Below are 116,996 nucleotides of genomic sequence, written 5' to 3'. Positions count from 1 at the left end.
GAATATTTGAAATATTCATTAAAACTGACTTTAGCAAGTCACCAAATACAGCGTCAACTTAATTCCTTGGGTGATCAGATACAAAACAGCCCAAACTCACATCGGGACGGGCTAATAGCAGGACCAGCAAGGAGCAGATGTGTCAGCTGCCAATCAGAAGCAGCATCGCCATTCAAAGGAAATCAAGCAAGGCCTCCTGACATCTGGAAACCCGACTTACTCTTCTTCCTCATTCTAGTTTGTTCCCCTTTGTTCTCCCTCTTCTCAGCTGCACACCTGACGCTGAACCATTTTTACCAGCAAATAAACCTCAGTGAAGCCAATCTGATGATAGTTTACAATGGTGTCATTTCAAAGTCATTAAGTAATTAAAATTCCTGGTAAACATAGCTTACCAAAACTCACACATTGAAATGACAGGCAGTTCACTAGCATGGCTGTGTAAAAACTATCACATCAGCAGGGATAAACGCCTTTTTAAGAGTAACTTACTACGTGTGGCAACAACATGTCCTTCTCAAATAACTGATCCCTCCCAGGAGGTTTAATAGCTTTCATTTCTAGGTTCTCTCGGTTACCTCATAACTCTCTCTGTGTCTCTGTCTCTGTCTCTGTCTCTCTCCCTCCCTCCTAATATCTATGTAATCATTTTAATCCCTGATATTTAATTAATCATTTTTTTATATTTTGGAAAAAGATATGAATTGGCTCTGGAGCTGTTTGAAGAAAGAGAGTAGCAGTCACTCTATATAGTTGTGTACTCAAAAACTCAGAGCCCCCTGTTTTAAGTTGTGAAAATTAAGAAGACATTAGTTTGGCTAGAAACTACCCAATTATCCAGGTTCTTCAAAGCTGACCCACTCCACCTCCGTATGTTCTAATCAAAGCTGGCTGGCTGGCTACTGTGAACACTGAATCTGATATTTTGAGTAACTCCATACTTTAGCCAAAGCAGGAAGGACCAGGGATGTGGTTCAGAAAATCGATTTCTGCTGTTTGACCTGATGCAAACAGAGGAACCAGCCCAATCCTTACTTTCCTCAAAACTTTTCAGTCAGGTTGGACTTTTTTTTTTCTTCTGTGGAAGATTCCAAGACCTTTTAAAAATGAAGTAATACACCTGAAATCACGTGATGCATGATAAACAAGTTGGTTCCGGCATTGCAGAAATAATAAATGATGTATTAAGTGAATACTATTTCTACAACATAAGTGACTTCAGTACTCATTAGTCCTATTTTACTGATGAGAAAATCTAGGCAAGCCTATTCAACTGGATGGAACCAGTTTTCTTACAGATAAAGTGGAAGCGATTCTCACATTAGCTCATGCAGTGCAAAGTCAGCTATGCTGTACAATCTATAGAAGAATCTCTCTCCTTTCCCCTGATCGCAGGAGAGAGTGTTATGCTCGCTTCAGAAAGGCAGAAACCGAATTCTGGAAGGACGAGAGCTTGCCTTAGGTTGGAGGTGAGGAGATTCCTAAAGTCCTGCTAGAAGCCAGATTTGTTCATTTCTAAGTCAAGATTGTCTTTATGCCACCAGGCATCTTCGTTCTGGAAGATGCTCAGAGGTTTCCACTTCCACCCAGCCGGTCTCCCAGAAGGCCTTGCGAGCTCCCTTGCAGAACTGGCCTTCCTTTGTTTTTGTTAGGAAACGAGGCTTTAATTGGTTTGTTGTTTCTTACAGGATGGTTAGATCACAATGTCGTTTGACATCATGTCTCCGAGACAAGAGATCTGTGTTCATCATTTGTCAAGCAGGTTGTTGTTACAGGAAAAGAGCTTTAGGAATATCAAAACGGGTTGCTGTGAGGCGACTTAGGAATCACATCAGCATTCTTACCGCTCTACAAACAGTACTCTTTTCTTTAACTGAAAGTTAGAGCTGCGAAGAGAAAACGTTACAGGACTTCACACAGTCAGTACCGATGGGCTAAAAACAAAAGCCAGGGATGCGGGCCGACTTAAGAAACTAGCAGATAAAGACACTCCCAAGCTTGTTCTAGTCAGTGTAAAACCAGCCCTCGGCTCGGTCAAAAAGACTCATGCTGCCACCTTGTGACGCTACAGAAAAATGCTCTTACTATACCGGGGGTGAAATTGCAACTGGAGGCTGAGGAATGGCTGGAATTATTCTGTGATGTATAAACAATAGACAAGCAAGAGTAGAAGATCTGGATAGTGGTCTTTTATTTGGTAGATATTTAATGGGTGTCTGCCACGCACACTCCTAACACTTCTAGGAATTAGGGTTTCTAGAAGTCAAACAGACTAAACAAGCAAACCAACAGGTTAATTCCTACCCTCCTGGAGCCTTTAAGCATCTGGCTATTAAACGCATTAACTCATCTTAAATTTTAAACAGCCACAGGAGCAAACCTGTTTCATGATAAAGATGAGATTGCTAATCACAGAGAAGTAAAGAAACCCTCTGAAGGCTGCCGAGGGCTGAGTCCCAGACCTGAACCCATGGAGAGAGGAGACATCAAGATTTTAATCATTAATCAACACTGAATAAACTTTACCTTCTGTCAATCTAATAAGGAGAAGAAGTTTTTCTGAAGTGGCTGCTTATGTGTGTTTGTCTGAGAGGAAGTGGTGGATGATTGTGTGCAAATGTTGTGTCCATATAACCAATGAACTCACAAATAGACAGGTCCACTGCATTTCTGTGTGCATACATGCATTCATGTGTCACTCATTGTGTGCATACATGTATTCACGTATCACTCATTGTGTACATACTGTGTACATACATTGTGTACATACATTGTGTATACAATTTGTGTACATTGTGTATGTATTCACTGTTTAATCACCCACCAGGTTTTTCTGCGCACCCATGCTACGTTAGGAATCCCTGTAGGACTGGTGGATAAACGTATTAGAGCTCGGTGTTGCTTTCTTCACAGGGATTAGTTGTTTTCTTTGGAAAGACTATAATCTCAGACAAAAAAATTAAAATATGTGCATCATGTGTAATATGACAAGACTTCAATTCACATGTAAGGTTTCAAGCAGCAGTCATGATAGGAAGAGACTCATGATTCACCATAGGGGCCCAAGAGAAAGGGCCACAGTGCATACGAGCTGTGATTGTACAACACAGCTGGAAAGGTGTGTGACAACTTAAGTGCACAGAAACAGACACACCAAGTTTCTACCTCACACACATCCTAGTTCATCTTTTCACACTTTTAAGTCTTTGGTTGTAGAGGAACGCACTATGCTGTGTGAGTAATTAGTTGTGAACCTTTGAGTTCACTTGTTAATCTTACGCTATTAACTTTTATATAAATATGTCATGAACTACATTCGAATCAAACACCTCCATGGCTTCCCTAGCCACGTCCCAATTAACGAGCCTTCACCAGAGTTGACCAACATTGAAATGTTCCTCGTTGAACCTCTTACAACCAGTATCCAGGATGCATGAGGATGACACCCCTGCCTTACCTTATTCGGTATGATGTCTGAAAGGACCAGCCACGCTCTTTCGCGAAGCTAAATATTATTCTTTTTCACTTCCGGCATGCTGTCCTACTTCCCTCTAGGTCATAACTTGGTTGTTCTAATTGCGTTATTTCTATTTGTGATCTGTCATGGGCAAAGCTGCAAATGAGCCTCCCCTTGCACACGTCTTGCAGGGGGATGTTCTTGTTAGGCAACCCTCACAGGATGGCTATGTTTCCATGTAGTAAATTCTATTCAAGAGAGTTTTCAGAATAGCTACACCAATCCATACCCTAACTGGCTGTGTCTTTAGCACATGATATTGTCAGGCTTTGGGGGTTTAGCCATTCTGGCGGGTATACATGGGCATGCGTGGATATTTCATTGTGGTTTTAATAGGCATGTCTCTAATGAGCACTGTGTTATGTGCTCGATAGACATTTGTATGTACTCTTTAGCGAGGTGCATATTCAAGGTGTCTGTCCCTCCCTTAACTGTTTCCTTAGGGATGATATGCCTTCTCCTCTGGAGAATATTTCCCTTATCTGTAACTTATCCTTGTACTTTCTTGATTTTACATTTTTAGAAGTCAGCAGAATTTTTCTGAACAGTGCCAAATAGTAGCTATTTTAGGCTTTGCAGGGTGTGTGATCTCCATGGCAACCAGCCAGCTCTCCCACGCTACTACTACAGCACTTAGAGAACCTATTATTGAAGAAGCCCGATGAGTGAGTTGGGCTATGCTTCAATCCAATTTATCTATGGACACTAAAGTGGAATTTCATGCATTTCTCACATATTACAAAATGCCATCTTCCGATTTCTTCACCTCTATAAAAATAGAAAAACTATTCTTACTTCACAAGCTGCTCAATGGAATGTGGCAGGCTTGATTTAGCTGCTGGTCCATAACTTGCCAAGCTCCAGCGTATTTTATAAACCTAGGCTCTTCATTCTAATGAGTACCAGTTTATCCACCTCTTTTATCATTACTGTTTTCTTTTTTACCTATGTAAGAAATCTCTGCCTTATGCAGTGTTGTGACTATATCCCCCTTGTTTACCCTACTAGTTGTCTTTTATCCATCTTGTGCTGTCTATAATCCCTCTAGTATTGAGTTTTGAGTGGGATGTGGGTCAGAGGTCAGTGCTTTCATTTCTGGGTATGAATCGATCACGCACCTTGTGCAACTGTGACATGTGTGTGCCCCGGCTGTTTTCTCTGTGCTCCTGAATCAAATCTCTTCCAGTCACTGATTCGACAGCTACTCACTGAGCCTTATGGAGCAACATTCGTGTTATGAATGGGGAAAGGGTTAAGTGGGAAAACTTTCCCAATTTTCCAGAGTGTTAACATTGATTACATTCACCAATTTGGTGTATGGTCAACAGAAAATAATTATTCTAAAAAATTAACCTATTTTGTCATCATAAGTCCACAATAGAAATCAAACTAACCACCATAGGCTTGGATCATATTAATAATTGCTATGGTCACATGAGCATCTCTATCGTAGGTAACTCATCTTCTTCATTTAGTTCTACAAAGATCCTGAATTCACACACACACACAGATACTCACACACACACACACACACACACACACGCACACAGACACACAGACACACACAGACACTCACAGACACAGACACACACACGCACACACAGACACTCACACAGAGATACTCACAGACACACACACACACACACACACACACACACACGCACTTCTGAAAGGCAATCTTTTACCCTGGAAGGAAAAAATATGTGAGAAAGTTTCTAATAAAAGCAAAGGAGAACTTTATATTTTTTCGAGATTTATTTTTATCTTATGTGTTTGAATGCTTTGCCTGGGTGTGTATATATGTACCACATGCATGCCCAATGCCCTCAGGGTCAGAAGAAAGTGTCAAATCCCCTGAAATCAGAGTCATGGCCAAATACGAGCTTCTGTGCTGCGGAGCAGGTATTCAGAATTGAACCTACACCCTCTGCAAGAGAAGTGGATGTTCTTAACTACTGAGCCATCTCTCTAGCCCAAACTTCATATTTTTTATTGACTATAACAAACTGAAAGGTAACCTCTAAGAAAGATAAGTTCATCCAAAAATCTAGGAAATTACCTTATTTGGAAAAGACGGGAAGTGTGATTGTTTCTGACACAATTGCACTGAGGATCTTGTGGTAAATTTATTTTGCATGACCCAGGTGCAGCCTAAATCTAACGACTGTGTCCTTACAAGAGACAGAGAGGAGATGGGGCTGTAGACCAGCAGTGGAAAATTTCGTAGGATGAACAGGCCTTGGGTTTGATCCTCTGGTACTGGGGGAAAGATAGCAATAAAGTAAAGACACAAGGACACTGGAAAGCTCCCAGGGCAGAGGCAGAGGTGGGAGGAGTGCGGCCAGCAGCGTAGACCCAGATGCAAGACGCTGGAAGATAACTAATGGGGTCTTCCAAAAGACCCTGGAAGGGATGGAGGACAAGAGCAAGGCCACACATTTCTCACATCCTAAGCCACTGTTATAGCAACCCTAAACCAAAACCACTGGGAAAATAAATATAATTATCTTCTCCAGCCCACTTTTATTTAGGGGGATAAAAGTTCCCTTAAATCTTGGATGACCGAAAGCGAGTTGCAAGATTACAGGAACACATCAAGGGGCCTGTCCCTTGAGTGTCCACTCTGTGACCAGGCCCACACCTCCCAGCCGATGTTCTCATGGAAGTTAGCTGACCCTGCATTTTTATTGGATTTTCAGACCCGTCTTCATCTATGAGACATCAAATTCTCCTAGGATAGAGGGATGCTCCCTGACCCCCACCCAACTTCTTGGTTATCTCTTTGTTTTTTTTTTCTGGAAAATCTTTATTGTCACAACAAAAAAATTTTAACCTTAGCACACATTCTACTGACCTTTTCACCAATTCTAATAATATATATTCATATCTTACCTTACAAAAATCTACAATTGTAATTTCTTTCAATGGTACTTTTTTTTAAAATTGTTTTATTTATTTACATTCCAAGTATTACCCCCTTCCTGGTTCCCACTCTAAGAGTTCTTCACCCCACCCCCCTTCTCTTTTGCCTCTGAGAGGTTGCTCCCTCTCCCACTTCCTCCCCTCCCCCACCCCTGCTTATCGCTTTCTAATACCTACCACTCGGTAAATGATAAATAAATTAGAAGATAAGCAAATGTATAAGTGAATATATGAAGGACTCATGTCCCCATGCACAAAGGGAGAGGTCATACTTTTGATACTGTGGAGGGAGTGCTTTCACTTATGGAAGCCTGCTTCTTCACTGCTCATTAGATTAAAAAGCACAGTCATGGCCTGAGAGATTCATCTCACAGCTCACTGTGTTCCAGAACAGACCATTCTCCCCGTGGATTATACCCTTTGCCCTGTGTCTACACGAAGTTCCATATCTTCTGTTCTGTTTTCCCTCCCCCCTCCTTGGCCCTCTCCCCTCATCTCCTCTTCTCTTTACATTCTTTTCTTTCTTTTCCCCTCCTCAGGCAAAGTTCACTGGCCTTTTCTCCCATCTCTCTAAGGCTTGGGCACTTTAATGTACCTTCCATGTGGACTTGCCTGCGCTGGACTTCCTGTAACTGGAGTTATGCTGTGTGGCCTATGACCATTGTCTTTTCATTTATAATGCTTTAAAGACCCAGCCAAGTCGTAGTGCACTTCACAGCGTATTCCTTTTTCTCCTTGCTATATGTTATTTAGCCAAATGAATATGATACGTTTGTTTATACATTCATTTGGAAATTTCTAGATTGTTTCCACTTCTTGAATATCATGAACAATATGCTATTAGCCCTTCTTCTAAGTGTAAATGTAAGTCTACTTTATATGAGTCAGAAGAGAGCTGTTCTGACTTGCTTTAAAGACTCACTCTGGGTTTTTGTTTTGTTTTGTTTTTTTGTCTGTTTTGGTTTTTGGTTTTTTAGTAGACTAGGTATAAGCAAAGATAAAAATCAGGACTCTGGAGAGCATTGTGCTGAGGAAGAGAAAGATGCCTGTGAATTGAGTTAGGCAGGAGAGAAGTTTGGAAGGGGGTGGTCAGTTTCTGGGTGTATTTTGAAAGAACAACCAACAGGAAACATCAAAGGTGATTCCCGACATTTGATCCCCAGTAACCAGGATGATGAAGGAGTTGCCATCAACAAGAAGGAGAAAGATTCCTTTGACACAAAGCTGGTCTGGGTAGTGGAGAGTTGGAACTGTTTAGACATGCTAAATCTAGAACAAGCTTTTAGACAGCTCAGTGACAGGATGGCGAGTCGATAACTAGATCTATATTATAGATATCACTTAATTTTTTCTCGATAACATCAAACAGTTAATTGTAACGATTTTTTTCAATCCATTCAGTGGATGATTAGTGAGTGCCTGCTATGTATAAGGAGCCACTGTAGGCATTTCATAGAACAGTGTGATATCTTTGCTCTGCACCGAGTTCTGTGTGTTGCTGGCTGTCAGTTAGCGCTGAGTAGACTCTGGAGCCTATTGCTCTGTATCGTTTCCACTGATGACAGGGTTGGGGATGTTATCACCTATCACCCACCTCTGCCTCAGGTTCTTCAGCTTTAAAGTGGGGTCATGAAAGATGGTGGCTGAAATCTTCCCACAGTTTTGAATGTCCTTCTTATTGCTTATTGCAATGAAAGCTGGGGTTCCCAGATGACATCATGTCCTTGGCCCTTTGCTAGGTTTAGATAGCTTCTTCTCTTTATCTTCATTCACCAAACAATGAAAACAGAAAATGTTCTATGTATCCTTGATTCTCTATGATCTCTTTCCTATGATCTCCTTCACTACCATGAGTTTAAAAATATCTTTCCTTTAAACAACAAACAACTCTTTATCCTCTCATTACATACGTACTATTCAAGGTAAACAAAAGTTCACATTACATTGCCACTGGTTTCTTCTCCAAGTCCTTCATAACGGAACCTCCACACCCGATGTGGTATTTCTAATATTCTGTCTGCTGATTGTGGTCATGTGTGGACTCTGATGCTGTGTTTTCCCGAGGATGGTGATTGTATCACACACATCTTTACAAGTTCTAAGATTTCAATCACTATATTGTCAATAACAGCCATATCCCCAGAACCTAACCCTAACCCCAGGCTCTTAAAACAGATAAAGTGAAAAATGATACATCCCAACAGATAACTTATAATGTCTAAAAGGGACAAGCAAATATTTACATTTGTATATTCAAATATGTGGATTTCTACTGTAGTAAGAATTTTGGTATCTTTGAAAAGCACACAAGTATTATGGGAATATGCTTTCATTTTAATCCCAGATATGGGATGTGGGGCTGTTTCGCATTGCCCACAGCAGCTGACTAGGATTTGTCTCGTGCTCTAGCAGGTGTGTGATTTTTGTCAGTTGCAGACAGTTTCTTCAATTGTTCAGTGTTTGGAATTCTGGGGGCTTTTCAGACGTATGGGAATGCTAGGTCCCAGATAGGTGGGTTCCTGTTGTTGGGGTGTTGTTGGTTCATTGCTGTTGGTCGAGGTTTGTTAAGTAGTCATGTGCAAAAAAGAAACAAAAGAAAGAAATTAGAAATCCTGACAGTGAAGAAGGAACTGGATACCTCTCATTAGCAGGACACAGTCTAACAATAGACTCTATTTTCCCCTCTGTCCTTTTTTATCTTTTATCTAGTGTTAGGGGGTTAAAAAGGAAGAAAAAAAGGGTGGAGAAAGGTGGAAGAAAAAAGGAACCCACAAACCAGCCAAAGCCCAACTCTGTTCTGCTCTTTTTAAACATGAGGTACTTACTGTCTGTTTTTATGGTTGCTAGGCAAGCAGTCTACCGCTAGGCCACATTTTGTCGCCTCCGTCTCCTTCCTGCAGAAAGGAGCAACACCACAACGTTCTTCTCAAAGCAGTTTATTCAGGAACCTTTCTTTCTGCATGCAAGCAGCAATCTCTCTTTTCTTCCCTTCCTCTTCCCAGCCCCCCGAACACACTCCCTTATATCCTCCCTCAACTTCGCTTCCTCAGTCCAGACTGTGTGGTCTCAGTTCATAGGTCCACGTCACATGGCCTGATCTTGCGTCATGGTGCGCCTGCGCAGCTCTCACAGTGGACGTGGCTAGTTTCAGGTGTGTGAGGAAGTCAGGTGCTAGTCATGAGACTTAGCTGCAGTCCTGGGCGCCATCTTGGGACTGCCGCCACACCCGCTCCCCACATCCTTTGTGACTGTATAGCTCAGAATGGCTCCCTACAACATTTCTTGACCTTTAAAAAATTTTTTTTATTAATTTTTATTTATATGAGTACACTATAGCAAGCTGTCTTCAGACACATCAGAAGAGGGCGTCAGATCCATCACAGATGGTTGTGAGCCACCACATGGTTGCTGGGAATTGAACTCAGGACCTCTGGAAGAGCAGTCAGTGCTCTTAACCACTGAGCCATCTCCCCAGCCCTTCTTGATCTCTTTTAATTAATTTTGAGATAAGGTTTTCCTACATAGTCAGTGCTGATTTTGAACTTGTCATCCTGCTACCTAAGCCACCTTAGTAGCTGGGAATACCGTTGTGTGCCATGCCCAGCCAACCACAAAGCATTGGTTAAAACTGTGTTTCATTGATGGAGTCACTCATTTGCATAATTACCTATTGGACATATGTTCTCTGTTAAGTTTTATGAACAAAAATTTGTCCAGGAAAGACTCATTGATAGTTCTTATGGGCCCTAGTGCTGTAACTTTTTTTTTTTTTAAAGATTTATTTATTTTATGTACAGCATTCTGCCTGCATATGTGACTGCAGGCCAGAAGAGGGCACCAGATCTCATCACAGATGGTTGTGAGCCACCATGTGGTTGCTGGGAATTGAACTCAGGACCTCTGGAAGACCAGTCAGTGCTCTTAACTGCTGAGCCATCTCTCCAACCCGTGCTGTGACTTTTTTATAGTTGAACATGGGGAAAATATTTTTGTCTAATTCCCTAGTCTGTAGACTGCCAAGGAAGTGAACACACATATTTCAAAGTTCATTTAAAAGGTTCTATTCTGCCCTGGTCCATTCTTTCTAGATTGTTCTTCAGGAATAAACAGTAATTATATAGTTTCCAGTACTTATTTCCCTTTCTCTAGCTTATGACAGGAATCGGAGGAAGCAATTCCAAGGCCAGTGTTAGGGATACATCTTCACTTTCAATGGGCATGTCTCTGAGTTCTCTTTGGAAGAGGGTGCATGTCCATGGGTTAATTAAATAACTGATTTGATTCACCTTCACACTGCCTCAGTTCAGAGATGAGGTCAGAATTCCTAATTTGTCCACAGCTGTCATCACTGGTAGGCTAAGTCACCTTCTTTTTTTTTTTTTTTTTTTTTTCCGGAACCGAGGGCCTTGCGCTTCCTAGGTAAGCGCTCTACCACTGAGCTAAATCCCCAGCCCCCTAAGTCACCTTCTTGTTGCTGCATTTTCTATCTCTAAGTGAGAGATAGAGTAGGTTCTGAAGTGCTTCCTGCCTACCCTCCAGCATCATAATGGAACTTACCTTCTGTAATGGACACAAAGTCTTCATGTTTGCTAATCAAAATGCTCAGATTTCTAGGTTACAGACAAAAGAGGGAAGGCATGTGATAGTGTTTTAAATCAGGCGAGCATATATATGCATGATCATAGCCTGGAGTTTCCAATGTGATTCAGAGTTCCTGTCAGCCAACAACAGCAACAGATGACCTCCATTTGGGAAGCTGGCATGCGTGTAAACTCCTGGGCTTTGTTACTCTGACTCTGGATTACTTGATTGCCTCTACAGTGAAGGACAGGAGTTAGAATCTGAGCTTCCTCTGTAATTCACAGGCTCCAAAACTAGTCTGAGGGATCACTATGGTCACAGAAAGAAGGCACCTCAGCAAAATTATTCCTCTATATTTTATTTATTATATGCATAGGAGTATTTCGCCTGCATATATTCATGGGCACCATATGTATGTCTAGTGCCCACAGAGGCACTAGGGCATCAGCTTCCTTGGGACTGGAGCTATGGATGGTTGTGAGCCTGCCATTGGGTGCTGGAAATTGAACCAGGGTCCCTTGGAAAAGCAGATAGAGCTCTTAACTACTAAGCCATTTCTGCAGCCCCCAAACTATTTCTTTAATACACAAAATCCATTAACTCGTAGAACTGGCAAGACTGTGATGGTATCTTACACCATCTCGTATTATAAGCAGGAAACTAGTCTAGAGAATCCGAGGGGTTTGATCAGAGTAGAGAAAAAACAAACTCTCAAATGTCGTTCCCAGTCTGTCCCACTCTCCAGCCCACCACATTGTCAGTTCTGTTTTTGGTGAAAAGACTCTGCTTCAACAGAAGTATAAGGAAAGGGAAACTTGGCCATATCTACGCGCTCCAGGTCCTTCTAATCCTCACATGTGGTTTCCACCCCCACCTCCGCCCCACACACACATTGTAAGTGTGTATGCTGGTTTGTATGTGCGAGTGGTCACTCATTATGACTGGAAGTTGACCAGAACACAGGGATGTCACATAACACAGTATAATAAATGATACTGCACAAATGGCCCTTCAGGAAAAGAACTGACACACTTGACCACAGTCCAAACATTGTTTCACTAAAGGCTTAAATATTTTGCATACCAGTTAATTCTCACAGTAAAGACAGCTGATATAAAAGTTTACACTTTGCTGGGTAGGAAACAAAGGTACTACACTATTAACTTATTTCTTAAGACCACTTTTTTTAAAGATTTGTTTTATGTATGTGCATATACTGTGGTCATCTTCAGACACACCAGAAGAGGGCACCAGATCTCATTATAGATGGTTGTGAGCCACCATGTGGTTGCTGGGATTTGAACTCAGGACCCCTGGAAGAGCAGTCAGTGCTCTTAACCACTGAGCCATCTCTCTAGCCCTATTCTTGATTTTTTTTAAAAGATTTATTTATTTATTATATATGAGTACACCACAGCTGTCTTCAGACACACCTGAAGAGGGCATCAGATCTCATTATAGATGGTTGTGAGCCACCATGTGGTTGCTGGGATTTGAACTCAGGACCATTTTAAAAGAAGTATATAAGTATACATTATCTGAAACATAAAAGAGGAGTCAGTATTTAGTTCCTACAGCCTCATATAGTAGCTTGATTGTATGTTTTATGATATGTAGTTTGATTGTATGTCATATATATATAAACATTATTTTCTGCTTTCTTTCCATCTGACCTAAGTACCGCATCTCTCACTGATGTTTAGTTTTCATAAGCATCTCCCTGTCCCAAATGTCAGACCTGGGTATTGTCTTAGACAAGTCTAACCAGGCCTCAGAAAGTACAAGGTGATTTAGACAGAAAAGTTCCGTATACAGAATTACCAATTGTCTGGGCAGAGAAAAAGATGAGTGCATAGGACTGTAGGCACGCTCTCCTGAATGACAAGGAAAGTGGGCTGCAGCCCTCATTAGTGAAAATACCGCAGAGCCCGCTGGACTATCAGAGACTGTGTGTTGCCCAGGACAGAGCTGCTTCACAGCCACTGGGCAAGAAGGAAGTGATTACCTGGCACCCAGGCCCGGCACGGCCAGCAGCTAAGTATGCTTAGGGTTTTATGCAAAGGGTAGAAGAGAAAGCTACTTTTGCAGAGTAAATGCTGAAAAATGCTGAAAGTTTTGGAAAATTTTCACTTATTTACTTTATTCCTGATCATGGTCTTGATACCCATTGTGCTGCCATACCGCTCAAACACAGTAGACAACGGGATTTCCAAGACACAAGTTTTACCTTGTACTTTATTGTAGTCAACCACAAATTAACTGGTTATGATGTCATCACACGCTCAGGTTACTAGCATCCCACTTCCTGCCAGCAACGTACACAGCACTGCATGCAAGACCAGGGGTATGGCCATCCCGGTCCCTAAATCATGACTTCCTAAAGCATGGAGAGCAGTTATTTTCCTTCAGCTCATAAAATACCATAACCAAAAGCAACTTATGAAAGAGTTTGCCTAGTTTTATGGTTCCAGGGGGCTGGAGTGCATAATTGTGAGAAAAGCCTTCTAGTTTGAGCAGAGAGCCGGCTGATTACCTTTCATCCACACACAGGAAGCAGAGAGAAAGAACAGGAAGTAAACTCTCAACACCTGCTCCTATGAACACACTTCTTCCAGCAAGGTTGTACCTTCCAAAATTTCTATACCTCCCATCCCAACAGCAACACCAACTAGGACCAAGTCTATGTGGTTTTCATTCAAATCATAACAGCAACAGCATGCTTTCTGGGACAATTCCTCTTCTCTATCAGCTCAGGTCCAATCAGGACATAGATACCATGCAAGAACATAAACATGGGGAGTTCAATATGAAGAATAATTAAGCTCTTATGAGGGGTAAATATAAAATACAAGACTACCCCAGCAGTGAGGGAGACCTTGCAAAGACAAATTTGTAAAGAAAGACATTATCTCCTGAAGGGCAGAGCTCATACCTCATTATGCAGAGAGAGGAGAAATGTGCCGATATAGTATGGACAAGAAGCCCAGAGGGTATAAAGCCTGCACTGAAAGGCCTTTGACTATGGTTATCAGGCTGAGCTGGGTGAAACACAACTGACTTTGTTGTTGAACAACAACAGCACTTCTACCTGGAGCAGAAAGCTCTCCTCCCTCCTAGACCCCTCTTCTAGCATCCTCTGCTGGGAAAGCTCAGCATTTTCTCACTATGGAAATAGGTTGTGGAATTCCATGTATCATCATGCAGGAAGTATTGATGAGTGCATTTGGAACTGAAAGGTAATAAATTCATTCCTAGCGTATAGGAAGAGGCAGTGTTTCCCCTGGAAAAAGGACACTGCCCTCCCACAGCAAATTCACTCAGAATTTCCAATTGTTTCTTAGAGAGACCATTTACATGGGTAACTACCTACTGGGGAAAGAAAAATACCTACACTTATAAAACTGTTGGAGCAGGGTGTGGTATTTAACATTCATACTTTGGTGGATAACTTTGTGCCAACTTTGGTCAAGCTATGGAGTGTGGGTGTATGGTCAAACTATAGTCCAGATGTTGCTGTGAAAGCAGTTTAGATATGAATAAAATTAGATTTAGTAGACATTTGGCAAACTGAATTACCGCCCCTGCACCCCCCACCCCCAGTTAAAGAATAGGCCTCATCATTTGAAGGATTTAATATAGAAGTTAGATCTTCAGGTTGCCTGTGGACTCGAGACACAATATAAATTTTACGGTGTCTTTGTAATTGCCAGGTTCTGCTATCATATGGAATAGCCTCCTACATTTCTTTCTCACCACATGTACAAACAGACACACACACACACACACACACACACACACACACACACCCTACATCCTGTAAGCACAGTGTAGCTTTCTCACCACATGTACACACACACACACACACACACACACACACACCCTACATCCTGTAAGCACAGTGTAGCTTTCTCACCACATGTACACACACACACACACACACACACACACACACACCCTACATCCTGTAAGCACAGTGTAGCTTTCTCACCACATGTACACACACACACACACACACACACACACACACACCCTACATCCTGTAAGCACAGTGTAGCTTTCTCACCACATGTACACACACACACACACACACACACACACACACACACCCTACATCCTGTAAGCACAGTGTAGCTTTCTCACCACATGTACAAACAGACACACACACACACACACACACACACACACACCCTACATCCTGTAAGCACAGTGTAGCTTTCTCACCACATGTACACACACACACACACACACACACACACACACCCTACATCCTGTAAGCACAGTGTAGCTTTCTCACCACATGTACACACACACACACACACACACACACACACACACACACACACCCTACATCCTGTAAGCACAGTGTAGAGGTCACAGAGATGCACCTCTGCAGTCCCTCCCTCCCCCCTGCTGAGAAAGGACCTGGGGTTTGGCTGTAGTTACACAGAGGAAAGCCAACTGGTAGTCTTCATTTCCTGCTTTTTGAGAGTTCTCTTGGATTCTACAACTGAATTTTGCCTATTTGAGGCAAACTCAAGCTAGCCTCTAACTACAATGCACGTTACAAACTGAATGCTGCTGCCCTGTCCTGAAAATTCATATTAAACCCAAAACTGTGCAGACTAATGCAATATACTACAGTGTACGTAATTTTGCCTGATTTGGACTTTTAATCATTGCTCCAGCACTCTCTAGTTCTATCCTGTAGTTTTAAGCCTTCTCTGTCAATAGATCTTAAAAACATTGATGATTTGTTGTTCTGTGGTTTGTGTTGTTGTTTAGATTGTTGTTGTTATTTGTTTGATTGAAAGAAGTAAACCTACTTTAAAAAAATACATATACTTAATATATATCCTCACCTCTCTTTGTATGATATACATTAGTGTAATAAACATACACTCAGCACTTTGCTTTTCACACACATTATGTACCAAATCATATATACTTCATGGTAATTTGCAGAAATTTTGTTCTTTAAATTTCATTTATTTATTTGATGTATATTAGTGTCATGTGACAAAATTTTTCTTGGGGACATGCAGCACACACATCTAATCATCCCAGATAGGATTCCTACAACAGACCAAAGTACAGATACCACTAAAGTCCAACCTGGGGAACCAATGAGTTTTATTGAGGTTACTTACGGGAATAGAAATAACTCAAAGATAGCTGCATCACTAAAGCCCACTAAAGCATGAGTTGACAGATCACAAAGCTGGGAACCTGGAGTACACTGCACAGCCTGCAGGCAGCTCAATTGGTTAGAGGATGTCCTTTCCAGGTATCTCAGGTGTGTAAACCTCTACCAGGCAGCTTGGCTGATTTCTGCTTCTCCTAGGCAGCTAGTCTGATCTCGGGGCCTTCTTTGCAGTCTTTTCTCTTCTTTGAGTCTTCTTTGCAGTTCAGCTTCCTTCCATTTAAGAGATACTCAGTTTTTATTGTTTACTCTGTCAAGAAGGAGCCTAGTGAGTCTGGTCAGTTTCAGGGACTTCTGGAAGGTATTTTAAATTGTTTGCTTTCCTACTTAAGGAGTTTCCTTTCTGGATAGAATGTTTCAATCTCAGAGAAAACTGTTACACAACAATTAGAGTTTTTGTCTGCATGTAATCCAAGTAAATCACACACGTTCCTGATGTCCACCCAGGTTGAAAGTGGGCATTAGATCCCTTGGAACAGGAGTTACAGATGGCAGTCAGCTGCCATTTAGGTGTTAGGAACTAAATCCAGGTCTTCTGCAAGAGTAGCAAATGCTCTAAACTGTTAAGCCATCTCTCCGACAACTCTTCCTCCTTCTCCCTCTGCTTGATGTTCTGTTAAATAAATATACTGTAGCATGAGATGTTCACCTAATCTGTTGTTAATAACATTAGACTCTTGTCAGTTTTCCTGTCACCTCATTTATTTTAAGGTGGTCTTAAACACATAATTGCGAAGTCAAACTTGGCAACTTTGGTAAACATTAACTGGGATTGACCCTATTAATGGATGTCTTTGCTTTAATCTGTCACCTTCCTCTGTGGACTTCTGTCTATCCAAACACGATAGGCATTTAGGAATTTCCTCCATCTCTTTCCTATTTTTAAAATCTCTGCCACCACTGACGCAGACAAAATTAAAATACCTTTATCTCATAATTGCATTTATCTCCTAATTATATTTCAAATTGACTTCTGACTTTTAATCCCTAAAATCGCTACATTAAGTCCCAGCCTTGTGAACCATTTTTGGATGTACTTTCTTACACTTATCAGTATTTTAGTGCACAGGAGAGAATATGAAATAGGAATTTGCCCCCCCCCCCAAATATTCCTAAGTTTGTCTTTAAGGACTGAAGACACACTAACTAGACCAAGGATATTCTACCAAAGAGGCAAAGATATCCTTAAGTATGGTTCTATGAATATGTGGGAAGAATGTGAGTTTTCTATACAAAATTACAAAAATAACAACAACAGCAACAAACAAACCAAACCCAAAGAACAAACAAACAAGACCAAAAACTCAGTGGGTTGAAAGAGCAGCAAGTCAAAGAAAACAAACTGCAGAATTAGTGTTGGCTGGTGCTCCCTATTGGCTCAGAGTTTGAACAATTGCTCCCCAGCTGGTGGCACTGTCTGGGGAGGCTGGGGCCTCCCAAGGTGACCTTTCAGAGATGGGGCCTAGCTGGAGGATCTCCATGGAGCTGAGCTTACAGGTTGCAGCCTCTGTTATATTGGCCTGACCTCTCTGTTTCCTGATGACTACCACGTGATACAAGCCTCTGCCTCAGTTCCTGCTGCAGGGGCCTGGCAATCCTTCTGAACCCTGAGCCAAGAGTTAAATCCTTCCTCCATTTAGTTCTTTCAGCCAGGTATTCTCTCACAGCAACGAGCAAAAAGTGGTTTGGGTAGGAAGAGTCTACAATGTGCAACGTTTGAAGGTAAGGTTAAGCATGCTTCCCTGTGGTCTAACATATAGAGTCCACTGGAAGAGTTTAAGCAATGAAGTCATACAAGCAGATTTGGGGAAGGGAAACATGATGCTAGCTGTAGTAGGAACAGAAACATGAGCAGCCCAAGCAAGAGATATTGATTCTGGTGCACTCAGGCCACAGTGATATGGCAAAGCAGACGACCTGAAGACATGTCCTCAGGTTTAATATTAAATTATGAAACCTATTTTCCACAACAACAAAAAAAAAGTGCTAAGAAAATCATTGGCATCTTAAAAATAAATTTAAACATTTAGAATGCCTTTTAATGGAGGGGTCATCCCAGGGGTGCTCTGTTCTCACCCTTCTGCTTCTGTGATTGATGGGCATCAGTACAATCACCCACACACAGGAAACCCTGCAAGTAGCTTAGGTCCAGGAGTATGGAGGAGTGGAATGGAAACAATGTGCTGATTTGGGGATCGGGCTAAGACAGGTTTATTTAAATTCTAAGATAAGTTAGTACCAGATGGAAAACGGGGGTGAGGGTGGGGGGCAGGGAGCGGCGTCTGTTGATGGCATGCAGTTCAGTCTCCGCCAGGTGGTTTAATTTGAATCCGTGGGCAGACAGGAGAATGCCTCATTATTTAATAAGGGAGGAGAGGTCTAGCCTAAGCCCTGAGCGTTGATAGTCTGCATAGCCAGAAGAGGAGGAGTGCACAGAGCCAGGGAGATAGCAGCCTTGGGGCCGAGCTAAAGGGGGAAGCAGAGGGAAAAGGAAGTGAAGGAAGGGAAAACTGTTGTCTTGCATTTGTTGCTGAGATTGAGCTCAGAGGAAGCCATAAAGATGACTATTAGACTGTGTGGCTTTTGTTGCTGCACCAAAACCACCATGACCAAAAAACAAGTTGGGAAGGAAAGGATTTATTTGGGATACGGTTCTATATTGCTGTTCGTCATCAAAGGAAGTCGGCAGGAACTCAAACAGGGCAGGAACCTGGAGGCAGGGGCGGATTCAGAGGCCATGAAGAGGTGCTCCTTACTGGTTTGCTCCTCGTGGCTTGCTCAGACCACTTTCTTCTAGAACCCAGAACCACCCGCCCAGGGATGGCGCCACCCACAAAGGGCTGGTCCCTCCCCCACTGGTCACTAATTAAGAAAACGCCTTATAGGCAGATCTTTTCGAGGCATTCTCTCTATTGAGGCCCCCTCCTTTCAGATACATCTAGTTAGCATGTCAGCTGACGTTCGATTAGCACAGCACTCTGTGCAATAGTCTTCAGTCAGGGAAGATTCAGTGACGCCCTGGAACCACAGTCTAAGTTGAGCGAACAACAGGGAGAAAGTTGGGACAGTTTCCTCCTCCAACAAGCATGACAGAAAAGGGAAGTCGGCCTCCGGAGGCTGGAATGAGGTAAGATGGAAGGCTGTTTCACATGCACATGGGATGGTGGTGGAGTGAGACATTGTAGCTGAAAGAAAGAAGGGCATGACAAGGAGCTTAGCTTGAGAGGGCCTGGGTGAGTCTGATCCGCACGAAAGAGTTGGCTTCAACAAAAGCAACCACACAGAATGTTGGCTTGGTCCTTCTCCTGCTTCCTGGTTTACTAACGTAAGATGTAAGACGTTCGTTCCAACCACAAGTACAGACCATAAACTCCACCTTTGCTGTCCTGCCATGATAAACAAAGCCATCTCCCAGCATGGGCGGGCAAGGCTGAGCAGGAAAGCAAGGCTCTTGTTGGCAGAGAGGACCAGCTGCTGGGCCATCAAACGTCTCTAGGGGATTCTTGGGTTCCTGGATCACGCCTCTCTGCCGTGTGTTACCCAGGCTGGTCTTTTGCCTGTTAGCGTGGGGGAGAGTTAAGTGAGATGGCTCAAGCTGTGGGACAGCTGTTCCAACTGTCCTGGAAGGAAATTAGCTCCAATGTTCCCTCAGCTCTCAGCTGTGCCTAGTCCTTGACCCTTAAAGTAGAAACAATGCAACTGTCCCCAGGGATGGCCAAAGGCCAGAGGGGTATGGATGTAGCCTGGCATACACAGTGGGCAAGGAGTGACTGGTGACTGAAATTCCTATTAATAGCAAGTGTTTTCTGGTCACAGCCATACATTCCTCCAATGTACCAGGAACCTTAGTGATACCAGCTCTCTCTCAGGGAAGAGTCCACGTAATGCCCCAGCAAGACCATAATTGTTTCTCACCTCTGCTGTTCATAGCCCATTGGACAGTGTGATGCATAGAGTTCTGCCTGTTCTGTAATACAAGAGTGAGCAGTAACCCACCATAGGGTGCTTGTAAGGGATTGACAAGTCATTATATGTATAAAATACTGACAAGGCCACCTACTCTGTACTCCTTAGATAATCAGTATTTATTGAGTGAGTGAGTATATTCATTGACTAAGCATGGCGGCATGTACTTATAATTCCCAAGTTCTAGAAAGTTGAGCCAGGAGATTATAAGGTCAAGCCAGCCTGGACTATGCAATAAGTTTCAGGCTATCCTGGCAGCTTAGTGGGAACCTGTCCCAAAATTAAAAATAATAAGTATCTGAAGGTGCTGTAGCTGAGTGTTGGGACACTTGCCTAGCATGGGTGAGACTCTAGCTTCCATCCCCGACACCATAGAAAAGAGTGCAAAAGGTATGACTGTCACCCTCCAGCAGGTCCCAAAGTTCTTGCCTTGCATGTGAAAAGTCAGACCTCAGTGACTTATGCCAGGTCTCCTTACCAGCTTAGCAGAGTTGGGATCCCTGCGCCTCATAGCTCCACTCTTAGAAGCTGGTATCTGGTATCTGGTACCTCAGTTTCCTGTTAGGCCTCAGAAATACTCCTAGGGACTGTCCACATGGACATCAAGAAGATAAAGTGAGGGTCCAAGGTCATTGGAACTAGTCAAGGTCAAGCTGAAAGCGTATCTTCCCTGCCTTCTTACTGTACATCTGTTATCTATGGCAAACAGTCCAGTGCCTGGACTGGGGAAGCCAAGGAGCAGGAGATCCCTTCATGTCTGGGGGAAAGAGTTATGGGACTCAGCAGAATCCATATTCCTAGAGCCATATATCTAGCATGACTCCTAGTTTGTATCATGCCATTCCTTCAGGAGCCATCACCAGGCCTGTCTACACTGTGGTCTTCATGCTACATGTGCTTAAGACCATCCAGTGGTCTGTCCTTGTTAAGGCTTAGTCTGTTCGTGGAGCCAAGAGGTGCGTACGCCCGGCCTCTAGTGATAGGCTACAAGTACAACAGGCAGAGATGAACAGGTCTCCCCATGAAGAAAGTACCACAAGGCAAAGCTATCACTTCTAACAGGCTCTGCCTGCACTACACCCAGCCACAAACTGTGGGGGACATTGGCCCACATGTTGGGCACATAGAGGTTTGCTACAGAGAACAAAAGGAACCCTGATCACGTCACAGTCTAAAGGCTGCCATTTTATAGATGAGTAGCCAGTTGCCCAAGGTTTAACCTAGGCCTGTTGGGCCTTGGGGTCCCTGGGCTCTGGAAACTGGTGTTGCTTGAGCATCCAGAATGCCTATAGCATGTTTGTCTTCCTGAATGCTGGCTTGTACAGCAACCAGTTCCTGTTGGCAGCTTTTGCTATGAAGAGAGACAAGAGGTCAGACACATCCAAGCCCTGGACTGCTTGCTGCAGTTGCCCAGGCATCCACAGACAATACACATGGATCCTCTCTTGTCAGCTTCAAGTTCACTTTCTTTATCTCTGTCATAATCCACTGGCATACTGTAGAAGAGCCCAAGGACCAAAGCTATGTACCCTTTCAGTAAATGTCCCTTATCATTCTCTGTTTTTTCTCGCCCTGCCCCCAGCACCCTACTCCAGGCAACATCTTCCTAGTGGCATTGGAGCAGACCAAACACGACTTCCTGCTATGTGCTCTGGGGGGTCCCGCACAGGGCCTGCCCCCAAGTCCCGGGTGGTAGTGCAGATGAAGGGGCTACACAAAGGCAATGCAGACCTACTCCAGAGCCTGCACATCTTATTTCTGGTGCTTTCCTGATGCCAGGTACAAGTGGACCTGAAGATTGTGCTCTTGGACACACCAGTGGCAGCCTGGTACAGTCACAGAAGGTAAACTTGGAAGCCCTATCAGCTGCCAGTGTTATGGATGCTTCCATGGTCCCAATTCTTTGACATCTTCTGGGACACAGATTTCATTATCCTCAAGAACCTGAGGAATCTGACCATTGTACTGGATACCCAGTCTCAGTATATCTGAAACGGTGCCTTCCTGTCCCTCAGGACAGGTTATAGTACTGTGCACGCACAACTTCCTGGCCCAGTCCAGTGGCTTGATTTGGGATCACCAAGGCCTATAGCTGCTCATACAAGTCTTCAAGAAGGGGTGTTTCTGTTGGCAAGATGGCTCAGCAGCTAAAGGTACTGGTTGCCAAGCCTGAAAACTCGAGAAAACTGACTCCTACAATTGTACTTGGACCTTCACACAAGCACCGTTGTGGCATATACATCCACATGGGCACACATACACAAAAAATAAGTAAATGCATATGATTTTTTTTGTTTTGTTTTTAGAAAAAGAAGTGGGCCAGGAGAGGAGCTCGAAGCAGCCTATATAATGAAGGTCGTAAAGGAGAACAGAGCTCCCAAGCTGGTAAAGGAGCCTCATTCTTTCTCTCTTGGGGTGTCCTAGTCCAGGGATGCTCTAGCAGGTTCCTCCAGCACAGGAAGGTAGAATTATTTGCCTCATAAAAAGCATTTTGATTTTTAAAATTGTTTTTACTTATGTGTATGTATGTGTGAATGTATGACACATACATTCATACACACACACACACACACACACACACACACACACACACACACACACACACACACACATGTGCCTGCCCAAGGAGCCTAGAAGAGGGCAACAAGGTCCTATGGAGCTGTAGTTGCAGACAATTGTGTAAGCACGACTGGTGTCAGTGCTGGGATCTGAACTTGGATCCTCTGGAAGAGCAGCAAAGGCTCCTAATTGCTGATCTCTCCCAGTCTGGGGAATGGATTTGAAACACTTCTACTTGGTACAGAAGCTTCAGGCAATAGTAAAAGTGAGTCACAGAAATAATAAATAAATAAGCAAGGGGACTTGCCAGATGAAACCGGAGAGAAGGGAATTCAGCAGGCGCAGGTACATCTGCTGATGGGGCGATGAGATTGTGAGGGAAGGCGCACCTCCTGGCTTTTGCTTTCTCAATTAAATTTGCAGAGAGGCTGTCATTTGAACATGATAGGGATTGGAGGAGGAAGTGTTGAGGGAAGCGAAACTGTGAAATCAATAGTTCAGAGGAGGGAAGGGAGCTACAAGAGAGATGCCAGGTGGCCGTATGATTGTTCTGAACTTAACATCCGGTTGTAAGTCAATCCAAATTGATCTCCGGAAGAGGTAGGACTGAATTAACTAGATGCTGGCTTCGGCTCTCTACTTTCCTTGTATCTTGGGCTGAATCTCCTGAGAGCAGAACCTAAAGCTTATGCTTTTTTATGAGAGAGAGAGAGGAACTCCAGGGAAGAAGAGTTAGGGGATCGAGATGCTTCGGTAAGGATGATCAACTGAGAGTCAAAGGGAGGTGCTGCAAAGTGACACACTGTTGCAGTCAAAGACGGCATTTCTAATCATCAGAACACACCGCACCTCAGGACTGTTCACTTAAGTGTGGAGATCCTAGGTGTAATGGTTTTATCCACTATCTACAGCCATAGAGAGGCTGGGCATTGTGGCTGTAGAGATTAAGTTAGAAGACTGTGTGCTGAGCAAGTTCCAGGCCAGTTTGGCTAATATACTGGGATCCTGCTTCACAAAGCAAACAAACACCGAAAAAACATTTGCTGATGCCCTGTGCTTTCTGGTTGCACATGACTTAGTGTCAACACCTAGTAGGGTTGAGAAGGGGCTGAGATGCAAATGAAGCCCTGGGGTGGGAGGAGACAGGTGGAAGGCAGAGGTGGGAAGCGAAATGGTTCCAACATGGAACTAGATGAGCTTTGTCAGGGCATCTGGGGAAGGAATAGATACTGTTCTAGTACAGGGCGATAGGAAGTCTTACATAGCCTAGTGAGAGGCTGGGAATGGGACCTCGAGGAGGATTGTGGGATACTGACATCTGCCCCTAGCCAGGCTATATACAGCTACAGGCCCAAAGCAATAGTTTAGGCTTGTACAGGGAACAAGTATGGAGTTAGAGCAGGGATGGGATTTTACATCTCACGACATCTCCCAAGCGATGTCTACAGATTACAAATCATTTTCATAGAAGATATTTTTGTACAAATTTTACATGCATTCAGGAGCGGGACATAAGTTGACCCCTGTTCTTATTTTAACAGAGGAGGAAAGTAGGAGAGTGGGACAAAACAGCTGTCTTTTGGACGTAACTATCTGGAAGGGAAATAAACATGAAGAGGGCAAACCACCTTCTGTTGTCTACAGCAATGGTTTAAAAACCCTTCCAAGGGCTGGAGAGATGGCTCAGCCGTTAAAGGCTAGGCTCACAACCAAAAATATAAAAACCCTTCCAAGCGTGGGTATCTCTGCAGAAGCCCTCATCCTAGCCACTAGCCAATCAAATCCACCGAAGAAACTGGCTGTGCCTCCTGCTGCAGCACGTGACGTCAATGCTCCTGCACAACAGGCCTATCACTTTGTGCTAAGACCAAGGTCTCCTCTGTCTGCAGGTACCTGACTACCCACAGCAGGGAAGCTTGCCGTCCTCGGAGCTGGGCTACAAAGGTGCACATCAAGACAGGCAGGCCAAGCTACAGCGCTGCACGGGGAACTAGGACCCTGTCCAACAGTCCTTTGCATTCTCTTCTATTCTTGAGGGGAGTAAAGACGCCAACCCTCCTAGGCAGAAGAGCAGTCACATACATTATAAACTCAAGCACCGGTGGGTTCAGTGAAGGAAATTTATAGAAACCTTTAAATACTCCAAGGCTGAAGGCCCGTTGACTTATATTTAAGAAAAAGAAGACATTATAAAGTGCCCCAGACCTGATATCTTGTGCTCCATAGGCTGCTTTACCTAGTTCTTGATAGCAGGGTGGGGTTTTAGGTGTGCAGAACTGAACTGGGTGCTCTACACCCTTCCCTCTCCATTCCTCCTTTACATTTGAATAAGTGTCACTCTCTCTTAGCATCCACTAGCTGGCTTCAGGGGAACCTGACCCCTACCCAGCCCCTGTTCACACACAGGAAACAGGGCTTAGGGAATCCTTAGTGACAGGTCTCAGGACAGGAAAGCAGGCATCTCACAGTTCCTTTCAAAGGCCCCTTTCTCCAGTGTGTCTCCAAGTAACCTTAGAACATCTAGTGACTTTTTATGTCAGTTTGTAAAGAATCTATTTTCTCACAGAAAATGCATTTCCTAAAATAAGTTTCACCTGGAAGCCCGTCAGCATAGCAAAGACAAATGATGGAGAGAAAACACATGCAAGGCAGGGATCATTAAAAGAACCAGAGGAGACCAGAGTAGAGAAACTTTTTTTTTTTTTTTTTTTTGAGACAGGGTTTCTCTGTGTAGCTGTGATTAAAATCACAGCTTCGGGAAGTTGTTTTCTGACCTCTCCTCCTTCCTCTCTCTGTCTCTCTGTCTCTCTGTCTCTCTGTCTCTCTCTCTCTCTCTCTCTCTCTCTCTCTCTCTCTCTCACACACACACACACACACACACACACACATGACAGTGGGCTTGAATTCATCCTCACTGCTCACTGTTTTCTCTGGCTTTGGCGAACTTACTCCATCTTTTGTACCCATTTCTTCAGCAGCCAGGAGGATAGATATATGCCTCATCTGGAGGACGAGCTCATGCTTACACAGCTCTTGATGCTTGGTAGAGGTTAAATGATAGCCTTTACCATTCAAAATGTAACTTTCCAGAAGGCAGAGGTAACATTTTCTACTGTTCTGTGTCTCAACTCAGTAAAATGCTATACAGTATCTCCTGCTCACTCCATACCTCTAGGCTCTGAGGAAAGTGAGCTGTGAAGGGAAGGAGAACAGAGTGTCCGGAAGTTTGATCTTTGTAATGCCCTCCATCGTTTGGAGACGGAGAGGAAATTTGAGGCTCAGAGGGTTTAAGCAACTGGCCCCAAGACCATTCAGCTGCTAAAGAAGAGTTAAATCCTGTCTTTGGGAGTCTGTTCATTGTACTTTGTATTGGAAATAAACAAGAATAAATAGATGAGTGGGGTTTAAGGAGGATGGAGGTTTGCTCTTGGAGCCCCTCCGGTGTCTATTTATTTACCCGGTACTCTCTGAACTTAGCACAGGCCTGCTTCCAGGGAAGCACTTGATAAATATTTATCATTAACTGGATAAATAAATAAGGGAAGGAAAGGGCAGAAGGAGGAACCAAGGCACGGGAAGATAAAATGACCTCTGAAAAAGGCATTTTCGGCCTCAATATTCAGTCTCAGACATTCAGTATTTGCTGGATTCGTGATAAGGCTTCTATTCAGTTCCCAGAGAGAGCAGAGGAAGCAGTTCATTACCTGCTTACTGTAAGTACAAATTCAGATTCATATAAAGCAGAAAAGCAATGAGTCTCCAGCTGCAGGATCATGAACCGCATCTGTTAGTCTGTGGGTTCTCTCGGCATAGACCAGGGGATTAAAAAAAAAAATCTGTGTGGTGTATCCCAAGCATATTTTCCTTTTTCTATTCAGAAAACTTTGTGAAAATATTTTTGTTTGTATTTTAGGGGATCATATCTCCCCGGCATCAGTGTTCAGCCTCAGGCTAGTAAAGACTTACACGGGCTCCTGCAGGGACTATTACTTATGTCTTCTTTGATTGAAATTATCCCGACTTCCTCTTATGGAGGAAATATAGTAAGTCTGACATGAAATAGGCTTGTTTATAATAAATTGTCAACTTAATAAAAACACATTAATGCATCTACAGGGTATAATAAAAAACTATTGCAAAAATTAGTTGTAAAAACAACTTGACTAAAATGACAAACATCAAATAGTTCAAGTGTGAGCAAAGATTCATCTTTGGGGAGGGAAGCCCGAATCACAACGGTGCACACTGAGTGAGGCAAACACTTACTCTGTATGCCGTGGAGTGAGCATAGCCCTTCATACAAATCAAGAGATGTCTGGAGACAATTGTTCTTTGGGCAGAGGTCTGGGGCATCCAGTTCATGTCAAATCAGGGACACACATTAAAATCCATGTAAGGTACAATTCACATTTCATTGGCCAAAGAGAGTCACATGAACCAGCCCTCCTTTAATGTGGAAATATATATTTCAAATGGTGTTGGGTACAGGATAGGCGAGTAACTAGTTACAAGCTAGCATGACTATATCCCAGACTAGCAAGAATTAAAATATAAAAAATATATATCTAGGGAAATTGAAAACATCTTTATTAACTTATAAAGGAAATAACAATTTGGCAACCATAATGGGAGTTTATAGGAAGCAATCAAATGCATTAATTTTATACTTAAAGCATAAAATGAAAGCGTAGTCATCCTTTTGGAAGCTTTTCTTTATTGTCTCCTAGCATTTAATTTGCCATTATTCTTTTTGGTTATTTATTTATAAAGAGAGAGGTATTTTCTTCTATTGGTATATATTTGGAACCTAGGAAAATCTGTGGCACTGACTAGGCATGCAATGACTGCTTGATAAATGGTTTAATAAACTCATGAATAAAACAACACCTGGTGTTATGATTTAGTGCTAATTACTGGTATTTTACCTACATATGCTTAATCCCATTCTGTATCACAGGAAAGCTAACTTTCCCATTTTCTTCCCATATTCTTCTACCTGAAACTTTTTAGTTGTTGCTTCTCTCAGTTATTTATAAATACATTTTTATTTTGAGAACTTCATACATTCATCTAATATTGTGATAACTACCTTGACTTCCTGTCTCTACTTTTTCTTGGATCCCCGTCCCATTGCCCCCTTTCAACTTGTCTTTTTATTATATTAAAAATGTATTTTATTATATAAACTACTGAGTCCATACATGCATACATGTGGCAGCATCTACTGGGGCATGATCAATCCACCAGAGATCATCTCCCTAAAGAAAACTGACTTTCCCTCCCCAGGCAGCCATCATCTGTCAGTAGCTCATCATCAAGGGTATGAACTCTTGTGTCTCTCTCTCCTCTGTGACAGAGCCATGAACACTTTAATCTTGCAGGGGTCCTGTGCTTATAACCACAGCTGCCATGAGCTCATGAGTGTGATAGTCCTGTCATGTCCAGAAGATGCTGTTTCACCTCAGTGACCTCCAACCTTTGATTGTTACAATCTTTCTGCCTCCCTCTTTGCTCATGTTCTCAGAATCTTGAGGAGAGAGTGTGTGACACTGATGTCTCATTTATGGCGGAGCAGGCACAAACACTTGTCTTCTGTACTTTGACCCACCGTGAGTCTTTGTATTAACCAGCATGCTTCTCTGATGAAGACTGGGAGTTGCACTAATCTGTGAGTGTAGAGATTCATATTTACAAGAATTTGATGCCTGTCTAGCAAAATAATACCATGTCCTTCCTATCCATGGGTTTTTGTTCAGATTTATAGCACCATGCATGAGTTTCCTCCTGTGGAATGACCTCAAATCCAATCAGAAAGTGGTTGGTTGCCTCCACGACAGTTGTGCCATTATTGCAGCCTTGGGGATATCTAGTCACATCCAGCATTCACAGGTAAGACTGTTCATGAGTTTTCTTCCCAGGCAAGTTAGTAGGAATGAGGAGGGAGCAAGAAAAAGAATAACCAATCTGCTGTTACATAAATGCACTCATGTGCACGTGCACATACATAAGCACACACACTCACAGAGTTAAATAGAATTCCCTTGTATATAGGATAATGGCCTTTATAGAACCGTAGATCAACAAAGAAAAAGCCCAGTTCCAGGTTTGGGAAACCTCCCCTCAAGATGTAGATTGGACACAATAGGGGAAGAAATCCTAGAGAAAAATGAAGGCCACTGTCATTAACTTGATTGCCCATCAGAACTTACTACTTATTACTGCAAGACTCTATTACTGCAGACACCATACACATTAGTCACAGGACTTGAAATCAGCTGCTTTTGAACTGGAAACCTCCTCTCCGCTAAGTAGTTTTAGAAACCAGTGAAGTTATTTTATTTTAAATAAATGAAAATGAATAGTTTTTGTTTGATATACACTTTCTTGCTGATAAATACAGAGACAGCATGCAATCTGTGAAAGTAGTTTTTCTGCATTTGGAAATATCTCAGGGATAAATCCACTATCCACTTACTGTGCTACTGATGAATGTCAGCTCTTGAGTCAGATTCTTCTTAACATTTATCTTTTGTGATTTGTTTATTGTGAAAAGCTATGGAGATTGACATTATGTATTTATGAACTTGTCAGGAGAACAGTTATCCTAGTAGGCTACTAAAAAGATTTCAAATAGGCTGTGTAATGCAGTGCCTTTATTGTAAAGAGCAGATAATAATATGAAGGAATGAGAAAGCTGATATAATTTCAAAAAGATGAAAATGGAAACGGTGGGCTGCAAACTGGTTTCTATTACCATTCAACATACAATAAACATTTCAATATCTACAAAATGATTGCTGAACTCTCTTGGCTCAATTGTGTATTTTCATAATTTGAACTTCACAGTGAAGCAAGGAGGTAGTTTATATAAAATTGCATCTTTACAAGTCATCCAGAAATAATATTGAAGCATCCTTTCTGCAGTTCCCCTTGCTCTCCCAGATGACAGCCTTCCAATTCTGCTGCTGGTTTTAGCTAGATTACATAGCAAATATTGTTTTAATGTATCTACTCTCAAGGAAAACAGATTTTGCTTATGACTTTTACATGCTGGGCCATCTTAATACAAGAAGCTTAATTGTTCACGATAACTTTTGAACATTCGGATGAATGTTAGTTCTTAGTCAAGGATTTGTTCAAGTGACTTTGCTGTTTATTTATTTTTTTAGAGATTTATTTATTTTATTTATACATGTACACCGTAGCTGTCTTTAGACACACCAGAAGAGGGCATCAGATCTCATCACAGATGGTTGTGAGCCACCATGTGGTTGCTGGGATTTGAACTCAGGACCTCTGAAAGAGCAGTCAGTGCTCTTAACCGCTGAGCCATCTCTCCAGCCCTGCTGCTTATTTTTTATTATTCACAAAAATGTGGTAACAGTGTAGACCGAGTTAATTATCCAAAACCCACATGGCTTGTCTCAAGAAGCAACAGCTTGTGATGAGTATTTTCATGTGAGTGTGTGTGTATGAGTTGTCGTGTGTGCTCTATGTGTACTCATAGGCTTGCATGTGGAGGCATGAAGACACCCTGGGTACCATTCTTGGGAATGCTATCTACCTCTTTTGAGACAGTCTCTCTTGGCCTGGAGTTCATCAGTTAGCCTAGAGTGGTCAGCCAACAAGCCTCATGGCTCTTCCTATCCCTGCCTTCCCAGTGTTGGGACTCTAACCACAGACCACCCCACAACCCTGGTGTTCTTCACGTAGGTTCTTTGGATTGACTGAGCCATCCGCCTAGCAGTCCAGATGATTTTCATTAAGGATCTTAACTATATCATAAGGGAAACATAGTAACTAAAAATAATTTACATAGCAGGCATGGTGGTATGTGCCTATAATCCCAGTACTCAAAAGTTAAGGCAGGTGGATTGCTAGGAATTCAAGTCCAGCCTGGGCTACGTAGTGAGCTCTGAGCTAGCCAAGGCTATATAGCAAGACCCTATGTCAATCCTTCCCCGCATAGTGAACAGCTGAAATCTTGGAAGTCTTGGCTTAAACCTGAGAAGTATTTGCAATACAATAAGAACAAGGTGCTTCTGTGTACAGATCATCTCTATTAGGAGTAGTTTAGCAGATGCAGACTCAACTAAGACATATGCCGACAAACTGTATCTCCCAGCACTGAGCTCCCAGCAGCAGACTGAGAACACACACATTTTTGTAAGGGATTTATTTTTAATTTATATTTGAAAAAAATGTTCCTAACAGATGGAGAAAAGTAAAGAACTATTCATAAAACACTTTGGCATAGTTCCACAAAAATGCCCCATTGACTGAGCAGGAAACAAGGTGTAGAATGTGCTATTAACCAAACTTGGAATTCATTTCCCCAATTCATAAAAGCTCCTCACTTCTCTACAGCCAGTGGAAAAAGCTTCTCATCTGATACCTCTCAATACCTGTGATTCTTCAATGCAAATCCACAAATAAATGTTTACGCCACTCTCTTCCATGACGTAGAGGAAAGGGCAGTCTATCCAATGTTGAAAAAAATGCTGTCAGTGGTTGGAGGTGCCAGAATGCCATATTCCTTCCCTTTTAGACTCTTTGGCAGTCCTTTCATGAGAAAGGGCTGCAGTTTTCTGAATGAATCCAAACTTTGTAAAATGAATTTTAAACTTGTGAAATGAGCAAGAGGGTTTTAAAAAATTGTTTGTTTGTTTTTTAGAGTTTGGATCGAGATGCAAAGGGAAACGGACAGCCTTGAAAACTGTAGAGAAGACTTCAGTGGTTACCTACAAGGCAAAGTAAGGGGCCAGGAATAAAGAGGAGGCCCAGGCAGAGGACACTTGTGGCAAGCACTCAGAGTGGAAGAGGAGTCTGACGTCCACAGCAGTCAGAAACACACCCTTTGTTCAAGGCAGGCTTGGATAGTTCTGTCTCAAAATCCAGCCTGTCTTCTAGGTAAATTTCACTGGGCAATTACAACATTAATTAGTGTTTGCCCTATGTGTATCATGAAGTGACTATTAGATTTTAAAATGGGAAAAGTATCCAGCAGGATGGCGTACACGCACTTTGTTTGCATGTCTGTTAATCAAGGGAATTTATGTTATATTTAGTGAAGCTGGGAAGCAAGACACCAAGAAAAAAGTTCTTTCTGGATAACTAAAAGGGGTTTGTGAAAATGACGGACAGTAGACTGTTTTACAATTGTTTCACAGGAACATACCTGCTTTGGGAAAAGCCCTGAGAATATGGGTCAGGGGATAAGTCTTTTGTACCTGTATGAAAAGAAGCAGGCCTAAGCTTCATACAAATCAAAATGAACCAGAAAACAAAATAAGGGGGCTGGAGAGATGGCTCAGCGGTTAAGAGCACTGACTGCTCTTCCAGAGGTCCTGAGTTCAAATCCCAGCAACCACATGGTGGCTCACAACCATCTGTAATGGGATCCAATGCCCTCTTCTGGTGTGTCTGAAGACAGCTACAGTGTACTTATATATAAATAAATAAATCTTAAAAAAAAAACAACAAAAAAAACCCAAAATAAGAACTTACCAAATCTATTGTTTTCATTGTTCCCCAGACAAAAAATTTAAAGGTTTTAAATGTGTATATATATTTAAAAACGAAGGACACCCAAGCATAGTAACATACAGCTCAATACTTGGAAGGCGCTAAGGGAGGATGGCGAGTTCTGGGCTATCCTGAGGTAGATCTTGTCTCTAAGGGCAAAACAAAGCAAACAGGTAAGTGAAAAATCCCCTCCCATTGCCAAAACACCAAACAGCAGCACAACAAAGATGTCTAAGAGTGACCTCTTTGTCCTTCATAAGGAAACGTGAAAGGCATGTTTTTGAGCCTACAGTTGAAGACAGCATTGACCTCTTGTTCTGTTTTGGTAAAGCTCAAGAAATTATCAGTTTTTCTTCTCTCTCTCTCTCTCTCTCTCTCTCTCTCTCTCTCTCTCTCTCTCCATCTATCTATCTATCTATCTATCTATCTATCTATCTATCTATCTATCTATCTGTTATTTATTTATTTCTGAGACAAGGTTTCTTTGTGTAGCCCTAGTGAAACTATGGACTAGGCTGGCCTCAAACTCACCGAGATCTGCCTGCCTCTGCCTCTCAAGCATTGGGGTTCAAGTGGGTGCTACCACCTCAGGCCAGATTCTCTTTATACAGTAATTTTTGAGCATTTTCCTGGACTCCACCTATAATCAATTGTGCTGGAAATGTTATAATTGTTAATAATCTCTTTGAACCATTAGGCGGATTCAATAATGAAAAAAAAAACTTTAAAACAAAAACAAAGCAGGGTTGTGGCATGGAGGCCATCCACAATTCTCCAGGGGAACTAGGGCTGAAACACCAAAATGTCTCATTTGCACAGACCTCCTCCCACCGCGACTCCTTCTACCGGCTTCTCCTCACTTCTCCCTCTACAATGGGAGAATCTTTCTGAGGCATTGGAGTGATAACACCAGTGCAAAACAATGTGGGAGAAAGAAAAGCTCCCTCCAGGCTGTAGGCGATCAGAAGATGTTCCTTGAGACCAGCGTGTGAGCCAGGCTGTAAGAGAGGGCCCATGCACTAGACTAGAGCCACGCAGCGGCTTGCAAGCATGACTGCTGTGGCAGCTTGTAAATGACATCCTGAGCACCGTGGAACCACTGCGTGGAAATTTTGTTACTGGTTCTGCATTGTAAGGGGCTGTCGAGGAAAAGATAGCCTTTTAATTGTTACTGTTCCAGACACCACCTAGGCGGAGAAAACTCGAGTCCATCAAAGCTCATGAGGCCAGCAGAGGGCGCCGGATGGACAAGTCGCACCATGGACCTTTTAGCGCAAGTTTGAGTTGGGTTCTGCAGTACGCAGAGAGGGTAGAACTTTATCAAACTGCAGGGGAAACTCAACGACTGCCACATTTCTGTCTGTTGCCAAAACTAGCATAGGCTTCGGGTACAAGAATACTTTACAATATAAAGTTATCATTTTACCTAGAGTTAGTTGACAATGCAAATAAATTATTCTTGAATGTAAACAGTTATAAATATAAGTGAACTAATTTTGCATAAGAGGTACAGCCTTTCACTTGATGGTGAAAATAACATTCCTTCCTTTATTCATTTATCAAATATTTAAAGAGTGACTCTAATATAATCATTCTCAGCAGGGAAAGAGGCTGATTTAAGTACTAACAATAAACAGAAAATTTTTAACAGAAAAAAAAATACATAAAAGTCATCAGACTGAAGCAGGTGTGCTTCTTTTATAGCTCTGCCAGTAGGGAATTGTGCCAAATGCATAGGGCTACAATGAAAAGAATTGGTTTTGTGTGTGTGTGTGTGTGTGTGTGTGTGTGTGTGTGTGTGTATGTGTGAGAGAGAGGGGGGGAGAGGAGGGGAGGGGGGAGAGAGGGGAGGGAGGAGAGAGAGGGAAGGAGAGGGAGAGGGACTAGGCTTTTACAGTCAGTCAAAGTCAAAACTGGTCTAGAGAAGGATAAAGGGAAAAGAGATGTGCTCTCATGTCTGTCCGCAGCAGGTTGATCTCTGCCAGGAATAACTGAGAAGTTCTCTGTGATGGTGAGAAAGGGTGGACACAATCAAATGACAACTTGAAAAGGCAAGGCCACCGGGTCACTGTGAAACTACACATTTATCTAGTAGCTAGATGCTAGAGACATAAAATGACCAGGATACAAGTCACATCCTTGAGCATTTTGGGCAGAGGATACACACACCTGAAAAAGAAGAGGAGGAGGAGGAAGAGGAGGAGAGGAGGAGGCAATAGAATGAATACAATGTTATAGCACTATTTGTTTCTGAATTCTTGATTAAAAGAAGGACAGGAAACTGAGGCTAAAGCTCCACCTGAACTGAGATCTCACTCACTTGCCACTCCTTTATTCAACCCCTAGGATTAAGGACTATGTTTATGGTGCTAGCTCTCAAGGGACTGACAGATGGTGACTGGACATGGAACAGGCAGATCCGATGGTGGGCTTAATTAAACGTACTCAAGGCAGATGGTGCTGCTAAAGACAGGCTGATTGGTTATATGTGGGAGTGTGAGGGACGGATTCGTGAGGGAGGTGAGTTTCGAGAGGCATGAAGATACTTGTGAAGCAGACTGTACCAAAGACCAAGGGAGTTTAACCACGATCATAAGAGTAGGGAAAAGCAGACTTCAAGTGATGTGTACCCAGAACCGAAGGGAGTTTCACATAGGTATTAATTATTAAACAACACATTGTTAGAATAATAGAGCTGCTGTACCAAAAGTAAGGTAAGAGTCTAATCTGGCAGGGACCACACGTCCTAAGAAACCATAAATTTAAACATAAGATGGAAAATTATTTTGTAGTGCTTTTCTTCAAGCTGAATCCCATCCACTATGGTTTTGAGTTCCGAGGAAATATGTAAAATAAAATAACGCAAAGGGCACACCCAAAGGGCTGATTTAAGAGGTGCCGAGCCTAGGCTACCTAGCTTTAAATGTTGATCTTTACATAATGTAAAGTCTTTGAATGCTTTTGGGGAAGAGAGATAAGCTACAAAGTGCGATTCATGTGATCAATCCTTCTGCACTATTGAGCCAGGAAGCCATTTCACCCTTACCCATAAGTAGTCACCAGGCCCTGTTTATTCTCTTTATTTCTCAATTCCATTCTCCTCACTTCCTTCCTCACAGGGGCTTCTACTGGATTGGGTCCTCATTATTTGATCCCTGATCGAGAGCAAGAGCCTCTAACGCACAGTTCTGCACTGTGTCGTCGGTCCTTCCCATCTACCTAGCATAGTGCTTAGCTCAGTTTTTAAATTTACTGAATACATGCGGTTTTCACTGCAGTGTAATTTTCTAGAAAGCAGACAGATGAAGTCCTGGAAGGCTGTCAGGCTGAGATGATTGCTATATGCTCTCCAGTTACTCATTCTTTTATACATTAGCAGGTTTCCCTTTACTGCTCATCAGCATACCAACATGATATAGGTTTCTTCACCCTAAAAACCAAAATCAAACAAAAACTCTCTTTGATTCCATTTATCTATTTGCTATTACTACTGTCTTCATAGTTGAATTCAAATATGTGGGGCTGGGGAGATGGCACCCTGGGTAAAAGTACTTGCTGCCTAAGCTCATACTCAGACCCTACCTTAAAAAGAAAAAAAGGCAGATATAAAGTACAAAATCTGCAATCCCAGCATTCCCACAGGAAGATGAGGCAGAGACAAGAGACTCCCCAGAAGTTCATGGGCCAGCTAGCCTGGCATGTGTAGTGGGAAAACAACCAGAAGATCTTGCCTCCGACAAGATGGGAGACAAAAGACCAACACTCTTCCAAAATCCACACATGCACCATGCATGCTCAAATCACACACACACACACACACACACACACACACACACACACACACACACACGAGAGAGAGAGAGGAGAGAGAGAGAGAGAGACAGAGAGAGACAGAGAGAGACAGAGAGACAGAGGGAGACAGAGAGAGAGAGAGAGAGAGACAGAGAGGGAGGGAGACAGACAGAGACAAAGGGAGAGACAGAAACACACACATCATCTAATATGTGTCTGTTCCCTTTCATAGCAAGCTTAATATACTTCTTCCCTTTTTCCCAGAAACTAATTTCACTTACAATTTCATCTTCATTACACTATTTGTCATTTGTCAAAGCCATCAAATCCTTTAGCAACTCTCCATTCTCATCTCGACCTCTGACATCTAGGCTGCATTAGATACTGTAGATAGTAGTGTCTTGAAATAACTGGCAACACATCTTAAGTTTCCACCTAACTCAGTGGTCCCTTTCTTAGAGACCTTTGATGACACCTCTTCTTTTCTATGTCTCCAGATCTGGAATAAATAAATTCTGCTGTCTCTTCCTTTGCTCTCTATATTCACTTCCTAAGTAAGTCCCTGCATATAAAGGTGGATGGTTCTGAAACACTGTCACGGTTACTATTGTCCACTGGATTGGCTCTAGAATCACCGAGGAGATGAATGTCTGGGCTTATTTGTGAAGGGATTTCTAGATCAAGTTAACTCAAGTGTGAAGACTCACCTTAAATGTGGGTAACACCGATCCATGGACTGGTGTCCTGGAAAAGGGAAAAGGGAAAAGGGAGGCTACCTCTGACCCCCACCTCCACACCTCCTGAGTGTGGATGCAGTGTAATGAGCTGCCTCACCATTCTGCAGAATCAACCACACCCTCAACTGTGAGGTAAGACAAACCTCTCCTTAAGTTGCTGTTATCAGCTACTTTGTCAGAGTAGTGAGAAAAGTGGCCCTGTACTTACACTTTGGGATTAAACTTTTCCTCCCAATTTTGCCCTTTTGTGGTTGACCACTCAGTTGGCAAGGTTTGCTGGATTCCTATAAGGCACCATAAACTTACCACAGTCAAAGCAGAAGTTTCTCATCCAGCGATGCCCATCACCTCCTCAAATTTTTCAGAAAAAAATTATAATCTTTTTGTGAAACCAAAAGGAAAACCATTCAGTTGAGCTATGTAGAGAGGTCGCCCAGAATGCAGGAGGCCTTAGGTTCAAGCCCCTGAGCTCTGAGTTTTTGGTTCTTCTCTTTGTGTTCTTTTTTTTTTTTTTTTTTTTTTGGTTCTTTTTTTTCGGAGCTGGGGACCAAACCCAGGGCCTTGTGCTTCCTAGGCAAGCGCTCTACCACTGAGCTAAATCCCCAGCCCCTCTCTTTGTGTTCTTTATACCTTCCTTCCAACCACCAGCGACCCTATGGTACTATCTTTAGTCTTCCTACTGCGCTTTAATGCCTCCTTTCATCTGCACTAGACCATCCCAGTAAACCCACATCAGCTCTCATCTAGTCTACAGTAGTCTTACATCGATTCTTGTACCGTTGCTCTCCTTAGACAACTTTCCACATAAACATGTCAAAGGACCCTTTACATTAGTCATTTCATCACGTCATTCTCCTGTTTGAAAGTCTCTAGAAGCATCACATCTTTTTTTTTTTTCTTTTTTCTTTTTTGCAGAGCTGGGGACCGAACCCAGGGCCTTGCGCTTCCTAGGCAAGCGCTCTACCACTGAGCTAAATCCCCAACCCCAGGAGCATCACTTCTAACTGTGAACTTCTCCACCCTCTTTCTCGTTTGCACTAATTAGTCATGTCAAATCTCTGGAGGAGCTTTCTCACTGGTCCTCTGGTGTGCCGTGTGTGTTGAGTACTTGTTGTTCCTTCTGTCCGAGATGGATTCATCCCTAACATTTCAGAAGTGCCTTCGTGCATTCATATAAGTCATCTTTTACACGATGCTCAAGTGCTGCATTTCTCTCACATCCTAAATACAAATGCCTGTGCAGTCTCTTCCTCTTCTCTCTGGGTTCATTGACTTGGCTTCAGTTTTCCATGCAACCCACTACTTGCACTACATTGTCTTGTATGGTTGCTTGATTCTCCTGCTAGAATGTGACAAAGACTTGCTTATCAGAGTCCAGCTACACTTCATCGTTGGGCACGTCCTTAAGAGGCCAGTTGTAACAAGAGTGCTCAATCCTGATATCTAATCAAATTCCTTACCCTCCACTCCCTGTCTTCCAGGTAATACCTGACCACATGCCATGCCTTCAGCAGAAAAATCTTACATCAGTTTAACTAGGAATTTCCTTACTTGGTTAGCAGTAGTCCATCCAAAAGTATCCCTCACCTATGTAGACAGAGAACCTCTTTTGGAGTTGATCCCAAACTCCTTTCTTCCATTAATCCTCATGGCAACCACCCCTGTACCTATCATGAGAGTACTAAATAAGGAATGCTTTCCTGTCTCCAGTGAAGGCCTGGGCTTTCTTCAGCAGATGCTACCATTCTGAGTGATAATAAGGAGAGGTGCAGCTCCTGGCTTTCTCCCTACTTCATCCCCAGTGTCCAGTGAATGCTTTGATATGCTCACTGTACACTCAATGTCACTAAAGAAGGAATGCATCTAGAACAGAGAAGCAGTGCTCCCACAGAACTTAAACAGGGGACTTAAATTGGTTTGATGGATACTTTCATATCACTTTAAACATACAGGTGTTTTTACAACAGTGATTCAACCTTCATTAGAGAAAGCTTTAAGACAACTGCTAATGTGAAACCTGAGTCTTGAGAATTAAGAACCTTCAAATACCAGAGTTCAATTTGAACATCGAATTCTCTGGCAAAGCTTTAAAGTCCTTTTCCTTAGGTGGAGAAATATTTTGTTATTTGTAGAAACATTTGGAATTACCTAATTTATCTTGTTTGTGGTAATTAATCACGTCAAAGCTTTGTGCTTAAGGCTAACAGGATTGTGCTAACAGCTGGAGCATTAATGCCCATTTGAGGTCATTAAAAGTGTGTTCGAAAAAGCTCAAATAACACACACACACACACACACACACACACACACACACACACACACACACTGTTGGTTTTGTCAGGGATTGTTCTAATTCCAAAGGACAGCTGTAACAGAGATGATAATCACTTCAAGGTGTGGAGGGTGGGGAGTGGGGAGTGGGGGGTGGGGAGTGGGGGGTGGGGTTGGAGGGTGGGGAGGTGGGGTGGGGTGGGTCCACTTACTCAAGTCTCAGCATCTTCAGAGTACTCTCAGAGATAGTCAGTCGCAGAATCCGTGAGGGGTCGTGATTTAACTGGTCTCAAAAGGGGGTTTGAGTTCACATGAGCTTTCAACATACACATGAAAGCAAGATTCCCCAAAATGCTGGCAAGACCCATAATGTTTACACAGCAAAGCAAACAGCCTTTGTTATTCCAATTAATACATCTGCTTGTGAAGAGAGCCTGAACCAAAGTGCTCATTTTTTTTCTTTAGATACATTGAGTATTCTAATGTTGACTCATATTGAGGCAATTTAGAAACGTATACAGCTACAAAATGAAAATAGATCATGTTAACGACGACATTTCTTACTAGGATTCTTGCTAAAAATAACATCTCAAACTTACTATATTTCTTTCAAAGAGTTTTAGGTATTGTCACGTGCATCTGCTTCTCTTTAAGAGTTTAGGCCTAGTATTATCCTTCAACCTTAAAAATCAGTGATGATAAATGTCAAAGGGTAAAGTTATAAATAATCTGCCAGTGTTAAAGCATTTGTTGAGAAACCTTGAACTGTGAATTACTAAGATTTATAGTAATCCTATTCTATCTATCTATCTATCTATCTATCTATCTATCTATCTATCTATCTATCATCTATCGTTTATGTATGTTTGTATCTATCATCTATCTATTTTCATCATACGGAGGACTGAATCTAGGACCTTCCATACACTAGGCAAATGACTTTATGCCAAGCTAGATCATATATATATATATATATATATATATATATATATATAGAGAGAGAGAGAGAGAGAGAGAGAGAGAGAGTAGGGTCTTGGTAAAATTTCTCAGGCTTCCTTTGAATGTACTTTTGCTCAGGCTAGTCCCAAACTCATTCTGTAATCCTTGCAAGCACTGATAAAACTTCTGCCTCGGCCTCCCAAGTAGCTAGGACACAGGTCTGGTCTTCCAGGACTGGCTTCTTATTCTTTTAATAATCCTATTCTAAAATGAGGAGTGAGACTTTGGAGTGAAACTCCTTAACAATGAAAATGTACTATACAGAAAGTCTAGACCAACATCAGTAGTTTAACTAATGAATAGTGAAACAATGGCTTAGGAACAGACTGTCAAGTGGCTAAACTCGAACACATTATTTTATTCTAAACATAATATTTTCTCTGCTACATCTTATGGTCATAAAGAATTATTAAAATAAATAATTATGTCTAACATGGTTTTAGCACATGAGACAGGTAAAATAACTGTAATTTTTAAAAAGCAAATTTCATCTCAAAGAAGAGGTGGAAGCCACTGTAGACAAGAAACTTGAGAGATGTACAAACAAAATACTTGTCATGACTTTCTTTTTGAATCTGGTACAGAATAAACAAAATGTAAAATTATGTTCATAAGGCAATTTAGAGAAATTGAACATAAAATATCCCGCACTGTTAAGAGCTTAGTGTATATTTTGTTAGAAATCACTGTACAGCTATTCTAAAATAAATTCCTAGTATGCTAAAGCTTTGAAATGAGATATTTACTAATGAGACAATCTATCTGGTTATTTGTTATTAAATATCCCAGGAAACTAATAATGAAAATGTAGAGAATTAGGCTGGCAAATGTGAACAGTATCTATCAACAGTCATGGGGTCTACTTGGCATCTTGCTATGGGTAGCCCAGCCTATCCTGGACTTCATGATCTTCCCATGTCTGGCCCCATCCAGGCTGGAAGTACATTCTGCCCATCTTTAAACTCATTTTCTCATAGAATGGGTTTTCAATGTGAATTTTGAACCTGTATTACAGACAAGATCCCATCAATATGACTGCTAAATGTTTAATTTTCTTTTTATTTGAAATTGAAGAATAATAAAAATGCCTTACCACAAATCTATAAAATGTGGTTGCTTTTGACTCATGCTTCTTTCTCACCTCTGATTGGGATGCTGAGATATGTAAAATTATGCCTTATATTTAACCTGGGAATCTTAACTGCCTTGCATGGCTGTTACAAGATGCCTGCCAGAATGACTGAAGAGGAGGTTTAGTTTCAAAGATCACAGTTGGTCATGGTGAAGAGGTAACAGTAGGGCCCAGCAGCTCATATCATGTCTGTCAGGAAGCAGAGAGAACGCCTGTGCCTGCTGATGCTTTCTTCTTTCCCCTTTTATTCTACCTGGGCTTCAGTCTATGGCCTGGTGCTACCATATTCAGGATAGGTCACCCCCTTGTTTGGAATTCCTGTCCACAACTGGGTGGTGCGGTGCATGCCTTGTGAGTACTTGGGAGGCAGAGTTGGGGAGGTCTGGAACTCGCTAGAGTGTCATGCGATTCCATTATAATGAAATGGAAGGAAGAGGACAGCTTGGAACTGGATCTGAGTCTGGCCGGCTTTGCCTTTAGCTTCACAGCCTTGGAAAAAAGGAGGGAAAACTGAGTTTTATCATCTATAAAATGGGGACAATAATGTTCCCTCATGACAAATAACTGCGTTTAAATGAACTTCTTAATCAAGAAAGTATTGTTTAGCATAAGACCACAAGGTTACTGGAATAACAAAGAAACTTGAATTGTCAGTGAACAGGCAGCTCAACGTGCTTTAAGATCTCAGCAGATAGCTTTCCCTGGTGTAGCTTCACAATGTAAAGACTCTTCGACATCATTTATTAGATTATTAGGACAACACAGACACACATATGTAACTCTCACCAGAAACGCTTTCTCATATTCCCCATCCGAATGACTAGCAAGGGAATGGTCTTTAACCAAATAAAAGTTCAGCCTTAAAAATAGCCAGGAAGCTTTCTCAAATTTACCAGCTAGGTTGAGATTCGTAAGTGAGACGTCTTGTCAGCAGGAAAGGTGATCTGAAGAGCGAACAAAAATAGCCCGTGTCCGACAGCTGTGATGTCTATAATTTATACGCTGAGATCACCTCTCATCAGATCGCCATGGCGTACACACAAAAGAGAGTCAGTCAGTTGTATGTTTACTAGGTCTCAGGAGATGAAATTTTGTTATGCCCATTTCCTAGGTTCACTCTTTACGTACAAACATCGTGACTTGAGACTTCATGTTTGAGGAATGTGACTATGAAACTCTATCGGCATGCACAGTGTCACAGTTGTTTGACTAACCTTTAGTAATTTAATCACCAAACAGCAAATAATCAGTTTTCTTTGTGTTTCTAAATTACTTTTTTCATGGGAAAAATTGCAAGTGTTTATAATGTTTTGAAATGTGTTTGTCTTAGTCAGGGTCTCTATTCCTGCACAAACATCATGACCAAGAAACAAGTTGGGGGAGGAAAGGGTTTATTCAGCTTACACATTCACATTGCTGTTCATTACCAAAGGAAGTCAGGACTGGAACTCAAGCAGGTCAGGAAGCAGGAGCTGATGCAGAGGCCATGGAGGGATGTTACTTACTGGCTTGCTTCCCCTGGCTTGTTCAGCTTGCTCTCTTATAGAACCCAAGACTAGCAGTCCAGGGACAGCACCACCCACCCTGGGCTGGGTCCTCCCCCTTGATCACTAGTTGAGAAAATGCCTTACAGCTGGGTCTCATGGAGGCATTTCCTCAATGGAGGCTCCTTTTCTGTGATAACTCCAGCCTGTGTCAAGTTGACACACAATACTAGCCAGTACAGTGTTTGTATGTGTTCAGGGAACTGCTATGGAAGTAATGGAGGTATGAAGTTTCATATTCCTGTAACAGGAAGCAAATAATCTTCAGGTATGGAAGGATCGACCAACATTAAGTAAAGCAAGGAGAGAAGGGGGAGGGGGAGGCAGGGAGGAAGAGATTGCTTGATCATAAATTATTTGCCCACTGTTAATACTCTGGTCATGCTTTGGATTCTCTTTACTATTTTTTTACTTTCATCCTCAGTAATCCATTTCTTTAATTTGCACTTTTACATCATTTTTGTTTCCCACAATTCTTTGATCCCTTCTGTGTTTTGCATTTACCTGAACATGTGAATTATTTCCTATATTAGTATTTCTCCTTTGTCCAGTCACACACACACACACACACACACACACACACACACACACACACACACACACACACACACACACAAGTGCTGAAATATACTTAGGGCTCTGTTTGTGATTTATTGAGAAATTTTGTTTAAATTAGTTAGAATCGAGAGTCCTGGAGAGGGTGTCTTTTATCCCTATAACACGATTGTCTATATAACTGAATGAAGAAAAGAAATAGAAGGAGGGACATAATTGCTCCTGGCTACAGTGGATATGCTGGTTTGTCATTTGTCAAATTGACACAAGCTAGGGTTATTTGAAAGGAGGGAACCTCAATTGAGAAAATGCCTCCATAAGATGTAAGCTGTAAGACATTTTCTTAATTAGTGATCAATGGCCCATTGTAGGTAGTGCCATCTTTGGGCTGGTGGTCCTGGGTTCTGTAGAAAACCAGGCTGTACCAGCCCTGATGAGCCAGCCAGTAAGCAGCACCCTCCCGGTGCTAACCCCCCATGGCCTCTGCATCGGGACTGCCTCCAGGTTCCATGTACTGTTTGAGTTCCCATCCTGACTTCCTTCAGAGATGAACAGTGCTGTGGAAGTGTAACAATAATACCTGTCCTCCCCAACTTGTTTTTTGGCTATGGTGTTTTATCACAATGAAAAAAAACCTTAACTAACACAACGAAGAAGGCTTATTGTAGATAAACGAACGTACAGGCAGAAGCAGGGACGTTTAGGAGAGTCCAGGGTGAACATGGGCAGACTGAGCAGGGCTATGTGAGGAGAGAGGGGGAGTGGGAGCAAGAGAGGAGCCAGGCCTAGAGGGGTGGGTGGTCTGGGCTGAGAGATTAGCACAGCCAAAATGGCTGAATAATCTAGGGACCAGGGGACCTGAGGGAAGGGGCTGGAGTCCCTGGGCTGGAGAGTTCGGGGTAGGAGTCGAGGTATGGCAGGCAGGAGGACCCTATCCCAGTTAGGGACTGAGGGATGCTGAGAGAACCTGGCAGCCAGCGTCATCTTTGATATGTTAATGATAGGCGTCTCCTTGGGCAGTTTGTCCAGGGTTTCGACCTAACAATAACGTGACAAGGAACTACAAAATAAGCGTGAGTTCTAAAACAATGGGGTCGCTATCTGAGGAGGGTACGGACTAGAGCGTTCCCAGTCAAATAAACCTTGCCTGGGGGGAGCGTGCCAGGGGCTAGGGAAGGGCCGCCCTCCCCGCCTGGTCCTGCTGTCCTGAGGCACGTCTCATGGTCTGCACCCCCTCACCCCCACTTCTCTTCAGATTCTCCTTTCACCTCGGTCGCTCTCAGACTCATCCCTTCCATCTTCACCGCCGTGGGCTTTCCTCAGGACGCTTCGGGCTCTGCGCCTCCAGCTCGCGTCCACACACGCCGAGCCGCGCTCACCCTACCGCGCCCCAGGCGTCCCCGTCCCGCCCCCCGGGCCCGCTGCACTGTGGGTAGGCGGTGGCGGCGGCGGCAGCGGCGGCGGCGCTTAGAGCCCGCGGCCCGGGGAGGCCGCGCGCCGAACATGGCTGAGAAGCAGAAGCACGACGGGCGTGTGAAGATCGGACACTACGTGCTGGGGGACACCCTGGGCGTCGGCACCTTCGGCAAAGTGAAGAGTGAGTGCAGCGGCGCGGGCGCGGGGCCGGGTGGCAGGTGGAGCGCTCGCAGGCGAGCCCGGGGCACAGGCACCTGGCGCGGCAGCCGGGGCGTGGGTCAGGGGGACCCACGGTCTGAGCTGTGCCTTGGCGGGGGTGTCTGCGAGCACCCTGTCTTTTCTCTACCCGTCAGCTCACTTGTCTGCAGAATTGGGCGACTGGCCCAGTCCAAAGGGCCCCGAAGCGTGGGGAGGATGGGGTAGTCACGGCGCCGCGGATTGGGAGTGGGTCTCCCACTGGTGCCAAGCGCTCTGCCTGGAGCAGCATCTGTGGTCTCACTTAATCCTTTACGTGGCGTAGCCAGGGTGCGGTCCTCACCTTAAAGGTGAGAGAACGCGAGCTCCGAGGCTTCAGCGGCACGCCCAAGGTCACAGAGAATTGGCAGATTCAGGGTGAGGTCTAAAATGTCCTCCAATTTTGGCCTTGCCGATAAGGCCCCTGGCTTCCCCAGATTCTTCCCTGTCCCAGGCCTTTGATGGTGGAGTTGACTAGGGGCATGCCTAGAGCTGAGAGGTGGCGAGTCCCCTCTGCTGGGTGTGTGAAAACGCTGGAATGCAGCTGGTTGGGCAGAGGCTTTAGGGGAACCCCAGCTCTGCAGGTTGATTGGTGTGTGTAAATTGGTTCTAGGAAGACTTCTGGGGTCAGGGTCTGGGAAAAATGTTCCTTGGTAATGGAATTTGGGTCCCCAAGATGTCAGACTTGCTTAGGCAAGGCGTTTGTTTGATGGCAAATTGTGGGTTTTGGGGGGAAAAAAAAACAGGTTGCTTTTGAAATTTCAACTCCACTTACTAGTTAAGTATTAAACTTTGCTTTGTTTTCTTATTAGTTAATAAGAGTCACATGGGTTTGGTTTGATTACCAGCTCTTGTTAAGAAGATACTTGGTAGCGAGTTGAGAATTAAAAGTGAAACGTTAGCTTTTTTTGTTGAATAAATAGTGGGTAAGCAGTCTGGGAATTTTATGCTAAGGCATATTTTTCACATTTTAACCTCCAGTGAAGACTTGAATAGAAGGCAGGGACTCATCATTCCTGCGAGGATTAACTCCTCTCGGTCTATCTAATACCCATTTGTACAATGAGAAACACTGCTTATTGAATGCTCTTACCACATGCGAGTTACTGTTCCAGGCAACAGAGTTCTAGGAAAGCAAAACCTGAGCTTTCTTGGGACTTTTCCGAGAGGGAAATGCAATCAGAATACACGTGAAAAATGTATGCTCCCTCCTACTGAGAAAGGCAACTAGGGGAAGAAAGGATGGGGACTTTAGTTAGGCAGATTATATTAAGGTGGTCACACATGGTCTCACCAAGTGGGTATTTTTGTAAAGACCTAAAATGTTCGTAAAGTTATTTGAAGTCTTATGAAATCGGGATCTTGTAAGAACTGTGGATAGTCGTGAGATGGTCCAGAGATTTGATGGGTGATGTTGACACCATCTTTGCTGAGAACTGCTTTGCTGGATTGGCAGTACAAAGTTATGCAAACGGCTGCTTTGCCATTTAGGGTAAGTTATATAACTTAGCCGTTTATGCTTTCATGTTCTGCTAAATGCTTTTGTTTGCTTTTGAAAAAAAATTTATTGTACTCTCGGTGTAGAGTGCAATACCAACTCTGATTCCTCAAACCATTGTCACGGGATAATTTAAAACTATTTGGTTATATTCTTTGCTTCTAAACCACCAGCTTCCTAAAGTATAAATGGAACTGAAGGGACCTTTGATTTACGAGAAAAATCTTTTTCTTGGAGAACCCTGGTGGAATGAGCTGTTTGGGGGTTTTCCTGATGTTGTTTGATCTTCCCTAAAGAAACACTGTATGGTGTGATAGTTACTATTTATGTCAAATGCACACAAAGAAGACTTAGCTAGGAAGGGAATCTGAATGAAGAGTTACTTAGATCTAATTAGCTCGTGCACATGTTAAAGTGGGAAGCCCCCCCCCCCCAAAAAAAAATTCTGGGCAGCACTGTTCCCTGAGATTGGGTCCTGTACTGTGTAAGTATAGAGGGATGGCTGAGCATGAGCAAACATCCATGCATGTGTTCTCTCTCTCTCTCTCTCTCTCTCTCTCTCTCTCTCTCTCTGTCTCTGTCTCTGTCTCTGTCTCTCCCTCTGTCTCTCTCTCTGTCTCTTTCTCTCTCTGTCTCTGTCTCTCCCTCTGTCTCTTTCTCTCTCTGTCTCTGTCTCTGTCTCTCTGTCTCTCTCCCTCTCTCCCTCTGTCTCTCTCCCTCTGTCTCTCTCCCTCTTTCTCTGTCTCTCTGTCTCTGTCTCTCTCTCTGTCTCTCTCTGTCTCTCTCTGTCTCTCTCTGTCTCTCTCTCTGCTGGTGACTGAGGATGTGACTGCTTCAACTTCCTGCCTCCGTTTCCCTCAAAAGGTCTGTAGCCTGGAGATCTGAGAGAAAATAAACCCTTTCTTTCCTAAGTAACTTTTAGTCAGGGCATTTTATGACAGAAATTAAACTAGGTCGTATGGGTTTGTAATCAGTACGGCCGTAGTTGTTAAGTAGTTAAGTCAAGGGACTGGTGAAACAGAGCACACGCATTATAAGAATACGTTTTAATCTATTATTTGACAGTTTCATACAATGTGCTTTAATTAGTGCGCTCTCTCTCCCCCTCCAACTCCTTTCATGCCCTCCCACCAAATCTCCATCCCAATGTCACATATGTATATAGTGGTGCAGATATGTGCATGGGTACGGGGCCAATCCACTAGGGGTCACATCTCTGAAGAAAACTAGACCCCTTGCCCCCAACCCCATAAACAACTGTGAACTGTGTAGGTAGTTTCTCATCTGAGAGTGGGCCTTCTTGAGCTCCTCCCCTATGCAAGGCATGTGTAGTTTTAAAAATGTGTATTGAGGTATTATAAAACATATTATAGAAGTTACTGATTTTAAGTATACAGGTCAACAGTTTTTAGTACCAAGTACCAAGTTTACCAAGTACCACAGCCATCCATGTAGCTTAGCTGGAGAAAATTTATCTTATCCTTTATTTTAAATGTAGTTAATCCCATTCCCACCCACAACCCTCGGATACAGCCATTTACGCCGAATATGTATAAGGACTGTCTTTTCTGGAAAAAGATGAAGGGGTTGTGGAGCATGGTGTCTCTATGTCTAGCATTTTGTTCTTGAGTTCATATCTATCACTGATTTTTTTCCTTTTTATTGTTGCTTGAGCTGTTGTATGCTCCCCCTCCCCCCATGCTTCTTAGCTGCTGGACATTGTCTTGCTATACAGGCTATTACAAAGAGCGCCTCCATGAATATTCACACGCAAAGGCCTGCGTGTGGATGTGTGTTGTTTCCCCGAGAGAATACTTGGGAAACTAACTCAAAGAGAAGACATATATAGTTCAGCCATGTTTAAGAGGTTTATGTCTGTGGTTACTTGCAATGGGACTTTCTTTGGGACCAACAGCTCCTGAGTAACAACATGGAGACATATTTATTATGAATGCTTAAGGGCTTATAGTGTAGGCTTATTCCCATCTAGCCTGTAAATTAGCCCATTTATTTTTACCTAAATTCTGCCTTGTGTCTTGTTACCATGTCTCAGTCTCTAGTCCCATGTCTTCCTCAGCATCTGGCTGGAGAATTCTCTCCAGCTGGACTCTCCTGGACTCTCCTTCCCGAGTTCTATCTCTCTCCAAAGTCCTGTCCATCCTCTCCTGCCTCACTATAGGCCGTCAGCTTTTTTTATTAAACCAATCAGAAGGTGAGAGAGGGAGTGTTTACAAAGTTTGATGTATCTGTACGAATAACAGTATCAAAGTCCGGTTTGCAATCAGTGCTCTCCTGGCACAGAACTCAGCATTTGAGCAATAAAAGACAATCCTTACACAGTGCACAATAATATTATCCCAGCAGTTACTTGATCATTTTGTTCTGTGTTGTAATGAGGCAGAACACTGTGGTAGGAAATACGTGAAGCAAAGAAGCTTACCTCATTAAAGATTGGCTCACCTCCTACTCTCTACTGCCACCCAGTATGGCCATCGATGGTGCTATGAACATGGCAGGGATTAGTCCCTTGCTGAGGGTGGGGTCCAGTCTGCTTCACTAACTCGAGACTGACTCTTGAACACACAGCATTTCGAGGACTACTCGTATCCAAACCTCACCACTGCAGACACACATCTTTTCACACCTCGGATGGTTACTTAGCAGTGGGGTTGCTGGTTCCTAGCATCGTTTTGTCTTTTGAGATGCTGGCAAATTGTTTTCCAAAATGGTCGTACCGTCTTATATCCCACCGACATTTCCCTCCATTTCTTTATCAACAGTGGTTATTATTTGACTTGTTACATTTATTCCACTGGGCATGGAGTTTTGACCTTGCATTTTAGTAGTGACAGTGTTTTACTATTGGCCATCATTTCATTTATTCAATCATACACATATATATATTTTCTTAAATATAAATATATACATATGTACATAAATATATACATATGTGTATATATATATTTGTTGTTTTGATTTTTGAGATAAGGTGCCACCATGTAGATATGACTGTCCTAGAACTTGCTATGTAGACCAGGCTGGCTTACAACTCTTAGAACTCTGCCTTCTGAGTGCTGAGATTAAAGGCGTTCAACCCACCTGGCTATGTGCTTGTGTTTAGTTGAGGTGTACAATGAATGTCTTGAATAGGGTTTGCGCTGTATGACAACTTATCTTGGATTTGATTCCCATACCACTTGAAAGATGCTGGAACTTTTCTGCGTCATCTTGGTCTTTAGTGGAATCGTTGCCTTTCTTCAGTGTGTAAGTAACAGTGGGATAGATAAACTATTGTTATAAAGCTAGTTCGTCCTTTGTGGTTTGTGGCTTTCCCATGCACTTGCTAGTCCTGCTTTTTTCCTGCTATGAGAGCCAGCACCATGGAGTGGTTCCCAGAAGCTGAGTAGATGCTGGCACCATGCTCGGAGACTTCCCAACCTCTGTCGCCACTGGCCCAAATAAACTGCCTTACTTAATAAATTACCTGCTCTCAAATATGCAGTATATCAGTAGAAGATAGGCTAAAACAAGTTGCTCATCAACTTTTAAGCTGAGTTAACAGGATTTCTTGAAATAAATTTTTGCTACAAATTCCTTGCTGAATATATATATTCCTGGGGTTGGGGATTTAGCTCAGTGGTAGAGCGCTTGCCTAGGAAGTGCAAGGCCCTGGGTTTGGTCCCCAGCTCCGAAAAAAAGAACCAAAAAAAATATATATATATATATATATATTCCAAACAAAATTCTTGCTTTGTTGGACTCCCTCTCTCCACCTCCCCACCATCTCCCTCTCTTTCATTATAGAATCTTATGTATCCCAGAATGGCATCAAAGTCAATACACTGCCAAGCCTGGCTTAGAGTTTCTGATCCTCCTGTCTCTACTTCCCAAATGATAGGATTACAGGCATGCACCACCATGCCCGTTTATGAGGCTGGTACACATGCTAGGCAAGCACTTCATCAACCGATTTGTCTGATTTCTCATTTTCTTAGTTGTGTCTTTAAAATATAAAAGGTTTTAGGGTTTTTGAGCTTAGAGTTATCATTTAAAGAGATGGGGGATATCTGTGAGTTCAAGGCCAGCCTGGTCTACTTAGTGAGTTCCGGGGTGGGGTGGGTAGGATCAAATATTTGATATAGTTAAAAGATCTTTGCCTAGGAGATTTGAAAGGCTTGGCTTAGTATCTTTTCTTGTGAATATTTGATTGTTCTGACTTCTACATTTAACTCTGAGATCCATTTTTTTTTGCATTCGTTGCTAAGTATGGAGGTGAGGTTAAACGCTGATCTTTTCCGTGTGCTTATCCACTTGTCTCAGCATGTTTTGTTGAAAGCTCATACAGTTTTAATAGTTACAGATTTAGACTTTATAAAATTAATCTCTTCTATAAACCTTAATAGTGAATGGTTTAATTTTATGAGGCAATAACCACGTGCAATAGAGGAGCGAGGCACATTTATGTACTTTCTCACTTAACTGTTATGCTATTTAAATTTAATTTCAATTGTTGATATATAAATTTATTGATCTAAGTTAAGATTAATAAGCGAAAATATAAATAGTAGTATAGCTTTCATGTAATAACATAGCTTCAAATTACTTTAAAAGCATATAAAACCTTATTTGCTAGTAAGTAATTAAAAACTTATTTAAAATGGACTAAGTTGAATCTTCTCTTCCATTAGGCTCTAGTATTGCTGTTCCTAGACAGTGTCCTAGAGACAGAGTCTATGGGTCGACAAAAATGAACGAGCAGTATGTTTTCAGTTCTCTTGAAAGATTTCCTCTAAGTTGATGGTTTAAAGCTTTACCCATTCTGGTAGGATAGACCTACTGTTTGGAGCTCTTGTAGCTAGACCTCTCTATTCTAACTTATGAAAAGGTGGCATAAGTAGGATGGATCTTTTGTTTTTTTTATATCTGTGCACCAACAGATACTTTGCGGTGACATCAATCGCCCTCTAGACAACAAAGGTCACCAGGAACATTAGGTTTTTCTGCTTTTCAAGTAGTTATTTGTGACATATGGATTTCATGAAATTAAATAAACATTTCACTATGTCCCCATTTATTTTTGAGATGAAAAATTTCAGAATGTAAATAGCTAGTTTTAAGTGGCTAGTTGGAAGATTAAAAATATACTATGCTTTCCTTGAGATTTATGTTTTATTCCCACCAGTCTGAAGGCCTTGAACAGTTAGATTTCTACCCTTACTGTATCTCTATCCTTAAAAGAGAACACATGCAACGTGTAAAGACCTTGACCAACTGATTAAGCTGATTAAGAAAAGAAATCGATTTAAACATATTTGTGCTTAATTGCTGACCTTGGTTTAACAGAATTTCGAGTTTCTTGAGCAGAGTGGGAATGTCAGATGTCAGAAAGGGAAGCACAGCTGGTTATGGCGGCACACAGGCATCTATCCCAGCACTGGAGGCTAGGACTGGAGGATCATGGATGCCACTCCCGCTTTGGCCGTACAGTCAGTGCCTGCCCCAAAAATGAAACAGAAAAGGGAAATACATTTTTAACTCTTCAATGATGAAAGTCACAATGCTAAGTTTTTTTAAAAACCATATTCTAATTATTACACTATGTACACTCGAGGCTATTATTGGTACTGTCCAGGTAATCCTCTGTTGCATGTGGTAGACAGATACATTCCAAACACACTCACAGGGACATGGTACTTGCATACTCTTTATAGTGTCCAGAGCATTGGAGTGGGATAACCTTGTGTGGAACTATCATAAGCCAGCTAGCTATGTGGCATATGCCAAACTCATGATCCTTACACGGTGAGAGAAAGTGCATGAACATACATAGCTCAAGAGGTCCACTTAAACACACCGTTAGCTACACTGGGACCACTACCCGTGACCTAGTTCTGAGAACAGAACTTTATTTGATGAAAGGAATGGAATTTGCAGATAAATGTGTTCAGAAATCTCTAATTGCGTAAACACTGCTCACTTTCAACCTCTCCCCGTCATAACCCCCAAGGCAAGTATTGTGTACATCACATGTGGTGTACTTGTGCCTCAGATTCCCTGGAAGAGATCAGAACAGGCTTTGTCACCTCTCAGGCTGACACAGCACTGTTTTTCCTCATTTGTGCCACTGCCACTGCTTCTATGAAAACAAGCCATCTTGTGGGTTATGCCAGCCTTGGTCACGCTCTGTAATGCAACGTCACCTCCATTACCAGAGATTCCTGCCATTTCTTTAATGATAAGGAAAATATTTGGCAGAAAAGTTAGTTAATCTTTGAAGTCAAGTAGGTAATTTAATTTGGTCTAGCAGAAAGATCTAATCTCAGATCCTTCAAGTTAATTAGTAAGTGGGTGCCAGGGTTGAGTGTTCTGTAACAATGAGAGGAACTTACCGTATGTAGACCCGATGTATAAGAAGAGAAAGTTTGGGCATTAGGTTTGTACTTTTCTACTTAAGCAAGTGAGATGAATATGCAAAGCAAGGTCTATTCTGATGTGTGGTAAACCATCTTATTTTTAGCATAGTGCTAGTGAGGAAGGAATTTCAGGCAGTTTTTATCTCTGCTAATAATAGAAACTTTCTTCACCCCTTCAAGGGAGCAGTCTCCTTGCTTAAGTGGGGACTTGTTTGGTGGTGCTGATCTCTGATGGATTTTCACTTTGTTTCTTTTGCTGGTGTCTTTGTTTTCCAAGTATTAATTTTTTTCAATGAAAAACCAGCCTTTTGTGCAATTAAAAAACACTAACAAAAGTTGCATTTTTATTCCAAATGTTAATGTGCTTAGTTATTGAAAGTATTTTGCTCCTTGTGTTTTTTGGTCACTTTTCTGTATTATTAAAGCCCAGTGGGCAGTGTGTTTTCATTCAGTGCTGTTGGTTTTCTCTAAACTATAATTAGCTATAAACAATTAACTATGGTTGTCCTAACTGAAAATCATGAGAGTAAATGTTTGCACACACCCCCAGCCCTTTTTCTCTATTCTTACTTTACTTGTACAATTCTATTGGTATACATTGTGTGTGTTTCCTCTTTACCTGTTTGAGTTGGTGCTGTGTGGGGTCCCAGAGATGATTTCAGTTCTCTCAATCAGTTAATACAATAATGCCAGCAGTGCCCATTTGCTGTCTTTAATTACATTGAATTTCAAGCACAAATAATATTGCTATTAATGTTATTAATGTGGCTACAGACACAACTATGCACAGCTGACTTACTAATTTAATTGAAGTGAGAATGTTACAGAACTGGCTTAAATGATTCTGTTGCATGGTTGATGTCTTAAGTTACTGTCTTATGATGAGCCCGTCTTCTCTCAGAGTCATTCCAAGTCCTCCCTTCATAGCCCATTTCAGTGCTCTCTGAACTGCTAGATAATCTCACAGCTATATTGTATACTACCAAGAGATTGCAGCTAGAAAAACGGCTTTGTTTTCACAGTAGCTTTGTGATTAAGGTGGCATGTGCTCCAGGTGGTTTACCACTGCTGACAACTGTCCTTAAAGAGTTAGGTATCAGCAGAAAGGGGTACTCCGTGTACACTTGAGTTGTCTTAAAGGTTTATTGTTAATTTTAATCATGTGTCTGTGTCTGGGTGTGTGTATGTGCCTGCAGAGGCCAAAGGTTCTGGACCCCCTGGAGCTGGAGTTACAGGCAGTTGTGACCTGCCTGATAAGGGTGCTGGGAATTGAACTCCAGTCCTCTGGAAGTAAGTAGGTGCTCTTAACTACTAAGCCAGCTCTCTAGTCCATACCACTGAGTTTCTTTCTTTTATAAATGATTTTGACATGGACTCAGATCCCATGTGAACTGCTGTTTAAGATGGCAAAAAGCTATATGAGATAACTAGAAGACAGACCATAGGATCAGAATTTATATTGACTAGACTGTTCAGGTTGCTATATGAAAGCCAGAAGAGTGAAATTCAGTAGGGACATGTGTCAAATCTAGCTCTTAAAGTAAGCCCAAACCAAAACACAGGTGGTGTATAAAGAATGGGTCAGTTGATAGGAATTTCAGACTTGGGAGTATTAGGTGACCACAAGCTTAGGAACTACACATTATGAAGGCTTAAATGATAAAATTGTTGCCAGGTGGAGTGTAGATGTGCCGAGGCAACATCAGTTGGCAGTTGTAGGAGTAGTTTTGTTTTATTATACTTTAAGTCAAATCTGCAATAATGGGTGTTACAGCTTGGAAAGAAGACAGCCAATTGTGATTCATTCTGACAATAAGCTTTATATTTAGGAGAAGTCCGAAAGTGTGCTGTGCGAGCTCAGAGAGGAGATGTGATTTTTTTTTTTTTCACACTGTGAGAAAACACTGTCTGATGCAGCTAAAAAATGTATTTGAAAAAAAAAAAAAAAAGACAACAAAAGAGTTGCCATATCTGGCGATGCCTTGGAGATGGTTGCAAAGAAACACAGCGTCGTCCAGAATTAGATTTGCTTCCAGGCACCAATGCACACATCCGTGAGATCTCTGTTATTTATTTATTTTTTTTAAAGATTTATTTACTTATATATAAGTACATTGTAGCTGTCTTCAGACACACCAGAAGAGGGCGTGAGATCTCATTAAAGATGGTCGTGAGCCACCATGTGGTTGCTGGGAATTGAACTCAGGTCCTCTGGAAGAACAGTCAGTGCTCTTAACCACTGAGCCATCTCTCCAGCCCGAGATCTCTGTTATTGACTCTTTCCTCGGGGGTAGGTGGTCGTCCAGCAGGATTGTTACTGCAGACGACCTAGTTTGCATGGAAGGTGGGTATAGCTTCCATAGGATGATGCTCTTGCCAACTCTGTCATTTTGTCATTGCATACACATTTTTTCTTTGTGTTATTGCCATCTCCCCTGGCTATGACTTGTATGAACTTTCATATATAGTTAACAACTAAAAAGAAAACTGGAGAGGAAATCCCACATAATCCCATAGCCATCTGTTTGAAGGCAGCTGAATCTATTTCAAGGAATCCTGAGAAGAAAAATCCACTGGCATGAGCCTGGCAGGTTGAGTTTGCTAATTTGTGAGGATGATAAATGTGAGAAGCTAAGCGGAGAGCTGCAGCCAGAAGAGAGAAGGACTGAGGAGTTTGAATTCTGAGGAGAAAATAGAATTAAGTTTTCCAGAGCTAGTCCTGGGTAAACATGTGCATTTGTGGTTAGTTACAACACTTGGAAGGTTACAAATTCTATTTATGCTCATCTCAATCCCAGACTAAGAATGTCTACTTTCTATCTTCTCTAGAGGAAATAAACAACAAACTAACAAGAGCCTCACAATCGAGTGGGGTCTCTACAGATGTTCACATGCAGTGTTCAGCATTCCAGGAGAGGTCTGTGAGGAGAGGAAAAGCAGGAACATGATTCAGATTTTCAAGTTATCAGGCATGAACTCTACCTTCTCATATATTTAAGATGGGGCCTTTTATTATCTGGTTTGGAATCCATACAGATAAGCAAAGGAAATTTGTAGAACTGAAAAATGCAGTCATCAAAGCAGAACTTTGTAGATGTCTTAACAACTTAGATTCTACTGAAAAGATTAGTGTAGTGAATGATATGGGTCAAACATAGATATCCAGACTGAACCATAGAGGGATGAGGATAAAAGAATGCATAAGTCACAATTGGAACAGAACAATTGTTATCAGAACCTCCCAGAACAAGTTAATTATAGGGTATGTAGGTATGAGTGAATGCAAACATAACCTTAGGTTTTCCTTTATTTAGTGATATTTTAAAAATATTTTAATTATATGTATGTGTGTATTACGGTGTGGGGGTGTTGTGGCATATAAATGCAGTGTCCACAGAGGCTGGAAGAGGATTTCAGATTTCCTAGCCCTTGGAGTTACAGGCGTTGTGAACCATACATTGTGAGTGCTGAAACTGAATCCAGGTCCCCTATAAGAGCAGTGCGTGGTCTTCCTGCTTAGGCATCTCTCCATTCCTGGGCTTTTCCTTCTCAAAATGAACTTTTTCTGAATGTATAGTAAGATAAATATGATTATGTAGTTTGTCTACCAAACATTTAAAACATTATTGTTTTATTATTATTTCTTCTTCTGCTACTATTACTACTATTACTACTGCTGCTGCTGCTGCTGCTATTAGTGTGTGGTGTATATAAGTGCCATTGTGTATGTACATACATGTACCATTGTGTGTTTGTGTGTGTACAAGTGGCATTATGTGTGTGTGTGTGTGTGTGTGTACAAGTGCCCATGTGCCATTGTGGGAGTCTGGAGATCAAAGGATAGCTAATTCTTGAGAATCAGTTCTACCTTGTCACCTTGTGAGAAATGGGGAATTTTGGATTCAGGTCATTAGGCCTGTGTGCAAGAGTTTATATCCACTCAGACATCCTGCCAGTCTCTAAACATCATTTTCATGAAAACGCCTGTAAATGGTTAGTTGACTTTGGGCTGGAGGGTCTATGGAAAAAGTAAGGTCATTATTTTTACACAGTTGTAAGGAAACAGAAACAGACTTTTAGCTTCCATTTAAGGTGTCTGTTCAGATGCATACACATGGCTCCTGCTTGAGTCTTTTTACTAGAGTTGATAGGATCCACTCATGTGAGCCTCATAACCTAGTATGTCCTATATGAAGACTGTGCTTGGTCATAACAGGTCTGGGTTTTAAGGACTCGTGTGATTATGCTGTATTGACATTCTGGATCATCTATGTCCTAAATCTTTGAAAACTAAGAAAACCGAAGTGAAGTTAGAACATTGCCTGTCTTGTAAACACTACTTTGGATTCAAGACCATTGATAGTTTCAGAGTAGGCATTCACATTCTTGAAGAGAAAGTGGACAGGAGCAATTTTGAAGATAAGAAGTGAAAGAAATAAATTCCCCAGCTTTTGCCACATGAATGGAGAGAAAGTTTAAAAATAAAGCAACACACTTTTTTTGAGAGATAAATTTAAATTATTACTAGCATAACCACAGTCAAGGAAATTATTAGAATTATTCAGTAAGCAAGAAATTAAGTCCAAATAAAAACAGGAAGCCTTTTTCATTAGCATTTTATTGCTGTGAAGAGACACCATGACATCATGGCAACTTTTTTTTTTTTAGGTTCTAAATTTTATTACTAGACAAACCACACACCCCCAGTTTAGACATGACCAAGTCTCCAGGTTAAAAATGTTGAACTCCATCTGGTAGGATTGATTGGTGACAATGATTCAGTATAAACCATTAGTCTCACCATTGTGTGAATCCTTACAGGTTCAGCTTCGTTCTCCTCAAGTGTCTTCTCTTGGAGTTGTGCCTGATTTTGTTACCAGTTTTCATCTGAATCCATGGAGGAATAGGACAGTTTTGCTTTGTTTCTTGGCTTGAGAAGACTGGTGAGAAGCCAAATCAGGTGTATGGCTCACAATGGAGGAGAAAGAGCCATGGCAGCTCTCATAAAGGAAAACATTTAACTGGGGCTGGCTTACAGTTCAGAGGTTTGGTCTATTATCATTATGGTGGGACACGTGGGAACAAGCAGGCAGACATAGTGCTAGAGAGGTAGCTGAAAGTTCTACATCTGGATTGGCAGGCGGCAGGAAGAGAGAGTGACACTGGGCTTGTCTTGAACTTCTGAAACCCCAAAGCCTATCCCTCTTTCCCCCCCTCCCTTCCTCCCAGTGACATACTACTTCCAACAAGGTCACACCTGGGCCAATATTGCCACTCCCCATGGGCCTCCTGGGGCGCCATTTTTATTCAAACCACCACAAAGCCCAAGAGGCAACGAAAGGCCCTGGAAAGGGCCCACAGAGCGGTAACTAAATAGATACCGATAATAAAAGTCCATCCTGTAAGATTTAAAGTCTATGTCAGAATTACATACAAAGCAAAATGTGAGAGTGGACTTATGTAGAATACATTGAATATCTGAGAAAAGTAAAAGTCCAAATTTGTGTTAGACATTAGCGGGTCAAGGATGCATATTACAATCTCAGGGGTGATTACTAAAACGAATCCCAAGGGCCCTTGAGGTGAAAACTGGTTTTATGTTTCTTATTTTGTAGAGAATGTAAAATCATTCCACGACTTACTGTTAGAGATTTTATGGACACAGCACTGGGGCTGGAAAGGCAGGAGAGGTTGTGAGTAGTGGTGGTCATGCCCCTGGCAGGAGCTACACTTCCTAGGAACGGGGACAGTCAGAAAATTTCAGATCCTTTATCCACAACTTGAATGCTAGTGTATCTTCTAGCATTTTAAAATAATCTCTTCTATGCTGGTCAACTTTTCCTGATTATATCTTACCTTAGGTTATTATGTAAACACCAAGCTAATTTTCCTATGGAGCTAAGAAATTAATAATTTGTTATGGATTGACGAGTTTTAAAGAAATATTTTAAAGTTATAGTCTATAGAGCCAGCATAAATAAAGTTTAAAAAAAATAAAGCAGAAACCCGGTGTAGTGGCTCATGCTTTTAATCCAGCACTCAGGAGGCAGAGGTAGATGTAGCCCTGTGAGTTAGAGGCCAGCCTGGTCTGCAGAGTGAGCTGTAGGACAGCTGCAGCCACACAGTGAGACTCCCCCTCCCCCATTACAAATAAACATACCAAGAAGTATAGTTCTTACCAAAACAAAACAAAACAAACAAGCGAAACCAAACACATGCTCAGGCCTTTCCTGATTTTAAACAGTCTGCTTTTTCTCTGCTTCTTGTCTGTCCTGTGCTGTATTTTCTTAACTTATTGCCATTGAAAATATTAATATTGTTTGATATATTTGCTTATTAGTTATATTCTCCACCAGAATGCAATTTCCACTTATTTTTAGAATTCAAGACAATTCTTTATATACTTCAAACAATATTTACTAATTTTGAAAGAATGAAAAATAACTGCACACACTTACATGGTAAAAGCAAGAGAGAAAAGCCTTTGGGGATATGTGAATGCATCCTTTTAGTACTGAATATATGTTCAGTGTGTTATTACGGGGCCAGCAAAGGAGTTTAGCCAGCTTTTATGTCTCCAATTTCAATTTGTGTGTCTGATTCACAAGAAAGGGTAGAGCTTTGTCCTTTGATAAAGCCTTGATTTTTAAAAAATATTTATTTTTTTATGTATATGAGCATGCTGTCGCTGACACACCAGAAGAGGGCATCAGATCCCATTACAGATGGTTGTGAGCCACCATGTGGTTGCTGGGAATTGAACTCATTGTCTCTGGAAGAGCAGCCAGTGCTCTTAACTGCTCAGCCATCTCTCCAGCCTGACCTTGATCTTTGATGGGATAGTAAGTAGTTCTTTTTGATTACTGTCATCCAGTGTCCTTCCTTCCATCATGGCTTCATTTAGTTGTCATGCTGCACATCAAATGAGAAGTATGCAAGTGATGGGATTTAATATCATTGTGGAAGCAGTTCTGTGGGCATTTCTAGATTAGTTGGAGGTGGAATGACCCACATTAAATGTAAACTGCACCATTTTATGTGTTGGGGAGGGTCCCTGTTAAATGAGAAGGAAAAGGGTAGCAAAGCTGCAGTATTCTGCTCTCTGTGGGAATACAATGTGATATACTACTATAAGCAACACCACCATCCCCCCACCCCCACTGCCATGACTTCCCTATCATGATGAACTATAAACCCAAATAAGGCTCTTGTTCCTTACGTTGCTTTTGTTGGGAATTTGGTCATTAGTGAGGAAAGCTAATTTATACAGATAACTGGTACCCAGAAATGTTTGGTTTTTTGGAACTGGTTTTCAGGAGGACTATGGAGAGTTTGAATCCTTGGGCTACAAAAGCCCTGGAGTACTGTAAGCAGAACTTATTGGAACATTCTGTTGGGATATTGGAAGACCCGTGTAAAAGGAGGCCTCCATCATGAAATGTCAGAGGTGAACAAGGACTCCATCTGGATTATTCTGGTGAAAGAATCTATCTGGCCGATTTCCTGAGAACTTGAGTGAGGCTGAATGTAATAGACCAGTTGGTTTGATCAGGGACATTTCAAGATGGACCACCATTCAGTCTTGGTTGCTGCTCAATGCTTATTGGTATATTCCACATCTATAGTGAGAAAGAGCAAAGGTCGAGCAGAGATATAAGAAAGCTGACATTTGGGGAGGAAAGTGTGTGTGATTTAAGTGTCAGGTTTCAGACAAGCAGAGTGTTGATGAAGGACAAAGTATCTGTACTTGTTGAAGAGACTAGTGCCATGTAACAGGGATCTGGCACTAGCATGAGAACAGGAAAGGTCCTCTGAGGACAAGGCCTCACTCAGGGAAGGCTTCATCTGAAGGAGATTCAGATTCATTTGAAAGGAGGGAACCTAAACTAAGAATGATACTGTTGGGGTTCCCAGCTCATAAACAGTTTCCTAGGAAAGGATTCCCTGAATTAGCATACAGAAGGCGCCATAGCTCTTGTCCAGGAGGTCAGGCTCCATTCCCGGTTGTTGGCAGAACTTGGCAGAGTCATCCACATGACAGTGGTTTCACAGGCACAACAGATGCAAGATTGAGGAGGTCATGAGGTCTGTACAACAGTTCCGGAGAGCCACTAAGGCCAGCGATGTGTGCCAGGGTTTCAGTCCTGCTAGGAGGACATCCTGAGGTCAGCATGTGGAGCGGACTGTGAAACTGTGGTTGTTCTGGAGACCCCAGCATGTTGTTGAATCTAGGACCATGGAACTTCTGCTGAAGAAAGCTGTTGGCATGGAGGAGAGTTGGCTCAAAGGAGGGACTATACGTGTACCTCCAGCAGCCCAGCTGAGAAATGGGCCATCCAACTCTTGGAACCCAAATGATTCTACTGTGATCCCCAGAAGATGCAGTGGAGCTGTAGGATTTGGTGTTTTCCTTAATGAGTTTCAGTCTTCCTGTGGCTCACTCATTTCTTCCTGTGCCCCAGAGCTCCCTTTTCTATGTGGTAAGAGTGTAACTTAAACAAAATTTATAGTTTCTCCCAATTAAGAGATTACCTTGAATCTCAACAGAGGCATGGACTTTGGAATTTTAAACTATGTGGGATTTTAAACTTGCTAAGATTATAGGGATTTTTGAAATCAGGTTGAATACATTTTGCATCATCAGGTGTCTGTAAATGTGTGAGGACAAAGGCGGAAGGTTATGGCTTAAAATGGAAGTGTGTGAGTCAGCTTGACAGTGAGTGACGGTTAATCTTGTTTGTCAGGGTAATAGGACTTAGAGTCACCATGAAAACAAATTTCTGAAAATGTCACGAGGCATTTTCTAGATTAGGTTAAATGAGGTGAGAAACCCTACACTAAATGTGGATAGCTCAGGGTCCTAGACTGAATAAAAAGATCATGGAGCCGGAACATTCATTTCTCTACGTTGTCACTGTGGATGCAGTATGACCAGCCGCCTCAAGGTCCTGCAGGTGCGACTCTCTACCATGCTGGGCTGAGTTATTGAACCATGAGCTGACATGAGCCCTGTTCCCTAGGTTGCCTTCGTTGGGTGTTTTGTCACTGCAGTGATGAAAGTCTTGGGTGTGCTGCACTATTCAGATCTTCTCCAGATTCCTGCTGTCCTCACCTGCAGTCTAGGCACGATGCTGTCTACCCTATAGAGTTGGGAGAATTAAATCTGCCATGCATATCACAATGCATATCACAATGCATATCACAATGCATATCACAATGCATATCACAATGCATATCACAATGCATATCACAATGCATATCACAATGCATATCACAATGCATATCACAATGCATATCACAATGCATATCACAATGCATATCACAATGCATATCACAATGCATATCACAATGCATATCACAATGCATATCACAATGCATATCACAATGCATATCACAATGCATAGAGGTCAAAAGTAAAGACTTTTGCTTCCATGTTAGAAGTATATTCAGGGAACTTAAGGACTTCGTGAAAAGGAAACTTGGAGACAATCAGTGAGACCATTTTGTTTCATCATGGGCAAAGAAGAAAGGAGCCTTGTGCTATTTTGGTGGGACTCTGGTGGTGGTAGGAGTTAGAACATATGCACATCAGACCACGCCTGATTCCCAGCGTAAAGTTCTGAATGTGCATGAGTAAAGGCCAATAACCTGAGCCCGCTTTTACACCAAGTTCTGAGCAGCTGATAGATTTAGTAGTAACCCTTGGCTTGCTGTAGTTTAGGTACTCGTTCAGTGTCCTTGGTTGGCCTAGAGCTCACCATGTAGACTAAACTTGGGTTGATTATCCTGCCTCTACCTCTAGGAAGCCAGGCATGTACCGTCATGCCCAGGATCCCCAAAAGTTTTCAGTTAACTTTTAAAATTACAATGCTGCCTTTGTTACTTTCTTGTTCCTCTGATAAAATACCTTAGAAAGAGCAATGTGAGGAAGAAAATTTATTTGGAACCAGCTCCAGAGGAATACAGTCCATTATAGTGGTGAAGATGTTGCAGCAAGCAGGGAAGGGAAGGTGCCAGAAGCAGAAACCTGATTGACCCCCTTCCCATTAGAATTGCACCCATTTTTGAGTTTTTTAGAAATGGAATCATTTATATCTTGCTTCTTTTACCTAATAGTATGTTTGTGAATTTTTTGTCTGTAGCTGCATATAATTGCTATTTGTAATCACTCATTGATGTATTGATTGCATTTTGGTTATTATGAATAATGCTGCTTTAAGCATTCTATGTTTTCCACTTATATCATTTTGTTATGTTAGAAAGGCATATAAGCGCCTGGAGCTGACCCTGTGCCACAGCTCTCCATACCCAAATCCTGACAGAAAAGAGCTGGTCTCCCAGGAGTGCTGACACACCTGAGAGCACAGGTGAGACCACCACTGAGGGACCGACCCAGAGCCCTCAGGACACAGGAATGGAAGAGCAGCCTGGGACAGGATCCTTTTGCTTTCCATCTGTGCCCCAGAGCTGACCCTGTACTAAGCTCTCCATACCGAATTCCTGCTTGGAGAGAGCTGGTCTCCAAGGAGTGCTAACACACAGACTTACAGGAGAGACAAGCCACTGTCAGAGACAGCAAGATCAGCTAACACCAGAGGTAACCAGATGACAAGAGGTAAGTGCAAGAACCTAAGCAACAGAAACCAAGGCCATTTTGCATCATCAGAACCCAGATCTCCCACCACAGTAAGCCCGGGATACCCTAACACATCGGAAAAGCAAGATTCTGATTTAAAAATCACATCTCATGGTGATGATAGAGAACTTTAAGGAGGATATAAATAACTCCCTTAAAGAAATACAGGAGAACACAGATAAACAAGTAGAAGCCCTTAAAGAGGAAACACAAAAATCCCTTAAAGAATTACTGGAAAACACAACCAAACAGGTGAAGGAATTGACCAAAACCATCTAGGATCTAAAACTCGAAATAGAAACAATAAAGAAATCACAAAGGGAGACAACTCTGGAGATAGAAAACCTAGGAAAGAGACTAGGAGTCATAGATGCAAGCATCACCAACAGAATACAAGTGATAGAAGAGAGAATCTCAGGTGCAGAAGATACCATAGAAAACATTGACACAACCTTCAAAGAAAATGCAAAATGCAAAAAGCTCCTAACCCAAAACATTCAGGAAATCCAGGACACAATGAGAAGATCAAACCTAAGGATAATAGGTATAGAAGATTCCCCAACTTAAAGGGCCAGTAAATACCTTCAACGAAATTATAGAAAATAACTGCCCTAACCTAAAGAAAGAGATGCCCACACACATACAAGAAACCTACAGAACTCCAAATAGATGGGACCAGAAAAGAAATTCCTCCTGTCACATAATAGTCAAAACACCAAATGACAAAGAATATTAAAAGCATAATGGAAAAGGTCAAGTAACATATAAAGGCAGACCTATCAGAATTACACCAGACTTCTCACCAGAGACTATGAAAGCCTGAAGATCCTAGGCAGATGTCATACAGACCTTAAGAGAACAAAAATGCCAGCCCAGGCTACTATAGCCAGCAAAACTCTCAACGTAGATGGAGAAATCAAGATATTCCATGACAAAAACAAATTTACATAATATCTTTCCACAAATCTAACCCTACAAAGGACAAAAGATGGAAAACTCCAACACAACTAGGGAAACTATAACCTAGAAAAAGCAAAAAAAAACTAATCTTGCAACAAACCCAAAAGAAGATAATATAATAACAAAAATAACAGGAAGCAACAATCACTATTCCTTAATATCTCTTAACATCAGTGGACTCAGTGCTGCAATCAAAAGACATAGACTAAAGACTGGGTATGTAAACAGGACCCAGCATTTTGCCGCATATGGGAAACGCACCTCAGTGACAAAGACAAACACTACCTAAGAGTAAAAGGCTGGAAAAAAAGTTTCCAAGCAAATGGTTCCAAGAAACAAGCTGGACAAAACAAACTTCCCTAACCTAAAGAAAGAGATACTCATGACCATACAAGAAGCATACAGAATTCCAAATAGATTGGACCAGAAAAGAAATTCCTCCAGTCCCATAATACTCAAAATACCAAATGCATAAAACAAAGAATATTAAAAGCAATAAGGGAAAAAGGTCAAGTAACATATAAAGTCAGACCTATCAGAATTACATCAGACTTCTCAACAGAGACTATGAAAGCTAGAAGATCCTGGGCAGATATTATTCTAATATTGAATAAAGTTGACTTTCAACCAAAAGTTATCAAAAAAGATAAGGACACTTATTCATCAAAGGAAAAGTCCACCAAGATGAACTCTCAATCCTGAATATCTATGCTTCAAATACAAGGGCAATTTCTACATTCATAAAAGAAACCCTACTAAAGCTCAAAGCACCCATAGTACCTCACACAATAATAGTGGGAGACTTCATACCCCACTCTCATCAATGGACAGATCATGGAAACAGAAACACAGAGAAACTAACTGAAGTTATGATCCAAGTGGATTTAACCGACAGCTATAGATCATTTCATCCTAAAACAAAAGAATATACCGTCTTCTTAGCACCTCATGGTACCTTCTTCAAAATTGACCATATAACTGGTCACAAAACAGGCCTCAAGAGATATAAGAAGATTAAAATAATCCCATACATCATATCAGATCACCATGGACTAAGGCTGGTCTTCAATAACAACAAAACAACAGAAAGCCCACATATACATTGAAGCTGAACAACGCCCTACTCAACAATGACTTGGTCAAGGAAGAAATAAAGAAATTAAAGACTTTTTAGAATTTAACGAAAACGAAGGCACAATATACCCAAACTCGTGGGATACAATGAAAGCAGTGCTAAGAGGAAAACTCATAGCTCTAAGTACCTCGAAAAGAAACTGGAGAGAACAAACACTAGCAACTTGACAGCACATCTGAAAGCTCTAGAATAAAAAGAAGCAAACACACCCAAGAGGAGTAGACATCAGGAAATAATCAAACTTTTGGTTGGCTGAAACCAACCAAATAGAGACAAAAAACTATACAAAGAATCAACAAAACCAGGAACTTGTTCTTGGAGAAAATCAACAAGATACATAAACCCTTAGGCAGACTAACCAGAGGGCACAGAGAGTGTATCCAAGTTAACAAAATCAGAAATGAAAAAGGAGACATAAAAACAATCTGAGAAAATTAAAAAAAATCATCAGATCCTACTACAACAGACTATAGTCAAAACTGGAAAATCTGGATGACAAGGGCAATTTTCTAGGCAGATATCAGGTACCAAAGTTAAATTAGGATCAGATAAAACATCTAAACAGTTCCATAACCCCTAAAGAAATAGCAGTTATTAAAAGTCTCCCAACAAAGAAAAAAAACCCAGATCAGATGGGTTTAATGCAGAATTCTATCAGATCTTCAAAAAAGACCTAATACCAATACCTAGTACCAAGTTAGAATAGTTCAAAACCTGTGGAATCTAGGCGTCCAGCTTGTAAATAAAATATCAGGGCTGTGTGTCTTTTATACGAGCTAGTTAGAATATAAAAATGTCATTTATAGGGCTCCATTCTTAGAATAAGCTATCCAAATCTATTAGTCCTTAGCTAACGTTTACATTCGTCCCAAACCTGCTAATTTGATACATTTGGAAGAAAGACACTCAGTTAAGAGGGAAACCATGGTGGGGGATAGGCTGCCCTGTGAGCTACAGAAGGTGGTCTAATCAGGTGGTCAATAAAATACCCTTCAGCTCAAACCACCAATACTCTTCAAACTATTCCACAAAATAGAAATAGAAGGAACACTACCCAATTCTTTCTTTGAAGCCACACTTATGCTTATACCTAAACCACACAAAGCCCCTACAAAGAAAGAGAACTTCAGACCAATTTCCCTCATGAATATCAATGCAAAAATACTCACATGCAGCTCGAGAGGAAGGAAGACCAAAGTGTGGATGCTTCAGTCCTACATAGAAGAGGGAACAAAATAATCAAGGGAACTAAAGGGTGGGAGGGACTTGGGAGGACGAGAGCAGGGGGAGGAAAAACGGCCTTCCATGGCCTCTCACAGTGCCCAGCCTCAGCTGCTCTTCATGACCTCTTCATGCCTTCAAAACCAGTACCAGCTGAGTGACTCTTACACATTACCAAGTCCAGCCACAGCACGAGGTACAACCTTGGCGTATCTGGAACACAGCTCTCAAAAAACACTTCCCAGATGATGTCACCTCAATGATGTTGGTCTCTTCCTAATCACCACTACCTTCTTAGCTCCAGCTGACCAGCATCAATTGTTCCAGTATCTCGTAGGTTCACTTTATTAGTTCTGGTTTCTTGTTAATCACAGCTGATTCTCCAACCCCAGCTAACCAAAACCACAGAATTTTTACAATCACAACATGGCCCTGACAAGAGTCTTTAATCTTCCCCTCTGAAATTTCACAAGCCAGGCCTCCATCTTCCTCACTGTTCTCAACATTATCTTTCAAGTTCCTACAGAAGCTCTTAACATCCCAATAGCTCTTCTAGCTCAAAGTTCCAAAGTCCTTCCACAGTCCTCCCCAAAACATGGTCAGGTTGCCACAGGAATAACCCCTCCTGGTACCAATTTGTCTTAGGGTTTCTATTCCTGCCCAAACATCATGACCAAGAAACAAGTTGGGGAGGAAAGGGTTTATTCAGCTTACACATTCACATTGCTGTTCAACACCAAAGGAAGTCAGGACTGGAACTCAAGCAGGTCAGGAAGCAGGAGCTGATCCAGAGGCCATGGAGGGATGTTACTTACTGGCTTGCTTCCCCTGGCTTGTTCAGCTTGCTCTCTTATAGAACCCAAGACTACCAGTCCAGGGACAGCACCACCCACAATGGGCCAGGTCCTCCCCCTTGATCATTAGTTGAGAAAATGCCTTACAGCTGGGTCTCATGGAGGCATTTCCTCAACTGAGGCTCCTTTCTCTGTGAAAACTTCAGCTTGTTTCAAGTTGACACACAAAGCCAGCCAGTACGGGGCTAACATTTGAAATGTAAATAAATAAAATGTCCAATTTTAAAAAAAGGACATAAATTTAAAATTCATCCATATTATTTTAGTTTCTTTCTACCCTATTTCCGATTTTGTCATGAAGACCATCCTACAGGGTTCAGTTTGACATTCTTATACATGTAGATGAAATTCAGTTTCCCGTATCCATCCTTCCCAGACTTTCATAATTACCCTCCTACATTTAGGTCATGCTATTTCAGCTTCCACATTGAGGGAGAATGTATGATACTTGCCGTGTTGTGCCTGGTTTATTTTTCATCATCCAGTTCCTTTTACTGTAAAAGGCAGGGTTTCAGTCTTCTCTCTGGCTCCATTGTGCTTATCTATAACTTTTTCTTGAGCTTCTCAGTGCACCTAGGTTTATCCATAGTCTCAGTAACTTGGACCTGCAGGTGTTTAGTACAGTGATTTTATTTCCTTCGAATGTGTTCTCAGGCTTGGGATAGCTGGGTTTTCCTTTAATTGTGGGGAGCGCACACTTCTTTATAGTAGCTATGCTTTACATTTCCAACAGACAGCATGACAGAATTCCTCGTTTGAAAAAAAAAAGCCATTTTAACTAGGGTTTGGGTTATAGTTCCCTAGAGGCATGTAGGGCTAGTGGACTGTGTCAAGTACCTCAAACCCCAGGAATATCAGTGATTTGAGAATGGCATGAGTAGAGCCTCTCCTTTCTCTGTGCCTGCTTTGAAACAGGTAACCATGACACCCAACTGAGAGGACCACAGGCACTCAGGAGTGTAGCATAGGCCCTGGAGTTCTTCTCCATGCTAATCAGGTATCTAAATAGCCTTAGCCTTCAACAATGACCTTCCCTTCCTGGATATTCTCTTGCCCTTCCACTAATTGGTATATAGTACCTCGTCCACCCTGAATAAAATGCATGTGTCCCATCCACCCCCAATAAAGCAATATGAAGAAGCTAAGATCGTATCAGTGAGCTGCTTCACTAGAGATCACCACAGCGAAGGCCTTTGCCTAAAGAGCCTCAATACTGACTCCCAAATAAGGCCTTTCTCTTCTCCTACCCGTGTAGTACTTGGCACTTGGTCCAATCAGACCCTGCTCGGCTCAGGCTCTGTCTTCCCCTTCCTGCCTGGCATGCAAACACACTGAGGGGAAATATGGGCCTCGGACCCCTAATCCTGATTTCCTTTCCAGGTGCCTGTGTAGCTAGAGAGAAAACCAGGAACCACAGCATTCATGTCAGACTGCCTTTCCCTTTCCGGTGTGCAACAGAGTCTGACACCATGAAGGGAAACGGGTCGCAGCGTCTCCATTTTGGGCCTCTGCTCTGTCTTCTCTGACTGGCATGCCGAGGTCTGGACACTCCTGACACAATACCTCAGAAGCTGTTGATACTGAGCATTTCGTCTCTTCATTTTACTGATGAATTTCTTTGCTGCCTAGAAGCCTTTTATTTGGTGTTGTCATTTGCCTGTTTTTGCTTTTTTTTTTTTTCATGCTTTTGTGATCAAATGCATAAACACATGGATAATTGAAACGATAGTTTCAAGTTTTACATTTAGGTTTTTGGTCCATTTAGGTTTGATTTTTGTAGTTTGTTAGCAATACGTTCAATTTTAAAAAAAATTCATGCAAGATATTCATTTATTAAATGCTTTTTAATGCATCTTTTGAAATGATCATATCAAGTGATTTTACCCACTGAGTCATCCTGTTAGCCCTTATCAAAATTTTAATACACTTATTTAACAATTATGAGCTTACTCATTTACTGTGTTCATGTCTATTTGTGCATGCATGTATATGGGGTGGTGCATGACACTGCACATATATGAAGGTTAAAGGATAACCCACAAAAGTTGGGTCTTCCATTTTACCTTAGTGCCCTGGGATTCAAACTCAGAGAGGCTTAGTGGCAAGTGCTCTTACCTGATGAACTGTCTCATTGTTTATTGATTTAAAAATATTGAACCATTCTTGGATCCCTGAAATAAATTCACTGATCATAGTGATATTTTGTGTGTGTGTGTGTGTGTGTGTGTGTGTGTGTGTGTGTGTATGTATGTATGTATGTATGTATGTATGTAACCTTTGTGCCTTTTTGATGTACTCTTCTGCTGAGTCCTGCTTGGGCCCTGAAGCAGAGCCATTAGGGTGTGGGCCTCCATGAGTGTTGATAGTTGCTGTGGGCATAAAGCTTGTACAGATTTTTCATATTTTTCCTTTGAGGAGTGTCCTCTCTGCCAAGTTTAATAACTCCATGATAATCAGAGACAGCACAGGTTCGGGAGGCAAGGGTGTGTCTTAATGTCTCAGCAAAATTGTAGAATATTGTGAAGGCTTTAAGGCTGTGGGAAGGAACTCTGAAAACATGAACTCAAAAATGTTTTTCAACTATGCAAAATATAAGGATTGAATATGAATTGTATAAGGTGCCTCACAGGTGTAAAGGAGCAGAGGCAGCTCTACTGTGAGCCAGCTTGTCGGAAAGATACTAGGGAGATAAAGAAATTTAGGGAGTGGTGATCACAGGACAAGATCCCACCTAGCTAATTTTTGTTTGTTGGTTTGTTTATGCTTACAAAGGCAGGCAGATTTCTGAGTTCAAGGTCAGCCTGGGACCGAGGGAGTTTAGGTTCAGGCCCAGGCATGGTAGGAATGTAATTCTAGGACAGAATCCCAACTGGCTAAGTTTACAAAAGCAGGCAGACCTCTGAATTCTTTTACAATATTAAAAAAAGTACTTCCTGTCCTTTTCTAAGACCAAGAAGCTAAGGTCCTGGAATGCTGATTCCTGGGATGGTCGAGAGGGAACCTGGAGTAGATGACCGAATTGATATGTAAATAAAAGACTGGACTTTTGTCTGCAGAGACAAGCCAGCAGAGAGCAATGGCAGTTCTCTCTCTTTTTTTCGTTTTCTTTTTTTTTTTAAAGATTTATTTATTTATTTATTTATTTATTTATTTATTTATTTATTTATTTATTTATTATTAGTACACTGTAGCTGTCTTCAGACACACCAGAAGAAGGCATCGGATCTCTTTACAGATGGTTGTGAGCCACTATGTGATTGCTGGGAATTGAACTCATGACCTCTGGAAGAACAGTCGGGTGCTCTTAACCGCTGAGACATCTCTCCAGCCCTCTCTCTTTTTCTTAGATAAATTTTTAGCAAGAGCTGATCTGTCCAGATATCTCTGGAGAGTGAGCACAGCTCTTTTAGAATTTTCCATAGCTCTTTTAGATTTTTAAAAGTAGCTTGGAGAGCTAAAACAGCTCTTTTAGAATTGTTTTTCTAGAAAATCGAAGAACTTTTTATAGCAGCTTTTCTGACTTTGGTTGGAAAATCTATGAGCTATCCAGAGAGCTTTTAGAATTTTTTTTTCTAGCAAGAGAGAGCTGTCTGAGGTAACTTACAGAGTCAAGAACTAGCTACAGGGGGCTGCTAGGGAGACAACTCATGCAGAACATAGGCCATCAGCTTGGACGCAGAATTTGACTTCAAGTGATTTGTTTCTCTGCTCTCAAACACCCCCTCTCTCAGGAACCCTTCTGCAAGCCAAGGCTGGTCCTTGGCACTCTTCAATGGATATTTTGTTGGGAAATTTTACTTTTCTGTTCTTTAGCTTGTGTGTGTGTGTGTGTGTGTGTGTGTGTGTGTGTGTGTGTGTGTGTGTGTGTGTGTATGTGTGTGTGTGTTAGTTATCAGGGCAATGCTGGACTCATACAATAAGCTTGGAAGTTTTCTGTCCCTTTGAATTCTTTAGAATACCCTGGGGAGAGTATTACCCTTTATTAGAAGTTTGGTAAAATTCAATAGTAAAGCTACTCTGTCCTGTTAGTTTATTTATTTTTAACTACAATAGTTAAACAGTCAGTTTTTATTGGTTTGTTTGATCTGTTTGGTTTTTTTTTTAATGTTCTTTCAGTTAAATTTTTGGCAGATCATATGTGTTCAGAAATCAAGTCCGATCAGTGTAGGTTTTCCATTTTGTTGGCATGTAGGTTATTTGTATTACAGCTCTAATATTGGCTGTAAGGGTTTGTTTTTTTTTTTTTTCCTCTAATTTTATTTGAATCTTCTTTTTTTTAGTATCTAACTGAAGGTGTATTGAGTTTACTTTTTTTTTATAAAACCAATGTTATTTATTTGTTAGTGTTTTCTATAATAAAGTTTATAAAATTAAAAAAAATTGAAAAGGAAAAAAAATTGAAAAGGCAAACCCCCTGTTTTGTTTATCTTTTGTATTTGTTCTATTGTGTTTATTTCTACTCTGACTTTTGTTCTTTCTCCTTTTCAGTTTGGTTTGTTCTTCCTTTTCTGGGTCCTTAAAATGCCTGATTAGGCTGTGTGCTTTAAACCTTTTTTTTTTTATATATTATATGAGCATTTATTGCTATAGAATTCTTACCACTACCTTTGCTGTCAAAGGTTTGTTGTTGTTGGCATTCGTTCCTGCGCTGCCGTGGTCTCTAGCGAGCAGCTCACGGGTACGATCTTAGCTTCTTCATATTGCTCTATTGGGGTGGATGTGGACACACACATTGCTCTATGGGGGTGGATGTAGACATTTTATTCAGGGTGAACGAGCTTCTTCATATTGCTCTATTGGGGTGGATGTGGACACATACATTTTATTCAGGGCGGATGAGGCACTATATACCACAGATGGTGCTGGTCTAACTAGATGTCTGAGCGTAGAAGAAGGACTCAAGTCCAAGTGGATCAAAGGCCCCAACACCAACCTGATAAGAGAGAGTGGGGAGTAGTCTTGAATGCACAGGAGGCCACTTTCCTGAACAGAACATCAAGAGCTCAGGCTCTGAGATCAACAGTTCGTAATTGGAGCCTCACGAAACTGAAAAGCTTCTAGAAGGCAAAGGACACAACGGCAGCCTACAGAATGGGAAAAGATCGTCACCAACCCTGCATATGACACAGGGCTGACATCTAAGATACAAAGAACTCAAATTAGACATTAACAAACCAAATAACCCAATTAAAAAATGGGGTACAGATCTAAACAGATAATTCTCACAGAGGGATTTCTAATTGATTAGCAGCACTTAGAGAAATGGTCAATATCCTTAGTCGTCAGAGAAATACGGATCAAAATGACTCTGGGACTCCATCTTACAACCACCAGAACAGCTAAGATCAAAACTCAAGGGACAGATCATCTGGCAAGGATGTAGGGCGCAGGGAACTCCTTCACTGCTGGTGGGAGTACAAACTTGCACGACTTTGGAAATCAAGTGGGCAGTTTCGCAGAAAGTTGGGAACATAAACATTTTAAAAATTGATTCTATCAGATGTTTTCTCTCAGCTACTAACGATGCATTTCTCAAATGTCTTAGACACACAGCCATTCATTAAATTTTTTTTCAAAGTACCTTCTTAAAATAAAGACTTCTAAAATTTAAATTTAAGGAAGTCTTTTTTTTTTCTGATTGCATCACTTTTGATTAAAAAAATCATCAGTTTTATTTGTGTGGATGGCTATGCAAATGGATAAATTAATAAATCCATCAGATTATAGTTTTATGTATATATTATATACTTGTTTGGAGAATGAGGGAGATGGCATAGGAAAAGGCTGTCCTGCAGCCTAGAGACTTGAGTTTTATCCTTAGCACTTACTTTTTTTTTTTTTTTTTTTTTTTTTTTTTAAATCAGTTGTAGCACCTATAGTCATAGCACTAGGGAGATAGAGACAGGAAGATCTTTGGGGCTTGACAACAGCAACACTAGCTACTGCAGGTTCAGTTGGAAGGAAGGAAGGAAGGAAGGAAGGAAAATAGGTAGGGTAGGTAGGTGGGTGTAGGGTGATTGGGGAAGATATTTGATCTAACCTCCACAAGAACATACACATGCATATGCAGAATACACAAGGAAGAGTTTTATTGTACTTGTCTTTCTAGTCTCAGTGTTTTTTCCCGTCATATTTACCAGGTCTGTAGGACTCCTGGGAAGTGGGAAGCAAGTGAACTTAATTTTCCCCAAGAATAGTTTTGAAGGTACCAAGATGTGGCTTTAAATAGCAGCTCTATCATTAGTTTTTAATGTGAATTTTGATGGTTTTTCTTAAGCCATGTGGATCTGCTTTCTTTTTTTTTTGGTTCTTTTTTTCCGGAGCTGGGGACCGAACCCAGGGCCTTGCGCTTCCTAGGCAAGCGCTCTACCACTGATCTAAATCCCCAGCCCCTGCTTTCTACTTTTTAAGAACTCTTGGATAGTTATTTTGTTGCTGAACTTGTTTCTCCATTGATACTCTGAAACCCATTGTAAATCTTTTTTTCATGTGCATAAGATCAACAAGCACATAAAAGATGCTTAGCAAATGTTTTAGATTTGTTAAATTTACAAATTGGTCAAGTAAATGGAAGTAAAACTTTGATGAATGAAAACATTTGATTTCCATAAAGCAAAGTTCATGTCTGTCACATACATAGAAGATATTTTTTAGTTTTGTATGCGTATTTATGAAAAGATTTGTTTTTCTCTTTTGAGACAAGGTTTCTCTGTTGTAGTCCTGGCTGTTTTGGAACTCATCCAGTAGATCAGGCTGGCCTTAAACTCAGAAAACCACCTGTGTTTGCCCCCGGAGTTCTGGGATTAAAGGCAAGTGCTACCACTGCCTGGCTGTCGAAAGAGTTTTAGAACTTTCATTTGGCTTTCAAGGAAAAGTGTGGCAAATTATTGTATGTAATTAATTGTAGTTAAGCACCACGTTACTGAAGGTATCATTAGGCCGTATAATTAACAAAAAAGGGGGAGTTGTCAATACATTTGACTGTTTTAACTTAAGGCACGTACTTCCTTTATCAGCACTGTAACCATTTGTAGGGAAAATGCCGTTTCTTCTTCAGTATTTCATGTGGGAGAGGCAAAGGAATACTTTGTCGTTATATTCTTTCCTGAATCAGTTCACTAGCATTTGTGTTTTCAGTTTATTCCGTGATATTAAAACAAATGACCCAACTGCTTGGCTAATATCACATTTGATATGTTTATACCATGTGACCAGGATACCTGAGAACAACATGTAGGGAGGAATTATTTATTTTGGCTCCCAGCTTCAGAGGTGCCAGGCCATCATGACTGGAAGGGCAGGTTGGAGCAGAGCTGTTTCTATTTTCTCAGCCAGAAAGGAAAAAGAGACAAGAACCACTTGTTGCCTTAAAGACGCTTCCCAGTGACTTTCTCCTTCCACAGGCCCGCCTCGTACCTCACCTGTCAGCTGTAATGGGGTAGTATGAACAGCAAGGCATCTGCCCTTGATTAGGTCAGTGTCTGCTGGTTTTAATTATCTTGGAAGTACCTTCACAGACGGACCCAGAATTGCACTTCACTAATCTCTAAAGCGTTGACTCAGTCAACGTGATAGGACTAACCAGCACGGAGTCCATGGTCTTCTTTGATTTGAAGGTTACCTGTGTTTCAGTGCTTTTGGTTAGTGGGGAAGGAGGAGCTGGATCTTGCCTGTTGTTGTGATAAATCATGTGTATCTCCCTGGAGAACGGTCGGACTCCACAGAGTTGTTGTAAGGATGGGTGAGCGAGCCAGTTAGCACTCCGGACACTGCTCAGTACACACTAGGAATAGCACTGCCGCTCCACTGCTACTTTTACTATAGTGTTTAAGTGATGTTTCCTTACTATCAAAGGAATACTCAGTAGCTATCACAGTGGGGATCTTTTTTTTCTAGCATACAAGCGGTGCATTATTAGTAAAGGACACAAGTTTGGCAGAGGAAGAGGACAGGGATGCTGCATCTAATTTTGAATTTGCTAAACTTGAGGTGCTTATGGAACACCCATCTTGAAATTCTCTATGTGAACATGAAGAGGGAGCAGGATCGTTAGTTAGCTATGAGCCTTGGGTGATGAGTGAGATGATTTGTGTCTCTACCGTGGATCTAGGGGAGAAGCCTCGGACATTAATCTTTAAAGAGTCAGTAGAGAGCAGAGAGGAGAGCACCTAGGAGTTCATAGGAGGGAGTGAGGGTAACCTTGAGAGTACTGCCTCCTCAGCAGAACCATTAATGCAGGATCAGCCCAGGGAGATGAGCCTGGGCACTGAACCAAGGGAGCGGCGTGGGACGTAGCAAAGATTGCGTTAACTTGAATTTTGAATAGTAGTTAACTATTTTATTATGTTTATTAAAAAATTACTTCTGTAATAAATACAGTGATGTTAAATAGAAGATGAGAAATAAGGAAAATATAATGAATTCTGTCTAAAAGATGTTCCCTAGTATTCCTATGATGGAATATAGAATTGAGTAATCCTTTGCACAAAGGTGGAAGGAGCATTGCTCGGCTTTGCTGAGGATGCTGAGGTGATGGAGGCACAGCTTCTGTGTTGAAGGCATGCTTTCTCAAGGGGAAGAGGCTGAGGTAAAGGAGGAGGACTTCAGGCCTGTGTGTCCCGTGATGCTGGAGTGCGTCCAAGCTTAGAGCACAGTGGGAAGGTGCACGAGGAGTGATTCTGTTCTTCTGACAGCCAATATTTCTCTTTCTCTTTTCTTCAGTTGGAGAACATCAATTGACAGGCCATAAAGTGGCAGTTAAGATCTTAAATAGACAGAAGATTCGCAGTTTAGATGTTGTTGGAAAAATAAAACGAGAAATTCAAAATCTTAAACTCTTTCGTCATCCTCATATTATCAAACTGTAAGTATTTTTGTGCTTGAAAATATAAGAGAACTGTCCTGAAATAGTTGACCCGAAATTCTATAAATACCTTAAGTTAATTTTAGGAAACATCAGTTTCCATGTTCATGTTCAGTTTTAATTCATTACCCCTCTGTCAGTTCTTCAGTGCACATTCTTGGTTTAAAATTAAAGCCTTGATTCAGAGTTGGTACTAGTCACATGATGAGTATAGCCTTGGAGGTTGATTCTTTAGAATTCACTCTGGAGATCACTCAGCATTTGTAATTCTATGTTGGTTCTTTTCTTCTTTTTCCTCTTTCTATTTTTAATTTAAAAGTAATATCAGGCCAGGTGTAACAGTACATTATTGTAATGTTACTTGGTGACCAGGGCAAGAGGGTTGTGAGTTTGAGGTCAACCTGGGATATATAGCAAAACTGGTCTAAAAATGGTAAATACTGAAAGAGCTGTAAGCTAGTTAGTTAAACTGAAAGATAATTTAACTAATTAGATATAGAAAATCTAGATATTAAGGATGCAGTAATCTTCTGTTATGTTTAAAGTTCTATAGAGAATAGATTACCATTCTAGATGCAGAAAATTTCTTTATTGTACTTTAAAGCTAGGATGCAGTTTTTATAAAACAAATGTTAATTTTATTCACTCAAGGAGTACCTGAGGGTAGCCAAGAACTGTGCCGAGCATTCTACATTTATAATCCCATAATTTCATCATGACAAGTCTGTAAGGTAGGCTTACTTTATTGGTAAGAAGACAGCATACCCAACAGGGATAAGCAACTAGAAAAGTTAATTTGTAGCCAGGGTTTTGACCCAGTTATATTTATATATTGTTATTCAAGTATGTAAACAAAGAACAATATGGTTTTTATAAATGCCAAATTAGTTAGTGAATATAGTACTAGAAATCGTAGAAAGAGAGTTAATGTATATCTTGATTCAAATAAGATTGCTGCATAAGAAAGCCTATTTAAGATCAATGTAAAGATATTAATCTTTTAGATTTTGTTTGCTAGTATATTAAAATCAGAATAAATTATATTTAGCCTAAAAATTAGTCAGTGAACAATCTTTTCTTTTTCTTTCTTTCTCTCTCTCTCTTTTAATTTTTGAAAAAGGGTTCTCTGTATAGCCCTAGATTCCCTAGAACTTGAACTGTGTACCAGGCTGGGTTCAAACTCAGATATCCACTTGCCTCTGCCTCCTAAGTGCTGGGATTAAAGGTGTGCACCACCATTGCCTGGCTAGTGATCAATCTTTTATGAAAATCATTTTATCCAATCTACCCTATTCCTTTCCCTCCAGTCCCCCTTCCCCACTTTTCAAGTCCAACTTCAAAGCTCTTTTAAAACCCCCAGTGAGCAATCTTTGAATATCTGTTAATGGGGAGCACCTTGATAACCCTGTGGAGTGCTTTGGTTTATTTGATGATAGTCAGCAGGATAAGAGCCCTCCAATGTCTGTCTTCTCACCTCAAGAACCCGTGAATATTGTCTGTTACATTGGAAAGAGAAACTAAGGTGACTGTTATCTTACGCTGAAAGGGGGGAGATGGTTCTGGATGGCTCGAGAGCCTACGTAGACACCGTGATCCTCAAGACAGGGGAGAAGGAGGAGTCAGAAAGGTCATCTCGAGCAGTTATGGGAGGACTCTGCTGGCTAGTGGAGGCTTACGAGATGGGGAAATGTCTGTGCAACAACACAGGACAGCCTCCAAAGCCAAATCTGCAAAGTGGACTTTGCTCTGGGCGTCTCCAGAGGCACCGAAACCTTGCCAACACCTTAGTTCCTGCGTTAGGCTACTAATCTGCAGAGCTATAACTCAAGCCTGTTCTCTTCAGCCTCTTACCTTTGAAGTATGCAGGCAAAGAAACAGTAACACTGTTCTGGTTAGCTCTTGTCAACTTGACACAAACTGGAGTTTTCTGGGAACAGGGAACCTCAGTTAAGGAATTGCCTCTCAGTTTGGCCTACAGGTATGTCTGTGGGGCATTTTCTTGGTTAATGACTGGCGTTAGAGGGACTAGCCTACTGTGGGCAGTGCCAAGCTGGGGAGACAGTTCTAGGTAAAAAGCAAACTGAAAAAGCCTCGGAGAGTGATCCAGGAAGCAGTGTTCCTTTACTGACTCTGCTTGTGTTCCTGCCCTTACTTGTCTTCATGCTGCACTGTAGTCTGCAAGATGAAGTCAGTCCTTTCCTGCCCATGTTGCTCTAAGTCAGTATTATCACAGCAATCACAGCAACAGAAAATGAAGCTAGAACAAACAGCAAGTTGTGATTTCCCCTCCCAGGACAGGAGAGCCCTCTCTGGCCTGGACCTATTATGTGTACCAGAATAGCCACAAGCTCACAGAGTTCTTCCTGCCTCTGACTCCCAAGTGACAGAATTAAAGAGAGGTGCCACCAAGCCCAGCTTGTGAAATCCCTAAGATGCATGGTTGGTACAATTTACAGGCTTTGAAATATTTAGTTTTTGTTGTTGTACTTTTTGTCAGTGCACTATTGCAAATTAAAATATTTGGTGATGGAGCCCACATAGTGCCATCTTGCCAACATCAAGAATATGCCACCGACTGTTCCTAGTTGGCTAATACTTGGTTTGGTGTGCCATTGGGTGATACAATTGCCATGAAACTTCCAGCTTTGCAGTAAGCTTCAATGCTATATGATACTTTAGGTTCGTTCCATTATAAACATAGAATCACATGGCAATATTTGATTTTAAGACTACCTTTAGTACTAAGTGCTAGAATGTGAATGTAAAAGGTTTGGAGGGTTAGTATACAATACAACCTGTTGAGGATAATGCACCTCTCTTCCCATTTACTCTCTAACTTTTAAATGGCATGCTTCGTAGTGTTATGTAAGAAGTAACTGTTGGCATTGGTAGAATGCCAACACAAAAGCAAGCACTGGCCTCCTGTGAGCTGATTCTATTCTTCCTTGAGCTGACTCCAAGTAGTTTTCAGTAAACTGAAGCAGTTCATTTTTTTTTTTTAATACAGTCTTGCTGTTATAACCTAGGCTGACCTAGATAGAACTACTGTGTAACCCAGTCTGACCTCCCCATCAAACTCACAGTCCTGTGTTTGCTTCCTTAATGCTGTGCTGGTGACATTGTGCCCTTCTTACATCTGACTTGACTCCATATTGGTATTGACTCCAATGGCTTGTAAGCTAAATCTCTTTGGGTTTTGCTGCTTACTAGCTATTATGTATAAGAGGAGAAACCTGAAATGGCCGTACTAAAAGTATCTTGTACCAGAGTGAGGGTAGAGAAGGAACAGATGCCTCTGACTGGGCTTTTAAAAAGCTAGCCCTGGAAGCTCCCATTTGGAGTGTGTGATATAGATTTGTTCTGCCCTTGAAAACATAGATTGCGTTTTATCACTGTTTTAGTTTAATTCTGTTGCTGTGATAAAATACCCTGACAACAAGCAATTTAGGGAGGAAGGGAGTTTACTTGGCCTGTAATTACAGTTATAGTCTATTGCTGAGGGAAAGTCGGGTCAGGAACACATAGTTAATCACACACATTACTTCCACATCAGGAGCAGAGAGGAATGATTGTCTCCTGCTGGCTGCTGGCTGCCAGCCCTTTCCCCTCTTAGACAGTTCAGGAACCAGCGCATAAGATGGTACCACCCACAGCAGGCCAAGTTTTCCTACAACAGTTAACCATTATGACAGCCCAGTCCCCAGCAGACATGTTCATAGTCCAGTCTGATCTAGATAATTCCTCAACTGGGCCTTCCTTCTCAGGTGACTCTGGGTTGTGGCAAATTGTTAATTAAAACTAGGAGCACAGTCAACAAGCAGCTTATTGTAGAATTTAAAACCTGATTTCTCACATTGTAATTTATCAGTGTTTTCTTGTTGCTGTTTCTATAATTTATTAACAATTTTTGTCTCATTCTGACTTAGAGTTAATTATTGTAACATTGTACTAAAATAGCTATAGAACAGCCTCAGAGTTGGTCAGCAAGTAATTAGCGGAGATGAATCAGTGCTTAAAGCTCTTACATTTTCAGCCATGAACTTAAGTCATTCATCCACATTGCCTCTTGAATTGTGAATCTGAATTTTTTAAAAAGAAAAACACTCATGTTTTCTTCCAACTGAGAAAGTTTATTGACATAGCCTCTAGTAATGTTAGTGTTAAACACACACACACACACACAGAGAGACAGAAAGAGAGACAGAGACAGAGACAGACAGAGACAGACAGAGACATACACACAAAGAGATCTGATTCATAATCTTTGTTTTGTTCTTTCTTAACTTTCTGTCAAGAATAGTTTCATTATTGCCTTTAGAATCAGTCAGAAAAAGTGAAGACTGACAGATATTTACTGAATTATTTTTTTATTAACTTAAAAAGAGCAGTGTTTGTTTATCCTGAGAGCCACTGACAAAAGTCTAAACATAACAACTGAGATGGAAAGGAAAAGTGAAAACTTTCCGAGACTCTAGAATTTATGGAATTGGTCTTTATTTTTGTTTTCTTCTTTCCTCTGTAGTTCTTAAAGAAATTCGAGTTACACTCAAAAGGTGAATACTTCTTATATAGGAAAAGATTTTTTTTCTGGCTAATTATTTAATCTACTTCTTTAAGCCCATCTTCAGCTTTTAATTAAGAGTATTCACCATCTTGAATGTTGTGATCCTCAGGTTTCCATGACCTAATCTTCTGGTTTTCCCCTTTTTTTGTTTTTTAAGATTTATTTATTTATTTAATGTATATAAGCACACTGTAGCTGTCTTCAGACATACCCGACCCCATTACAGATGGTTGTGAGCCATCATGTGGTTGCTGGGATTTGAACTCAGGACCTCTGGCAGAGTAGTCGGTGCTCTTAACCTCTGAGCCATCTCTCTAGCCCCTGGTTTTCCCTTTTTGTTCTCTGCCTAATCTTAAAAGTTTCTCTTTACCCTTACGCTCAGTAAATACATTAAGTGTGTACTTCAACCTGCTGGGCTCATGCAGCCTTCTGAGTGCACACTTCAGTGACTTCCTTACTACCAAAGCATCACTTGTCATCTCTGTAAGGCCTCCCATTTGTTTTGCTGTCCTGAACATAGTTGTGAGAAAGGAGAGGAGCACTCTTCTAGGGTGAAACTGAGTGTGAGCATCCTGGGAAGGGAAGATTGCTATAACGGCCAGAGCAGAATGGAGATAAGGTCACGGGAGACAGGTTTGGGTCTTCTACGTTGGGGACTTTGGGAGAGCTAGAGGACTGCCTTGACTGTGGTATAGAGGAAGAAATGGAAGCAGGAAGACCAGCAAGAAAGCCATTGCCGTTGGCTAGCTGAGAGACTGTGGTAGCTTTAACTACTTTGATGGATAAGGTTTGTGGTGTCTGATATAACAACCACTAGACATGTGTATTCTTTTAAAGATAAAATTAACTGTAATTAATGGTTTAACTTTTGTGCTTAGTAAGTAATATAGACAGAACAGCTATGAAGTAATCTATCTTTATTCTTTTATATATATATATATATATATATATATATATATATATATAAATAATTGTAATTAAAGGTTTGATTTTTGTGCTTAGTAAGTAATATAGTAAGAACAGATATAAAGTAATCTCTTTATTCTTTTACATATTTTTATATATTTTATACAAATATACTTTGATCATGTTCACTCTCTCCTGTTCTCTCACCCCACCCCTGCTCTAGATATTTTCTTCTCAGCAAGTCCCCCTGCTGCCCTCACTTCTGCTCTCGTGTCTTTTGCAGCGCCCCATTCCATTGAATTGAAATTGCTTACATGAGCCTTGCAGGGCGATTTACTTGAGCAAGGGCAGCATACCAGTGCCCAATCACAGAAGAGTATGACTACCCTTCCCCTTCCGTCACCAGTCTATATCTCCTCAGGGAAGGGTGGGGCCTCGGCAGCCCCTGTCTGTCCATGATAGAATATTGTCGGGTGCAAACGTGTGCAGAGAGAACTGCTGTGCACCCATCAACACACAACTCTGTCATGAGCAGAAGAGAGCATTCCATGATATGCCTTCCCATCTGGTGCATTTTAGATTCTTTCTGTCCCTCTTCTGTGATGTTCCTTGGGCCTAGGAATGAGTGATACAATGTCCCATCTAAGGCGGATCTCACACAGTCACTTATTCTTAGTATTTTGACTAGTGTCTTGTCTCTGCATTGACCCACTGCACACAGAAGTGTCTGTGACCAAGAGTGAGAGCAGCACTAATCAGTACAAACATTAAAAGTCGGTGTGACTCTATGTCCATTTAGCAAAATTAGTCATGTAGTTCAGAACCAGAACTAATGAATGACTGCGAGATTGGAAAGAAGGAGTAAAGAAAGGAAATACAGGGTCTATATTTTTGGTTTGAACCACCAAGTAACAATAGTGGTACCTACTTTCTGAGAGGAATGGAAGAAACAATGGAGTTGTGCTGACCATTAGGAAATGTTTAAACTATGCTAAACATTGTGTCTTACTATGTATCTGAATGGAGATGTCATATAGAATCGTCGCTTATCCAGCCCATAATAAATGCTCAATAACTACTTGTAAATATGAAAAGGAAATGTTTTAGTGAAGCCTCAGCATTTCTATGAGGTTAGTCAAGAACAAGAAATGAACGTAAGCATGTGTGTCTGAGCAATCTCAGTGTAGCTGGTTCGCAGAGTATGCATAGGGAAAAGGATGGGCAAGCCGAAGACGGAAGGGTGGACTGTTGATCCGTTACTTAACACATACCACCTTTGGGCATTAATGCTACAGTAACCGACAGAAAAGCCACCCTGGATGGAGATGAAGAGGGAGAACATGTGTGTGTGGGGGTGGGGAGTGGGGAAGTAGGCAATAAACCCACAATAGTCAACTCTATCACACGCAGTAAAGAGGTAAGGAACCTGGAAGAGGAATTATTCACAGAGCAACTGACAATACAAAGGGGGTCTAAAGTGGAAAATCCTACACTCCAGTAATGAAGAGAAGAATGATCTAGGGCAGTGGTTCTTAACCTGTGGGTTGCAACCCTTTGGGAACATATATCAGATATTCAGATTCATAACAGTAGCAAAATTACATTTAGGAAGTAGCCAAACCAATTTTATGGTTGGGGATCACTGCAGCATAAGGAACTCTATTCAAGGGTTGCAGCATCAGGAAGGTTGAGAACACTGATCTAGTAGAGTAAGAAACAGAAAGGGAGCCACACTATATAGGACAGTACTGAATATTGTTAAGGACTTTAACTTCTACTCTTGTGTGAGATGAGATGTCATCAGCTGCCCAGGTGGACCAGTGACTAAAAGCAATTCCATAGAACGAACGAATTCACAGCAGGAGACAGGCTGAGCTGAAGTGCCAGGGACAGCCATCCTTGATGTGCATGTTGTTATAAGTGACCTGTTTTGGGGCCCATGGCATAGCAGTGCTAGGAACTACCACTTTATGGGATCCAGGTGAGGGAGTCAAGCACTTTGCTTTGTTGTGTCCCCTAAATTCTTCCTTTTCCTCCTCCCCTTCTTCCTCTTCAAGAGTTGTTTTATTTTTATTTTTGTGTGGTGTGCATGTGTACACGTGTTTGTACATGTGTACATATGTGTACATGTGATGTAGGTGCCTTTGGAGTCCAGAAAAGAGTGTTGGATCTCCTGTAGCTGGAGGTGCAAGCAGTTGTGAGCCACCACCACATGTGGTGCTAGGAACTGAGCTTCGCACCACTGAGCAGTACCTGCCTGGACTGCTGGCCACCTCTCCCTCTCCCAAACCCTTTACAGTACGCTGTGGACTAACTTAGGAAACAGCTTGATCTCAGCAGGTTGTCAACTGTTCTTATGGCTACTATTGAGTAAGATGAAAGCCAAAAATGGACTTATTAGATTTGGTGAACAGGAGGTTACTATTTTTTTGTTCATTTGTTTTAAAACTTTCATTAGAATGTTAAAGTCAAAAATCTTACATGAAGAAAGAATATGTGGGGCTGGAGAGGTGGCTCAGCTATTAAGAGGACTGACTGCTCTTCCAAAGATCCTGAGTTCAATTCCCAGAAACCACATGGTGGCTCACAACCATCTGTAATGGTTATCTGGGACCCTCTTCTGGTGTGTCTGAAGACAGCTACAGTGTACTCATATAAATACAATAATAAATAAAACTTTAAAAAAAAAGAAAGAATATGTGATGAAGAGAAACAATAGTTTAGGAGAGGGGAAATAGAGCAGTAGTAATTCAAAGAGCATGTATTGTCTAAGGGGGTGTCTTTTAGGGTGGGTAAAGTCATAGATATTTGTGTGCCACAGTGGAGAAGAATTGGATGGAGACCAGACAATAGATGCAGGTGAAAGGGGGCTAATTGTAGCAGATAAGTTCCTTAGCAGGTAGAATTCAGTAGATAATTTGAAGAGTTAATCTTAGAAAATTTATGACCATGAATTTTTAGTGTATGTAGTGGGAAGAAAAAATTATTAGAAATGAGAATGTTTAGGAACCTAGAGGTTATCTGTTAGACAGATATCATAAATACATAGCATCTGCGTTCCAAATACAAACAATAAATAGCACTGAGGAAAAAGACATGGTGAGGGGGAGGGAGAGGGGGAGGGAGAGAGAGGGAGGAGGATGGGGGAAGAAAGATAGGGGAGAGAGGAGGGAGGGTGTACAGGAAGAGAGAGAGAGAGAGAGAGAGAGAGAGAGAGAGAGAGAGAGAGAGAGAGAGAGAGATCATTACTGAGTTACAATGGTGCATGCTACAGAGGCAGTGGGTTTTTGTTTGATGTTCTTTGATCATTTGTTTTGAGACAGGGTCTTACTATGTGGCCGAAGATGTCTTTGAACTTGTGAGGTAGTGATCTTGAACTTATTTTGAGGAAGATTGGAATGAAGTTTTTCTTTGCAACACAGTTTATTGCTATATTGTTCAAATATTACAGCATCTAAGTTTTATTAATTAAAGGGGATGGAGAGATGGCTCAGCAGTTAAGGGCACTGGTTGTTTTTCCAGAGATCCTGGGTTTAATTCCTAGTGCCCATATATCAGCTGGCAGCCATCTATAACTGTAGTGCTATGATGCCCTCTTCTGGTGTGCAGACATACATGCAGACAAAAATGCCCATTTACATAAAAAGATAATTTAATATTTAGTTGATGAATTGATGAATCGAGACTTTCAGAAGGAGAGACATTGTGTCTTTGGCTAGAAGTGCACAGTAGCATGTAGTCTAGTCGTTACCCTAATGAGATGGAAATCTGATCAGCTCTCTAGTTCTAATAAGAGCTACACCTTGTTCATCATGATGCTCTAAAGGATGGGTGGAGAAAGTGAACTTATCCTCTCAAGGACAAACCAAAACAAACTATCAGCAACCTATACATTAAAACAGGCAGAACAACCAATTAAAATATGTGGATGGTATTGGATCTCATTCTGCAAATGAGGAACAAAAGGAGAAACATTGTAACTGAAGAGTCTTCTGATTGGATCTTTGAAGATATTCTTGGCGTTCAAAATGTGTGTCTGATAGTGACATACACGTACATAGTGTATATAGTGATAGTGATATTTTAAGGAGATGCCCATTAGAGTATATTTAATCTGTTTATAGAGAAAAGTGAAAGCAAATTCAGAAGGTATGCTTTATAAACTCAGTAACCAGTGCATATTTATCCTATTTTCCAGACTATTATGGAAATGGTTTTTATGTCCATGCATAAGTTAGAAAAACATAAACAAACCAATAAAATTTGCCAAAAGACACAAGCATTTCTTGGAGAAGAAATGTATATGATAGTTTGCAAGTACTAGATACTGTATAACTCCACAAACTTTCTCTAGTCATTTTAGCGTCCAAAAATCTCTTCAGAAAACAACTGGCACCCAAAATAGAGCAGTCACATGTACTGGAACTGGGCAGTTCAGCTCCTCAGTATATATCGAGAGAAAACTCATCATGTACTGAAATGGTCAAGCAGCACATAATAGCAGAACTGTGGCAATAAGCCTCGCAGCTCTCTGTGGTGGAGAAATGAATAAATCAGCTCTGGGAATAACCGGATAACTACAGCGAACTGTTATATAATGGTCATATCATATGACCGTGGCTCACAACAGTATTGACTGATTTCTCAAAGAAGTTCTCCAATATTACATATGATGTATACCATTTGAAACCCCGAACCATTAAGTTAGGTGTATGGATATAAGTCACTGTTAAGTATAAATATATAAATATGTATGTACATATTTTCATATATTAAAATAAAACTAAAATGAAAGCAAGAGAAGGTGAATGGGTCTCAGGACAGTGGCTTTCTTGGGTGAGGGTAAGAGGGCTGCAGTGGAGTGCAGTTCTCTGTGTGGCTACATGGGAAGGATTGGCAAGGCCCCGCTTTACTGCCTGGTAATAGTTTGTGTTTACCTACTAGTATATTATTATAAAACAGCAATCAACTAAAGAAAAGACCAGGAGAATGATTATTGCGTTTTATGCAGCTGTTATAATTTTTTTTAAAGATTTATTTATTTATTATATATAAGTACACTGTAGCTGTTCAGACACACCAGAAGAGGGCATCAGATCTCATTACAGATGGTTGTGAACCACCATGTGGTTGCTGGGATTTGAACTCAGGACCTCTGGAAGAGCAGTCAGTGCTCTTAACCACTGAGCCATCTCTCCAGCCCGCAGCTGTTATAATTAAAGAAAAATCTTACTGTATGTACTAGACTATATAAATAACACTTTACAGTCTTTATAGACATTACCACGGAACAGGGATGTGCATGAATGTTGATTCTTGGCTCGCTTCAGAGAGGTTTCTTTTTTCCTTGAGTTGTATATATTACTTTGTGTTCGTTGCATAACAATGGATATAACCTTACCAGCCAGACATTGCTTAGGGATCAGCTGGCTAATTGCTTTTTTTTCTTAATTAAAAATGTTTCTGAAAAATGTTTAATGCATATTATTTTCCATTTCTGCCACATTAAAAGAGTGCTGTTATGTGTGCTGATTATTCTTCATTGTAATTTTTATAATATTTCCATGTAATTACTAGAAGTTACCTTTTAATAACCCAGGGACTTGCTTTTCCCACCAAAGCAGCTTCTCTAATATGAAGCTGTTTTCCTAGGACTCTTCTGTTTCCAAAAATTGTTTCCCTTCATTAACTGAAATTTTATTGGTTGAAATTTTGCCATTTTTTCTTTTTACTTTCAGTTCAATGTGGTATTGATTCAAGCTATTTACATATTTTAACGTGGTAATTTCTACATTAATTTAAATAGTTTGTTGTAAGTACTTTTCCAGATGCAAACTCATTAATCAAATTATCATCATTATGAAACGTGTAATTACAAACTGAGAAATATGAGTTGTAAAGCCCAGGTAAATGTGTCTATGCAAGCAAGATGCCTCATTTACACTTGGGAGGTTGCCTGTAAGCTAAATTCTAAGCGATGGCTCATACCCTGTCAAAGGTACACAGGTCAGCAGAAATAGCCTGTATGAGGAAGCTGCAGCAGAGGAAAATAAAGCATGATTAATAAAAAGTAGTGAGACTGTAACTGTGGGTTTCATACTGAGAAATGACAGATAACAGGACCTGATTAGTGTGGAGCTTTAGGGTGGATAGAAAACTTCTGGCCCTGAAATTCAGGTATGTGTCTGAAGAGAATCCTTGTTCAATGCCTTACTATATAGTTAGACTGCAAATTCCTCCACAGAGGATCCAACTTCTAGTTTCACACAGGGACAGTAAGAAGGGATTCCTGAAGTATTAAGGTCTCTTATTTGATCAGTTATATCTGACTCACTCATGGTAGCTACAGTTTTCATTGTTAGGAAGTGGCCTTTGGTGTGTGTTAGCATATACTGTGAAGTTAGAGGCTTCATGAGACAATTCAACCCAGCACTGTCCTATGAAGACTTGTGGTGTATTCCAAAGGATCACCAGCCAAGTTTGAGTTTCATTGCTTTGTTCATGCCTCATCCAGAATGGATAATAATAAATCAGACCAGAAAAATGAGTTGGTAGCAATAGATGCTGCTGCCTACTGTATTCAGTTTGTTTGATCACTCAGTACCTGTCAGATAGTCTTTATCAAAGCATTTCTGTCAAGAGCTCTAAATAAAATTACCTTTCCACAGTTCACATGAAATAGTCTCGAGTTTATTTCTCTTATAGTCATTTGTTTTACATAAAATGGGATACCTGCCCGTTGTGTCCTTCAAGACTAAAGATTACCATCTGAAGTGTCTCTCCAGGCTGGCCCTGTAATTCACTTGAAGTGTCAGAATGTGGGAGCCAAGCAGGGAAGGTTATGAGTTGGAGGCAAGCCTGGACTCGAGACATCTATCTCAACGACAAAAATGCCGAGAAAGTAGCACTGCTACAGACAGACGATCTTTTCATGTGTTTGATTTACACATGATGTGTTTTCTCTTCCTATAGATAGAATGTAATGCATCTACTTGATGGCTATTAGGATTACCCGGCCCACCACCAGCTAGAACATACTCGCTTTATTGCACACTAATAAAATGTGGCCCATTGGCTGACAAACAGCAAAGGGCTCCTACTCTAACACAGTCTCCATCAAGGTGGATTGCCTGGAGACTGGTGTCAGCTCCTTGGGTATTCTCCTGAGTAACTTGAAGCCAGCAACCTCTTTATTGCTGTATTTATCAGCCTTAAATAATAGCTCATTATGAAACTAACAGTACTCATAATCAACAAGACTATAGAGAATCCTTTGTAAAGAAAATAATGATGGGGGCTGGAGAGATGGCTCAGAGGTTAAGAGCACTGACTGATCTTCCAGAGGTTCTGAGTTCAAGTCCCAGCAACCACATGGTGGCTCACAACCATCTGTAATGAGATGCCAGCAGGCATACACTGTATGTATAAATACTGTATATTTAAACATAATAAATAAGTCTTAAAAATACAGATATAAATGTTGTTTTTTTAAAGTAGAACAGTATACATTTGTGTAAATGTTAGAAACAATCTTCATTTAAAACATCAGTATTGTTTTTAACTCATTTTCAAAATCTGATTTTGTAAGATTGTATGAGAAAGTAATAATTTTCAGAGAAAAACCTTATTTTGTAAAATTAAGCTGATTTCGTACTATTTGTTTAATAAGACTGTACTGGCTAGTTTGTGTGTCAACTTGACACAAGCTGGAGTTATCACAGAAAAGGAGCCTCAGTTGTGGAAATGCCTCCATGAGACCCAGCTGTAAGGCATTTCCTTAATTACTGGTCAAGGTGGGAGGACCCAGCCCATTGTGGGTGGTGCTGTCCTTGGGCTGATGGGCTTGGGTTTTTATAAGAGAGCAAGCTGAGCAAGCCAGGAGAGCAAGCCATTAAGAAACATCCCTCCATGGCCTCTGCATCAACTCTTGCTTCCTGCCCTGCTTGAGTTCCAGTCCTGACTTCCTTTAGTGGAAATAAGCTGAGAAAATCCTTTCCTCCCCAACTTGCTTCTTGGTCATGATGTTTGTTCAGGAATAGAAACCCTGACTAAGACAAAGACCAGCTTTAGGTGTCTGCACACATGTATATGTGTTTGTGTGTGCACGTGCTCACGCGCGCACACACACACACACACACACACACACACACACACACACTTTTATTGTAAAACTATTAAACATGTACTAAACTGAAGTGATGAGCCCATGTATCTGGAGTTCAGCTTCAGGGTCAGCAGTGTGTTGCTTTATCTCCTTCCCTCCACATTTTCTTACTAGAACATCTGAGGCAGATTCAAAGTATTTCTAATGTATCATTTTAAATGACATAAGCGGAGTGTCAGTATCACATCTAAAAATAAAAACACAATGAGTCTTATTAGTAATCTAGTCAGAGTTCAGTTTTCCGTAGTACGTGACAACTTCCTGTTGTTACACGGTGTGTGTATGTTTGAGACAAACCTTTACTGTGTAGCCCAGGGTAACTTCTAAGTCATTGATTTCTTCTACCGCAGACTTCTGAATACAGGAATACGCAGCTGTGCCACGCACTGGATTTGTTAATGTTTTTAAAGTTGGTTGAGTCAGAGCCAAAGCAAGTCTATGTGGTGTAGTTTTTCATCCTCGTGTTTCTTGGATTGATTCAGTATGTAGCTCCTCCCTCCAGCCACCTTTAAGAAAGAATGATTTGTCTACCTACTGAATTTTGTTGAATATATATATATATGCGATATATTTTTATATGTCTAAGAATACTCTAAGCATATAATACCTATCTTTATTGACTAAACAAGTTTGTTGAAATGGGAACATGCTTAACTTAGTTTGTGAAGATTTTAAAGGTAAGGAGAATCGTCTGTAAGTCTCAGGAAGTGGGATACTTCTTTTGTAATCTCCTTCCATGCTTTGGCACTGGAATTAGTTTGATAACACTGTAAAATCTGCTGCTGTCCTGCAATATGATACAAACATTAGAGTACGACGTTGTAACAACAGTAGCAGATGAGGTTGATTATTTGTGGGAGCGCCATTTTGTATTAACCTGCTCGCGCTCTCTCTCTCTCTCTCTCTCGCTCTCTCTCTTTCTTTCTTTCTTTCTTTCTTTCTTTTTTTTTATTTCCGAACAAGCTACCAAGTGATCAGCACTCCAACAGACTTTTTTATGGTAATGGAATATGTGTCTGGAGGTGAATTGTTCGACTACATCTGTAAACACGGGAGGGTGAGTGACATATTTTCTAGTGTATCTCTCAGCCCCAACGTAAGGCAGTGGAAAGAATTGCTAATAGCTAATCACAAAGATATTTTAAGTGCTTTAATTGTTTCTGTAACATCAACTGCACATGCAGGACGTATGTCCTTTCTTGAGAACTCTGCCTTTTGAGTAGTGAAACTATATCGCACTTAATCACCAAGTGATTCTTGTGCTTTTCCCAATCTGTTCTGTATAAAGTTACCTTGAAGCTTCAGTTATTTTCTTTTCTTAGAATTTTCATATAAGTTCTGTTTTAGTTGGTTTTACTGACTCCCCAAAACATTGTGCATATTTAATATTGGTTGAAAATTAAACATCATTGTCATGCAGCCAAGCAAAAAAAATCCCTTAGAATACTCTTTGAGCTTTGGTAAGGTTTTAGCTGCTTTGCTTTGTCTGACATGTTGGATTTCTAATTCGTCGATTTTAATTAGCCTGATCAGTTGTCTTCAGACTGGTTACAAACTGAAGTGCATAATAACTCATGTCCCGGATAGTCTTGATGCAGCTTCTCCTCTGCTCGCTAGGTTGAAGAGGTGGAAGCTCGCCGGCTCTTCCAGCAGATTCTGTCTGCCGTGGACTACTGTCACAGGCACATGGTTGTCCACAGGGACCTGAAGCCAGAGAACGTGTTGCTGGACGCCCAGATGAATGCTAAGATAGCTGACTTCGGTATGCCACTCCAGGGCTGCTCAGAGCTGTGTCGCACCTCTAAAATGGACCAGTGTCTGCCTTACAGAACTAAGAACTTTCCATTCACCCTCACAAATCCTCTACCACAAAAAGGGACTGATTGCAGTTCACACTGACCTATTTTGTTTATTTAAATTCACTTAAATAGTGCTGAAGTTTCTAGAAAACACATTAGAAAGCCACATCAAGACAGATCCATTCAACATGCCTTTCCTCTTAAGGCAATGGTACCTGTTGGGTTTTTTGTTTTTTTTGTTTTTTTTTTTTTTTTGGTTTTTGTTTTGTTTGTTTGTTTTTTTGGGACAGGGGTGATGATGGGAAGAGAAAGAGTCCCAAACTCCCTTGAAAAACTTGTTGACACACTGGATGTATTTCCTGATAAATGTAAATAGACAAGTGTGTGAACGTTTGTTCTCAGCTTTAAAAGCTTTGTGCTGCTTCTGAACTGATCTCGGAAAGACCTGTAAGTTTTAGGGCAGTATCTGATAACTTATGCATAAATCAGACACTAGTCCTTGGTAAGAGGCAAGGTAAAATGTACATTTTAAAATCAGCATACACTTTCTGGCCTAAGCATACTTGGAAAGGCTGCTGCAGTCTGTCTGTTTTGTGCCTGTCTTTAAACTAGCTTTACTATTTCTGTTTAAACCATTTCAGCAAGTAATTCAGCTGGGGTTTTGGTTCAGAAGATTGGTTTTACTATGTTGAATTGAAGCTCTCTAATTATAATAATTATAAACCTTTCCTAGGAAGTTGCAACAGGAGACTCCCCTGGAGAGCAGTGAGACCCTAGCTCCTAGGACACCCTAGCCTGCTTTTCAGCTGGACCTGGTCCACTGTTTAATTACAATTAAAGAAAAAGATAGACTTTTACTATGTAGCCTTGGCTAGTCTGCAACTTGTTATGTAGACCAGGCTGGCCTCAACCTCACAGAGATCCTCCTTTCTGTCTCCTGAGTGTTGGCATTAAGGATGTAATACCCAACTACAACCCTTTAAGAAAGACTCTTAAAAGCAGTTACTGTTTGTTTTTAAGTAGCAGCCTGTATTTTATTTCTTCATCACAGAAGTAGATAATATTTGGTGCTTCTGGTTTTGGAAACATTAATATAATTTCAATTAACCGTGTGTGTGTGTGTGTGTGTGTGTGTGTGTGTGTGTGTGTGTGTGTGTGTGAAGTGAGTAGTGAGGGTCATTCCACCTTCACATGTGGTGCTCTTTGGCATTCTGTGTGATGATGTACGTTCCCTAAAGTGATTTCTTTCCAGTCTAATTAGTATTTGTGTGTGTGTGTGTGTGTGTGTGTGTGTGTGTGTGTGTGTTGTCTGTAGGTGTATGTGAGAGAGTACAGATATGCATGTTGGTCAGAGGACAAGCCTCCAGAGTCAGTCCTCTCCTGCCTCCCTGTATGATCCATGGATGGAGTTCAGGTTGTTAACTTTGCCCACTGAGCTATCTTGCCACCCACCATTACTTTTAAACATAAATAACGAATTAGATTTCTGAAGCATGTAATAATTGAGACTTCTCATCATAGTTTTACCTGTATCTTCAGTTTTCCGCATCTGATAAACTGCTTTTATTTTCAGGACTCTCTAATATGATGTCAGATGGTGAATTTCTACGAACTAGCTGTGGATCGCCAAATTATGCAGCACCGGAGGTCATCTCAGGAAGGTAAGAGTTTTAGAGATAAGCAGGCTTTTGTGACCTTGCATCCATTCTGGTAACATCTAATTGTAATCCTTTGGGAAAAGATTTTTTAACATAATAAAGAGTACCACATGTGAAGGTGGAATGAACCTCACTACATGAAAACTTTGACACACACACACACACACACACACACACACACGGTTAATTGAAATTACATTAATGTTTTTTAACTAATAGAAACAATTATTCACATATCTTTTATTTTAGGTCGGATAGCTAACTTTTAAACTCCATGTAGGCCTTGGAGCACATATGTTTATGCATTTTGATTGTGGTACATATGTCCCTGCGTTTTGATTGTAGTACATATGTCCCTGCATTTTTTTTTTATCTTTATTAACTGGAGTATTTCTTATTTACATTTCGATTGTTATTCCCTTTCCCGGTTTCCAGGCCAACATCCCCCTAGCCCCTCCCCTTCCCCTTCTATATGGGTGTTCCCCTCCCCATCCTCCCCCCCATTACCACCCTTCCCCCAATAATCACATTCACTGGGGGTTCAGTCTTGGCAGGACCAAGGGCTTCCCCTTCCACTGGTGCTCTTACTAGGATATTCATTGCTACCTATGCAGTTGGAGCCCAGGGTCAGTCCATGTATAGTCTTTGTTTCCCTGTATTTTGAGTGTGGTACATATGTCCCTGCATTTTGAGTGTGGTACATATGTCCCTGCATTTTGAGTGTGGTACATATGTCCCTGCATTTTGACTGTGGTACATATGTCCCTGCATTTTGACTGTGGTACATATGTCCCTGCATTTTGACTGTGGTACATATGTCCCTGCATTTTGACTGTGGTACATATGTCCCTGCATTTTGTTTACTGGTGGAGGCAGAGGCAGAGCTTGTGCAATGTCTGTTTTCTATTCTAGAAAATGTCAGGTAGCTGTAAAGATTTGCTAAATTGAAGCCATTGTCTTTACTTGTCAGATATAGTTGGTTATTTAATAGTGTTTCACAGTCTTCAGGCAGCTGTTTTATATTCTGTCTCTGGAAGACTGAGAAATTTGGTGACAGTATGATTTCAAGCAGTTCATCTATGCAAATGGAGACTGTGAGGCCCCTCGTGTAATTAGCTCAACGGTACATTAGGAAATATTCACAGAGGCTGCAGAGGTAAGCGAAGCCATTTCACAGTGACTAGTGTCTGGTTTTACAATGAACAGAATGCATTGAGAGAAGTACTGAGTATGTGCTTACAGGTGGAGATTGTGAGTGTCTTAGTTCACGTGGGCTATGGAAGACCACCACACACCATCCTGACGAACACCAGCAGTCTGCCTGTCCTAGCGTTGTAGCTCCACAAAGATCTGGTGTGTGCATAGGGCCTATTCTTCACAGCCCACTGTCTCCTACTGTAAGCCTGTGTGGTCAAAGGGTAATGGGATCTCTCTGGGGTAGTCCTATATAAGGGCGTTAACCTTCTTTATGAGAGTTCCACCTCAGGGCCAGATCTCCCTAAAATAACCACTTCCTTATACCATCGGTTTGAGGTTAGAATTTCAGCTGGTCAGTTTTAGGGACACATTATTTAGTAAGGAGCTTGGGTGATACAGCAGATGATGTAAATTAGGGGCAGCACTCTAGGGAAGTAGATTATGTTCTTTCCACTGGAACTATAGACATTTCTTTTTTTTTTTTTTTTTTTTTTGGTTCTTTTTTTGGGAGCTGGGGACCGAACCCAGGGCCTTGTGCTTCCTAGGCAAGCGCTCTACCACTGAGCTAAATCCCCAACCCCATAGACATTTCTTACCTCAGACCAGAGTTTGATTTTGGAAGTGAGCTGTTAGGAATGTTAATATAGTAAAAGGATAAGACAAAATTAGTGAGAGGCTTGTACTGCTGAGCTGAGCTGTCCAGAGCCGAGCTGCCTCAGTCCAATGAATTAACCGATGACTTTGAGAGAAAGTAGTAGGAAATCTGTCATACCAGGGCTGGAGAGATGGCCCCATGGGTAAGAGCACTGGCTGTTCTTCAGAGAACCCAGGTTCAATTCCCAGCAACCACACAAGGACTCACAACTCCCAGAGCATTGACACTGTCTTTTGGCCTTTCTAGGTATCATACACACATGTAGTACACAGACATAAATGCAGTCAAAATACTCATACATAGAAGATAAAAATTTAAAAATAAATAATGTTTTAGAGAAGATGTTATGCAAATTAAACATTGTCTATATGGTACTAGTTAAGTACTTTAATATCTCAATTTTTGTTTAAAATATGTGCCCAAAGGCAAAATTTCTGTTATATATTCGTTTTCTTTTCTTTCTTGTACTAGTTCTGGTGTGTGTGTGGGGGTAGATTATTGTTTTTTCATTTTGTTTTGTTTTTTAACTTGTGTTTATCTACTTTTATGTTTTCTTAAAGAAATAAGACAGAAAGTGTGAATTTTTCTGTTTGTTAGTCGGTTTGTTTTTGAGACAGGATCTTACCACATCAGGTGACTTGGGACTGTCTAGGTCAGGCGCACCTAAAACTCAGAGAGATCTGTCTGCTTCTGCCTTCCGAATGCTAGGATTAAAGGCATACGCCATTTGCCTGGCCAGAAAGTATAATAAAATTTTAATGAGCACTTATAACTAATTTTTAACAAGTAAAAACAAGTCTTTTGACAAATTTGTGTAATTAGTTGGGCTGATAATTTCCTATAAAGAATAGTTACTGAGGTTTGGAAATTGCTGTGTTTTAGTGAAGACCTTAAATAGCAATGTAACCAAGTTGGGTTTGCATTTATCATGTATATAAGCAGGACGCTAACAATGAGGGGAAATGATAGTGACACTCAGGCCTGTGCCTTCCTTCCTCAGGCTGTATGCGGGTCCTGAGGTTGATATCTGGAGCTGTGGTGTTATCCTGTATGCCCTTCTCTGTGGCACCCTCCCGTTCGACGATGAGCACGTGCCTACGCTCTTTAAGAAGATCCGAGGGGGTGTGTTCTACATCCCGGAGTATCTCAACCGTTCTATTGCCACTCTGCTGATGCACATGCTGCAGGTGGACCCCTTGAAGCGAGCAACTATCAAAGACATACGGTGACTACAGCTTTTGGCATTTTGTACGCCTTCTCATTGTAGTAGTAATAGTGATACTAGAATATTTGCCACATCTATGCTTCATAACACTTTACGAGAATTTTAAGGCCAAGTGTGTGGTACATCTTGTGCTTACCCAGGAGGATGAGGCAAGGGGATCTCCAGTTCAAGGCCAGCATGGACTATGACTGTGTCAATGACAAGGAATTTCGACATCTGGACTTATGCAAACCTGGTTACATGACTTATCTTTCAAATGTCTTGTACTGATTGTATGGTTATTGGCATAAGTAGCACAACATCTAGGCCTGGGTGAGAAGGATTCAGTCTCCTAGAGTCTCGTCTTGCCTTCCCCACCACATCCTTCACCTTAGATTTCAGGTTCTGTGCCTTAATTATATTATTCTGACCCTCATTTTTTTCTGCACCCTCTCACCTGATAGCATTTGAATCATTCTTTTACATTCTGCTTGAGTGCCACCAGCTTCATGGAATCATTTCTGGTCCCCTCACGCTGTGTAGGAACTTCTGATTGTGGCAAGGCAGCCCCCAGCACATGCCTTGTTATTTCTCCTTCACACAGTGTCTGTTCTTTCTCTGCGCCTCTCCTCTCTTGCACTATAACTGTCAGGGAACAAACTGTCTTAGGAATACTTCCCTGTTCCTTTACCATTACTGAAAGTGGAAGTTTAGAAGGAATCTGGAGAGATTTCAGATGTGAAAAGTGGAGAACTTTGTGTTTTCAGTGTGGTTGATGGTGTAATGCATGGCCTTTTCTGAAGCCTTACCACCATGTTATAACCGGCTCACCCTTTTCATTTATAGTGTCTCACACAGTGAAAATGCTATGTAAACACAGTACTAAGGGAATAAGCACAAATCATGCCTGCCCATTTCAACTCAGAAGCATGCATTGTCCCCCCACCCACACTTTCCACGTCCTCCGCCCCCCCCCCCGAACCTCTGCTTCCTGTATTTCCCTTACACCGTTTATGCCCAATATCTTTGGTTTCCATCCATACCTTTCTCCATTAAAGCCCATATTTCCGATCTCATGGGCCCCTTCTAGTTTCCTGGCCTTCTATTCATACTATCACGAGAAGCTAGAATCCTAATCAGAGAGGACACGGAATATTTGTCCTCCTGAGCACCACTCTGGTTATCTTACTTAGTATATTTAAGAAAATAAGCTTGTTACATTTTTAATCTGGTAGCCACTAGTGGATTTGCTGTGGAGAATCACTTGATTGTTGAGGAATTAACTAGTGTAATGGCAGGAATGATGCAATGCCTTCTACATGTTCTTTATGTATTTAGAAGGCTTTTGTCTTATCTAAGTTTCAAAGTGTTGCTTAGAAGCCCAGTCTTCTGACATCTTTCAGAACCTTTCCCCTTTTCCTCTAAAGCCAGAGGAAATGTTTTGACACGTGTGTCCCGTGGAACAGTCAGAGGATGGCTGAGGTGGTGGTGCCTGTTGTCTGCTGCAGTCTCTTGTAAGCAGGATGGAGTTCTGTTCACAGTCCTCATTGCCGTGACTAAATCCCTGCCAAGAAGCAACTTAAGGGCGGAAGGACTTGTTTTGGTTCAGTGCTTGAGGAGATGAAGTAGTCCATGGTGGGGAAGGCAGGAGCCTGAGGGGGTGGTGACACTGCATCAGTAGTTAGAAAGCAAAGTGGATAGAAAGGGTGCTAGGCTGAGAGCTCCACCCCTAGTGACCTACTTTGTCAACTGAGGCTCCACCTCCTGACAGATTCTGCCACCTACATAAGCATCACCTGCTGGAAACCAGGGGTCCTAACACAGGCGCCTGTAGGGGATGGGCATTGCACCTTCAAACCACAAGGTTGTTTTCTTCCTCTGTCCTTTTCCAGTGCTCCAGGCCTCGTGCAGAACAATGTACAGCTGTAAAATTGCTGCCAGATTTAGTTATGGAAATGAACCAACAGGGGGAAAACCTCTGTTCATAATTCTTTGGAATAAATAGTTCTTCCCATTGGGTTTTTCTCAGAGGAAAAATTAGACATGCTAATATATTTGTACTTGCTTATATAAGCACTTGTGAGTATAGAATAGTAAAAAAGTTAATTCTGTTATTTCAAAACAATTATTCATATATTTATAGACCTTAGAAGAAAAGTATACATAAATCTATTGAGATGAATTAATTGACCCATAGGAAGTGCTATAAAATAGTGATATTCTAGGTTAGAGAGATGGCTTAACCATTACAGGATAAAGCTCACAGCCAAAGGACAAAGTAACGACGACACTTCTATACTTAGAGTAATAACTTGGATTTATCCTTCTCACCATTGTATGCTTATGTTCAATATTTCAGTATAAGAATTTTTAATTTGATAAAATATACTTCAAAAGGAAAAGTTAAAAGTTTCAACAGTGGATCCACAGCAAGCACTTTGCTATACATTCCACCTATTTCGTTGCACTGACATTTTCAGAGCAAGCTGTTATTAATTTTATTTTATAACAATAAAACTGAAATTGAGGTTATGTCATGACTTATTTATATATCCATTTGTTTCTAAGTATAAGTTACTTTAAATTACAGACCACATTTTCATACTAAATATATCACATGCGTGTGTCGCACATATTTATAACAGGAAGTACTCTGTTTGTTCTAAATCACACAGCCTAGGACTCTGAATATAGGTCAGTTGGCATACTTCTTGTACATACAGTGTGCACAGAGCTCTGGGTTCGATCCCCAGCACTACACAAATGGTGTGGTGCTGCACATCTGTATTCCTGGCACTGGGGTGGGGTGGGAAGGGTGAGGCTAAAGGGTTAGAGAATCAGGGTCATCTTTGGCTACACAGCAAGTCTGCGGCTAGCCTGGGATATTTATAAAGGAAAACATTGGAATTCAGAACCTTTTTGAATTAAAGCCAGTGCTATTTTTACTTGCCTAGATTGTTACATGAGTAACAATTTTCTCCTTAATTCTCTCATAATATTTTGTATTTCTTATGTACTATGATACTTAGTGGCTTACCATTATTGTGGAAATTGAGCATAATTATGACATGCTTGAGACAGGAGTATTTTACATATCAGAGTTTTTCAGGTTTTGGAATATTTGCATAGTTTTTTTTTCCAGTTAATCATCCTATCCAAAACCCAGAAATGCTTTAAATGCAGAAGTTTTAGAACCTAAAAGGTTTGAGATTGGGAGCAAAAAGATTTGAGATTTGGGAGCATTAAGAGTTTGGATTTTCTGGTGCTCAACTTGTCTGCACAATGTTCTCGTAGGCTGTGATGTTAGAAAAATGCCTCCACTTATTTGCTTATTTAATTGTTTTTGCTTTCCTTCCAATATGTGTTTAACATCTGCTGTGTGAGGGGTCCTAAGTTGAGTGCCAGAAATACAGTGATAGACAGGAGCGACACGTGCCTTGGGAATCTGGGATTTGTTTCCTTCAGCTCTTTTAGATCCAGTAGTAGCATTTGTAGTAGCATTAAAATTACTGTGCCTGAAAGCAGTGGGTCTGAAGCTTACCTGTGGATTTGGATATTGTTTTTGTTCCTGGTTACTAATAGGGATTTTATTCCTTAACATATTTGTTCTTTAATTACTCTCTATTTATAGTGAAATTACTGAGAAGGTAATTCCAGATTGAGCCATGTGAGATTGCTATTTTTATAGGTCTAAAATTAATTGAATATTAGAACCTTCAACTATTCAACTTCATTTGCATATGTATATTTATGTGTGCAGATGTACATTTACATTGGCGCCCATTTGCGGTAAACAAAGGACAACCTTCCATGCTTTCATGCTGTTCCCCAGGTGGTATCTTTTTTCTTTTCTTTTCTTTTTCTTTTTTTTTGAGAAAAGGTCTCTCTGGCCTGGAACTCACCAAGTTGCATTGGAAGGCCAGCCACTGGTCCCAAGAAACCTGTTTCCTCAACTCTTGAAATCAAGTTAATTTGAAACAGCTAAGTGTGCTGTGCTGACCTATATGTGCCCTCTAGCATTTGGAAGGCTAAAAGGCAGGGTGATTGTAAGCTTGGGGCTAACCTAGGCAATGTAATAAGTTACTGTCTTAAATGGTTTTGGTTCTTTGAAAACTTATTACTTTTAATTTTGATGTGTTTTTATTATATTCATTCTCCTTCCCCATCTCCTCCCTTATTCCACACCCTCCCAACTTTGTGTCCCCTTTCTATTTTATTAATTAATCAACTAATTAATTTTTAGCTTGGAGTCCAGCTACTGCTGCCCATGTAGTCTTAAGTGTGGAGCCTTTTAGACCTCGCAGGGTTCACAGTCAATAAAAATAGCTAGCAACAGCTTCTCTACTGAGTGTCTTTAGTTTAGCATAATGCTTTCAAGACACTTGCATGTGCAGTTATTTATCCATACTTCATTGTTTTTATTTACTTATCTTTCTCTTATTTTATTTATGAAGTTATCGATTGATTGGTTGAGACAGAGTCTCTATTCTTTATATAAAATAGTCTAGCCTCAAACTCGGGGGTCTGCCTTCCTCTGCCTTGAGTGCTAATAGCAAAGGTGTTCATACTATGCCCTGCTCAGTGAAGTGATTAGAGTTTAATGACAACCCTTCTCCCTTGTCTCTCCTCCCATCAGGCCTTACCATATAATCCTCCCCGTTCTCCTTCACATTCCTGGCCTCTTTTTCAGTAATTGTTATTGTAGGTGTATGTGTCTGTACATACGTATTCCTAAGTATGCACAATGTAACTTTTGTGCATGTTTTTAGGGCTAATGAGTGTGGCACTGTGTGACTAGTTGGTGTAGTCATCCCTGGGTTAACCACCTCCCTAGCTCTCAGCTTTCCTTACCTGAGGAAAAGTTCTTTGCATATGGTTGAGGCCTTGTGGTTTTCCCTTGTAAATTGTTGTCCTTCCTCAGCTCATTTTTAGTCATATTGGTGAGGCCGAGACTCATGGGTGTGGCTTCTGATCTTACTAGAAGACGCCATCTCACAGCAAACTCCCCGATCCGCCAGCTCTTACAGACTCCATATGTAGGTTTAGTTCTCCATTATTTTTACCTTGAAAACCATTCTATTATGTAATACACTATAGTTTTGTTTGTTCTTCTCTTGATGACATTGGGATGTTCCTATTGTGACTTTAATAAATATTTTTATGACCATTTACATTCATATTTAATAGTTATATGGTTTCATCTCTCATGTATTTACCTAGATTTTATAATTATCATATATTGTTGGTTGTTGATATTCCTATGTGCTTAGTGATTCTTTTGAACTAATTCGTTAAAGTCTATACACTTGTTACATTTTTCAACCAAAAATTCTCTTTGGTTAGCTAAATGAAGAGCTGCAGAAATTTCTTAAAATGCTACAATGTATTAAGTCCTTCAGACGTTGAAGGTGGTTTTGTGTTTGTGTTGGGACGTATCTCTAGTTCTCCAATAGGAGGGTGGTAACTCTGCCTTTGCTTTTATCTCCTGCTTGCAAAGAGCCTCGAAGGCAGCCACTGATGAGAAGTTAGGGTCTTCTCAGTCTTTCCTGCGTACACACAGGCCTTTGTGAGTCCCAGGAATCTGGGAAAACTTCTCAGACTCTTTTGTGTGCTTATTTCCTAACCTACATTTATAGGTGAGTGTCTTGTTACCCAGCTTTGGTTGCCATTCCAGAGAGCCGGAATATTAAACAATAGGCACTGATTTTTTTTTTTTTAAAGCAAATACTCTGGTGGCTTTCAGTAATAGAATTCTAAGTCACACCAATGACAAAGCTGTATGTGGAAGTATTCAGGGAATTGCTAGGTGTCATAGGGTTTCTATTGCTGTAATAAAACACCATGATCCAAAGAAACTTGAGGAGGAAAGGATTCATTTCATCCTACACTTCCAGGTGACTGTCCTTCACTGAGGGAAGTCAGGGCAGGCACTAAGGCAGGAATCTGCAGGCAGGAACTGAAGCAGAGACATGGAGTGCTGGTTATTGGCTTGCTCCTAATGACTTACCAGCCTGCCAGAGGTGGTACCACCTACAATGGGCTGGACTCTCTCACATCAATCATTAATCAAAAAAATGGCCAACAGACTTGCCCAAGGGCCAATCATAACCAGCCATTTTTTTTTCAGTTGACATTCCCTCTACTTAGATATGTTTGGATTTGTGTCAACTTGACAAAGAGCAATCAGCACACTAGGTGCATACAAGTGGTTGTTCTTAATGGGATGGGACTTGTAGGGAACTCTGATGTTCCATTTCTCCATTCTTGTTATTCCAATGATTCTCCTCAACCACGTGAGTGTGAGGCTGTTGGATTTTAAGTCTTCTGTGTAGCTGAAAATAATGGATGCTTAGGAGAGAGAGGCGGCTCACAAACTCACGTCTCACTTTCCTAAAGTTATAAAGCCAGTGCTTAAATAAACCTCCCAGGTCATTACAGTCCTTTGGGAAAGTGCTATAGTTATAAAAGGTTAATTTGACAGGTTTGCTACAACTGTCTACAGTGCTTGATTTCTTTTACCGTTTTCTGCCATGTCTTACGACTCATGATATTGGACCAGAGTGGTTCTTATACCATGGCAAAACCCTTTGTTGTCTCAGGATATTTTCAGATATTGTGCCTTCTTCTTCTTCTTCTTTTTTTTTTTTTCAATAACTGACTTCTATGTACTGGTTAGCTGAGTGCTGGTCATTCTGGTGTGTGCTCAGATGTTAGCTTGAATGGCTTCCCTACTCAGCCTCCCATTTTGAATCAAAGGCTTTCATTTACTGTTTTTCCACTCCCAGGTTTTATTAGAATATTTGTGTACTTGTAACCATTTGTTTTTAATATTTGCTTATATTCATCTGGTATATAATCTTTGAAGACTATTTGACACCAGTCATAGTATTAGGCAATAAAGTTTCAGAAGTGAGGGAAAATAAGATTAAGAGAGCAGTGTGTAAACATTTTAGTTTTAGTAACTCTTTACACTTTTTAAAAAAATTTTATTAGATATATTTCTTTACTTACATGTCAAATGTTATTCCCCTTCCCAGTTTCCTGTCCATAAGCCCCCATCCCCTTCCCTCTCCTTTCCCCATACAGGTATTCCCCCCATCCATTCCCCTTACTGCCCCCCCATATTCCCCTGCACTGGGGGTCCAACCTTGGCAGGACCAAGGGATTCCCCTTCCCCTGGTGCCCCAACAAGGCTATTCTCTGCTACATATGCAGTTGGAGCCCTGGGTCAATCCATGTGTAGACTTTCGGTAGTGGTTTAGTCCCTGGAAGCTCTGGGGTTGGCATTGTTGTTCTTATGGGGTTGCAAGCTCCTTCAACTCTTTCAATACTTCCTCTAATTCCCCCCAAGGGGGTCCTGTTCTCAGTTCAGTGGTTTGCTGCTAGCATTGACCTCTGTATTGGACATGCTCTGGATGTGTCTCTCAGGAGAGATCTATATCCGGTCCCTTTCAGCCTGCATTTTTTAGTTTCATCAATCTTATCTAGTTTTGGTGACTGTATATATATGGGCCACATGTAGGACAGGCTCTGAATGGGCATTTCTTCAGCCTCTGCTCTAAACTTTGCTTCCATATCCCCTCCTATGCTAATTTTTTTCTCCTTTTAAGAAGGAGTGGGAGCATCCGCATTTTGGTCATCCTTCTTCTTGAACTTCCTGTGGTCTGTGGATTGCATCTTGAGTAATTCGAGTTTTTTGGCAAATATCCACTTATCAGTGAGTGCATACCAAGTGTGTTTTTCTGTGATTGGGTTACCTCACTCAGGATGATATTTTCTAGTTCATTCCATTTGCCTATGAATTTCATGAAGTCATTGTTTTTGATAGTGAGTAGTACTCCGTTGTGTAGATGTACCACATTTTCTGTATCCATTCCTCTGTAGAAAGACATCTGGGTTCTTTCCAGCTTTTCTGGCTATTATAAATAAGGCTGCTATGAACACAGTGGAGCATGTGTCTTTGTTATATGTTGGAGCATCTTTTGGGTATATGCCCAGGAGAGGTATAGCTGGGTCCTTAGGTAGTGGAATGTCCAATTTTCTGAGGAACCTCCAGATTGATTTCCAGAATGGTTGTACCAGTTTGCAATCCCACCAACAATGGAGAAGTGCTCTTTAGTCTTAAAAGTCATTGAGAACCTCAAAGAAATTTTTAATAGTAATATGCCAGTAGTTAGCATATATAATTAAAATTAGAATTAAATATACCTAAAATCTATTCATTTAAATATCTTTTTAGAAACAAACAACTAAGAGCTGGACCTAGAGCCCTGTGCTTTCTAGGCAAGCACTCTACCACTGAGTTACATCTCTGTTCTCCTCCCCTAGCTCCTTTTATATTTTATTTGAGATAAGCTCTTACTAAATTACCCAGTGTGGCCTCTAGCTTCTTTTGTAGCTGAAGCAAGACTTGAACTTGAGATTCTTCTGAATGAGACTTCTGAATAGTTAGGATAATAAGTGTATTGGGAAAACTTTGTCAAAAGTATCATCTTACATTTTTATAGATCTCCTCAATGCCTAGTTTAACCCAAAGCAGCTAGATTCTCAATCTACTTCTTCACTTAATCTTGCAAAAATTTTATATTCATTGAAGTTACTGAGGAAAATGTGGACTCAGGTAAGTGGTTGGAAAATAAAGGAGTATTTTAATAGTCATACACATAATAATGGTATTCTTTGGTACTATACCAAAGCTTACAGTTTTCAGTATCAACTGAGAGAAAAGTGAAGTTTTATATTTTACCACTTTATAGTTATATAATGTTTTAAATTTTAAGTGACCTTCTCATACATGTATAATTCTATCACATGATTGGGGAATCTTACATTATTGAAATATACAGATTTTGAACATTTCATTTTACACTATAAAAGTCAGGTTCAGTACTATCAATACTGACAATCAGATCATCTTTGGATCTTGAGAAACCATCAAACTCTAGGTGGCAGGAACAAATTACTGTACATCATCTGGATTTGCTAGGAAACTTAGATTCTGATATTGGTGACAATATTGCCACTCATTTTCCTCAAAGTGACAGACCCACTTTGTTCATTTTCAGGGAAATATCTTGAGCCTAAATACCTGTATTTATTCAGGGATAAATTATTAATTGACTGGAATAGGGGCACATAGCCTGCAGTTGACGTAGGGTCACATAGTTAATAAGCGGTTAATAGGGAGAACTGGGAATAGATTCCGGTATTTCAGAGTGTTTTTGTTGTATTGCCACATGTCTAAATTATGTGGGACTTACCAAAGCATGTTCTTACAATAGTGTGTATGGTGTTTTCCCTAGAGAGCATGAATGGTTTAAACAGGATTTGCCCAGTTACCTCTTTCCTGAAGACCCCTCCTATGATGCTAACGTCATTGATGATGAGGCTGTGAAAGAAGTATGTGAAAAATTTGAGTGTACAGAATCAGAAGTGATGAACAGTTTATACAGTGGTGACCCTCAAGACCAGCTCGCAGTGGCTTATCATCTCATCATTGACAATCGGAGAATAATGAACCAAGCCAGTGAGTTCTACCTCGCCTCCAGTCCTCCAACGGGTTCCTTCATGGACGATAGTGCCATGCATATTCCCCCCGGCCTGAAACCACATCCTGAAAGGATGCCACCTCTCATAGCAGACAGCCCCAAAGCACGCTGTCCACTGGATGCACTCAACACAACTAAGCCCAAATCTTTAGCTGTGAAAAAAGCCAAGTGGCACCTTGGGATCCGAAGCCAGAGCAAACCATACGACATTATGGCGGAGGTGTACCGAGCTATGAAGCAGCTGGACTTTGAATGGAAGGTAGGCATTGCAATGTACTAAGGCTGTTTGCACAAGAGATTTTTCTTATGTAAGTTGTCAAAGCAGTTCAGTATTGAGGGCCATGCAAAGTTGGTTTTGATTTAGAAATAATTGTAGCAGGCTTCATGCTTTTGGTTGACATGGTTCATTCTTTTAAATTATATAACACACAGTTAAAACATAATAAAGGACAAAGAGCTATTGATGCTGGGAACATATTTCGATTTACAGAATAGCATTTTTGGCCATGCAATTGAAATTATCTGCGAAAACAGCTCACCTCTTACATCATGGTTCATAGCAACAAAATGTCTGAAATCTTAAAAGGCAATTTCTTTCTAACTTTTTTCTCTTTTCAGGAAGTTTGTTTTCTCCCCATGCTTTTTTGGCATAGATGGTTGATGGCTAGGACAGCTAGTGTCCAGTATACATTATGCTATCCAGACATGTTCATTCAGTCAGCAATCCTCTTCCCCAAGTCCATCAATTCTCCTATCTAGACTTTATATCCTTGACTTGTTAGTTGCTTTACTCATGCTGCAACAAAATATCTGACAGATGGAAAGGGGAGGGAAGGAGGAGGAAGGGAGAGGGGAGGGAGGGGGAGGCAGTGAGGGGGTCAGAGGGAAGAGGAGAGAGGGGTCAGGGAGGGAGGGGGAGGCAGTGAGGGGGTCAGAGGGAAGAGGAGGGAGGGGTGGGGGGGGAGGGGGAGGCAGTGAGGGGGTCAGAGGGAAGAGGAGGGAGGGGTCAGGGAGGGAGGGAGGGAAGGTTCATTCAGACTCAGTGTTCTAGGACACAGGCCTCATCACAGCAGGACGTCAGGGAGGCAGGGGTGTGAGGCAGAAGTTCACTTCATGTTCAGTCAGGAAGCAGAACGCCGTCACTGCTGGTGCTCAGCCCACTGCCCCTTCCGCAGTTCAGGACTCCAGCCCTTCCCACTTCAGATCACATCATCCAGAAAATCTCTTACAGACGTGCCCAGAGGTGTGTCCTCGAGGTGATTGTAGACCTTGTCATATGACAGGATTAACCATCACAGTCTACCTTTGTCACCTGCATACTGGGTCACTTCAAAGCTGTAACCTTTCATCTCTTCTTCCTATAGAATCATAACCATCTCACGGTAGAAAGGGCGTTCAGTACAGCTTCAGAGGTCCCGATGGTCTTTAACACTGCCAACACTGTTCAGTGTTAGCTGTCACACTTCATTATGGCATATTTTTATTACTATCAGCACATATTTTTACTTTCTTTTTAACTTAGCATTTCATTGCAGTTTAACTCTATTTGAATATATATGGGACATTTTAAAAATAAGATATCAGGGTTGGGGATTTAGCTCATCCGCAAGCGCAAGGCCCTGGGTTCGGTCCCCAGCTCCGAAAAAAAAAGAAAAAGAAAAAGAAAAAAAAAAAAAGATATCCCTTTAACTAACTGTTGTTTTGTTTTTCCTTGAGGGTGATGAATGTGTGTTCTATCTTTCTTTCTTTCTTTCTATCTATCTATCTATCTATCTATCTATCTATCTATCTATCTATTTATCTATCTATCTATCTATCTATCTATCATCCATCCATCCATCCATCCATCCATCCATCCATCCATCCATCCATCCATTTTCCCCAAGATAGGACAAGTCCCATTACATCATTGTGGCTGTCCTAGAACTCATGTATAGCATGTATAGACCAGTTTGGCCTTGAACTCACAGAGATCCATCTGCCTCTGCCTCCAAGTGCTGGGATTAAAGGCATGTGCCACAACTGGCCTATTTTAATTTTTAAAAATAAGTTAATTCTTTAGCAACCTCATGCATGTATGAAATGAATTCTTGTTATTCTCCCAACTCTCTCTTATCCCCCTGCCTCGGTACCCCAGCTCTTCCCTACTTGTCCCCTTCCCGACTCGTGACTTAAGTCACTAGGGAGAAAAAAATTCAAATTTATCATATATCCAGTACATTTTATTACATCAGTTTAGTGTGCTCTCATTGATTGTTTTACTTGATTAAATAACATTACTTAAACTCAAGCCTTTGTCTTTTTTCTGAAGCTATTTTATTCAGTTAAAAACAACTTTGCTGGACCTAGTGGCTCATGACCATAGCACTGCCACTCCAGAATAAAACCTGAGATGGGAGAATCTCTCTAGATTTCAGACCAATGTGGGGCCTTGTCTTACTATGGAAATATGTAAATAAAAGGAAATCCAATATTTTTCAAATATCCATGGAAATATTTAGAAACTAATCTGACCAAAGTTCTGAAGACCCAGAATCCTCTTTATCTGAGCTGCAGTTTTCTGTCTCTCAAAGGTGCTAACACCATCCTCTGTTATGGTGGTATTTGGCTTTTATTGTTCTACCTGATGTAAACCACTAACATTCAGTTCTCAGCTACTCCTTCAAAACGACTGAAGAAAAGGCAACTGAGTGTGGTTAGTATCTGAGCTAAAGGCTAGACTATAGGATCTGAGTTTTTAACAAATGCTGCTGATAGTGGGATTAAAGATACCAAACTATTTGTAACATCGAAGTCAACCATAAATTCTTCTCTCCCTCGCCCATGTTTGCTTTTGATGTCCTTTGCTAAGATGGAGACATTGGGTACTTTTAAATATTTACCTATTTCCGGCTTTAGGTAGTGAATGCATACCATCTTCGAGTAAGAAGAAAAAACCCAGTGACTGGCAATTACGTGAAAATGAGCTTACAGCTTTACCTGGTTGACAATCGGAGCTATCTTCTAGACTTTAAAAGCATCGATGGTAAGGAGGCCAACAGGAATGAATCCTGAGAAAGAAAATCTGACACGATGTGACCTAGTGTTAAAATCATCACAAAGACATGGTGGGTGGGTCCTCTACTCTTAAAGCAGATCTAAACAAAATGTAAGTGAAACCAAACATGTAGCTTTAGCAGAAAATAAATTGCCAAGGATGTGAGGTAATTTCAGATGTAAGCATACTCCCTTTCATTTCCTTATAAATGCTGCATCCTATGTGGAGAAGGACTTAGGGGCCCACTGTCTGAAATGCCATGAATGGTGGGTGGGTACCGTGTTATGACTGTGGGAAGGGCGGGTTAGTGGCTCTTTTAAAACATTAACATGACAGTCCTTCCTAAGCTCCCCGCTCAGATCTGTTCTACTTCCCGTGCTCCTGCAGCTGTTTCCGGGGAGGACTTGGGCAAGTGCTCAGCAGGGCCGTTGCTTACTGATCTTTGGTCTTTTCAGATGAGGTGGTGGAGCAGAGGTCTGGTTCTTCAACACCTCAGCGCTCCTGTTCTGCTGCCGGCCTCCACAGACCTCGGTCAAGTGTCGATTCCAGCACAGCCGAGAACCATTCACTGTCTGGCTCTCTCACTGGTTCTTTGACTGGCAGCACTTTGTCCTCCGCTTCCCCGCGCCTGGGCAGTCATACCATGGATTTTTTTGAAATGTGCGCCAGTCTTATCACTGCTTTAGCCCGTTGATAACCCACCACCGGTCTCTGTCTTTCTGTTACCGCACTGTGAAATCACATACACTCTTCAAATTATTACCGCACTCTCGGGTACCACAGGCTCTGCAATAGAAGTTATGTGAACATTCCCAGGTGACATGCAGTGCTGCTGGAAACACAGAAATCTGGCCTTCTGTTTACTTTTAGAACTCTGTAACTCTGCTGTGCCTATGATAGGTATCAATAGCTAGGAACGGCTGAGTGCTGGTGAAGCTTGTTAACTTACACCCGTGAATTCACTACACATGGTGAGCACACCTCACTGATGAACCCGCTGATCTCGGGGTGGTTCGGTGGGACCGCCTTCCTTCACGTTTAGTTCATGTAAATCCTGTTTGCCTCCTAAATTTCCATAGGTGTCAGGCTGTCTAGGCACTCTTGGACAAGAAGATTCAGAAATAGAGTAACTGTCAGTGAAATATTATTTAAATGTAGAAATCCGAAAATCCTGTCCCCTTAAATATCAGAAACCAAAAGTCTTTTTTAATACTTTCTGCAAATACTGCCTAGTATTAGCCATACAGACTGTGTTTCTGATAATAGGAGCCCAGTCTCCTAGCTTCCTGACATTTGTGCAAGGCCCCTAGTTAAATCCCACTACCACAAAGCAATATAAAACCATGCAAAGTTAGTGCATAGTTAAAGGAAACAGGCAGATACCAACAGTCTCTTAAAAGGAAATCTATTCTTTGATCTCATTTGTGTTTATGAGACTGGGTAGCTGGGGGCTTGGGGGCGGGCTGGGAGTCACAGCCCTTGGGCATCTTTGCTAATCCACTTGAACTTTGTTATTGATGCCGAGTCCTCTCTCTTCCTCAGTAGCCACTGTCTTTGCTCATTGCTTTTCCCTTTTTTAACTCCTTTAGATCAAAACCTTGCTTTGGCCATAGGGTCTTTAAATACTTTCAAAGCTTGATCTGCTGTGACCTTCACTGTTGAACCTGATTGGACAGGGAAGCCTTAAATATTTAAAAGTATATTCTCCTGGAATAACTACATGTGTTGTTTACATATATATACATATGTATTGACACATCAGTGCTTTTAATCAAAAAAAAAAAAAACCAAACTTTTTTGTACAAGTTTTTTTTAATTTAAGATTAAAAAACACTATATAGCAAGATAGATAGTTAATTGATTATATGTTGTTTTGGTAAAAGTATTTTAAATTATGTGTAATTTATCTAATAATTATTTATTCATTTATTGTATTTATGTTGTAATTAACAAAATCATTGATCTGATTCACCCTAGAAAATATTAAGCTCTTGAAAAAAAGGTAACATTGCCTTGAAAGGTTTCTCCTCACCAAAAATAGTATATTTTCTATTTACCAAGAAGCAAATGAGACTGTTAGACCAAATTTTTCATTACAAAAGGCAAGTTTATCTATCTTTAAATAGCTTTTTGAATCAGGAATTTGCATCATACCACATCAGATAACTTCATAGTTCTTTTAAAAATGACGGTCAGTCTTTATCACTCTGACATCTCAGTAGTAAAAAAAAAAAAAAGGAACCTTTGCTCACTAATTGAGAAAGGAGGGTGGACAGTTTGAGGTACCTTAAGGTTTTAATCTTTGAAAGATTGCCATCTTGTGGTAATAGATGGTAATTTTAGTAGTTATTTTAATAACAATACTTAGTCCTGGTTTGTCTAATGTGTTTTATGAAGATGGCATAATTTTGGCTTCTCCAAATGTGTATGTATCATTTTTTTGTGGGGTAGGGGAGACCACCTCATAATGTTTGCTTAATTGTGATGTGGAAGACCTTGAAATAAGGAACTGATTGGATTCCTTACCTCTAATAACAGTATCCACAACATTTATGAAGGCAGGAAGGATGCAGAATGCTTTCTTAGTCTAGCGAATTTAAACCAAATTACTTTATGTGAGTGATTATGATGCCATTCGAGAGCTAAAAGTTATTTACTATTGTCTTACTCATTCTAGTTTTTATGGATAACCAGGTTGACAGTTAACCTGTTGAATTTTAGGAAAACCGAAGGTCATTTTGTTTCTTTTAACATTTTAAGACATGATTATTGAATGAATCTAGGTGATAGAGTAAGTTGGTTTGCAGAGAGAATTCAGTGACTCGTCTGGAAAAGAAGAGGCTGGGATATAGTCACAGCACAGGGTTTTCTTGCTCTGAGCAACAGAAAAGGAAAGAATTCTTTGCAATTTACAGTCTCCACATTTCGGTTAAGTATGACAGGTACTGAGTTTAGAGCAATCTATCCTCTTGGATCCTAGGAGAATTACTGTTAGGTTATAGATGTGGGCTTATTTATGTGGGCTGGAAATGGAGTCCATCTTTTTCCCAAAATAGTATTTCCTTAAACAAAGAAATCCTGCAGAATAGTTTTGGAATACATTGTGTTCTGCTCTGCACCTTGCAGAGGACAGTGACTATTAACACAAAAGACTTGCAGACTTTCAGAAAAAAACAAACCATATAACCATGCGAAACTCTACTTGGCCCAAGCTAGTTTACTCTTTTAAAACTTCTGCTGAGTATGGTTGCTTACCTGTAGTGCTACTGGGGAGTGTGAGGCAGGAAGATAGTTGGGGGCCTAATGACTAGATAGATAGCAAGATCTTGCTTCAAAGTAAACAGTAAAGAAACCTTAGCATCCCGTAAGAAAACATGAGTGCCACACACAGTGTGTTCATTAGTGACACTGAGTAGCACCTCTTTCCCAGAGCCGGATGCTAATTCAGAACCACTCCATTGACCGTGAACACATGTTCATCCTGAGTCACACTAATGGTTTTTACATAGAACATCTATTCCTTCTTTTTCCCTTAGTGGATGACTGAAAAGTCTTAGACAGTTACTTATGGAAAACCAGAAGAGTAAGAGACCAATGGCTTTCTGGTGTGGCTTCATGATGAGTGAATCAGTTTTATTCATTCTTCAGTGGTCACTGAACATTTTCTAAGTCCTTTTATTTAGGAAACCAAAACTAAAGCTGTCTCAAATTAAATCTACCAGGAGAGAAAAAAAACCTAAACCATTCACAGGTTAGGGTTTTGTTTTAATCAAGAAACCTTGTAAGAGACCCTTGCAACATCTGGTGGGAGCCTAAGCTAAGCAGAAACACTAAGTCCTTGTGTGCCAGGGAATTGGGTATGTGAAGCACATAATTCTCTCCTTTATACAGTAAGCTTTCCAGGACACTTCCTTAACTCTGGGTATACTCTTTCCTTAGCTAGTTTGTACTCAGGGAACACAGATTTGTGAGATGAAACACAATTTGGAAAATAATCATAAACAACCAAATCAGATTTTTATACTGCTTTATCTGTAGTCTCTACTGACATGTGAGCATGCTTAGTTAATGTGGGTCTTACACTGATATTCACAAAACTTAACAGCCTGGAACATACCTACCACAGACACTACAGCTCTGTCTGGTCACTGGTGACTAAGTTAAACTCCCAGTGTGAAGTCTCATACCTAAATGTGAGATCTGCCCTTAGCCTTGTCTGCTTTGTGTTTGGTTTTAAAGACCTAAAACTTTTCAGTCTGGCGACTTGTCCTTCAGTTCCTCTGTGGCTTGTTTAAGTAGGGATTATGACTTAGTATTCTTGGCAACTCTGTTGAAAACTTTGATGAAGGCTATGAGTGTAGTAAGTTTGATCTTGGACTTGGCCTCAATTTAAAACCCTAAAATGAAAGGGATTGATAAAGAGCTCTCGTCCCTTTGAGCTCTAAAGCCCTGCCTTGTTTAGTTCTTCAGAACATCAGGGTTAGTGTTCACATTTTATGTATTTGTGTCATACTAGTATGAGTGTTCTGTCTTAGTTTGAGGCATTTCAAAGGGACACTAACCATAACTACTTGGACTGCTGGAATGCAAAAATCAAAACATGGCATGGGATTTAGCATTAATTAGAAAATGACTGATATGTAGCAGAGGTGGTGTGATGCATTTCCAGGTCTGCTAATGCACCCTTGCAGTAAGCAGTCCAGTACGCAGGCTCAATAGTCTCTCCATAAGTCACAGTGCCATACATGTATTCATGTATGTATGCATACATGCACTCATGCAGTGGTGACCAATTGTTCATTGCCGTTGTATTCTTCTGGGCTGAGCGGTAAGCGTCTGTGAAACATCGGATAGACAAATAATAAAAACAAACACTGGTGTATTGTTTGTAAGTCCTGGAATGACATATAGTAGTTATAACTGAACATAGTTAATCTAATTATAAAAGCTCATTGATTGCACTAACTAGATGTAATTTTGTGAAGTATTTATGATTATATTGATTTTTATTGTAAGTATTTATAAGTTATTGAGGGTGCTTAAAATCCAGAAAAATCTCTAGGACATATTTTTTTCTGCAACTTTATTTATATGATTTTGGTGTGGGGAGTTTTGTACTGGGGATTGAGCCCAGGGCTTCACATGTATGAAGCAAGTGCTTAACTGCTGACCTAAACCCCATGACCTTAGTTACGTGATTTTTAAAGTACAGTCTCTTTTTGTAAAGGAAAATTAGCCCCAGTCCTACCTAAATGATCACAGTTTGTGACTGTTAGCTGAATTAGGCTTATCTAAATTTCATTTTGATAATTTTTTATTTTGTGCATAAATGGGACGACATTGTTTTTATGGAGTGTGTCTCTATGAACTACCTAATCACTATTGGCTTGATAGAAGTGCTCCAAGCCTTTTTAAACTTGGAAATGTAACTTAAGTTAATGAGCTTTAAACCATGCATATATGTATGTGTATATACATATGTATCATGTAAACAAGTTAGCAGCATCTTTACCAGCCTTTCTTGGAATATTTATGATGCCACTAAACAGTAATAGCATGAGAGACAGGCCCACAGTCTAGACTGGGTTGAGTTTTGATTAAACTTCTTCAGCCATAACCTGAACAGAATCAGGTCCCATCCGGAAGTTATCAGACTGCAGGCCTGTATTTTGTGAGCCAACAGTAATATTTACTGCCAGCCTTGCATAACAATGCCCTTTGTGACTGCATGTGACTTTTGGTAGCTGTAGTTTATGTCTAAAAGCAGTTCGAGTTTTATAGAGGTAATTCATGATTATTTGGACAAGCAGGGTGGGTAAATTCAAGTATATTTAAAGTGCAATTAAGGAAATTCTAGGGCATAATGTCTCCAGTTTAAAAAAAAGTCAAGGATTTGTAGAATGTCATAGAATGAAAAAAATATTGAGGAGACTTTTTAAAAGATAAGGTTTATACAGTGATTTTTTTTTTTAATTCAAGGTTTGCTACTTTGTGTTAATTTAAATTTTCAAAGAGACACCGAAGCCTCCTGGGAAAGAATTGCATTGTTATTTTTCTCCTGCTAGTCTGAATGTGCATTTTCACAGCTAAAAGTCTCTTGTAAATAAGGTTTGTTACCAAATTTGAAGCCCATTTTTTTTCTAAGTGGAGAACATTTTTCCAGAATTAAAGAGACACAGACCCACAGTCTACACAAAGAAAGAAAGAGTACCTGGTGCCTTCTCAAATACTTGCAGAGTAGCCGTAAACGTGTGTTCAAAGTCTGCTGCCCCCAGCTCCCCCGTTTTCCTGAGACCTGTCCCACAGGCGGTCACGTGGTTTGCTTCTGCCTTTTGGTTCCACTTGACCAGACCTTACAGCGTCACCATTGGAATGTCTTCACTGAATGCATTTTCTGTTCATTTGTTTCACTTTGTAAAGCCACCCGGGAAACTATTTGGCTGCCTTCTTATGCTTTTAAAATGAATGCAATTACTAGCAGTCTTTATATTTTAAAGTTTATAAAGAAAAGAAATGCAAAGCTAAGGACCGGATCTAATTGGATCTAATTCCCTGTTTGCTATTATGGCAGCACAAGGTATGTAACCTTGTGTAGTTTTCTCTTGTACAAAATGTGGATAATAACCTACCTCACAGATGTGTGTGAGAAACCGTTTGAAGGCCCCTAAGTAGGGGTTTCTAGTCCCATCTTCAATGTCAATCTTTCCTTTTTTACTAGACACCTTTGATAATGATAGAATGAGTATCTTGTTTTTAGATGTCATATGTAATAAGGGCATAGTGCTGAGAATGTTTAAGACACAGTTTCACAAATCATAATATTCTTACTGTAAGACACTTCAGAATTTCTTGAAAACCTCAAATGTTTAAATATCAGACCTGTCTTTTGATTCAATAAATATTGTTATTCAAAATGTTGTCTGAAGCTGCCTTAATGTACCAAAATACAGCTGTCAAGACTGTTCACAACTACTCATGGTTGTACTGTTTTGAGTGTTCATTGTGAGGTTGTTATGAACTATGATCTTGAGGGTCATAGTATTTTGATATTATTTTGGTAGGAATGGTTGTGTTTTTATCACATTTACTATAATACATTGATTTTTGAGTATAAAAAATAAAACAAAGTTGACAGATCTAGGTTATATCCATGATCATAACATAGTGTATTACTGGAGAGTAATAGTTTGATTTGCTTTTGGGGATACCCTGCATTCATCCTTAGCCTGTAAAATAGTCCCATAATGGCACAGTGCCAGAGTTCATCTCTATTTAAAAGCATTGTTAAGTTATTGAAATCGGGACTACTTTCTGTAATCAGTTTCAGAATAGGAACCAGCAGACTCACGGTGATTTTGTTTAAATGACTATAGATCATACTTTCAGTTTTATTTGTTATGCATTCTTGAGAGTTCAGTGATCAGTGGAGAGGACTTCTCTTCAGTAACCACGTAGAGAAGATCAGTGAATTGAGTAGCATTTCCTATGTGCAGATTATCTCTGATGGATGTTTCACTTGTGTGGGACTCCCTGGCAACAAACATAAGAGAAAAGTGGCCCATCTAATCGTGTGTCTGCATTTCCCACAAAGTCAAATTAAAGTCTGTTTAATTTGAAGGCTGTTTTTGTTTCTGTTCAGTAATTAGGCTAATATTCCATGTTCCAGCTAAGAGAAAGCTTCTTTAGAAAGAAATTGCTTGGGACTCTGTTGGCTCTTTCACACCGTCGCTGTCC

At 41.0% G+C, this 116,996-nt stretch overlaps 1 protein-coding gene and 1 long non-coding RNA gene across 5 annotated transcripts; one reads left to right on the top strand and one right to left on the bottom strand.

Annotated features, from left to right (window-relative positions):
- Positions 1–35,334: 35,334 nt before the first annotated feature.
- Positions 35,335–39,190, bottom strand: LOC120102939 (uncharacterized). Its single transcript, XR_005504918.2, has 2 exons — positions 36,770–39,190; positions 35,335–35,700 (listed from the first exon to the last, which is right to left on the bottom strand). It is a non-coding gene; the product is annotated as an uncharacterized LOC120102939 (long non-coding RNA).
- A 4,920-nt stretch (positions 39,191–44,110) lies between these two features.
- On the top strand, positions 44,111–116,176 carry Prkaa2 (protein kinase AMP-activated catalytic subunit alpha 2). Of its 4 annotated transcripts, XM_063288460.1 has the most exons (10): positions 44,111–44,373; positions 44,556–44,897; positions 76,389–76,530; positions 91,128–91,221; positions 91,782–91,926; positions 93,537–93,624; positions 96,474–96,698; positions 105,980–106,484; positions 109,124–109,250; positions 109,718–116,176. In XM_063288460.1, the coding sequence occupies exons 2-10, from the start codon at positions 44,804–44,806 to the stop codon at positions 109,954–109,956; spliced, it is 1,659 nt and encodes a 552-aa protein (XP_063144530.1). In that variant the 5' UTR covers positions 44,111–44,373; positions 44,556–44,803; the 3' UTR covers positions 109,957–116,176.
- Positions 116,177–116,996: the final 820 nt, after the last annotated feature.

Source organism: Rattus norvegicus, chromosome 5 (assembly GCF_036323735.1).
Source record: "Rattus norvegicus strain BN/NHsdMcwi chromosome 5, GRCr8, whole genome shotgun sequence".
NCBI lineage: Eukaryota > Metazoa > Chordata > Mammalia > Rodentia > Muridae > Rattus > Rattus norvegicus.
Note: the sequence above shows the minus strand (reverse complement) of the source record. Positions and strands in the feature narration are given on the sequence as shown.

Coding starts and splice junctions, on each gene's coding strand:
- Prkaa2 (XM_063288460.1), top strand. CDS start 44,804: ATGGCTGAGAAGCAGAAGCACGACGGGCGTGTGAAGATCGGACACTAC. Junction 106,485..109,123: donor AGCTGGACTTTGAATGGAAG/GTAGGCATTGCA, acceptor TTCCGGCTTTAG/GTAGTGAATGCATACCATCT. Junction 109,251..109,717: donor AGACTTTAAAAGCATCGATG/GTAAGGAGGCCA, acceptor TGGTCTTTTCAG/ATGAGGTGGTGGAGCAGAGG.